This window comes from Prunus avium, chromosome 6 (assembly GCF_965620075.1).
Source record: "Prunus avium chromosome 6, drPruAviu1.hap1.1, whole genome shotgun sequence".
Classification (NCBI taxonomy): Eukaryota; Viridiplantae; Streptophyta; class Magnoliopsida; order Rosales; family Rosaceae; genus Prunus; species Prunus avium.
Window position 1 is genome coordinate 38,049,724 of NC_142289.1, and position 139,534 is coordinate 38,189,257.

At 37.7% G+C, this 139,534-nt stretch overlaps 19 protein-coding genes and 2 pseudogenes across 27 annotated transcripts in view; 15 read left to right on the forward strand and 6 right to left on the reverse strand.

Annotated features, from left to right (window-relative positions):
- The window catches only part of EML3 (Emsy N Terminus (ENT)/ plant Tudor-like domains-containing protein), a 5,860-nt gene extending 3,015 nt beyond the window's left edge, over nucleotides 1-2,845 (reverse strand). The window contains exons 1-5 of one of the 2 annotated variants that reach the window (XM_021976548.2): nucleotides 2,361-2,844; nucleotides 805-1,010; nucleotides 584-693; nucleotides 244-481; nucleotides 1-136 (exon numbers count right to left, since the gene is read on the reverse strand). The exon at nucleotides 1-136 is cut by the window's left edge and continues 59 nt beyond it. In XM_021976548.2, the coding sequence (XP_021832240.2) occupies nucleotides 1-136; nucleotides 244-481; nucleotides 584-693; nucleotides 805-1,010; nucleotides 2,361-2,388 (718 nt within the window). In that variant the 5' untranslated portion in view covers nucleotides 2,389-2,844. Of the gene's footprint in view, nucleotides 137-243; nucleotides 482-583; nucleotides 694-804; nucleotides 1,011-2,360 lie in introns of both variants that reach the window. The other variant, XM_088254853.1, reaches the window with a different exon arrangement.
- Nucleotides 2,846-6,689: 3,844 nt separating this feature from the next.
- LOC110772141 (selenoprotein O) lies at nucleotides 6,690-11,588 on the forward strand. The gene is made up of 8 exons (XM_021976551.2): nucleotides 6,690-7,151; nucleotides 7,541-7,650; nucleotides 8,229-8,285; nucleotides 8,378-8,677; nucleotides 9,077-9,324; nucleotides 10,274-10,580; nucleotides 10,670-10,943; nucleotides 11,110-11,588. Exons 1-8 carry the CDS (start codon nucleotides 6,729-6,731, stop codon nucleotides 11,362-11,364), a joined length of 1,974 nt encoding a protein of 657 aa, XP_021832243.2. The 5' UTR covers nucleotides 6,690-6,728; the 3' UTR covers nucleotides 11,365-11,588.
- A 9,563-nt stretch (nucleotides 11,589-21,151) lies between these two features.
- On the forward strand, nucleotides 21,152-22,303 carry LOC110772138 (uncharacterized). The gene is made up of 2 exons (XM_021976546.2): nucleotides 21,152-21,848; nucleotides 21,972-22,303. The coding sequence occupies exons 1-2, from the start codon at nucleotides 21,152-21,154 to the stop codon at nucleotides 22,301-22,303; spliced, it is 1,029 nt and encodes a 342-aa protein (XP_021832238.2).
- A 3,240-nt stretch (nucleotides 22,304-25,543) lies between these two features.
- On the forward strand, nucleotides 25,544-26,980 carry LIP2 (lipoyltransferase 2). 2 transcript variants are annotated; one of them, XM_021976544.2, is made up of 2 exons: nucleotides 25,544-25,823; nucleotides 26,129-26,980. In XM_021976544.2, the coding sequence occupies exon 2, from the start codon at nucleotides 26,132-26,134 to the stop codon at nucleotides 26,864-26,866; it is 735 nt and encodes a 244-aa protein (XP_021832236.1). In that variant the 5' UTR covers nucleotides 25,544-25,823; nucleotides 26,129-26,131; the 3' UTR covers nucleotides 26,867-26,980. The 2 variants fall into 2 exon arrangements, with proteins under 2 accessions (XP_021832236.1, XP_021832237.1); XM_021976545.2 differs by having other exon boundaries at nucleotides 25,544-25,755.
- A 1,938-nt stretch (nucleotides 26,981-28,918) lies between these two features.
- LOC110772145 (uncharacterized) lies at nucleotides 28,919-35,839 on the forward strand. 6 transcript variants are annotated; one of them, XM_088254867.1, is made up of 11 exons: nucleotides 28,924-30,752; nucleotides 30,850-30,959; nucleotides 31,415-32,092; nucleotides 32,301-32,371; nucleotides 32,751-32,812; nucleotides 33,681-34,368; nucleotides 34,503-34,538; nucleotides 34,848-34,916; nucleotides 35,095-35,163; nucleotides 35,379-35,432; nucleotides 35,497-35,839. In XM_088254867.1, exons 3-11 carry the CDS (start codon nucleotides 31,796-31,798, stop codon nucleotides 35,570-35,572), a joined length of 1,422 nt encoding a protein of 473 aa, XP_088110993.1. In that variant the 5' UTR covers nucleotides 28,924-30,752; nucleotides 30,850-30,959; nucleotides 31,415-31,795; the 3' UTR covers nucleotides 35,573-35,839. The 6 variants fall into 6 exon arrangements, with proteins under 6 accessions (XP_088110994.1, XP_088110993.1, XP_088110991.1 ...); XM_088254865.1 differs by having other exon boundaries at nucleotides 28,924-30,959; XM_088254864.1 differs by having other exon boundaries at nucleotides 30,850-32,092.
- Nucleotides 35,840-36,549: 710 nt separating this feature from the next.
- Nucleotides 36,550-39,378, forward strand: LOC110772135 (G-type lectin S-receptor-like serine/threonine-protein kinase RLK1). Its single transcript, XM_021976543.2, has one exon. It carries the CDS (start codon nucleotides 36,627-36,629, stop codon nucleotides 39,066-39,068), a length of 2,442 nt encoding a protein of 813 aa, XP_021832235.2. The 5' UTR covers nucleotides 36,550-36,626; the 3' UTR covers nucleotides 39,069-39,378.
- Nucleotides 39,379-41,164: 1,786 nt separating this feature from the next.
- LOC110772142 (G-type lectin S-receptor-like serine/threonine-protein kinase LECRK3) lies at nucleotides 41,165-43,884 on the forward strand. The gene has a single exon (XM_021976552.2). The coding sequence runs from the start codon at nucleotides 41,241-41,243 to the stop codon at nucleotides 43,725-43,727; it is 2,487 nt and encodes an 828-aa protein (XP_021832244.2). The 5' UTR covers nucleotides 41,165-41,240; the 3' UTR covers nucleotides 43,728-43,884.
- A 222-nt stretch (nucleotides 43,885-44,106) lies between these two features.
- LOC148294164 (G-type lectin S-receptor-like serine/threonine-protein kinase RLK1) lies at nucleotides 44,107-48,662 on the forward strand. Its single transcript, XM_088254987.1, has one exon. It carries the CDS (start codon nucleotides 46,122-46,124, stop codon nucleotides 48,534-48,536), a length of 2,415 nt encoding a protein of 804 aa, XP_088111113.1. The 5' UTR covers nucleotides 44,107-46,121; the 3' UTR covers nucleotides 48,537-48,662.
- Nucleotides 48,663-50,914: 2,252 nt separating this feature from the next.
- Nucleotides 50,915-53,686, forward strand: LOC110772143 (G-type lectin S-receptor-like serine/threonine-protein kinase LECRK3). The gene has a single exon (XM_021976553.2). The coding sequence runs from the start codon at nucleotides 51,042-51,044 to the stop codon at nucleotides 53,448-53,450; it is 2,409 nt and encodes an 802-aa protein (XP_021832245.2). The 5' UTR covers nucleotides 50,915-51,041; the 3' UTR covers nucleotides 53,451-53,686.
- Nucleotides 53,687-58,327: 4,641 nt separating this feature from the next.
- Nucleotides 58,328-60,216, forward strand: LOC110772144 (G-type lectin S-receptor-like serine/threonine-protein kinase LECRK3). Its single transcript, XM_021976554.2, has one exon. It carries the CDS (start codon nucleotides 58,386-58,388, stop codon nucleotides 59,775-59,777), a length of 1,392 nt encoding a protein of 463 aa, XP_021832246.2. The 5' UTR covers nucleotides 58,328-58,385; the 3' UTR covers nucleotides 59,778-60,216.
- A 12,757-nt stretch (nucleotides 60,217-72,973) lies between these two features.
- Nucleotides 72,974-75,806, forward strand: LOC110770955 (G-type lectin S-receptor-like serine/threonine-protein kinase RLK1 pseudogene; annotated as a pseudogene).
- Nucleotides 75,807-75,869: 63 nt separating this feature from the next.
- LOC110770956 (histone H3.2) lies at nucleotides 75,870-76,571 on the reverse strand. The gene has a single exon (XM_021975187.2). It carries the CDS (start codon nucleotides 76,476-76,478, stop codon nucleotides 76,068-76,070), a length of 411 nt encoding a protein of 136 aa, XP_021830879.1. The 5' UTR covers nucleotides 76,479-76,571; the 3' UTR covers nucleotides 75,870-76,067.
- Nucleotides 76,572-81,070: 4,499 nt separating this feature from the next.
- LOC110770964 (DNA double-strand break repair RAD50 ATPase) lies at nucleotides 81,071-83,780 on the forward strand. The gene is made up of 2 exons (XM_021975195.2): nucleotides 81,071-81,586; nucleotides 82,021-83,780. Exons 1-2 carry the CDS (start codon nucleotides 81,344-81,346, stop codon nucleotides 83,563-83,565), a joined length of 1,788 nt encoding a protein of 595 aa, XP_021830887.2. The 5' UTR covers nucleotides 81,071-81,343; the 3' UTR covers nucleotides 83,566-83,780.
- Nucleotides 83,781-84,236: 456 nt separating this feature from the next.
- LOC110770946 (carbamoyl phosphate synthase small chain, chloroplastic-like) lies at nucleotides 84,237-88,145 on the reverse strand. Its single transcript, XM_021975176.2, has 10 exons — nucleotides 87,756-88,145; nucleotides 87,156-87,288; nucleotides 86,613-86,701; nucleotides 86,467-86,527; nucleotides 86,296-86,363; nucleotides 86,041-86,169; nucleotides 85,858-85,967; nucleotides 85,176-85,523; nucleotides 84,811-84,976; nucleotides 84,237-84,501 (listed from the first exon to the last, which is right to left on the reverse strand). The coding sequence occupies exons 1-10, from the start codon at nucleotides 87,886-87,888 to the stop codon at nucleotides 84,452-84,454; spliced, it is 1,287 nt and encodes a 428-aa protein (XP_021830868.1). The 5' UTR covers nucleotides 87,889-88,145; the 3' UTR covers nucleotides 84,237-84,451.
- Nucleotides 88,146-99,124: 10,979 nt separating this feature from the next.
- On the forward strand, nucleotides 99,125-100,943 carry LOC110770960 (UDP-Glycosyltransferase superfamily protein). The gene has a single exon (XM_021975192.2). It carries the CDS (start codon nucleotides 99,197-99,199, stop codon nucleotides 100,646-100,648), a length of 1,452 nt encoding a protein of 483 aa, XP_021830884.2. The 5' UTR covers nucleotides 99,125-99,196; the 3' UTR covers nucleotides 100,649-100,943.
- Nucleotides 100,944-101,336: 393 nt separating this feature from the next.
- JMJD5 (2-oxoglutarate (2OG) and Fe(II)-dependent oxygenase superfamily protein) lies at nucleotides 101,337-104,523 on the reverse strand. The gene is made up of 6 exons (XM_021975193.2): nucleotides 103,845-104,523; nucleotides 103,405-103,614; nucleotides 103,104-103,238; nucleotides 102,848-102,991; nucleotides 101,990-102,082; nucleotides 101,337-101,708 (listed from the first exon to the last, which is right to left on the reverse strand). Exons 1-6 carry the CDS (start codon nucleotides 104,304-104,306, stop codon nucleotides 101,529-101,531), a joined length of 1,224 nt encoding a protein of 407 aa, XP_021830885.1. The 5' UTR covers nucleotides 104,307-104,523; the 3' UTR covers nucleotides 101,337-101,528.
- A 10,968-nt stretch (nucleotides 104,524-115,491) lies between these two features.
- On the forward strand, nucleotides 115,492-117,886 carry LOC110757495 (tyrosine-sulfated glycopeptide receptor 1 pseudogene; annotated as a pseudogene).
- Nucleotides 117,887-118,268: 382 nt separating this feature from the next.
- On the forward strand, nucleotides 118,269-121,103 carry LOC110770954 (receptor-like protein 3). Its single transcript, XM_021975184.2, has 2 exons — nucleotides 118,269-120,574; nucleotides 120,733-121,103. Exons 1-2 carry the CDS (start codon nucleotides 118,350-118,352, stop codon nucleotides 121,007-121,009), a joined length of 2,502 nt encoding a protein of 833 aa, XP_021830876.2. The 5' UTR covers nucleotides 118,269-118,349; the 3' UTR covers nucleotides 121,010-121,103.
- Nucleotides 121,104-121,278: 175 nt separating this feature from the next.
- LOC110770953 (uncharacterized) lies at nucleotides 121,279-125,542 on the reverse strand. The gene is made up of 3 exons (XM_021975183.2): nucleotides 125,023-125,542; nucleotides 124,178-124,928; nucleotides 121,279-122,529 (listed from the first exon to the last, which is right to left on the reverse strand). Exons 1-3 carry the CDS (start codon nucleotides 125,337-125,339, stop codon nucleotides 121,522-121,524), a joined length of 2,076 nt encoding a protein of 691 aa, XP_021830875.2. The 5' UTR covers nucleotides 125,340-125,542; the 3' UTR covers nucleotides 121,279-121,521.
- Nucleotides 125,543-127,956: 2,414 nt separating this feature from the next.
- Nucleotides 127,957-130,766, forward strand: LOC110770951 (non-structural maintenance of chromosomes element 4 homolog A). The gene is made up of 7 exons (XM_021975181.2): nucleotides 127,957-128,433; nucleotides 128,537-128,617; nucleotides 128,853-129,105; nucleotides 129,186-129,276; nucleotides 129,399-129,615; nucleotides 129,705-129,796; nucleotides 130,176-130,766. The coding sequence occupies exons 1-7, from the start codon at nucleotides 128,229-128,231 to the stop codon at nucleotides 130,422-130,424; spliced, it is 1,188 nt and encodes a 395-aa protein (XP_021830873.1). The 5' UTR covers nucleotides 127,957-128,228; the 3' UTR covers nucleotides 130,425-130,766.
- Nucleotides 130,767-130,861: 95 nt separating this feature from the next.
- Nucleotides 130,862-134,676, reverse strand: LOC110770952 (enoyl-[acyl-carrier-protein] reductase [NADH], chloroplastic). 2 transcript variants are annotated; one of them, XM_021975182.2, is made up of 13 exons: nucleotides 134,500-134,676; nucleotides 134,011-134,324; nucleotides 133,338-133,447; nucleotides 133,181-133,236; nucleotides 133,015-133,099; nucleotides 132,883-132,930; nucleotides 132,259-132,333; nucleotides 132,076-132,187; nucleotides 131,941-131,992; nucleotides 131,795-131,846; nucleotides 131,645-131,702; nucleotides 131,329-131,427; nucleotides 130,862-131,243 (listed from the first exon to the last, which is right to left on the reverse strand). In XM_021975182.2, the coding sequence occupies exons 2-13, from the start codon at nucleotides 134,285-134,287 to the stop codon at nucleotides 131,089-131,091; spliced, it is 1,179 nt and encodes a 392-aa protein (XP_021830874.2). In that variant the 5' UTR covers nucleotides 134,288-134,324; nucleotides 134,500-134,676; the 3' UTR covers nucleotides 130,862-131,088. The 2 variants fall into 2 exon arrangements, with proteins under 2 accessions (XP_021830874.2, XP_088111277.1); XM_088255151.1 differs by having other exon boundaries at nucleotides 134,473-134,676.
- Between the last annotated feature and the right edge of the window lie 4,858 nt (nucleotides 134,677-139,534).

Sequence of the window (139,534 nt, forward strand, 5' to 3'; positions counted from 1 at the left end):
TTGTCCAAACTTTTCTTCCTATTAATGGATCATAAGTTGCTCCCTCGGCAGGCTCACTTGCCACAAAGGCACCAGAAGAACCTCGATTAGCGGCTTGGGGCCTTCCAGTAATACTTGTGGAAGGGAACTGAGAGGACTTCATAAGCAGGCAACATATTCCATTAAACAAGAACAGAAAATAATAAGTCCAAGAATAATAATATCATACCAAAATTTTCTTAAACCGTTATTATTTCAACTTACTGATTTTGGCTTCTTGGTCCGACCTCCTGGAGGAGGACCTCGTCTCAAGGCTGATGAGGACGGTTGCATGGATGGAGGCAGTGCAGGGGATGGAGCACCAAGCGATAAGGAAGCTACAGACTGCGATGTTTTCTGTTTCTTGCGTGATGCTGAAACAGTTGGACTAGGTAGGGGGTCATGAACAGGCTGAGCAGCAGTAAGTGTGCCAGGTTGAAGCCCACTTGTTTTTCTCCATTCCCTAACAGTATATAATATTACATTTCTCATTAAAAAAATGCAGAACCAACCAAATGTAACACATATTTGCAGCTCAGAGCAACATGCCATAATATATTCAGACCTTATCCTCCGGATCATGTCATCAGCATTGACCCTGGACAAAAGTTCTCTGTGTTCTTCATCAGATACTCTCAGCTCCTTTCTAAGTTCTGTAATTAAACTTTCCTTATCCTGAAAATTACGTAAGATGACAGGCTTTTAGACCTAACTTAACACAATTCATATTTTGATTTAAAGGAAGAGGGGAAGGAAAAACAGCGAATAACAAAATCAAACAGCTACCCAGGTGATGGCATCAGATTGAGCTTTAAAAGCCCGCAGGACTGAGCAGTATGCTTCTTGCTCAATGTGGTGGATTTGGGTTTCCATGTCACCATGCATCCTAGGTAATGAAGCAGATCCCACAGCTGCAGATCTTCCATTCCCAGAAGATCGGCCTCCCCTTTGAAATCTATTTTGATGAGAGGGCGGAAGGTCATCATCTGTACCTGCAAATGTTTCAGATAATAAGGAACTGTTATTCCAGCTTCGGTGACAGGTCCCTTAAACATAGCAAGAACATTCCCATGGGAAAGCAATAAATCCTTTTCATTTTTTAAGGACTTGTCCCCACCAATGGCCACCTTTTTCAATTACACACATGCCAATAATAAATGCATGCAAAATATAATAGCAGGCCACTTCTTGCATATGTGCTTAACAAATCAGGCATAAAGCATCTCTATAGAGAAATAAGGAATCTTATATTCCAGACAAACAATGCTAAGAATGAGGTCCTTCCTCAAATGTATAGGGACGCTAGCATATAAAATGCAGATGAAATCAACCTTTTCTGACAAAACAGAAGATGAATTCTAAAAGCATGCACAGTCCGATCAAACGTTGGTTTAGCATCTACAAGCAGTATTGACATTAAATAAACAAGAAAAAAGAAAAAGAAAGGCATTCAGTAGAATAAGTTTCATGCTCAAAATGCATCTCTGACTATTCCTACACTAAACTAAAGCATCCTTTGGTTAAAATTCTATAAGCCATAACTTTTATCCTTAATTGCCAACTTTTTTGAATCACTAAAGCCAAACCAACAAGAAGCACACGTAATATGACCAATATAACAAAACTCTTAATGCTGTTCTGTTTCTTGTTTTCACACACCATCAACCCAATCCTACATAGTGAGCATGGCCAGAATAGGAATAGAAGGACCTGAATGCCATTGACCACATTTCTACATAGGAGTGACTTTAATGGACTGACTGATACAATGCCAAGCACTAACCATTAAAGTATTTATCTTTGGGGTCCTCACCCACTGTCAATGCGATATTGAAAGTTAAACACAAAGGCAAGACCGATTCATAGACGGGAAGAATGGAAGAATGGGGATTTCCAAAATGGGAGTCATTCTCCACAACATAATAGAACCAAATTACTTGTTGTGAGGGAGAACCTGAACCTATTAGATAGTGGTTCCAGACCAACTTATAAGAATGCACATAAAAACAAAGCAGAAAAAAAAAATCATATTAACTCGGAGCACAAGCTGGGTACACTACATTACAATTGACTACCAATAAAGCCATCAACTTCTCATTGAATTCCCAAATTCCACCAAAGAAGCTCAAAATTCAAGGCAATCCCATAAAAATCAGTAATTGAACAGCAAAAAACGAACGGCCAGAGCAGTAATTAAACCCAAATTCTATCACATCCAACATAAATTCAAGAATTTGAGCTCAAAAATGACTCTGACAACCAATAAAATACACAATGGAATAACAAAAGAGCATAAAAATTAACACACAAAAAATTAAAAAAGGAAATTCAACTTAGCTCACCACTGCTATCCGAGAGCTCGTAGTCCATGACTGCCCCTCAAAACCAAGACTTTCGCTAAACCCTAGCAAACCCACGTAGAATTTCACTCAGACCCGTCAAAATTCAATCAATTTCGTCGAGAACTTGAAATGGTAGCCCACTGGTACCGTCAGAAACAGGTCAATTCGCCAAATATGGATCCAATTCAGGCACAGTACCGCCCCATAAGCTCAAAGAAGTTTAATTTGAGGTTCAAATAGTGATGGAGAAGGCGATCGATTGGTGTCAATGGTAGCGGATTGGGGATTGGAATACTTCTTCTAATTGTGGGGCGTAATTAGAATTTCGAAAAGTTTTGGGCTGAAAAGAGTGGGGATTGGAGTGTGAATTTGACGAAATTGGATTTGAGCAGAGAGATTGGACATTGGACATTGAACATTGGAGAGAGGTCGGGAGGGAAGCCGCGGACTTCAAACTAGTTTTTGTGGCGCCCTAATGTTTTCAGTTAATGATTCAGTTTGAGTTCCGTGTTTCCTATTGGCTGATGATTTCGGAAATTTCATGTTTTTTTTTAATGAAAAGGAAATGTTTTGTGTATACTATATCCTTTCTTCTTCTTTTTCCTTTTTTTTTTTTCCTTCACAATATTGTGTTTTTTTAATTACATTTAATATATACTAGCCTCTCCGCGCCTGTGAGAGGTCTTTTTTAAAAAATTAAAATTTATTTTAGAATTAAAAAAGATAATGGGTAGTTGTGTTCCATAAAAATAGGTCATTATTTAATTTTTCTTTTAATTTTAATTTTTTTAAATATGAAAAAGTGTGAATTTACCATATTATCCTCATTTAATTAATAATTTCAATTATTAGTGCCCGTTTGGCCTTGCTTATTTGGGGTGATAAGTGATTTTTAAAAAAATTTGAGAAGTCCAGTCCGTTTGGTAAATTGTGAGAAAATCACTTATTGTTAAAAATTGCTGTGAGAGAAAGCTATAAGGGAAAGCAGCTATAAGGGAAAGCAGCTAATGAGGTGCTTTCATATTCTGATTATGCAGGAATCAGTTTTGAAGATGCGCTGAGTATAATGATTATGCCACAGTCATTTTCTGATTATGAGGAAATCAATACCAACAACACTTTTAACAAAAAATTTACCAAACGCCAAACTGCTTTCCCTCACAGCTGATTTCTCTCACAGCAAATCTGACAGTGATTATTTTCACAGCATAGCAATGCCAAATTGGCCCTTAATGTTTGCATTAACCAAGGGCATTTTTTGGTATTTTGAATGTTTCACCATTCTCTGCCTTTTGCTTTATATATATAGATAAACGATAGTCCAAACTAAAAGAAATTGGAAATTTATGATGCACACTATATCAAGATATCATGGAGTCTGAGACCACAACCGTTGTTCTCCAATTGCAAATGTATACAAATTACAAGTACACAATTGCCAAAAGTAACTTAAATTAAGGTAAATTATGTTTTTTAATAAACATGGTGCAAGGTTTGTGTGCTTTTTAAACTTGAATTAGGGTAAAATGTCTGTACATTATAATTTCATAATTCAAACTTTTTAATTTTCAAGTTATTATTCAAATATCATTCATATTTAGGGTGAACTAATCACCTAGATGGGTGCCTTTATTGGAATCCAAACAATTTTTTAACCAAAACCTTATGTCAATAGAATCTGTCATTTGCCCCTAACATAATATTTTGTTTTAAACCCAACACCGTACTCCATGAAAACGAAACCAATCACCACTACCCTCCATTGTCATTCTAAAGGTTACTCACGAAATTATGTGGTTCTCCAAACATAAACAACTCAAAAACAAATGAATAATTGAATGAATATGAAGGTTACTCGTGAAATTTTTGGTTCCCCATTTCCTAAACATGAACAATCCAACAACAAATGTCGTTTTAGATAAATGGGATCTCATTTCATATGTACATCTTTTCAAGACTATAATGAACAATGAAAAAGTTCATCATGATCTCCTCCTTCCAAAAGGATGATATATTATTTCTTCTAAGTGGACTAGGAAAAACATATGTCTTTTTCCAACTGTGACTATCCTTCATTTTGTTTGCATTGAAGTTTAAGTGCTTATACACAAATAATCATGAAATACCTATTTAGTACCCTCCAATATCTCATTGAAAAGATAAAAGTTGGCCATGATTCTGAACAACAATCAATAATTGATATTTAGTGTGACTAAACATAAGTAAATATTATAGTAGATCTTAAAACTAAGTTGCTCACAGTTTATCAGCAAACATTGCCATCTTTACTACCAAATGAAAATCATAATTGTAACATGTTTTATAGCTAAACAATGACTATGGTTGTTTGGTTGGAACTAGTGATAAGTGATAGCACAAAATATTTGTTATTTCAAAGTCATAAGTAACATATGAAGCTTTATTGCTCAAATGAAAAAAATAATAATAGAACAAGCATGTGCTTCTTCTAATGGTGTTTCTCTTTCTAATATATGAGTAGATATCATGATCCCATTTTTAAAGAGTTATTATTGACCTTGTTAATCAACAATTAGAAGTTTTTTAATTTATAAGACAAATATTGGGGTAGTAGGCAACCAGACCTAGGACTTCGGTTGCAAGAGTAAATGCTCTTAACCAACTGACTTACAAGCCCCTTATCAATAATTAGAAATTAAATTGAGCATCACGATGTAGTTTTAGAGCCTCTCCACATATCACACTGCCCACAATACCAAGGCCCAATGATATATTTTCTGGGCCTTCTCAATCTCTTCCTTTGGGTATGTGAGAGCATCCACAATAGGCTCTCTAAACCACCTCTTTAGTCAAATTTTAGGGAGAAATTGGAAAAATATAACTCCAACCATGCTCCATATCCACTTCCTAAAATAGGGAGACTTCTAGGAGCTCCTAAATCTAAGAAGAGATAAAGTACTCATAGTGGCTTCCTATAATTTAATGATGCTTTGTTTTATAAATATTTTAATGCTAACTATTTTTTAATACATATCTTTTTTTTTACAGAGATGGACCAATTATATTGAATTAAAAAATAATTATAATATTTATGACTCACTAAATTAGGGAGTATGATTGGAGTTCAATTTTATAAAGAGCTCCTAAAATAGCTTTTGTGCGTTTTAGCTCAAATTTAACTAAAAAATAAGGAGCATGATTGTGTAGATGCTTTGAGTGTTTGAGCATCTCCAACAACATTTTCAACAACTTTGGAATCCTAAAATAGGTGTGCCACATCATCAAAAGTCCTTCCAACAACGTTTTCAACCTCAATCATCAAAACTACATCTTTCTCTTTCTTCAGGATTGGTAAATTGACATTGACTCTTCAAATCATTTAATTTGCTTTAGTAAAATCAAAGTCATATGGAAAATGCTAAAAACATTTATTTTACTTGTATTTTTTTTGGTCTGACATTTGTTTTGCTTGCTGGGTTTGATGTACAATTGGTTTTAAAATTTAATGTTTCATTTAATTAAATTTTCCTGTCTTTCCGTTTTTAAAAAAGTATAATCGCAATGGATAAACTTGTTATAATCTTGGTTGCCTTCAAAATCCCGTTTGCTTGCAAGTTTTGGTTCTAAGATAAATGATAAACTTGTTATCATCCTGATCATGTTACTTACAGTAAGTTTAGCAATGTTGTTTTTTTCTTTCTTCATCTGTAATCTTCTTGCAAATGACGACATGATACTTGTTTTTTTTTTTTTAATCGAAATAACTTGCTTTTCATTGAAAAGAGGATAAACAATACATGGAAAGACAAAAGCCAAGAGAAAACAATACAAACATCGTCAAGCAAAGAGAAATTCTAAGTACTATTACCTCCTCATCATGCTAAGTACTATTGCCATCGTCAACAAGAAATTCTTGGAAGGGGATTTAGTTTTAATTAATTTTTAGTTTTTAAATATTGTTTTTTTTTTCTTCAGAATATTATTAATCATTTCAAAAGCTATTAATTATGATTGTTTTGAGTCAAATACTGTGTTGGGGATCAAAATAGTAAACTAGCCAACAAAACTTTTCAAATTAGCTATTAATTAATGATATTTTTCTTTCATTATACTGAACTGATTGAAAAGATACATAATGTTCGGATCTTCATTATTTAAATAGGAAAATTAAAAAACATAAAACATGCTTCATTAAATTCCATAAAAGAGATATATATATTAAAAACTATGCAAATCAAACCTTAATTTTTGCTTAATTTCAACAATGCTGCAGGAAAAATGACAAAATGGAATTTTTATTTATTATTTTATTGTTATTTTGACAAAAACGTACTTTTAAGCAAAACCCAGAAATTTTATTTAGATAGACCAAAAAGTCCGACAGAAATAATGCAAATCCTTTCGCATTTCTCCTCTAAGGCCTCACTCTCTTTACTTCCCCTTCCTCGCCTCTCTCTCTCCACCGCCCTCTACTTCCGCCGTCGCCCTTCAAAATTTCAATTTTGCCCCTCCAAGCACTTTCAATTTCCCAGGTTGCCCCACCTCGTATGCAACCTCAGCTCCGGCACCAGCCAGCAAGTTCCCATGGACTCACCCCCACCGGAGGCCACCTTGTCGGTCGACTCCCTAACGCACGATTTGCAGAATCAGAGCTTGACCTCCGACGGCCACGATCAAGTGAATAATAAAAGTGAAAATAATGGTGTAAATAACACTCACGCGGTTAGGTTGAAGCTTGAAGATCTGAATTGGGACAACTCGTTTGTAAGAGAGTTGCCTGGTGATCCCCGGACTGATACGATTCCACGAGAGGTTAGCTTGTTTTTTGCCCTATTTTCATGTTTTGGCTTATGTTCTGTTTGGTTGCTGAGAAAGTGAAGGAAAGTTTAGCGCATGTATTGTGTGTTTGTGTATTAGTTGAAAGGCTTACACTTGAGCTCTTGTTTCGTCCCAAAATCGGAGAAGTTGTTAAATTTAAACACAACTACTTAGAAAATCGTACTGAATTAATGGGGAAATGGCCAAATGACTTACGGTTCGTGTGTTGTTAGTTGGGTTCGCTTAATTTAGCTACGGAACTGTGCCATTAATATGGTTGATTGTGATATGATCTCTTGCTTTGAGCTACACTTTAATTTTTACTAGCTGAGGGGGTGTTATGTTGTAACTTTGTGCTATGCTTTCTGGGTTTTTATTATCAGGTGTTGCATGCTTGTTATACGAAAGTATCCCCGTCAGCTGAAGTTGAGAATCCTCAGCTCGTTGCCTGGTCAGAATCAGTTTCCAAGTTGCTTGAATTGGATCCTGATGAGTGAGTATTCTTGTTTCTTGTGCTCCCCTGAAAATCAAGTGTTAATGCGTTTCAACATGGATGAGAAAATAAGCATGAATTCAGAGAGTGTGTTTGATAGAATCAGAAAGAAACAAAATTGTGTTTGACAGCATCTGTTATAGATAATGGTTTTGATGGTCCTTGGAAGTCTGATTCTGGATCTCTTCTTCACCTCTACACAAGGCCTTGTGGTTTAGGAAATTAGTTCTGTGTGTAAATAACATGACACTACTATTAAAACTCCTATCTGGAAGTATGGTAGATTAGGCCCCAGATATTTGTATTTTCAGAGTCGATAAGTTCTCACATGTTTTGTCAAGATTCCTCTTGTTGATTGAAATTTCCTTTTTCTTGGAGTTCTGATATCAAGCCGAGTATTAGAGGCTATTGTTTCCTATGTAAATGTTTTTTTCCATCCTGTATTGTTCGGATAAATGCTTTGGTTTCTGACTTGCTGTACCCCGAACCATCGACTGATATACCATAGTACATATGTTTAGCACATGTGGTATTTCATGTTTCATAGGACTAATTTGGCACCTTGTTTGGAATTACAGATTTGGAAGGCCAGATTTCCCTCTTTTATTCTCTGGGGCATCTCCTCTAGTGGGATCGTAAGTGTTTCTCTGAATATTATGTTATGAGGCTCACATTAGGCACTGTTGTCAAATTTCATGCAGCCTGGTTGTATGTTTTATTTATGCAGGTTGCCCTACGCTCAATGCTATGGTGGACATCAATTCGGAATGTGGGCTGGACAGTTGGGAGATGGTCGGGCTATTACTCTTGGGGAGGTTCTTAATTCTAAATCTGAACGGTGGGAACTGCAGCTTAAAGGTGCTGGGAAGACTCCTTACAGTCGGTTTGCAGATGGCCTTGCTGTGCTTCGTAGTAGCGTTCGGGAATTCCTTTGCAGTGAAGCGATGCATAATCTTGGAATTCCAACAACTCGAGCTCTCTGTCTTGTGACAACAGGAAAACATGTCACACGCGACATGTTCTATGAGTATGTTCAGCAGAACTCTAATTATTTTTCTTAGCTAGCAGTATTGTCCTAGATATCTCGAAGATATATTTCGTAATTTCGTAAATATGAATTTCTTGTTTTTGAAGCCAGTGCATAAGTTCAAGGTTTCATATATTGATAATTCCTTTTGTTCCCTTATTGAGATCATTTCTCTTTGTTTTATTTTTCAAATATCTTAACATTCTTGGTTGGATCTTATGCTAAAATATCAATATCTTGTTCATCCTGAAAGGAATTGAACTTTACTAGGATGTATGTTGCTTACTGAGATTGTAATCACGGTGTTTGGACCTCCTAAATTTCTTATCCTTAATTATAGGAATATATGTTTTTCATATTTTCTTGTTAAAAATAAATTGTTTATTTCTTCATTTGCAGTGGCAATCCGAAAGAGGAACCTGGTGCAATTGTTTGCAGGGTTTCTCCATCCTTTCTGCGTTTTGGATCATACCAAATACATGCCTCCAGAGAAAAAGAGGACCTTGCAATTGTTCGAACTCTTGCAGACTATGCCATTAGGCATCACTTTCCTCACATAGAGAACATGAGTAGAAGTGAGAGTTTATCTTTCAACACAGGAAACGAAGAACATTCAGTTGTTGATCTGACATCTAACAAATATGCAGGTACTCATTCATCCTTTTAGAGTAAATTTGTTGCTGATGGTGGCTTAAATAACGTTCATTAAGACTTGGGATACATTTTGTCATATTGTGGAAGCTAAATGAATCGGAAGTTCAATCAACAAGTGCAGTCTAAGTTAACTAGCCATAAATTTCTCATCTTGTACACTTTCATATGGTCTTATCCCGTGGACATTATAAGGGTTCACTTTTTATTTTTCTTCGCTAGAAAAACCATTTGGATTGTTTTAAGTCATACATCTTCTTCATGTATGCCTGTTGTCTTATCCCATGGCAATTATATGAGTTCTCTATTTTTCTTCTGTAGAAAAACGATTTGGATTGATTTAGGATTCAGACACCTGTTTAGTACACCCAGTAAACAGTTGCACAGTGCTACCTGGTACTGTAGTTTTGTGTTCCTAGCTGAGTTAGTAGTGTGGTGACCTCCCATATTGGGCATGGAAAGTGGTTAAGATGGGCTTATCTCTTGTGTGTAATGTACACTTCGGACTAATTAAGATGCTATTGGCTTCTTCAGCTTCTGTTAAAAACTAATTTTATTAGGGATGCACTACCTCGTTCCAAAGTTGCATCTATATATTTTCTTCATGTATGCCAGTCAAATAAGGTGTCTGGTGTTGATACTGTGGTACATGTTGCACCACATTATTCAGGAACCCTCTTGTTATTTTAATAGAACTGCAGAAGTCATTATGTATGACAAAATAAAGAAAAAGAAAACAAAAGAAAGGACTTGATTCAGACATACTTTTTGTGTCCAATGTTGTTACTAATATTGAGATTGGCAATCTTCCTTTATGCCGAACTTGGTATTTTCTCTCTACTCTTACTGCCACTCCAAAAGAGTCTATGATAGAAAGGTTTCATTCAGGCATACTTAATTAACTGTTTTTCTGTGCTTTTGCTCCCATGGTTGGGTTTTTAACAGCTTGGGCAGTAGAGGTTGCTGAGCGCACTGCTTCCTTGGTTGCCAAATGGCAGGGGGTTGGTTTTACTCATGGTGTGTTGAACACTGACAATATGAGCATTTTGGGTCTTACCATTGATTACGGTCCTTTTGGTTTTCTGGATGCATTTGATCCAAGTTACACTCCGAATACCACGGATCTTCCTGGGAGGAGGTATTGTTTTGCAAATCAGCCTGATATTGGCTTATGGAATATTGCACAATTCACTAGAACTCTGTCAGCTGCCCAGTTGATAGATGATAAGGAAGCAAATTATGCAATGGAAAGGTAGTTGTGATTCATACACCTTTCTCCTAATTAAATTGTATCTTCCAGTGGCAGTTAATTGAACGTCTTTTTGTATGGATTTGTTACAGATATGGAACCAGATTCATGGATGACTATCAAGCTATAATGACCAAGAAACTTGGTCTTCCCAAGTACATCAAACAGCTGATCAGTAAACTTTTAAATAATATGGCTGTCGACAAAGTGGATTACACAAATTTTTTTCGGTTGCTATCCAATATCAAAGCTGATCCCAGCATTCCAGAAGAGGAGTTGTTGAACCCACTAAAGGCTGTTCTATTAGATATTGGGCAGGAGCGGAAGGAGGCATGGATCAGCTGGGTGAAAATCTATATAGAGGAGGTACGTTGAGCTCTGGTTTTCATATGACTCTCATCTTCAAAAAGTTTATCATTTTGATTCCCACTTCACTTGAAGAATTAAAACTAATTCAGTTGCTTCATGTCCTGTCAAAAGCAAAGATTCTGTTGTATTTAACTTTCTCACATGATGTCTTTTGCTTGTGCAGCTGGCCGCTAGCGGCATCCCAGATGAGGAGAGGAAGGCATCAATGAATGCAGTGAACCCTAAGTATATTCTCAGAAACTATTTATGCCAGAGTGCCATTGATGCAGCTGAACAAGGTGATTTTGGAGAGGTTCAGAGGGTGCTTAAAGTAATGGAACGGCCATATGATGAGCAACCGGGAATGGAAAAATACGCTCGCTTGCCCCCAGCGTGGGCTTATAGGCCTGGAGTTTGCATGCTTTCATGCTCTTCATGATTTGTTTATGCAAACAAACATAATGTTATATAGATGGCAAAAAGAGATTTTTGTTTCCTTGACAGTTTATCTTTGGGCATAGTAAGTTGTCGTATATAATAGTCAAATTCAATTTTTTTTTTTTCTCTTTTCTTTTTCCTCTGACAATGAAATAAAGTGGCAATGTTGTATGATTCTTGTTTTCTATTCAATTGAAAACAGCTTAAAGAACTTCATTATAGAAACAGCAACTTAAAGAAGGGGTTGAGGCGTACTTGTCTTGAAGTATGTCTCATGCAGGAGAAACACTTACATGAAACGGTGAAGTATGTCTCATGCAGGAGAAACACTTACATGAAACGGGGATATCACTATTTTGCTATATCCAACAAATCACGGTATGCCACTCGTGATAATTTTTTCACCTGGCTGATCGTGATTGGCTAGGGATAGCAAAACAATATTATTCCCGTTTCATACAAGTTTTTCTGCCCATGCAGGCAAAGAAGAGGACATGTCATAGAGGACGGTTGCACATTTTGTATATGGATTGGCCATGGATAGCAAAACAGTATTCTTCTCGTTTCATACAAGTTTTTCTACTCATGCAGGCAAAGAAGAGGACATGTCATGGAGGACGGTTGCACATTTTGTATATGTTGCAGAAAGATGGGCTATGATTTTGTCATTGATTGGTTCAAGCTGTCTATGTCATTGATTGTATCATTGTATGTGTGCAACATGGTTATAGTGTTAGGATTTTGGATCGTCAAATATGTCCTAGTTGGTTTAGGATTGTTTTTAGGAAAATTAGAGGTATACCGATTCTTGTCCTAGAAGGATTGGGAAAGAATTTCAATTTTCCTTATTCAATTCAGGTTTGGATTTCTAGAAGCCTATTTGGTTTTGGATAAGTGTAATTTCCTAATCCACTTAGAAATAGGAATTCAATCAGTCTTAGGATATGTAAGCCAACTCTATATCTATAAATAGGGTGCGGTAAGGTTTATTTTAAGGAGGGGAAAAACAGCCAGAGACAGCCAAGAGTTTTGAGATTAGTTCTAGGGTTTGCAAAAGTTGTGTAATCTCTATTATTAATCAAAGGAGCGGTGATTTCTCTACATAGAGAAATCACAACTGGACGTAGGCAAAAGTTTTGCCGAACCAGTATAATTCTTGTGTGTTTCTAAATTTCCTAATATTTGCTAGTTTAGTCTATTGCGGTTGGTTACATTAAAGAACAAAATCCAATAGCGGGTTATTTAACAATTGGTATCAAGAGCCTGGTTCAAGGGGTTCTACGATGTCTAAAGAGAAGATGAATGCGGATCTAGTACCCGCGTTAAAACCTTTTGACGGCAATGATGACTTCACGGACTGGCAAAGGATGATGAAGAACGTATTGATATAGCAAGATTTGGAGGATGCACTCAACGGTTAGAAGCTGACAAGCATGGCAGACGCAACATGGACTAAGGTTCTCAAGAAGGCCAAGAGTTCCATCGAGATCCATCTCACAAGATCAGTTCGGTCACACATCACCGAAAAGATGACTGCCCATGAAGCATGGACAAAGTTGGAGAATGTTTATATGGGCAAAACCGTGTCCAATAAACGTTTTCTAAAGGATGAACTATTTGGACTTCGACTGGAAGAAGGAGGTGATATTGAAGATCACGTATGCAGGTTCCAGAATTGCATAACTAATCTTCAAAAGGTTGAAGAAACTTACAAAGATGATGATATTGCTATCATCTTGCTGAGGTCTCTACCTTCGTCTTTCAAGCATTTTCGAACAACTCTAATGTTTGGGAAAGAGTCCCTCAAGCTTGAAGACGTAATTCAAGCTCTTCAGTCATATGCTAAACTAGATGATATAATTGAAAGCTCTTAAGGGCTTTATGCCAAAGGCACGGAGAGGGGGCGGGAAAAGACCAAGGAAGAGAAAACAGGCAACAGAGGTAGGTCAAAATCCAAGAAGAAAAAGGAAAAGAAGGAAGGTTGCTTCGTATGTGGTTCAGCCGATCATTGGAAGAGGAACTGCAAGATTTGGAAAGAGAAGAAAGCCAAGATGGAAGGAAGCTCAGGTTCAGCTAGTGCAGTCACCGAGCATGAGAGTGACGGGGAGCTTCTTTCAGTAACATCAGGCTCCAAGGCTTTCACAAATTGGATTTTGGATACCGGATGCACTTTTCATATGTGCGCAGTAAGAGAATGGTTCGATACCTACAAAGAAGTTAGTAGTGGGGAAGTTTTAATGGGGGACGATTCTTCATGTCCTATAAAAGGAATCGGCACTGTTCGAATCAGATGTTTGATGGGATGATACGAGCTTTGGGGAACGTTAGATATGTCCCTAGACTAAGAAAGAATTTGATTTCCTTGGGGACTTTAGATGAGGCCGGCTATAGTTACGAGTCTAAAAAGGGAAGACTCAGGGTAGCCAAAGGATCACAGGTGGTAATGCGGGGTGACCTAAAACCTAATAAGCTATATAAGTTAATTGGGACCACTATAGTCGGGATAGCAGATGTTTCTGTAAATCAAGGTATAGAAGACAAGACTGAACTCTGGCATCATAGGCTCGGGCACATAAGCCAGAAAGGGTTGCAAGAATTACACAAGCAAGGCCTGTTGGAAGGCGTGTCATCTTGCAAATTGGACTTTTGTGAATATTGTGCTCTTGGAAAGCAAAGGAAGGTATCATTCGCGAGTAGCAGTGCAGATAACCGAAGCAAGGAGCAACTCAGCTATATTCACTCAGATGTTTGGGGCCCTGCACCAACCAAATCAAATGGTGGAGCCAGGTATTTTGTTACTTTCATGGATGATTTTTCTAGGAAGGTTTGGGTTTATTTCATGAAGCAGAAATTCGAGGTTTTTGCAAAGTTCAAGGAATGGAAAAACAGAAACCGAGAATCAAACTGGAAGAAAGATCAAGTACCTGAGAAGTGACAATGGAGGTGAATATACAAGTAATGAGCTTACCGATTACTGCAAGCAGGAAGGCATCATAAGGCACTTTACAGTAAAGAAGAATCCCCAACAAAATGGAGCTGCTGAGAGGATGAACCGAACTCTCATGGAGAGAGAGAGAGAGAGAGAGAGAGAGAGGAGCATGCGATTTCAAGCAGGATTGCCTGATAGTTTTTGGGCAGAGGCTGTTAATCATGCTAGTTATTTGATTAACAGATCATCATCTACAGTTCTCGATTTTAAGAGTGCAGAAGAGGTATGGTCTGAGAAGCCGGTGGACTACTCCAAGCTCAGGGTGTTCGGCTGCAGTGCTTACGCACATATTCCAAGTGATGAAAGGTCCAAGCTCAAACCAAAGTCTACACATTGCATATTCTTAGGTTTTGAGAAAGGAGTGAAGGGTTTCAAGCTTTGGGATATCAACAACAGGAAAAAGGTTGTCAGTAGAGATGTTGTTTTTGATGAGACAACCATGCCTCTGAATAAAGTCGAGAGCAGTAGGGAGAAGAAAGACGATGCCGAAATTGAAGCAACAAAGATTCCGTTAATCAGTTCAGATGAAGAAGCTTAGGTGGAGCAAATTGAGCAAGATGTCGAATTTGATGGTTTTGAGGAAGAAGAAGAGCATCAGCATCGTTCACCAGTTAGGAATCAGGTGGAGCAAGAAACAGGGCAGTTTGAAGGCACACTCTAATCTGCCAGACATCCCAAAGGGTTCGAACTCCAACCAACAATCCACCTGCATTCCAGAGATGCATAACACTGGACAAACCTAATCGAAACAAAAAGAAACCTGACAGGTTTGGGTTTGACCAAGACGAAGTTAATTATGCTCTCAACATTAGTCAAGGAGATCCAACTACTTATCGAGAAGCTATAGCAAGTGATGAGCGAGATAGTTGGATAAGTGCTATGACAGAAGAAATGGAGTCTCTTTACAAGAACTCTGTTTGGGAGTTGGTTCCTAAGCCCAAAGACAGAAAGCTAGTTGGATGCAAGTGGGTATTTAGGAAAAAGGAAGGACTACATGAACAAGATGCCGTGAGATTCAAAGCAAGGCTTGTGGCTAAAGGGTACTCACAAAAGGAAGGGGTGGATTATTATGAGATCTTTTCACCCGTAGTCAAGCATACTTCTATCAGATTGCTTTTAGCAATGGCAACTCAGCATGACATGGAGATTGAGCAGATGGATGTGAAGACAGCGTTTCTTCATGGGGATTTAGAGGAGACAATTTTCATGGCTCAACCAGAAGGATTTGTTGAATATGGGAAAGAGAACCTAGTATGTCAGCTAAGGAAGTCCTTGTATGGCCTGAAACAGTCTCCAAGACAGTGGTACAAGAGGTTCGATTACTTCATGCTGAAAATCAATTTTAGAAGATGTTTATATGACTGTTGTGTGTACTATCATGTGTTCCAAGATGGGATGATCATATTGCTATTGCTATATGTGGATGACATGCTAATCACTTGTCAAGAAAAACATAGAATTCAAGACTTGAAGAAGATGTTGAGCGAGGAGTTCGACATGAAGGATCTAGGTGCAGCACAGAAGATCCTTGACATGGAAATTCAGAGAGATAGGACCGCTGGAAGGATTTGGATATCACAAGTCAAGTATATTCAGAAGGTTTTTGAGAAGTTCAACATGCAAGAAGGTAGTTTCGACTCCTTTGGCAACTCACTTAAAGTTAAGTGGGCAACAGTGTCCTAAGTCCAAGGAAGAGCAGCAAGTAATGGAGAAGGTGCCTTATGCTAATGCCGTGGGCTGCCTTATGTATGCAATGGTATGTACACGTCCCGACATAGCTTAAGCAATCAATGTCGTTTCCAGATACATGGCAAATCCAGGAAAGCAACATTGGGATGCAGTCAAGTGGATTTTGCGTTATTTGAAGGGTTCTTGACGACGAAGGATTATGTTTGAGAAGAAAAAAGAAAATGCAGGGGTGTTGGGATATGTAGATGCCGATTATGCAGGAGACTTGGACAAGAGAAGGCCAACTTCTGGTTATGTGTTTACATGCGCAGGAGGACCAATCAGTTGGAGGGCACTACTGCAACCAATTACAGCTTTGTCGACCACAGAGGCAGAGTATATTGCATTGGCCGAAGCTAGAAAGGAAGCAATTTGGCTTAATGGCTTGGTAAGTCAAATGAGAATCACCCAAGATTGTGTGAAGCTGAAGTGTGATAGTCAAAGTGCGAATCACTTGGCAAAGAATCAAGTTTTTTCTGGAAGATCAAAGCACATTGAAGCAAGGTATCATAGAATCAAAAATTGGGTGGAGTCTAAGGAGATTTGGATTGAAAAGGTTCATACGGATGACAATGCCGCAGATTTCCTTACAAAGATAGTGCCAGTCAAGAAGTTCAAGCATTGCTTGAACTTGATCAATCTCGTTGATTGATTAAAGTGGAGCACCTCCTCACTTGAGGTGCAATGAGGCAAGAAGAAGATTGCCCAGGTGAAAACTCTTGAAGATTTCCAGAGCTGCTTCAAGGAGGTTCAAAGATACTCTGGGGTGCAACGATCAAGACTTGGTTTGACTCACCAAGGTGGAGATTGTTAGGATTTTGGCTCGTCAAATATGTCCTAGTTGGTTTAGGATTGTTTTTAGGAAAATTAGAGGTATACCGATTCTTGTCCTAGAAGGATTAGGAAAGAATTTCAGTTTTCCTTATTCAATTCAGGTTTGGATTTCTAGAAGCATATTTGGTTTTGGATAAGTGTAATTTCCTAATCCACTTAGAAATATGAATTCAATCAGCTTTGGAACATGTAAGCCAACTCTATATCTATAAATAGGGTGCGGCAAAGCTTATTTTAAGGAGGGGAAAAACAGCCAGAGACAGCCAAGAGTTTTGAGATTAGTTCTAGGGTTTGCAAAAGTTCTGTAATCTCTATAATTAATCAAAGGAGAGAAATCACCACTGGACGTAGGCAAAAGTTCTGCCGAACCAGTATAATTCTTGTGTGTTTCTAAGTTTCCTAATAATTGCTAGTTTAGTCTATTGCCGTTGGTTACATTAAAGAACAAGATCCAGCAGCGGGTTATTTAACATATAGTGCTACTTTTGTGCAAGTGACTTGTAGCTCAAGTGGTTAAGAGTAATTACCCATGTATCAAGGTTCTAAGTTTGATTCCACCTTTCTTAATATCTTTTGTATAAAAAACGATAGTGCTACCTCCGCTCAAAACTGTTGCGCATTTGTTGGAAGTAGTTTAGAAACATCTCAAAATGTTTATTACAAGTTCAAATGCTTTGCGGAACACTTCAAAGTGCTTTGTGCAAGGATAAAAACTTCCCCAATCCAGTCTTTTATCTGATGCGAAGTGTTGAATTTAATTTAGGAGGTTTCACTATTATGTCCAATATAAGGTTATGCGAAAATTTAGCTTATGCAAATAAGGTTTTAGTTTGCAGCTGTGAACAGGATTAGGTCACTTCAAACGAACCAAATGCTTGGCAATTCGTCTAGGAAAGAGAGAAGGGAAACGAGTGGAGAGCTGAAACGGTGCGTTCAACCGTAAAAGATTAAGATTGGACAAAACCATCTCTCTATATCTCTCTCTCTCTCTCTCTCTCTCTCTCTCTCTCTCTCTCATCTTCGGTGGTTTGGTATCTACGGGTAAGCAGTCACTGGTTCTACTTTCTGAAGACTCTTTATTTTGTAAATTTGTTTTCTTTCCCAAAAATGTGGTATTAGCAGTAGTTTATTTTTGAACCTTTTGCTGGTTTGAATCCACGATTAACATTTGATGACTTTTGATTTTTGATTTTTTTCTTTCTTTCCCATTAGCAGTGTATCTTTTATCATTTGGCTTGTTTGAATCTGTGAATTCATGCTTAACATTTGATGCCTATTAACTGTTTGGTCAAATGCTAACATGATAGTTTTTGAAGCTCAGTGGGTCTATATGCCAATTTCCATTTGGATTGTAGCCCTATCCTAACAGAGCTGCCATGGCATGCCGAAAAAACAAACTTTTGTCTGTCTGTTTAGAGAGCATATGTTTGATATGTAAATGGTATAACTTGTAATCTCAAGAAACCAAGATAATACAAGTTGTAGCTGCGGTGATAGAGGTTATTTGTTTGTTTCTCTGCTTGCCCATATCTTCAAGAATTCAAGAAATTCACATTTAATTCTCCAGTATATTACACAATGGCGAGGCATTGATGCGAGGCGTTTTAGTCGTGTTATGCGAGGCATAAGCCTTGAAGCAGAGAGGTGTAAGCCTTTTGAACAATAATTTATTTTAATAAGACAAATTTATGAATAATATTATACCCATATGTGCTCTTTGATGTATACAAACACACTTTGTTGGCAATACAACTTAAACTTTCGTATCTCGCGGTTTGTACAACCTTCTTGCTACCACTTTCTGACATAAATGCATATCCAATGTCCATTCGGGCAGTTTTTGTCTATCACTTCATTATGAGTGACGAGGGAATTTTCATAACATGCTCCCACTTCATCACATAAAACACATGGCAACATGGGATGCCTTCACTTTCATATTTCTGACAGTTGCACTCTATTCGAATATCTTTCTCGCCAAGGTACACACAACTTCAATTATTTTGCGGTTCACCGTATTTCACTAAAATATACAACCGTCCTCCGAAATTAGGAATTATTTTTTCATGAATGAGTGCTGACAAAATATTGATCTCGTTACATACCAATAAAAAACACATATGTGTGTAAATTTGGGAAGCTTGTTTCAGTGTTGTTGTAAGCACTTTCTTTGACTGTTTTCGGTGGTATGCATTCAAACAACTTAACACCTTTCCTCAAGTAATTTTTTACAAACTTGTTCATACACTCCACACATTGAGTAGTACACATACCACCGAAAAACTTGGGTCTAAGACTTGATTTTGCCCATGCATCCCTTTTTGCATACATCATTTGCAGTCATCCTTTTGTTTATGTGTTGTAACTCTGTCCTTCAAAAACTCTCATTTCTTTTCAAACTCATTGACTATAATTGGTTCCCAAAGATATGCTTGAAATGAAGGTAATATGGTAAATTCACATTTTTTCATATTAAAAAAATATAAAATTAAAAACAAAATCAGATAATAGATCATATTTTTATAGAACATAACCACCAATTTTATCTTCTCTTAATTCTAAAAATAAAATAAAACCAATTGGTACATGCTTTTAAGTATATGACATTGTGTCCAAAATATAAACAAGTGTCCAACAACTTGCTCCCGCCCCTACCCTTTTGCCACAGATATATATATATATATATATATATATATATATATAGTATGGTAACACGTCTTCTCAAATGTGATTTATCACACAACCCGAGATGAGTTCTTTTTTTAAAGAGATATTTCTCTAAATCACCAGTGTCCCGTAGAACATTTGAGAGGGTGAGAGACGGATACGGATCCCTTGATGCTATGATAGGCACAACTACAATATCCATTATTGTTACCGTAAGGAACATATGAGTGAGATATTAATACTCATGATGATAACGGAAGAGGTGTATCATGTTGCGACTATTATGCTTACATGTTACAGGTTTGTACTCAAAATATGATTTTTTTTCCAACTAAACATTGAAATATTACATCCTAATCTATAGCTAAAGACTGATTTGCATATACGTGAGGGTGAATCATCATCACTTTTGCTTCGAGGGGGTCGTCTCTTACAACAATATATTGTAGATAATTACGTAAAAATTGAATCTCAGAAACTTAGATGGATGCGTTCAAATCAAGAAAAAATACGAGCTGAGCTCTACCAAGGACTCCAAGACTCTTTAATTAGAGTGGTGAATAATGCATGTACATATTTAATATCAATTGTTTAAAAAAATATATAAATATACAGTTCCAGGTTTGTGTAAAACATTTATTGAACGAAAATAACAATGAATCAGGTAACATCCTTTGTTGGAAGCCCACGCGACATGTATCAACGGTATCAAGATGCGATGACTTTGGTTCAAAGATTTGGCAGGCTAGATCTATTCATTATCATGACATGCAGCCCAAATTGGGAAGAAATTAAGAGAGAATTACTCCCTGGACAAACGCCACAAGATCGTCCCGACTTACTCACTAGAGTATTTCGTGCAAAATTAGACAAACTAAAAGAAGACATCAACAGGAAAGGGGTATTAGGTACTGTTGTTGCTTATGCATACGTTATTGAGTTTCAAAAACGGGGTCTTCCACATATGCATATGTTGGTTGTGTTAGATGAAAATGATAAGCTCAATAACCCTGATGATTATGACCAAATTGTTAAAGCTGAAATACCAAACGAACATGAAGAGCCTCAACTTTATAATGTGGTATTAAAACATATGATTCACGGTCCATGTGGAATTCAAAATCCAGAATCTCCTTGCATGAAAAATGGAAGGTGTAAAAGAAATTACCCTAAATCATTTGCTGCATCCACTATTCAAGGGAATGATTCATATCCAATTTTATCGAAGGCGAGGAAATCGCATGCCTGTCCCACTTAATCGACGAGGAAATATAACGGTTGATAATAATTGGGTTATTCCATGTAATCCTTGGTTGTTGTTGAGGTATAACTGCCACATTAATGTTGAAATATGTGCAAGCATAAAAAGCGTCAAATATTTATATAAGTATGTTTACAAAGATCCAGATAGAGTGGCACTCGAGTTCAGCCAGATCTTGTTTGTGATGAAATACAACAGTTTGTTGATGCAAGATAGGTTTGTGCACCAGAGGCATTGTTAAGGATATTCAAGTTTGTAATCAATCGGATATACCCAATTGTGGAGCGCTTACAAATACATCTTCCTAATATGCATCAAGTTCGATTTCAATCTGACCAGATTATTGAAAATACTCTGACAGACGAGAGACTTAACAAGACAATGCTCATAGAATTTTTCACTTTGAATCGTAATGATGCAGAAGCAGGGAGATATTTGTACAGGGAGATCCCTGAGCATTATAGATGGATTTGTTCTGAAAGAGGTTGGTCTAAAAGAAAGAATCATCTTAGGGTTATTGGGCGAATATATACAGTCTCACCCGCTGAAGGTGAGAAATTTTACCTACGCATACTTCTGAATCATGTCAGAGGAGCCACATCATTTTTAAATTTAATGACAGTTGGTGGCGTTTTGCAACCAACGTTTAAGGAGGTAGCAGAACAACAAGTTTTGTTAGAAGGAGACGATAGTATTCAACAATGTTTGCTTGAGGCCTCTACAATTCAGATGTCATCGGCCTTAAGAAGATTATTTGTCACCATTTTGGTATATTGTGGACCAGTTGGTGTCCGAACATTGTGGGATGAATTCTATCCATGCATGATTGAAGATTATGCTTTCCCGAGTAACTTAAGTTGCAATGTTGTTGTGAACAGACTTTTACGTGACTTAAACACACTTCTGGTACAGTTTAACAAGAATATCAAGGACTACAATTTGCCTCAAATGACAACAAAAGTAGTTTCTGCAATGCCTAGATGTATTGAAGATGAACTCTCAATAGGTATTTCACAAGAAGATCTTCTTGCAATTGAACGTCTTAATGACGACCAAAAGTTTGCATTTAACATAATAATGGACACAATTGAATGATGTCAGAATTCAATTTTTTGTGTGGATGGTCTAGGTGGAACTGGAAAAACTTACTTATACTGTGCATTGTTAGAAAACTTGAGAAGGTTGGGCCATATAGTATTAGCAACAGCAACATCTGGAATAGCAGCTACAATATTACCTGGTGGTAGAATAGCACATTCTAGATTCAAGATACCACTTAGCACAAATTTATCATCTACATGTTCGATCAGTAAACAATCTGATTTGGCAAAGTTAATACAAAAGGCAAAGGCAATTATTTGGGATGAAGCAACGATGACACATCATCATGCCTTTGAAGCACTAGATCGAACTTTTAGAGACATAATTGATGTTGACTTACCATTTGGGGGAAAACAATGATCTTTGGGGGAGATTTTCGACAAGTACTTCCTGTTATTCCTAAAGGAACAAAGTCGAAACTGATCCAGGCCAGTGTGGTGAAAGCATCATTTTGGTCACAAGTAAAGATTTTGAAACTTAGACAAAACATGAGATCCAAGAATGATCAACAATTTTCACAATTTTTACTTCGTGTTGGTGATGGGGAAGAACCTGTTGTTGGAGATGATATGACAAGAGTACCTGAATGCCTGGTAATACCATGGGAGAATGAGTTATCCATCAATGAATTTATTTATCAAGTTTTCCCTAATTTGGAGGATCATATAAATGATGCAAGTTACATGGTGGAAAGGGTAGTGATAACTCTTACAAATGAAGATGTTGACATGGTGGAAAGGGCAATGTATTCGTTTGATTTAGTTGAGGATGGCACGAGGAATTTGAATCACCCGGAATTCTTGAACTCAATTTGCATTGGTGGGTTGCCACCACATAAGTTAACTTTGAAGAGAGGTGCTCCAGTCATGCTTCTCAGAAATATTGACCCAAAATTGAGATTGTGTAATGGAACAAGATTATTATGTCGTGGGTCGTACCAAAATCTCATTGATGCTGAAATTCTAACCGGACAATCTGTTGGGACCAGGGTTTTTCTACCACGTATCCTTCTAAAGACAACTGAGACTGCTGGGCTACCATTTGAACTAACAAGAAAACAATTTCCAGTGAAGTTGAGTTTTGCTCTCACTATAAATAAATCTCAATGTCAAACAATACCACATGTGGGTATTTTTCTTCGGGATCACGTTTTCAGTCATGGACAATTATACGTGGGTTTATCGAGGGGTGTTTCAAAGTCGACTACAAAAGTGTTAGTGAAAAAAGGGTCAATAACCGGTCAAGAAGGCGTTTTCACTCGGAATGTGGTGTACAAAGAAGTCCTACTTCATTTGAACTAATGATGGCAATTAAAAATAAGTAAGCATAATTTTAATCACGAATACCTTTTCAAATAACCACAGCATGTTTTTATCATTTATTGTTGTAACCGTTTGTTTGTTGTTACTTGACTCAAAGAGTTACATTAGTTACATATACCTATTTTGTAATTTAAAAAATACATATATGCTTTTTAAGAGTTAGACAATGCACATAATGCCCTTCTTTTTAGAACCTCTAGATAAATGCGATGTTTTGTACATGCTTTGGTTATTAAATTTATTTAATTTTAATTTTCATGTTACATCAATCATTTTGTTCCAATTTTGGTAGGAAAAGTGGAGGGTCATGGGCTTACAAATAGAGTTCAAAGTGGGTTGGTTCAGTGCGTTAATACAACAAATGATCATAACAAGGTAAACTTTTTTTACTTTTCAATTAGTACAACATTAAAAGTTATGTTTATGTAATTTATTTAAATCCTTATTTAGGAGTATGTAACTTTCCTATTGCTTATGGTTGTACATGAAAATAGTATTTTGACAAAATTGAATACCAGGATGCAGAGTGTAATAGACATGTTTCAGTTGTCTCATCGGGTTGGAGTTATTCAGTTACAATGAACAACAGTGATCTTAGTCGACTAATTTTGAAAGAATGGAAAAAAAGAAAACAAAGCAGTAAGTATTGTTTTATTGGAGAAATATTTATTTTACCTACCTATAAGTTAATGATGACAAGTGACAAATATAGGTGGCGTAAAAATCATGCATTTGAACAGCTCATACATGCAAATGTTCATCATATCATTTGGACCTACAAAACAGTTTGTCGAATTAGGTATTGTTTTTATTTTAAATTAGAAAGAAAAAAAAATCATAACCTTGATGATGATACTCTAATTTTCTAACAACATTTTTCTTTTGGTATAGGAGAAAACTTAATCAAAGACATAAAGACTTTCTACGCGAGGTACTTTATATCACTTTAGCATCTCAAGTGAGTGAGTTTAAACTTTAATTTACTTTTATACTAATTTTTGTATCAGTTTTACAAATATCGTACCCGTTGCTATGTGGAGAAATTAGAGCACAAAATTAAGGTAGCAAATCATGAAACTGTTCTTTCAATCCTCTACCAATTTCTTATTAATTGTTTTATTGTTAAACTTGGCTTCTTATATAGGAACGAAATGATTTTCCCTTTGTCTCTTGACTTTTGAAAATGACTGTATTTTTTGCAACAGTTTTCTTCCAATAATTGGAGTAGGCATGTAACAAAGGATAAACTATCAAAATTAAAGGTGAGTATACGTGTTCCCAAATTATGCTAAAATTGTATGTTTAAACTTGGTCCCATCTCATGTTATTTATGTATAGATTGACAATAAAAAAGTGAAAAATCAATTAGAGAGGAATGGGTGGCGCCAGTGGTCTTGATCGTTGCATTTCTTCCTCCTATGTGCATATTATGTAAAATTTTATTTCAATAATCTAAAACTACGATGTTGTGTAGAATGAAAATATGATTTTACTTAAATTATTTGACATTTTCCTATTAATATTGGATTTGTTTTGGATAATATTAACATGTGGGTAATTAATTGAATAAGAATCCCCCTAGCTCCTAAGTTCATTAGACTAGCCTCCCTGCACGCGCTTCCATGCGTGCGAGAGGCTTTTTTTAATCACGCATGCTATGCGCGACTTCCAAAGTTTCGTAAATATTTTTTTGCAAATGTATTTATATAGATGTTTGTTTCAACAGTTTCATATTTTAATCGCGCGCGTGTGATAAATCGTCGTTTTAAAAGTTTTCCTTTATCGCCCGTATTTTTCTAGACGTCCATCTTAACAGTTTACACGCTATAAAAGGAAAAAAAAAAACTGCTAAGATGGACTTCTAGAAAATGCCCTTGGTTAGTTCAAACATTAAGAATTGAAATTATTAATTAAATTAGGATAATATGGTAAATTCACATTTTGTTCATATTAAAAGAAAATAAAAATAAAAACACAATCAGATAATAGGTCCTACTTTTATAGAACATAACTACCCATGTTATTTTTTCTTAATTCTAAAAATAAAATAAATAAATAAATAAAAATAAAAAAACCAATTGGTGCATGTGCTTACAATTAAGGTAAGAAAAAAAAAACAGAAACTTGTGTTTATTTTTTCAAAACACTCCAAGTGAAACGCCGTCGTTTCAGTTATAATTTTTTTTTAAAACGCAATCGAAACGACGTCGTTGCATTTAAAGTTAAAACACTGCAATCTAAACGACGTCGTTTCATAACAATAAACCTAAAAAATAAACACCTGAGTCGTCTTCCTCGCAGAGTCGCAGCCAATTTGCAGACTCGCAAAATTTCTTCCGGTTCAGAAGTTTCCAGATCTGGCTCGCCTGGCCACGCCTTGCAACGCTCCTTACGCCTTCCCCGCGCTAAACGTGCAACTCGCGAAACAGCTGACCGCCTCGGGCGATTTCCTGCCGCCTCGCTCAGACGCGCTCGCCGACGCTCGCGAAGGCATACCTTTAAAAACACTGATATTACAATGTGCAGATCAAATTGATATACTGTGTCTTCAATATACTGTAAAGTTATTCTCTTTTCAGTTTTCTTTGGGCAACTTATATCATGCTTTATCAACTCATACCTTGAAATTGAAATTCTGTTCAACTTATATCATGCTTTAACTGTAAAATTTGTGACTTGGAATCAAGTGACCTCCACCCTTCTCATGGATTTTTTTATCTATGAATTTGTAACTTGCTAATCATTTCTTTATAGTTTATAAAAGGCTGTAGACATCATATGATCTGAAGTCTGAACACGATGTGTTGTGTTAATTCTATTTGACGAAAGAAAGATACATAATTAGTTGTACTGTGGTTTACAGAGAATGAGAGTTCCAAGAAATCTCGAGGTCTTGAAAATGGGCGCTATCAGCTATCTGGATGCACTTAAGCTGCAGGAAAAGCTGGCCTCCAATAGAAAAATTCATAAGATTCCAGATACTCTCCTGTCCTTGCAACATCCACCTACGTACACCCTTGGCAAACGGCGAACTGATCACAATCTATTGATTCCCGAGTCTGAACTTAAAAGAATAGGAGCTGAACTGCACTACACACAAAGAGGAGGAGACATTACATTTCATGGTCCACATCAAGCCATCTTATATCCCATTATTTCTCTTCGGGATATCGGGCTTGGTGCTCGTAAATACGTGGAGAATCTTGAGTCCACCATGATTGAATTGGCGTCTTTGTATGGTGTGAAAGCTTGTCCCGGAAAAAAATGTGAAACGGGGGTTTGGGTTGGAGACAGAAAAATTGGTGCAATTGGTGTACGGATTTCATATGGAATCACTTCTCATGGATTGGCATTTAACATTGATCCAGATTTGGACTATTTTAAGCATATCGTACCTTGTGGCATTGCAGATAAAGAAGTTACATCATTGAGAAGAGAGACAGACTTGGTGCTTCCTACAGAAGAAGTAATTCAGGACCAGTTGATTTCTTGTTTTGCTAGACAATTTGGTTATAGTAATCTTGTATGGAAGGATGCTGCTTCAATATTGTCAGACAATGGGGAAACCGAAGGAGATAACTATTGTATGCCAAATGAATAAACGATGTAAGCCTTATGCTCTTTCATTCATTTTATTTGTCAAAACAATTGATGGAAATTGCTGAATTTGTATATCTTGTATGATAAGTAATGTAATGTGGAAAACTGGTGATTCTATATTGTTATCATGAAAGTTCAATCCAGTTTAGAAAACTGGTGATTCTATATTGGATGAGTCCAGTTCTAAAATTGGTTTTCCTAAATGGGACTGAAAACCTGCAAAAGTTGCCTAAAACTAAAATGTAAAGAAAACACAACAAAAGCATTGTGGGCAGGTCATACAAGAAAAACACATTTCTAAAGGGTTCTTTGGAAATTAAGCAGGTATACTGCTCTCCTAACATATTTCTGTGAAAACGTAGGACAGTAGCTTGCTTCTGTAAAATTGCTAACAGAAATATGATATAAATTTGTTTTTTCCCATTTTCAATTTTTTTTTTTTAAAAGAAGGAAAACTGCTTCTGGGTTCAGTCTACACACAGTAACATCATTTGGTCTCTTAATCAAAGAGGTCAGGTGTGTGAGCACTGTGTTCTATCATAGTCCTGCTGACATAGACCACATGCTTTTCTCTGCAGAAAGATTCTTTGATCCACATGTACTTACGAATCAACCAAATGGAAAATCCTCTCCTCTCAACAAAATTTCACAAAATTAATTGCAAATACAACTTTCAGGAGTTCCTTGACCAGATCTTGTGGTACAAAAATTATAATTTCCTTCTTTAATCTCCTCAACCAATTGACTTCTATCAATGGAGATGAGTTCATATTGTGAACTGTCGACGTCAACCATGACATCCATGGATAAAAAAAAGACGATAATTATAAAAATAAAGTGACACATGCTCAATAATACCACACAAGTCTTATAAATTGTGTGTAGATTAAAATGCTTGCTGATCCCAAGTGGACTAATTAGAGCTCACTGTGGGATTGATCCGAATCACATAATTTAATAGAGAAAATCATGCTGTATTAGAAAATGATCAGCATGCGTGATGGCTTGATGGGGCTTGGCCAAGTTGATAATCATACTTGGTATTTAAATATCTTCTTGCTGCTCAATTCCATGTTCTCTTTTCAACCCCTTTCTCAACCTGGAGAAAACATGTGGGTTCATGGGAAATGAGCAAAAACTCAAATATAATGCAAGTCTGAAAATGAGAGCCTTCTTTGAAGCATGGAAGCCTGAAAATCGTTGTATGCGCCGGTTCGGTTGTATGTAACTTTTTTCTTATATGTATGCAATGAGAAGAAAGTTATACATAACCGACGCGTATGCTAAAGTTCCTCGTTAGAAACCTTGCTTTTCGAGATGGCACACATCAGAGCTAGTTCTTGATACAGGAGCTTGGCATATGTGATGGTTTCGTAGAAGATTGAAAGGGTATTTCACGTTTGGAAAGCAAGCTTACCCAGCCAAGTTTAGCTGTGTTTGTTTTGTACCACTTAATATAGAATAGTGATCGGTTATTAAACAAAGCAAAAGGATGTACAGAGAGATGAGGCGTCTGATTTGGTCTCATGTGATAAGTCACATGAGATTATTTTGTAAAATATTCAAGTTTGCAGAGAAAAGTCATAGAAGTATGACAATTAAACTCAGCATCACATGATCAGCTGCTTCCGAGTTGTAACCTGTTACACAACAAAACAAAGGAATGGGCACAAGGATTTTTCTGCTTGCTAATTATCTAACCAACCCATAACACCCACAATGTATGGCAAATTAAATTCACACTGAGCACATGGTGTTTTTTGCTTGATAAGCGAGGAGGACCGAGAGATCTGAAACTTAGAACCTCTTTCAATATTGAGAAAAAAGATCATTGTACAATTGCATTGACTTCAGGTCAATACAATTGAACCAAAAATATATGAGCAAGTCTAAGTGTTTTTTGTTTTTTTTTGTTTTTGTAATTTGACTTATAATTTTTCATTTATTAGTGTATTCATCAATTGGACTTGAACAAAAAAAATTAAATTCTTTTTTTTATACACCAAAATAAGTACTTGACCAGCAAATAGGTTCGAGAGGGAGAGAATGTACTCTAGTTATCTATATATTACATTACATTCACACTTGTTAACCAAATTACGCATAACAAAGCATGCACTGCCGCTTTTTGCCTTCTTTTATTAGAGATTAAAGAAGAAAATCTTCATTTGTATAGGCACCATACCCTGTCCTTTCATCTTACCCACATTCTATTTTCTTTTCATCAGATCAAATCAAACCAAACCACGCCATGAAAACCAGTAAGAGAATCTTGCTTGCCTTCTTTGCCTTGATTCTCATGCACGCTGTGACATGTTCTTCACTGTCACTGCACCAAGAGACCCAAGTTCCAGGGAGATACAGAAATCAACCCAGAAGATTGCTAGCTTCAGTGGCCTCATTTTCTGCAAATCCGAACAAGCCCAGCAAAGCAATGGAAGATCCCAAGAAATCTGTAGAGACAAGTTTAAGGAAGGCCCCGCCCAGCAAATCAAATCCTACCCAGAACCGGTAACCGAGACTAGGGATCCCAGAGAAGAAAGAGAATACAAATCTCATTCTATTTCCACATTTTTGCAGTTTTCTTATTTTCACTCTGTTATATAGGTAAGAAGATGAGATCTTTATACATAATTTTTCTTTTGTTCTCCTTCTAGTTGTTCATTCGTTTATTATTGTTATTTTTTTGTTTGTTGCAATTGGTTTAAGTATTAGATTTAGGAAATGAGAGAAAACTTTATGTACAGAACCCTGTAAGAAATTGTTAGAAAGAGTATTTATTTGTTCTAGAAGATAGCCACTTTACTTCTGGCAATTAATTTTGGCAGTTGGTGAAATGGAAGTTTATACATTTCAATCATTTTGCTACTGTTTATGTAACCCATGAATACATTTGATCTTCCTTCAATTTAACTTCTTGCTGACTGCAAGTTCTTGAAATGCTATGAGCCATTTTCTGTCTGATGTTTCTGAATATTTGAACGTGCGGCCTTGTGATGAGCAATTTCCTGTACTTAAAGTTCCTAATGTTTCTAGCAATCCTAACCTTTAATGATGTTTCACACAGCTCTTTAAAATGAAAAGACTAAAAATGAGAATCGAATCAAGGACTCATAATTGGTCAAAATCCTTGTACATGTTTTAAGTGGAGTGACTTTTTTCTGGTCTGCTATCTGCATCTCAGGACAGGAAGCCTTTGATATGCATTATGTAGAATTTAAACCACACTGTGCTAGATTTAAGAATCATTCAGTCCAGCTGATAAACTTTCCTCTGTAGCAGTTTTTTTTCCCCTTCAGTGGTCATGAAAGTCGACTTCTGTTAATCTCTCAATATTGATGGATTCCATGATATTGCTTACTTCAGAGCTTTGAATTTTAAACCATTTGCAGATGCTATAAATTGGAACTGAATAAAATTGTGGATGTAAATCTTATTCATAATTAGTCTTCCAATCAAGTTTGTAGAGACATTAATTCATACACTCAATTTATATTGTCTCCCTAGAAATCCTGTATATCTCCTAGAAAGAAATTTTGAATTTTCATGTGGAACTGTTAAGTTTTTTGTTCCAATATCAGACCTGTATTTTAAGGAAAGATAATGCACATGGAAAACTAATTTACACCAGTCACTATAGCTATCTTATGTTTGCCACATAGACGTGTTTTATTTTAAAACCAAGGCTGTTCCTTCTTTAATTTCAAATTACAGGTATGATTGTGGACCCTTTTTACCAGTGGTGGAGTCAGACTGAATAATTGACAGCAGTTAGCATCAGAACTCAATGATTGTAGTTGCAGCACATTGCAGTACTTATAAATTTATGCAGGGTTGAAGGCCGAATCTGGAATTTTGAATTACTGTGCACTTGACCTACAAACATGGTAAGTATTTTAACGAGATTGTTAACCAAGCATGAAATCCTCAATGTCTAATGTGTGCAAGTTCGGTTCTTGAACCTGACTTTCTTCATTTGGCCAGAAAAATGTCTCAGTTTGCCATTTTATCTACACATTGACATGGTAGTACTTTCAAAAATCTTTCCTGGCAGCCTGGGACTGTAGTTCAACAATGATCATGGAGCCGGTTGTGTATGCTCTACAACTTCACCTATAAATAACAATGAACTTGGACTAAATTACTTGTTGATGTCAATTGGGGCTGAGGTTGTTGTTTTGGTACTAAAGAATGGTCTTTTCTAAAGCATTGAAAAATTTTCGGAATTAGTTTTCCTGTTAGTTAATTAATAGCTCAAATTTTCAAAGAAAAAATTAATGTCTTATTGTGGTCAAAGGTGGGCACTTGGTTTTATCTTGAATGTTTTTTTATGTGAACAAAATACTTCCTTTTTACTATGAACAGGAAAATGTGATTATCTTATTTTACCTGATATTGTTTTATGTTCTTACCTTTCTCGTTAATGTTTGTTTATTCATTTGTAGTACACTTCCTTTATTGCTGAATTATTGCTCCCACTATTTTAAGACGGCTGTACTTGTCATGCTTGCAACCATGTACTAAATTTGAAAAATTTTCCTGTGTGAAGTTTGGTTTCCAGGTCCCAAACTTTCAACAGTTAAACAGGTTGCTCTGAGTATTGCAATTTGACCATTCACTCTGAAGTTATGCAAAATGTCGTCCAATCTGATCACCTCTTGTGCATGGTCTCCAAATGAAGCATTCACCCTAACTGGAAATGGATATAATTCTACACGTGTAGTACATGCATTTCAGTAATGTACACGTAATTAATGAACAAGAAAATGCTGGCGTTACAGTCAGGATCACCATCTCTCCCTCAGAGGACTATATTGTCTTAAGAGTTTAGTTTCCTCGTAGCACTCGCCCTGTAGAATCCCTCTGCAAACTTTCCTAATTCTAAATTCTTGCATCTTCTTTTTTCCTCGGAGGACTTTCCTACATAAAGATGAGAATTCGAAATAGTCGGTCAAATTTCTCCCAGACGACTCCACCTGAGACCACACCTAGGGCTGCTCATCTTTGTTCACATCAAGGTTCACAATGTGACCGCTTTCTAGTTGAAGAAGAGAATAGACGCATGGGATGGTCCTGCTTTGCAATAAAACAACTTCCTGCTCAAGTTGCAAGGGAGGATCTATTGCATGATGAAATGGAAACAGAAAGCAGTACAGGAATTAGGCCTTTGAACTGTGTTGATAAGGAGAAAGATGCGAAGCATTGCATGCGAATCAATACAAATCCGGTAATTAGTCTTTTAGCCATTCCTTTGTTTTCACTTTAGGAATGTGCAATTTATTGAATTCATTCATCTCTCTATCAATTTTGTTATTGTCTTTTTATTATTTTAGTTAACGTATTCTTATTCAGGCTTCATAACACCTACAAAGCTTAGGTCAATTAGGTTACTTAATGTTTCAAAAGATATGATTTTAATTTTATTTTCCATGTAGGCCTCAGAAGGGCAGAGTGAAGGAGCAGCAGATAAAAGGAAAGAGTTTTCTTCATGTGCTGGCTTTCCAGGGTAACTTTTTTCTTGTCCTTTCTCATCTTTTGCACCTGCTGAAATCTACAATCGCCAATTGGTCATTCTAATTTGGAAATAGAGATACTTTTCTCATCTGCCATTTTATTTGCCATTAAGATCTATGATGAATCCATTAATATCTATAATTTTCTTTGATTGGTTCGTACATGCACATCCCCGTTTGCATTATATTCTGATAGAACACAAGTTCCTTATTTGTTTATTCGTAATTTAAATGCTAATAGATTGATGGTGAAAGTAAAATTGTGTCTATGCTTGTTACTTTGTACAAAGAAGCTCTGCTTAAATTTTTTCTGTATGAAATTTTTTTCAACATGAGGTCTACGAAATTCAAATAACTGTCTTTTCACTACAGGGGTAGAGAAAGCACAACTTCTGCTGCTGACATTGCTCTTCCTTACACTTTTTCTCAACCAGGTAAACTGCTTTTATAATTGGAAGGTTTTTTTCCTCTGTAAAACTGCATATCAATGAATGTCTTGTTGGTGCCTAGTTTGGCTGTTTGTAGCTTTGGCTATTTGCCTTCTTGCTTTCAGTTTGGCTTTTGTGCCTTCTTTCCTTTTGGCTCTTGAATGAAGTTTTAAACACCAAAAAAAATAAAATATGAATGCCTTGTTGATTTAAGAAATTTGATGGCCATAATGGTCTCAATTCCTTCCTACGATTGGGTTGAAAATAATAAAACTTTTGGTGCTAATATATGGCTCGTTATAGTTTTCTTAGACGAGTATAATGAGCCATATATTAGCACAAGTTGTCTTTGATGATAATCTGTTGACACTGTTGGAAATCCAATACTAAGGGGAATACTGTAGAATAGTTGAGTACATATCTTATGAAGAGTCATTTGATGATAATCTATCAGAAAGGTCTATGATGTATCATACTAATGCATATATTAAGTGTCTGTAGTGATAATTCAGATCTTGAATGGCATAAGTGCCTGAATTTTGGTCTTTTAACACAACATAGTGATAACTAAAGACATCTTGCTCATGTATAGGTGAATCTGAGGTTTTCTAAATTCTTACATCAGTCAACATGTGATGTATTTAAGTTTTATTATTCCAGTAACATTTATGGTGTATATAAGTGTCAATCGAACTACAATATGACCCATCAGTGGGGACATGTGCAAGGCACAAAGCTACTTGGACTGAAGCTGATTCCATGCATGTTGTTACATTTCCGTTTCTCCTTGCTCCAAGATTTTCCTGTTTTATTGGCAACTACGTTGGAGAATGTATTTTTCTAACTTTATTTCTCGAGTGGTGTTCTGAATCAGGAGAGAAACTGCCGTTTAAGAAAAGAAAACCTTATAACCACACAGAGAGTGTAGTAGAGATGGAAATAGAGGAAGTAGAAGATGTCATGTCTGAAGTAAAAGTGGAAGATGCAATAATGGAAGCAAAAGGAAAATGTGTGTCGGTAGAAGTTGAAGCAGAAGATCATTTAACAGAAGTTAAAGAAGAGGATGCACCAGTTGAAGTTGAAGCGGAAGAGGCAACAGCAGAAATGAAAGAGGAAGATAAATTAGTTAAAGTGGAAGTGGAAGATGCAGTATTTGAAGAGGAGGAAGATGAAAAGGCGGAAGTGAAAGAGTGTGCTATAGTGGAAGATGAAGTTGCAACAATGATGGTAAAAGTGAAAGATGCAACAGTGGAAGAGGAAGACGCAAAATTAGAAGTGGAAGAGGACAGTAGGATGGTAGAAGTAAAGGTGGAGACAACAAAAATGAATGAGCTAGAATATTTCAACGAAGATGATCTTCAGAAGACACAGGGTATTAACTACACTGTTACTTATGGCTGTGGGACATATGTGCCTTATCTGAACTTTGATGAAAACCAGCAGGGGCACCGAAAACAAGAAATTGGTTTAGAAGAGACAGAATTTGAGCCAAATGAGAGGCCAAGAAGGGGAAGGAAAAGGAACCGATCTGGTCAGTCAGCTAGCAGCAATATGCCTCTTCAGTAAGTAACCTGCTTGAATACAAAATAATCCCATTTTTACGTTCTAGTATGAAAATAGTATGATTTTCACTGCTGTCTGTTCTTTTTTCCCCGATGTTTCGTAGAGCTGAAGTTCTTGAATTTTGCTTTTTCAGTTTTGCTGGAATTATGCGTGCTAACACATCGGCGAGGTATAAAATCACCGCATAAAGTTTTCTTATCCTTAATATCATTTACGGTGATTGTTTCATCTACTGCAATGCATTCACTTCAAGGACATTGTTGTATTTGCAATTATACCGACACACAGTAAATTTAGGAATACAAAGGCAATCGTGTATTTCTATTAGATGTTCAATTTCTCCATCTCTGTCCATTTATTCAAATTGTCTTCATGACACTCTCACTCTATGTGTGTGCATATACGGAAACATGAGCAATATATGTATGCTTTCTAGGGGGTTGGCATAAAATTACCAAATCTGACTATGAACGCACAGGGGAAAGCAAAAGCTAAAGAGAGGAAGGCCAAAGAGGATGCAAGATTATTCAGTTCATGGGAATCAAGGGTAACTTCCCCACCCCACCCCACCCCCACCTCTCTCTCTCTCTCTCTCTCTCTCTCTCTCTCTCTACACACAACACACGTAAGTATAAATATGGGTGCATGTACCAGAACATAAGCATGTATGTGTATGCTTTCCTAGAGATTTTGCATAAAATTAACAAATCTGACTATGAACACAGGGGGAGGCAAGAGCTAAATAGAGGAAGGCCAAAGAGGACGCAAGATCATTCAGTTGAGGGGAATCAAGGGTATCTTCCTCTCTCTCTCTCTCTCTCTCTCTCTCACTGTGTCTATATATATAAACATAAATATATATGTCGAGATATATTTTAATGTTAGTGGCCACATGATTGTGCTTGGACATGTATGCATGTGATGAACATGTGTTTTGGATACATGTATGTGTGTATGTATGCTTGCATATATCCTCTTAGTAATCAACTACGATTATTTCACCATGAAGGTGCAGAGCGAAAAGGAGAAGAGGTCGTCCCAAGAGGAGCACACCAAACAATAGGTATCCACTTCTCTCTCTCTCTCTCTCTCTCTAGAAATCTATAGCTAAAGCCTTCATAAAACAGGGATCCCGAAATGCCAAAGCCTAAGAGGGGAAGACCAAAGAGGATGAAGGATCAACCTGGCAACGAGTTAATGTAAAAGCATAGTGGCTGCCTCAATGTGTTTTGTATCATTGTAAGAACTTTAGTGGAGTTTGCCTTTTATGTATTAATAAGTAAGTATTGTCTGTCTTTTAGGATTTATGTTTTATGATCTACAGCAGAAAAGACTGAAGTGAAAGCTGAAAAACTTGTTTCTGTAATGCCTCTTTACGGATAATGTTTGAAAAATCACTAGGCGGTAGGCGGGCGGAAAGCAGGGGCCTAGCTCCTAGAGGAGTAATCAGGGCCTAGGCATTTCTTTTTCTTTTTCTTTTTAATTTTAATTTTTATTTATAAATATAATTATTTTGTATTATAAATTTAAAAATTAATTTTAAAAAATGAATATATGTGAGTCATATGATATATGCTTTGATATAAAGCAGAGGTTGAAATAAAAACACAATTAGGTTATGTTTTAGGTTATGCTTTGATATAACAAGAAGGGTGAAATCGCGGCGGTGTCCTTCCGCCTAGGCCAAATTTTCATCCAAAATGATATTATTGTCCTGGTTATGAGTTATAATGCTGCAAATCCGTGGGCTGGAGTAACATCCATAACTCATCAGTTTATAGACTTGTCATGCACTAATTTTGTATAGGACAATGCAGACTATTCAGATTATTTGAGCAGGAGACATCATCCCCATATTTTTGTAGGCTTTACCTTTGACAGTGAAACACAGTATCATCAGCTTTCACTGTATCCATCTGATTTAACGAAGGGGTCATTTCATCTTAACCTTTTGCATATAAGTATCGAAATATAATGCTACTAGGAAAACAAAATTAAAATATAAATAGACAAAAACTATGGTATGGACATATACCAGAATTTTGTGCCGTATGGGATGGTTAAAAGACTACACAGACACAAAGTCAATTAGAAATGAGCAATGCCGAGTCAAATGTTGAAGTCTAGCCTGTGGTACACGCACTTACAGTGGTACACGCACTTGCAAGGAAGCAAAGGCCATGGCCCCATGCTTCGTTACGAAATATAGCTAAGCTAGCTACTTTAGCATATCCACATTGGTGCAGCAAAATTGGCAATGGCTTTTACTATACGGCTGCTTTTGTTTTCCTCAATGTTTCTGCTACCAGTTTCTGTGTTAGCTCAAACTAATGGTAGCATCGCAGTCGGTGCTTCTCTCACTGCAACTGCAGAAGGAAACTCCTCCTCATCATGGCTTTCTCCATCTGGTGATTTTGCCTTTGGATTTTGGCCACTTGGAAACAATGATCTCTTCTTGCTTTCAATATGGTATGCCAAAATCCCCGATAGAACCGTAGTTTGGTATGCAAATGGGGATAATGAGGCTGCAGTTGCACCCAAGGGGTCAACTGTGAACTTGACTGCCAACAGCGGTCTAGTGCTTAAAAGTCCTCAGGGTGAAGAGCTATGGAAATCTGAAACCAGTGCTGGTGTTGTTGCCAATGGGGTCATGAATGATACAGGCAACTTTGTTCTTCAAGATAGTAATTCAGAAAGCTTATGGGAGACATTCAACAATCACACTGATACTATGTTGCCTGGACAGACATTTGAAAGAAGTGGGAAGCTTTTGTCTCGACAATCGGAGACTAACTATTCGAAAGGAAGGTTCCAGCTGCTTTTGCAAGAAGATGGGAACCTTGTGATCAGCACCATAAACTTGCCAACTCAGTTTCCCAACGAACCTTACTATGCAACTCACACTATCAATGGGACTGTGGCAGGTAGTGAAGGTAAAGAATTGGTTTTCAATGTCTCAGGCTACTTGTATGTTCTGAGTGAGAATGGTGGAAAGACCAATGTTGCAGTGGGAGACGCAGTCTCAGCAAGGGACAACTATATTAGAGCAACTCTCAACTTTGATGGGATTTTTGCTCAATATTATTACCCAAAGAATTCCACTGGAAATGTAAGCTGGAATCTTCTGTGGTCAGAGCCAGATGATATTTGCCGAAGTCAACCTGAAACCTCAGGTGTTGGTATTTGTGGGTACAACAGTATCTGCACTCTCAAAGAAGATAAGAGGCCAACCTGTGAATGCCCAACAGGGTTCTCTTTACTTGATCCAAATTATCCGTATGGGGGATGCAAACCGGATTTCATACAAGGCTGTGAAGAAGACGAGCTTAGTGGCACAAAAGATTTATATGATGTTGAGGTGCTAACAAATGTAGATTGGCCAATCTCAGATTATATAGAGTTAAAGCCTTTTACCGCAGAGAAGTGCAATGAATCTTGCTTTCAAGATTGTTTGTGTGCTGTTGCTACTTTCAGTTCTGAAACTTGCTTGAAAAAGAAGTTACCTCTCTCAAATGGGAGAGTGGATATGAGTCTTAATTCAAAGGCCTTCATCAAAGTCAGAAAGGATAATTCAACTCTACAATTTCCTCCAATGCCAAATCCAGATGATAAGAAGACGAAGAAGAAGAGCAGTAACACTTTGATACGCGTGGAGTCTATAATTCTGGCTGCCTCTATCTTTGTTAGTTTTATGTTCTGTGCTGCTGCTTGTCTGGGATTTTTCTTTGTTTTCCGGAAGAAACATGTAAGGTCTGTCGAAAATATTTTGGACTCAAATTTGCATTCTTTTAGTTACCAAGAGCTTCAAGAAGCTACAAATGGATTCACAGAAGAATTAGGAAGAGGTGCCTTTGGAGTTGTTTACAAAGGGACAATACAAATTGGTTCTGGTGTCCAAGTGGCAGTGAAGAAGCTAAACGGTGTGATACAAGATGGTGAGAAGGAATTCAAGACAGAACTGCGGGTAATTGGAAAGACACATCACAAGAATCTAGTTTGCCTGGTTGGGTATTGTGACGAAGGGCAACATCGATTGCTAGTATATGAGTTCTTAAGCAAGGGCACGTTAGCCAGCTTCCTTTTTGCTGATACAAAACCCAGTTGGACGCAGCGAATTGAAATTGCTTGTGGAGTTGCCAAAGGACTTTTGTACTTGCATGAAGAGTGCAGCACCCAAGTCATCCATTGTGATATAAAGCCTCAGAACATACTGCTTGACGACTATTACACTGCTCGGATATCTGATTTTGGATTGGCAAAGCTTTTGATGATAAATCAGAGCAAGACTCATACTGCCATTAGAGGAACAAAAGGGTATGTTGCCCCTGAGTGGTTCAGTAACATGCCAATCACTGCCAAAGTTGATGTGTATAGCTTTGGTGTTGTGCTGCTTGAGATCATTTGCTGTAGGAGAAGCGTTGATGCGGACAATAGCCGTGAGGAGAGAGCAATTTTAACGGATTGGGTCTATGATTGCTACCGCGGAGGAATGTTAGATGCTGTTCTAGTTCTAGATAATGAAGTTCAGGCCTTAGATGATAGAATGAAGCCGGAAAAGCTTGTGATGATTGCTATTTGGTGTATTCAAGATGACCTGTCTCTTAGACCAACAATGAGGAAAGTTGTGCAGATGCTTGAAGGCGTGGTGGAAGTGCATGTTCCTCCATGTCCATCCCCACATACCACCAGAACCGGCTGAAACCAGCTTTGTTTGTATTGCATTGCATTGCAGCTAAGGTTTTACTGCCAGTACTAGCTTATTTCCTGCTTGTCAATCTTGTTCTTGTTCTTTTTTTTGGATTTGATTCTGTGATCACACTAGTTTGTAGTTCTGCATTGTGATCGCTTCTTAGATAAATGCTTCTCTTTTATTTGGCCATAGTATACTGGCGATAATAAGAAAGAATGCTCTATTTATGTAATGGAAATGATAAATTTTTGTTGAGAAACATTGTGTCATAGATTTCATTAGCAATTGGCTTCAACCTCAAATAATCAAATTAGAGTTACACAGCAACGCTCATATTTATTACTATTGAATTTTGACTGCTACACTTAAATGATTAACAAGCTCATATTTATTACATCTTTTGGCTTGGAAGGATGGAAAATTCGTGTCAGTGGGTCGTGTTCTTTTCGTGTCCTTGGAGCTAGGGTGGCAAATTCATGTTAGCGGGTCGTGTTCTTGGTCGTGCCGTTGGAACTATGGTGGAAAATTCGTGTCAGTGGGTCATGTTCTTTGTCGTGCCCAACTTAGAGTACTTGATGGGCATGACCATTAGATCAGAGACTAGAAACTTTAGTTAGAAGTAAGCCGGGGCAAAGATATTTTTTGAATTTTCACAAGGGTTAAATATCTCTCATTCATAGTCTCATCCACTTGAAGACTTTGTAGTCTTCACTTGATGGGGTCTTTCTTCCATCCCTTTCCAATTCTGTCCTACTCCTCCCTACCCTCACAACTCTAAGCTCATATTTGACAGCACCACTTTTATGACTCATTTCCAGCTGTATCCGTCTTGTTTTTGCTCTTTTTTTTCTTTACAACTTTCCATATTTTTAGCTAAAAGGGAGGAAAGAAGGAAAATTTACAACAAAGACAAGAAGTAGAGGTAAATGTTTTCTACCACCAGAACAGAGAAATATTCATAAAGGTACAACAACAAAGACAAGAAGCAAAATTTACAGAATGGTAGTAGAAAATATAATTTTTTTTTCCGGAGATGATCTTTGAGGGAATATCTAAAAACTAGATGGTTTTGGATAATTGAAATACAATATGTGGTGTGTCCTACAAAGTTGTCTCTCAAAATATTATTTGAGGGATCCTCAACTAAAGCTCTATGTGTATCTATATATATAAAGCAAAAGGCAGAGAATGGTAAAACATTCAAAATACCAGAAAATGACATTGGTTAATTCAAACATTAAGAATTAAAATTATTAATGAAATGAGGATAATATGATAAATTTACACTTTTTCATCTATATATATAAAGCAAAAGGCAGAGAATGGTGAAACATTCAAAATACCAGAAAATGCCCTTGGTTAATGCAAACATTAAGAATTGAAATTATTAATTAAATGAGCATAATATGGTATATTCACACTTTTTCATATTTAAAAAAATTAAAATTAAAAGAAAAATAAGATAATGGCCTATTTTTATGGAACACAACTACCCATTATCTTTTTTATTTCTAAAATAAATTTTAATTTTTCAAAAAAAAGCATCTCGCATGCGCGGAAGCGCGTACGGAGAGGCTAGTATTAAATAAAATAAAATTAAAAGAAAAATCAGATAATGGATCCTATTTTTATGAAACACAACTACCTATTATCTTTTTTAATTCTAAAATAAATTTTAAATTTTTTTTAAAAAGCCTCTCTCATGCTCGGAAACGCGTGCGGAGAGGCTAGTATATATATAACAGAAAGACTAACCTAACATCATACATACGTACGAACATAATTAGTAGAATTGTAAAACGGTTCATGAACAAAAATTTTGAGAATAAAATAACAAGAGAATATTTTGTGAGAAATTTTTGCTGTTGAATTACATATTTTCCTTTCAAAAAACTACGAACATAATTAGAAGGAGAAAATGTGTCATTTGACAGTATTAAACAAAAAACTACGATGTAGACAGATACACTTCGAATTTTTTGTGCGTGACCGGCAGCGAGGGTCTTTAAGTTCGTGCCGTAGTGGATGGTTAATATAGAATAGTATACACACAAATTAGAAATGAGCACGTCTCATGCTTCATTAAATGTGGTACACGCATTTATAGCAGGAAATTTCAAGGAAGCAAGGGCCATGGTCCCATTCGTCATTATGAAATATAGCTAGCCAGGATATTGTAGTATGCCCAACCACATTGGTGCTAGAAAATTAGCAATGGCTTTTATTGTACGGCTGCTTCTGTTTTCCTCTCTGTTTCTGCTACCAGTTTCTGTGTTTGCTCAAACTAACGGTAGAATCGCAGTCGGTGCTTCTCTGACTGCAACTGCAGAAGGAAACTCCTCATCATGGCTTTCTCCATCTGGGTTTTTTGCCTTTGGATTTTGGCCACTTGGAAACAATGATCTCTTCTTGCTTTCGATATGGTATGCCAAAATACCCGACAGAACCGTAGTTTGGTATGCAAATGGAGATAATGAGGCTGCAGTTGCACCCAAGGGGTCAACTGTGAATTTGACTGCCAACAGCGGTCTAGTGCTTAAAAGTCCTCAGGGTGAAGAGCTGTGGAAATCTGAAACCAGTGTTGGTGTTTTTGCCAATGGGGTCATGAATGATACAGGCAACTTTGTTCTTCAAGATAGTAATTCAGAAAGCTTATGGGAGACCTTCAACTATCCCACTGATACCATGTTGCCTGGACAGACATTGGAAAGAAGTGGGAAGCTTTCGTCTCGACAATCGGAGACTAACTATTCGAAAGGACGGTTCCAGCTGCTTCTGCAAGAAGATGGGAACCTTGTGCTCAGCACCATAAACTTGCCAACAAACTTTGCCAATGAACCTTACTATGCAACCGGCACTACCTCAGGGACTGTGGCAGGTAGTGAAGGTAAAGAATTGGTTTTCAATGTCTCAGGCTACTTGTATGTTCTGAGAGAGAATGGTGGAAAGAACGATCTTCCAGTGGGAGACGCAGTCTCAGCAAGGGACAACTATATTAGAGCAACTCTCAACTTTGATGGGATTTTTGCTCAATATTATCACCCCAAGAATTTCACTGGAAATGTGAGCTGGACTCTTCGGTGGTCAGAGCCAGCTGATATTTGCCTAAGAAATAGAGAAGGTTCAGGTGTTGGTGTTTGTGGGTACAACAGTATCTGCACTGTCAATGGAGATAAGAGGCCAACCTGTAAATGCCCAACAGGGTTCTCTTTCCTTGATCCAAATGATCCATACCGGGGATGCAAACCGGATTTCATACAAGGCTGTGAAGAAGATGAGTTTAGTGGCACAAAAGATTTATATGATGTTGAGGTGCTAAAAAATACAGATTGGCCAACCTCAGATTATGTGCAGTTATATCCTTATACTGCAGAGAAGTGCAATGAATCTTGCTTTCAAGATTGTTTGTGTGCTGTTGCTATTTTTCGGTCTGAAACCTGCTGGAAAAAGAAGTTACCTCTCTCAAATGGGAGAGTGGATGCAAGTCTTAATTCACAAGGCTTCATCAAAGTCAGAAAGGACAATTCAACTCTAGCAGGTGCTGCTCAACTTCCATGTCCAGATGATAAGAAGAAGAAGAGCCAGACCACTGTGATACGTGCGGAATCAGTACTTTTGGGTACCTCTATCTTTGTAAATTTTATCTTAGGTGCTGCTCTTTGTCTGGGATTTGTCTTGATTTTCCGGAAGAAACATGTAAGGTCTGCCGAAATTGTTTTGGACTCGAATTTGCGTTCTTTTAGTTATCAAGAGCTTCAAGAAGCTACAAATGGTTTCAAAGAAGAATTAGGCAAAGGTGCTTTTGGAACTGTTTACAAAGGGGTACTACAAATTGGTTCTGGTGTCCAAGTGGCAGTGAAGAAGCTGAACTATGTGATGCAGGAAATTGAGAAGGAATTCAAAACAGAACTGAATGTAATTGGTCAGACACATCACAAGAATCTGGTTCGTCTTTTCGGATATTGTGATGAGGGGCAACAGCGGTTGCTAGTGTATGAATTGTTGAGCAATGGCACATTAGCAAGCTTCCTTTTTACTGATATCAAACCGAGTTGGAGACAACGAATTGAAATTGCTTATGGAGTTGCCAGAGGACTTCTGTACTTGCATGAAGAGTGCAGCACTCAAATTATCCATTGTGATATAAAGCCTCAGAACATACTGCTTGACGATTATTACACTGCTCGAATCTCTGACTTTGGATTGGCAAAGCTTTTGATGATGAATCAGAGCCGGACTCATACTGCCATAAGAGGAACAAAAGGGTATGTTGCACCTGAGTGGTTTAGGAACATGCCAATCACTACCAAAGTTGATGTGTACAGCTTTGGTGTTGTGCTGCTTGAGATCATTTGCTGTAGGAGAAGCGTTGATGTGGAAAATAACTGCGAAGAGAAAGCAATATTAACGGATTGGGTCTACGATTGCTACCTTGAAGGAGAATTAGATGCTGTTGTAGATTATGAAGTTCAGGCCTTGGGTGATAAAACGACACTGGAAAAGTTTGTGATGGTTGCAATTTGGTGTATTCAAGAAGACCCTTCTCTTAGACCGAATATGAAGAAGGTTATTCAGATGCTTGAAGGAGTGGCGGAAGTAAAAGTTCCACCATGCCCATCCCCATTTTCCAGAGCATGCATTGAGGAGTCATTTGTATCGCAGGTTTAAATCATTTTCGGTACTAAGTTGCTTATTTTCTGTGCATGTAAATTTTTGTGTAAGTTATGTTCTTGTTGGGAAGGACAAATTCTGTTAAGAAAACGTAGTGCAACTATGTGTTTGCTTAATCTAAGTATTGATGAAGTTTGTGGCCTATTTATTTTTACTGGTTTCTGAAAAACCAAGGCCATTATTGGTTGTGGATTGTGGTCCTTTCTATTGGAAAGTACTTGTTCACACTAGTTTTCTTCTGTGCCACAAATTCCATTAACACCAAGTCAAGGACTCTTAAGGTATTAAATCAGCCTTCTGATATCGCTTCCGCTTGCAATTATTGTTTATAAGATCCTTCTTTTCAGTTTCTTAAATTAAATCTCAGTTTGGTATGAAGGTGATAACTTTGTAGTTTAAGTTTTGGAGTCTGTGTGTTGTGCACACAACTCCCACGTATTTTTGGTTAGAACCTGTGGCACTGCAAGCAGATGCATTCAAAAGTCTCTTAATGATGTAGACATGGGCGGATGTACTCCCCACTTAGAACGTGAGTTCAAATCCCCTTTTCTGTAGTTTAGATTAGATTAAAGTCAAATATCACTGGTATAAAAAAAATTGTCTCTTAATGATATCTCTACCTGAAAAATCCTCTGTTATTTGGGGATGTGAAAAAGAACAAGAAAGACCTGCAGTTTACTTGAAGAAAGATACCTGCAGATTAATCAGTTTACTTTAAGATTAGTCCACATTACCTCCTCTATTTCTCTCTGATTTTTTGGGTCTTTCTCGACCCATTCCCACTGCAAAATTCAACTAGTCAATTCGTGCAGTCTTTTTCTTCGTAGTGGTCCCAACCCAATAAGAAAAATTCAAATTGAAATTGGACACCTGCAGAGCAGTCTTATCAAATGAAATTGCAACTATATTTCTCTCATAATTTCATTTCATTGCTTTTTTTTTCCCTATGACAACAATAGTCATGCCTTTTTTGTTCTCACTGCTATCCTTTTGAAAACAATGACCATGCTTTCTTTATGTTGCATAAGTTTTTACTTAGTCTTCTTGGACCCTTACTTTTCTACAATCACCAATTGTAATAACTTTGTTTCTTCTATAAATTTGTATTTGTGAGTGGACAGGTCCAAAGTATATTTACCTGCAATTATTGTTTATAAGATCCTTCTTTTCAGTTTCCTAAATTAAATCTCAGTTTGGTATGAAGGTGATAACTTTCTGGTTTAAGTTTATGGAGTCTGTGTATTGTGCACACAACTCCCACATATTTTTGGTTAGAACCTGTGGCACTGCAAGCAGATGCATTCAAAAGTCTCTTAATGATGCAAACATGGGCCTAGCCAAGTTGGCTAAAGCGGATGTATTCCCCACTCTGCACCTGAGTTCAAATCTCCTTCCTTGTAGTTTAGATTATTTGGGGATGTTAAAAAGAACAAGAAAGATACCTGCAGTTTACTTTGAGAAAGATACCTGCAGTTTAATCAGTTTACTTTAATGGCATGTTTACTAATCCATAATTAGATTAGGAAGAATTGAATTCATGATGAATTGAATTGAGGAGGAGTTGGATTGAGGAGAATTAAATTTCAGATTCCTAATGAAGTTGTTTATTAAACCATATGAATTGAGAGGAGTTAGATTTCGGATTCCTATTGAAGTTGTTTACTAAACCATATGGAATTGGGGTAGGAGTGGTTCTAATTACTTAAATGTTCTCGTTGTTGGATTAAAGTAGATGGCATATTTGGAATTTTGAAAATTGTCTGAGGATATAATGGGTAAAAATATGAATTCCTAATGGGTTAATTATCCAGGAATTAGAATACCACCTCCCACCCAAGAATTGAATTCCTCCAAAATCAGGAATTGAATTCTTGATTTTGTATGAGCCCCATTTACTTTTCAATTCCTTAATGTGAAGTAAACGCAAGAATCCTTCATAGATGGAATTCAATTCCTGATTAGTAAACACACCATAAGAGTAGTCCACATTACCTCTATTTCTCTCTGATTTTTTGGGTCAATTGGTCTCTTTCTTGACCCGTTCCCACTGCAAAATTCAACCAGTCAATACGTGCAGTCTTTTTTCTTCACAGTGGTCCCAAGAAGAAAAATTCAAATTGAAATTGGACATCTGCAGTCTTATCAAATGAAATTGCAACTATATTTCTCTCATAATTTCATTTCATTGCATTTTTTTTTTCCTATGCCAACAATGGTCATGTCTTTTTTGTCCTCACTGCTTTCTTTATGAAAACAATGACCATGCTTTCTTTATGTTGCATAAGCTTTTACTTAGTCTTCTTGGACCCTTACTTTTCTAAAATCTCCAATTGTAATAATTTTGTTTCTTCTATAAATTTGTATTTGTGAGTGGACAGATCCAAAGTACAAATGAAAGCATTGGCTTTTGTTCTCCCCCATCTGCTCTTCCTTCTCTTCCTGCTCCTGCCCTTCTCTGTCATTGCTCAAACTAATGGTAACATTAGTGTGGGTAGTACTCTCACTGCAGGTGAAGAGTCTGCTTGGTGGCTTTCACCTTCCAATGATTTTGCATTGGGGTTTCAAAAACTTGACAACGATCACTTCTTGCTTGCCATATGGTGTCACAAGATACCTCAGAAAACCATAGTTTGGTATGCAAATGAAGGCAACCCTGCTCCAAGAAAATCAAAAGTAGAGCTAACCGACCAAGGCCTTCTGCTGAGACCCCCACAAGGAGATCAACTACTATTGACAGAATTTCCAGCTGCTGCAATAGCCTATGGTGTAATGAACGACACGGGAAACTTTATGATTGTTGATACAAGTTTTAGAGTCATTTGGGAGACCTTCAATCATCCAACTGATACCTTGTTACCTACTCAGACAATGGAGATAGGTGGCTTGCTTTATTCTAGACAAACAGAAACTAACTTCTCAAGGGGAAGATACCAGTTTCAGATGCTTGGTAATGGTGATGCTGTGCTCAACCCCATAAATGTTCCAGGTAAATATACTTATGACGCATATTATATCAGCGGCAGTCGTGATGAAGCAAATGATACAAATTCCGGTTACAGGGTCATCTTTGATCAGTCAGGCTACTTGTACATATTGCGAAGAAGTGGAGAGAGATTTTTTATTACAACACCAGGACAGGCACTCTCACCTACGAGGTATTATGTCAGAGCAACTCTCCATTTGGATGGGGTTTTCATCATAAGTTACCAACCGAAGAATTCTACAACCAGTGGCTGGAGTGTCATCAACACTGAACCAGATAATATTTGTGTGAAAATAGCTGGAGAAATCGGAACAGGGCCATGCGGTTATAATAGTGTTTGTACACTTAAAGAAGATAGAAGGCCAAGTTGCAGATGCCCAGTGGGCTATTCTTTATTGAATCCAACTGATGAGTACAGCGGTTGCAAGGTAACTTTCCTGCAGCAAGTATGTGAAGATGGTGGAGGGCAGGGTTCTGAAAGAGATTTGTACTACATGGATGAGCTTCCAAATACTGATTTTCCAACATCAGATTATGAGTTGTTTACATCTTATAATGTTGAAGCCTGCAAAACATCTTGCTTGGAAGATTGTCTATGTGCTGCAGCTGTTTCTAGAGACAACAGATGTTGGAAGAAAAAACTACCACTTTCAAATGGAAGACAGGATAGTGGAGTTAACGGTAAGACTTTCCTTAAATTAAGGACTAGTGGTACCCTCCAAAGCCCAACTCCTCCATTACCTCCAAAGGCAAAGAATCAGAACACTTTGATCATTGTGGGATCAGCACTCTTGGGTAGTTCTGTGTTTGTCAACTTCATATTGGTTGGTGCAATTTGTTTGGGTTTCTTCTTCTACTACCAGAAGAAGCTCACGGGAACTCACCAGGACAAAGCTTCAGCGGGAAGCAATTTGCGCTACTTTACCTACAAAGAGCTCATAGAAGCAACACAGGGGTTCAAGGAAGAGCTGGGAAGGGGATCATGTGGCATTGTTTACAAGGGGAAAACTGATCATGCAGGAGGACCAGTACTTGCTGTCAAGGTGTTGGACAGAGTATTTAACGACAAGGAAAAAGAATTCAAAGCTGAAGTTAAGGTCATAGGCCAAACACATCACAAGAATCTTGTCAGACTTCTAGGATATTGTGATGAGGGACAGCACAGGTTGCTGGTATATGAGTACTTGAGCAATGGCACTTTGGCAAGCTTCCTTTTTGGGGATGATGTCAAGCCCAGTTGGCAACAAAGAAGCCACATTGCATTGGGGATTGCTAGAGGGCTTGTTTACTTGCATGAAGAATGCAGCACACAGATCATCCATTGTGATATAAAGCCTCAGAATATACTTCTTGATGAATATTACAACGCTAAAATATCCGACTTTGGATTGGCAAAGCTGCTCAATCAAACCCAAGCTTCTAAAACAGCAATCAGAGGAACAAAAGGGTATGTTGCACCTGATTGGTTCAGGTCTGCACCAGTCTCTGTGAAGGTTGATGTGTATAGTTTTGGCGTCTTGCTTCTAGAAATCGTTTGTTGCCAGAGAAACGTGGATGTGGAAATTGGTGGTGGAGAGAGGGGAGTTTTAACTGACTGGGCATATGACCTCTATACGGAAGGCAGATTAGATGCTCTGATTGAAAATGACATGGAGGCCATGAATGATATGAACAAAGTTGAGAGATTTGTGATGGTTGCCATTTGGTGCATCCAAGAAGACCCTGCAGTGAGACCTACCATGAAGAAGGTTATGCTGATGCTTGAAGGAATAGTTCAAGTTTCAGTTCCCCCAAGTCCTTTCCCGTTTAGTTCCATTAGCTGAAACAAGAAGAAGAAAAAAAAACATATTTTGTAAGTCAGGTCTCAAACTTTGAACAGAAACAGATGTTATGATGCTATCAAGCCTTTGTGATAGATGATTCTCTGTGGTCAATGCCACAATAAAAATAATGTCCTACCGTATTCTTCATTAATTTCTATATCATCACACCTAACTTTTGATTGGTCGTGATGATATCCCAGTTCGTCAATGAAAATTCTTACGTAAGTTTTTACTTTTTATGTTTTGTGGTGCATGAAACTGCATACAGAAACATTCATATATCATTCAAAACCAAACCTGACAATGACACCATGGCCGGCTAGTTTATCAAATTACATTTTTGAAACATCCTCAAACTACATTTTTTTTTTGCCAAGTGATCCTCAAACTACATTAGTAAGTGGGTTTGTAAAATTGCCAAGGTAAAGTTTTGACAAATAATCCTATCCTATGAGGTCATATGCTAGTTCCCAAACTTTTCAATGTGGGACAATATTCAATCATGACAGGTTGCTGCGCTTTTTGGATTTTTCTTCAAAGAGCTTAGAAATAATAAACTCAAATGATCTAACCTGGACATAAGTTGATGCTTGAAGGAGTCAGAGAAAATTTCAGCTTCCAAGTAATTACCCTACATTATAAAACATTGAAATAGACTTTGCACCCACAATCCAAAAACAAAAAGACAAAGCTCCAACTGATGATTTCATCAATAGCTATTTCATAACAATTTTCAAATTTTGTAGGTGGTTGTGAAATTATTGCAAGCGCACAATCCACACAAGTAATATAGAGATAAGTGAAGTGTCGTTCGCATAAAGACTGTAATTTCCTTTTAAGTATCAATTATGATTAATTCATAAGTTTACTTGAACAATTGATTAATGAGAGTGATTGATTTATTAAACTAAATTAAAACAAATATAAAAAATAGCAATTTAATTAACAATGGAAAATCAAGTTGATGAGACACTAGAGCATCCAATTTCATCATAACCAATTCCAATTAATTCTTATAGCCAATTAACCCTAATTACTACCCATGTTGACAGTTGGTTTCTCCTAATTCATTTGATATCTCCTCTAGGGCCAAACGTTTTCTTAATTAACAACCCATTTTCTCTCGAGCAACGAATTTAGAAAATCAAGAACCCATTAAGTTCTATGAGAACCTTCAAGAAAACTGCATGAGTCGTTAGTCCCTCTCGGGCACTCAATCAAGACATGATATTTGTTACAAGAAGCAAACACCAAATATCTCCTCTTGATCTCCATTTGGATCATCAATTAAATATTAGCTAGATATTTGAAGCATTAAGAATAGTAACATGTAAGACCCGTGTCTTGGGGAAACAAGAACGGTGAGCAATCCCACATCGCTCGGGGAGGGAAAGGTGAAGTGCTTTAAATATGTGGGCACTTCTCTTCCTAGCACGAGGCCTTTTGAGAGCTCACTGGCTTCGGAGTCATAGGAACTCTGAAGTTAAGCGAGTTGGGGGCTAGAGCAATCCCAGGATGGGTGACCCACTGGGAAGTTGCTCATGAGCTCCCAGAAACAAAACCGTGAGGGCCAGAGAGGGGGGGCCCAAAGTGGACAATATCGTGCTAGGGGAGTCGGGTCGTGACATAACAAATACTCAACATGAAATAGTAATCAGATATTAATAAGCTCCAAAAGCACATCGTCAGCAAACTCTTGGCTCTCTTTGTGATATATGTGTGGGTGTATTGAAATATGGTGAAAAGTATATGGTAGAAAAAGATGGTCCATAGAGAGAGCTTAGGATGACCTTATATGGTGTAAAACAACTAAACCCTACTCTAAAAAGGTCTGGAAAAGCTCTCCTAAAGCATAACAAAATCTCAAACAATTAAACTAGGAAAGAATCCTTTCTTTGACTTGGAAACACGTCAGTCAAATTGCACGCACATTTTGGGGTCCTTACGCTTCCTAGAAAATTATGGCAAAATATGAGAAATGTAGCTTGATCTCTAAGATTTCCAAGCATATGTCACACGCTAGGAAAAACGGAAAAAAACTTCAAATCTTCAATTTTCCACAGTAGTGTAGTTCTGATGGGATTTCAACTTAGGCTGTCTTGACTTGCAAGTTCGGAGAATTTGGCTCAGTAGAAAATTATGAAACTTTGACACAATGATCTTCAATGTCTTAGCTTTCTTCTCCAATTAGCCTTGCGCTAAAATTCATTCGAAAAGTCAATTTTCAGTCGAAATCCTTCCAAGCGCGCATAATAGCTGAAAATAAGGAAAGTAAGATAATAATGCTCTTTTTAATTAACTTTCCTTACAAAAACCAAATATAAGAGGTATAAAAATATAGGAAATAATGCACTTACTATAGTTCCCAATTCATCTTAAAAAATTCTAAAGTTTTTGTCTTTGCGTCACGCCATCACCTTGCTGTCTCACAGCAAGATGTTGTACACGCATTTATAGCAAGGATATTGTAGTACGCCTAACCACATTGGTGCTAGAAAATTAGCAATGACTATTACTGTACGGCTGCTTCTGTTTTCCTCACTGTTTCTGCTACCAGTTTCTGTGTTTGCTCAAACTAACGGTAGCATAGCAGTCGGTGCTTCTCTTACTGCAACTGCAGGTAACTCCTCACCATGGTTTTCTCCATCTGGTGATTTTGCCTTTGGATTTCTGCCGCTTGGAAACAATGATTTTTTCCTGCTCTCAATATGGTATGCCAAAATACCAGACAGAACCATAGTTTGGTATGCAAATAGGGATAATAAGCCTGCGCTTGCACCTAAAGGATCAACTGTGAACTTGGCTAACAGTGGACTAGAGCTTACAAATCCTCAGGGTGAAGAGCTATGGAAATCTGAAACCATTGTGGGTGTTGTTGCCAATGGGGTCATGAATAATACTGGCAACTTTGTTCTTCAAGATGGCAAATCAGGAAATTTATGGGAGACCTTCAACAATCCTACAGATACCATGTTGCCTGGACAGAAAATTGAAAGAAGTGGGAAGCTTTCATCTCGATATTTGGAGACTGACTATTCAAAGGGACGGTTCCAGCTGCTTCTGCAAGAAGATGGGAAACTTGTGCTCAGCACCATAAACTTGCCAACTGAATTTGCCAACGAACCTTACTATGCAACCGACACTACCTCAGGGACTGTGGCAGGTAGTGAAGGTAAAGAATTGGTTTTCAATGTCTCAGGCTACTTGTATGTTCTGAGAGACAATGGTGGAAAGTACAATCTTGCAGGGGAAGAGGTAGTCTCAGAAAGGGACAACTATATTAGAGCAACTCTCAACTTTGATGGGATTTTTGCTCAATATTATCACCCAAAGAATTTCACTGGAAATGTAAGCTGGACTCTTCTGTGGTCAAAGCCAGATGATATTTGCCGAAGAATTACAGAAGATTCAGGTTTTGGTATTTGTGGGTACAACAGTATCTGCAAGCTCAACGCTGATAATAGGCCAACCTGTCAATGCCCAAGAGGATTCTCTTTACTTGATCCCAAGGAACCATTCGGGAGCTGCAAACCGGATTTCATACAAGGCTGTGAAGAAGATGAGCTTACTACCACAAAAGATCCATATGATGTAATCGTGATGACAAATATTGATTGGCCAATCTCAGATTATGCGGAGTTCAGACCTTTTACTGCAGAAAAGTGCAATGAATCTTGCTTTCAAGATTGTTTGTGTGCTGTTGCTGTTTTCAGGAATGAAACCTGCTGGAAAAAGAAATTACCTCTCTCAAATGGGAGAGTGGATGTCAGTCTTAATTCAAAGGCCTTCTTCAAAGTCAGAAAGGATAACACAACTCTACAATTTTCTCCAATGTCAAATCCAGATGATAAGAAGAAGAAGAGCAGTAACACTTTGATACCCGTAGAATCCGTAATTCTAGCTACCTCTATCTTTGTTAGTTTTATGTTAAGTGGTGCTGTTTGTCTGGGATTTTTCTTCGTTTTCCGGAAGAAACAAGTAAGGTCTATCAAAAATATTTTGGACTCAAATTTGTATTCTTTTAGTTACCGAGAGCTTCAAGAAGCTACAAATGGATTCACAGAAGAATTAGGAAGGGGTGCGTTTGGAGTTGTTTACAAAGGGACAATACAAATTGGTTCTGGTGTCCAAGTGGCAGTGAAGAAGCTAAACTGTGTGATACAAGATGGTGAGAGGGAATTCAAGACAGAACTGCGCGTAATTGGTAAGACACATCACAAGAATCTAGTTTGCCTGGTTGGGTATTGTGACGAAGGGCAACATCGATTGCTAGTATACGAGTTCTTAAGCAATGGCACGTTAGCAGGCTTCCTTTTTGCTGATACAAAACCCAGTTGGACGCAGCGAATTGAAATTGCTTGTGGAGTTGCCAAAGGACTTTTGTACTTGCATGAAGAGTGCAGCACCCAAGTCATCCATTGTGATATAAAGCCTCAGAACATACTGCTTGACGATTATTACACTGCTCGGATCTCTGATTTTGGATTGGCAAAGCTTTTGATGTTGAATCAGAGCCACACTCATACTGCCATTAGAGGAACAAAAGGGTATGTTGCCCCTGAGTGGTTCAGGAACATGCCAATCACTGCCAAAGTTGATGTGTATAGCTTTGGTGTTGTGCTGCTTGAGATCATTTGCTGTAGGAGAAGCGTTGATGTGGAAAATAGCTGTGAAGAGAGAGCAATTTTAACAGATTGGGTGTACGATTGCTACCGTGAAGGGATATTAGATGTTGTTCTAGATTATGAAGTTGAGGCATTGGATGATAGAAAGAAGCTTGTGATGATTGGTATTTGGTGTATTCAAGAAGACCCATCTCTTAGACCAACTATGAGGAAAGTTGTGCAGATGCTTGAAGGCGTGGTGGAAGTACATGTTCCTCCATGTCCATCCCCGTATACCAGAACAGGCTGAAACCTAAAAGGAAACAGAAGACACGTGTGCAACCCACCTCAATGAGTTGTAAAGTTGGTTCAAACATATACGCATGGTCTTGTTAATATGTTATTAGATTAGTGAGTTGTAAATCTGATGTCTTTATCTCTTCTATTATTAGAATAGATTAGTCCTTCAAGCATCTGTTGGTTTTCCACTATTGTTTGTGTATAAATACTCTACACTATTATCAATGAAAAGCACACTTTCACACATTTCTATGTGGTATCACAGCCCATGACTTACGGCGACTCTACTTCCAATTTCTCGATCCTACTCTAATTTTTTTTTTTTCCTTCTCGGCTCTGCTCCTTTCCTCTTTCTATTTCTTTTCTTCAAACAATTTCATCATCTGCTGCTCACTCATCCCATGAAAGACATGAACAAAGTTGAGAGATTTGTGATGGTTGCCATTTGGTGCATCCAAGAAGACCCTGCAGTGAGACCTACAATGAAGAAGGTTATGCTGATGCTTGAAGGAATAGTTCAAGTTTCAGTTCCCCCGAGTCCTTTCCCATTTAGTTCCATTAGCTGAAACAAGAAGAAGAAAAAAAAAAAATTATTTGTTAGTCAGGTTTCAAACTTTGAACATAAACAGATGTTATGATGCTATCAAGCCTTTGTGATAGATGATTCTCTGTGGTCAATGCCACAATGAAAATAATGTCCTACCATATTCTTCATTAATTTCTATATCATCACACCTAACTTTTGATTGGTCGTGATGATATCTCAATTTGTCAATGAAAATTCTTACGTAAGTTTTTACTTTTTATATTTTGTGGTGCATGAAACTGCGTACAGAAACTTTCATTATCCTTCAACCAAACCTGACAATGACACCATGGCCGGCTAGTTTATCAAACATCTTTGAATCTTTCTCGTCCACTCTGACATTCAGATTATTACTTTTCTTAGAAAAGATTTATGTTCCCCAGCTAGTTTCCACGACATGTGAGCTTATATATATAGTGGTTAGTTTATTTAAGAGAATTGGAGGAGGTTTCTAAAAAGCTTTTCCAGAGTCGAAATCGATGTCCTATAAAAATTGAAGGATCACAAAGCCTGAGTTTATGTTTGTTCTAGCTCCTAATAGTTTATGTTTGCTTCTTATTTCTCACAGGATTCAACTTTGAGCCTTGTGCCACACATTTTTTTGTCCCTGATTGCCCTGATCTAATTCAAGCTTTTAAGAAAAATTTCCAATAACCAATTTTGATTCGTTTAGTTTTGATCAAAGTGACTGTTATGCACATTTGATGGAGTGATCGTGCGTAAGAAAAACTAAAATAAAACTCTGTGTTCATGCTCAACAATAGGCCAAGGGATTCTTTGATTTAAGAAACCATGACTCATCTAACTCCTCATACATCATGGCTTTCTCCATCTGGTGATTTTGCCTTTGGATTTTGGCCACGTGAAAACAGTGATCTTTTCTTGCTTTCTATATATGGTACCTTGAACCACATTGGTGGTCTCTCCATTTTGAAACATCCGAATTTGATCCTCAAACTACTTTTTTTTTCTGCCTAGTGATCCTCAAACTACATTAGTAAGTGGGTTTGTGAAATTGCCAAGGTAAAGTTTTGACAAATAATCCTATCCTATGAGGTCATATGCTATGTCCAAAACTTTTAACGTGGGACAATACCCAATCATGACAAGCTGCTGCGCTTTTTGGATGTTTCTTCAAAGAGCCTTGAAATAATAAACTCAAATTATCTAACCTGGACATAAGTTGATGCTTGAAGGAGTCAAAGAAACTTTCAGCTTCCAAGTAATTACCCTACATTATAAAACAATGAAAAAGACTGCACCCACAATCTAAAAACAAAAAGACAAAGCTCCTACGTACTGGTAAATCATGGAAACTGGAACTTGGAAAGTAGCAGAATATTCATGATTCTGAACCTTAGACTTAGACTTAGCCCATCCTGTAACATGTGCGCAAACTTAGACTTTTTTGACTTGGTGACTGCAGTGTTGCCGTGGCGGAAGCAGATTGCACTGAATAGTGGATATGAAATCATTGAAATAACAAGAGCAAAATATGAAATACAAAAATCCAAACGACACCAAGGATTTATACTGGTTCAGCCCATGTGTAGACTACATCCAATTCGAAGACAACGAGAACTTCCACTAGTATCCCAAAAGAGATTACAACCAAAGGAGATTAACCCTCTCACCTATCCTAGGAATTACATAGTTTAACATTCACAGCCCAAATCCCAACTAGACCCAAGTACCTCTCAAGTTAACCACACACAAGAAAGAAGAAGAAAAAACTAACTGGACTATTTTTCTCCCGCGGCAACAACTCTCTTCTCTCTCCACTACTACAAAAAGTGCAAAAGACGACCAGAAAACAACGACGGCAGATCAAAAAACCGTCGTTGTATTTTAAAAGACGATGGTAATAGAAACCCGTCGTAGATACATAACTTAAACACCTAAAAAACGGGGATCCAAATGGATATTTTTTTTAAACGACGCACCCAATTAAAAAGGCGTCATCTAATTCAAAATGTTCTATTCCGAGTTAAAATCTGAATCTAAAAACAACGAGTGTAGCTATGAAGTCACCACCGTAGAAAGTAAAGACGACGGTTTAAAAAAATTCGCCGTGTAATCTCATAAATAAAGACGACCAAATTTTCTTAGTCAGTGACGCATAATTTCAAAGGAATCGACGTCGGTAAATTACAAAAATACGCCGTATTAAATTAATTTACCACGACGGTAAAGATAAATTTATCGACTTTTTAACGACAGTGTACTACGACGGTATCTATAACTCTACTGTCCGCATAAGTTGTACTAACCACGACAGTTTGTTCAATTAACGACGTATACAATTTTTTTTACCACTTCGTGGAGTTAAAAATACCGTCGTATTAATTAAATTTATACGTCTACCATTATCTATAAACCGTTGTCTTAATTTTTATTGCTATTTAAGATTTATTTTTGGATTTTGTTTCCTACGGCGGTAGATCCACAGTATGACAAGATTTGTGAAAACCCACGGCGGGTTTATATAGAAAACAGTCGTCATAATCAAATTAAAGTGAAGTCTTACCAGAATGAACTCTGTTCCTCATCATAATCGAACCAACACACAAAGGCAATATTTTAGACGTCGTCTGTTGTTTATTTAAAGACGTCATAATTGTATTTCACGTTTCTTGTTTGATCATGTGTCGTGAAAGGTATTTGTAACGGCTGTGAGTTTTAGTTTTCGTCGTGGCATCAGTTGTTTACGGCCATGTTCTATTAAAATACGTCATGTGTTGATTTTGAAACGACGTTTGTTTGTTAAAATTGGTCGTCTATTCTTATCCTTGACAATTTTTTTGGCTCATTTTTCAATATACAGACGTCGGTTGTTATTTGTTAATGACGTTGTTGGTTTTAACAACGACGGGGATTTACCGTCGTGGCTTGTTTCTGTAAAAGATGTCGGTCGATTTCACGACGGTTTGAAAACCGGATACACGACGGTGAATTCTCGTCGTCTTTTGCCTTTTTTGTAGTAGTGCTCTGGTTTCCTTTGGTGTTGTGGAAGCAAAATATCTACGAATCCTAGGTCAAAGAATTAAGCCAATCAATTTGGGAATTATTTGGCCTAATTGAGAGTTATTTGATTTAATTGGCAATTATTTGATTCTTACCCTAATTAGGGATTTGATTTAAATCAAATCCTTAATTACGTCAATCTCTCCAAATTGGGGAAGAATAATTCATTTCCATATGTGGAATTATTCTTCTGAAACCCTAGTCTTCGATGCTTCTATAAATACATGGCTATACCAAGGGTTGAGGTACATCTAAACTTCTGTCTGAAACGAAATCCTATCTCCCAAACCCTAGCCGCTATAACTCTTTCTCTCTCTCACAAGGCTCCGGCCACCCAGTTCACACCATACATACATCTCCGTACCCTTTTATTAGCTATTGCTTTCCTACAAACACTCGAACTAACTTAGGCATCGGAGGGCCTTTGGCCAACACCCCCGGATGTGGTCCTTTACTCCATATTGTTTTGTAAGGAGAAAGAGAAGCGAGGAGGAAGACGGAATCTTAGACGAATATTCTTGTGGGACAAAAATCACTCCCACACTATACACAAAGCACTCTTCTCATGCACTACTTACCTGATTATTCAATCACCAGCGCACAATGTATAATGTCGGCAGACATTATCTCTTATGCCTACCAGCACTAGCATGCATTAATTCCTAAATTGAAGGTGCTGTTTTTTCAATCCAAAAAAAAAAAACAGCCAGCCCGGTCCTCCAATCAGCCGAAAGTTGCTTCCTACTTGATGTTCCACTTCACTTATTGGTTCCTTTGCTTTTTACTAAGATGATCCCAGCCATCATTGCCCACTTAGAACCTGACTTTGGACATCTCACAGGCCAATTACTTAGTTACAAATGATCACCTAACACACTATGAGCCTCTTGACAATTCCAAGGGTCACTTAACCAAAGTAACAAGTAATTCTACCTAAATTTGAGCCAATTTACAACATTCAGAACATTTTCTTTCATGGTTCCAGAGAATGAAATAAAATTTTCCAGTCAATACAAATAAATTAGTCCTTCTTGTTCACCCCTAATGCAAATAAAGTCCTGCATTCTTAAAAATTTCTAAATGGTCGCAGCCATTTTAGACTGATGATTTCATCTATAGCTATTTCATAACAATTTTCAAAGTTGTAGGTCCCAGTTCATCACAAAAAATTCTAAAGTTTTTGTCTTTGCGTCACCTTGCCATCTCACAGAAATGAGCACGCTTCATGCTTCATTAAGATGTGGTACCCGCATTTATAGCAAGAAATTTCGAGGAAGGCAAGGGCCTTCATGGTCCCATTCTTCATTATAATATAGCTAGCTAGGATATTGTAGTATGCCTAACCACATTGGTGCTAGAAAATTAGCAATGGCTTTTACTGTACGGCTGCTTCTGTTTTCCTCACTGTTTCTGCTATCAGTTTCTGTGTTTGCTCAAACTAACGGTAGCATAGCAGTGGGGGATTTCCTAACTGCAACTGCAGCAAACTCCTCACCATGGCTTTCTCCATCTGGTGATTTTGCCTTTGGATTTTTGCCACTTGGAAGCAATGATCTTTTCCTGCTCTCAATATGGTATGCCAAAATACCAGACAGAACCATAGTTTGGTATGCAAATCGGGATAATGAGGCTGCAGTTGCACCCAAGGGGTCAACTGTGAACTTGACTGCCAACAGCGGTCTAGTGCTTAATAGTCCTCAGGGTGAAGAGCTATGGAAATCTGGAACCAGTGTTGGTGTTGTTGCCAATGGGGTCATGAATGACACAGGCAACTTTGTGCTTCAAGATAGAAATTCAGAAATCTTATGGGAGACCTTCAACAATCCCACTGATACCATGTTGCCTGGACAGACATTGGAAAGAAGTGGGAAGCTTTCGTCTCGACAATCGGAGACTAACTATTCGAAAGGACGGTTCCAGCTGCTTCTGCAAGAAGATGGGAACCTTGTGCTCAGCACCATAAACTTGCCAACAAACTTTGCCAATGAACCTTACTATGCAACCGACACTACCTCAGGGACTGTTGCAGGTAGTGAAGGTAAAGAATTGGTTTTCAATGTCTCAGGCTACTTGTATGTTCTGAGAGAGAATGGTGGAAAGTACAATCTTGCAGTGGGAGAGGTAGTCTCAGCAAGGGACAACTATATTAGAGCAACTCTCAACTTTGATGGGATTTTTGCTCAATATTATCACCCAAAGAATTTCACTGGAAATGTAAGCTGGACTATTCTGTGGTCAGAGCCGGATAATATTTGCCAAAGAATTACAGAAAGTTCAGGTGTAGGTGTTTGTGGGTACAACAGTATCTGCACTCTCAAAGGAGATAAGAGGCCAACCTGTGGATGCCCAAGAGGGTTCTCTTTACTTGATCCAAATGATCCATATCGGGGATGCAAACCAGATTTCATACAAGGCTGTAAAGAAGATGAGCTTAGTGGCACAAAAGATTTATATGATGTTGAGGTACTAACAAATACAGATTGGCCAATCTCAGATTATGTGCAGTTAAAACCGTTTACTGCAGAGAAGTGCAATGAATCTTGCTTTCAAGATTGTTTGTGTGCTGTTGCTATTTTCCGGTCTGAAACCTGCTGGAAAAAGAAGTTACCTCTCTCAAATGGGAGAGTGGATGTAAGTCTTAATTCACAAGCCTTCATCAAAGTCAGAAAGGACAATTCTACTCTACCAATACGAGCTCCTCAACTTCCATGTCCAGATGAATTGTAAGGTCTGTAGATTATGAAGTTCAGGCCTTGGGTGATAAAAAGACGCTGGAAAAGTTTGTGATGGTTGCTATTTGGTGTATCCAAGAAGACCCTTCTCTTAGACCCAATATGAGGAAGGTTGTTCTGATGCTTGAAGGAGTGGTGGAAGTACAAGTTCCACCATGCCCATCCCCATTTTCCAGATCATGCTTGAAGGAGTCATTTATATAGCAGGTTTAAATCATTTTCGGTACTAAGTTGCTTATTTTCTGTTTATCAATCGTTTTTAGTGGACTTATTTGTAGTTTTGCATCGCTTTAATTTGGCCATAGTGATAAGAAAGAAGGCTTTGTGTAAGTTATGTTCTTGTTGGGAAGGACAAATTCTGTTAAGAAAACGTAGTGCAACTATGTGTTTGCTTAATCTAAGTATTGATGAAGTTTGTGGCCTATTTATTTTTACTGGTTTTCTGAAAAACCAAGGCCATTATTGGTTGTGGTTTGTGTTCCTTTTTATTGGTAAGTACTTGTTCACACTAGTTTTCTTTTATGCCACAAATGTTATATTCTTATTTAGATTGGTGCACTAGATAGTAAGTTATATCAGGTTTGATAGGAGTTTAAATTTGGTTATATACCTTGAGGCCCAAAATTTTGTGAAATAAGGAAAGTTTTGAAGCCAATTAAAGAGGTCCTATTTATTTCTTTTTGCGTGAACCGTTGCTTGATGTGCTTAGAGTGTTAGTCAAGTCGGCCCTCGGTGATGAGTAGAGACGATTTAACCTAGTTCTATATAAGCTTAAGACCCTGCTCTCGTCAAATACGTTCTCTAAACCTAATCTCATCATAAAGAGAGAGCTAAAACAGTTTCCGATAGAGAGCAGAAGTCTTGAGCCATTCGTGTTTTGCTAGTGTTGCTAATATTGAGGATTGGATGAGTTCTGAGATCATGTCCTCAAGGAAGATGACGCCAGTTATGTCTTCTATGTATTTCAAGTTGTGTGAAAGATCATGAACACATATATAGAAAATCTAACAGTTGGTATCAGAGCACATGGTTACTCAAACACACTGATATCGTTTTTCAAGCATGCCTATTTTGATTTCTTTATCCATTGATGCTATGACTATTTTGGTTATGTTTAAAATTTTGATGGCAGATTAAACATGTTTTTCTAAATACTATGAATATTAAAGAATCTGGAAAAGGCATGTTTCAATTGATTTTTCATATCTTCAAAACTTTAAACCTGTTTTTGACCTGCTAGATGACCTTAAAACCTTAAAAATGGCCTTACCTCACTATGAAGAAGTTAATTATGTTAGTTGTGTCATTCCCTATACGGAAAGGTATTTTAGGTTAAAAACGAACGCTGAAAACCCCTAAAACATTTAACATTGAAAAAGACTTGGCACCCACAATCCAGAAACAAAAAGACAAAGCTCCAACTCGTAAATCATGGAAACTGGAACTTGGAAACTGTAACATGTGCGCAACCTTAGACTCTGTTGACTTGGTGACTGCAGAACATTTTCTTTCATGGTTCTAGAGAATGAAATAAAATTTTCCAGTCAATACAAATAAATTAGTCCTTCTTGTTCAGCCCATAATGCAAATAAAGTCCTGCATTCTTAAAAGTTTCTAAATGATCGCAGCCATGTTTAGACTGATGATTTCATATATAGCTATTTCATAACAATTTTCAAATTTTGTAGGTCCCAGTTCATCATAAAAAAGTGAGAAATTTAATATTATTTTATTTAATATTAATTTTCTATTGGAATGGAAATTAATAAAATCTATTGGGTTAAAGACATGACCCTTGGATTATTATAGTGGCCCATCTTCAATTGGGGGATGGCAACTCTTCATATGTGTCTGGATATCAGATACCTAGGGATGGATAACTTTTTGGAAAGGGTATTTCATCATCTATAAATAGAGCAATCCTCCTGCAGTTTTATCATTCAATTAATTCATTATATACAGACTTCCATCTATAGAGAGCATTAGAGTTTTCATATGCACAAAGAGAGGTTCCTGCATAATTTGGTTCAAAGTTTCTTGTGAATTGTAGTGCTTCTTTCACAATGAGGGGAGTCATTGTATCCTGGGAGGCGAACGCTAGTGAACCATAAGCACCAGTGTGGGGCGTAATTCATCTTAAAGTCAGAGTGTCCAACACTTGCCTCGACTCAATTAAGGTTCTTCTAATTCAATTCTCCCTTTGTAAAAATCTATTCTGTTTGTAGTATTTATTTGTTTATTTTATAGCAATTTAGCACTCATATTGCCAACAATCTTAAGACGAATTAATCTGTGTTAATTGCTATATATATTAGTCTGTGTTAATTGCTTTATACATTAGTCTGTGTTTGTGCATTTAGATGAAAAGGTACAAACGGTTGGAATCTGATGCATATAACAGTTTACTGCTTTATATTAAAGTAGTTGGTTATACGTTCAAGTGTTTTATTACTTCTGGCAAACATCTTTTAATTTATTTCCTTTTAGTTGGTTTTCCTTTTCTTTTGTTTTATCTACAATTTAAAGTCAGATATCTAACATTATTAAGGTTTATTGTTTTGTTATAATAATCGGGACCCACTTCAATTAAGAAATACACACAAAGTCTGATTGCCTTCTGTTTCTGTTAGACAAAGTATACATTCAACAAAAATTTATTCCCTTTGGTTTGGCATCACTCTTTATTTTTCTGTTTATTAATTTTGATTATATTTATAGAAAATTTGGTATAAGTCCAATTATGATGAGAGATTTTGGGTGTGATCCCCACAGAAGTTGTTATTGATCCAAGTCCTTTGACTTTTGCACCACCTAAGATTCCATATGCCTTTTTCAATTTATTGATGTTTACTTTTATTCAATTAATTTATTAATTATTTTTTTGTTCCAATTATGCCCCTAAAACATAAATAAGGTAACTTATGGATTTGTAAAACCGGTAAGTTATTGATTTGTAGGACATTAATTATCATATTTGATTTGAATTTAATTGAATTTTGAAAATTTCCCAAGGTTTACCTACCTTACAATTTGTAATAAGAGTTCATGGAAACTTCATACATTAACAATAGGTAAGGTACCTATGCATACACCTCTTGTGCATGTAATTAAACCCATAAATTATCTCTAGTCAAGGTAATTAAATCCATAAGTTACCTCTAGTATAGGTAGTTATACCCCCTAGCCCAGGTAATTGAACTCATATAGTACCTTGGTTATGGATCTTTAAACTCATATTGAGATAAAACTCCATACAATTGCTTTGGAAAACCACCACACAAAAAAAAAAAAAAAAAATACTTATTACCTGGAAGGCAGGTGTGTATGTATGTATATGAAACTCTAGAAAAAATTACTTAAGAAAACTCTAGAAACAATGGAAACTGGAACTTGGAAAGTAGCAGAAGATCCGTGATTCTGAACCCTAGACTTAGGTCCATCCTGGAACTTGTGCCCAAAACTATACGCAACCTTAGACTCGGGCCAAAACCTTAGTCTCTGTTGACTTGGACATTTCCTGGTCACCAGAAATCTGTGTGGTTTTGTGAGTGCAGAGCGTTCTCTTTCATGGTTCCATTGCACCGAAAGAGTTGATTTTGTGATTTAATTAAGATACATTCATAGAATAGCAAAATAATTGACCTTCATGAATCATGTGATGGCAGTCAGTTTATCGGCCCCCCTTGAATCTTTCTCGTCAACTCTGATTGTCCATATGAATTTTATATATAATTAACTGCAAATATTCATTTCCAAAAGCAAAGAGATATACAACTTCACGCCCAGCGCAAATTCATGACCAATAGAACCACATTTCTTGACATAATCATAAATAAACCCTAACCCTAAACGCACTAAATATTACCAAAAGCAAAACAATTACAGATTTGGGGTTCTTCGATCTAAGTCCAAAATTCATAGCCGTCATTGGGTTTAGTCCACACCTTTTTTGCTGTAGATTTGGGTCCATTGACTTTTATTAATTTTTTTCATGTGTCAATTTTATCCCTTGAGGTAAATAAGGAAAGAAAAATAATTGAAAATCCAAATTAACTTATCGATTCTTTCCTTCTAAATAGATTTCGGATTATGAATTTGGAATCCTTCTATTGACGTCATGACATAAAAGAAGTTCATATAAAACAATGAAAGTAGAAGAATTATTTATGATATCTTCCCAACAAATATTTACCTGACTACTAGGTAAATATGATATAATATACCTAATTCTTAGGTAAATATATGATAATGTACCTACTAGGTAAATATAACATAATGTACCTAAATACTAGGTAAATATAAGATAACGTACCTAATTACTAAGTAAATATAAAATAATGTACCTAATTACTAGGTAAATATAACATAATATACCTAACACATAAGTAGTATACTCTACTATACCTGATAAACATGTAGATTTTAGATAAAAAGTCAAATAATATGGGTAGAATATTTTCAGATCTATTTCATTCTCCGAAAGGAGGTATTTATAATACAGGTTACAAACCCTAGTAGGGTTTAATTAGGAAATAAGTGGAATCCTAATTACATAATATCTACACAAAAGGAAAAATAAATAAAACTCAAATAGAATAGGACTCGCCAACACTCCCCCTCAAGTTGGAGCAAAGACGTCACGCATGCCCAACTTGTCAAGCGAGTTGAGAAAGATACTTGTAGAAACAGCTTTCGTAAGAACATCAGCTAACTGATACTCTGAACGGATGAAGGGGAAGGACACAATCTGCGCATCCAACTTTTCCTTAATGAAATTTCGATCAACCTCCACATGCTTTGTACGGTCATGTTGTACAGGATTATGAGCAATTGCAATCGCAGCCGTATTGTCACAATATAACTCCATGGGTTTATTAGGCCCAAAACCAAGGTCTTTCAACAATCTTCTCAACCATAGTAACTTAGATACACCATGGGTCATTCCCCGATACTCGGCCTCAGCACTAGATCTAGACACCACCTTTTGTTTCTTGCTCCTCCACGTAACAAGATTGCCACCCACAAACATAAAATACCCAGATGTCGAACGCCTATCTGTGGCTGAACCTGCCCAATCAGCATCTGTATACCCTTCTACATTTGTATGGCCATACTTGGAGAAAATTAACCCCTTGCCAGGAGTTACTTTCAGATACCTTAAAATACGAGTCACAGCCCCCATATGATCTACACTAGGAGAGTGCATAAACTGACTCACTATATTTACAGCATACGCAATATCTGGACGAGTATGAGCCAAATAAATCAACTTCCCCACAAGTCGTTGATAACGTTCTTTATCAGTTGGAACTTGATCGGGATATATCCTCAACTTATGATTCTGCTCACTAGGGGTATCAATCGGTTTACAATCCAACATTCCAGTTTCTGCAAGTAAATCCAAAACATACTTTCTTTGGGATAGAAAAATACCATGTTTAGATCTGGCAACTTCAATCCCAAGAAAATACTTTAAATCACCCAATGATTTCATCTCGAACTCAGAAGCCAGATACTTCTGAAGACTCTGTATCTCTACATGATCATCTCCAGTCACAATCATATCATCATAATAAATAATTAAAGTCGTCAATTTACTTTTATGACGCTTCAGAAACAAAGTATGATCAGAGTTACTTTGCACATATCCAAACTTCTTCATAGATGCAGTAAATCTTCCAAACCACGCTCTTGGAGACTGCTTTAATCCATACAAGGATTTCCGTAGCTTGCACACCACACCCTCCTTAGAAGTCACAGGGATACCTGGCGGAGGATCCATATATATTTCTTCATTGAGATCACCATGGAAGAATGCATTTTTGACATCAAATTGTAGTAGCGGCCAGTCACGGTTAGCAGCTAAGGATAAGAGTACGCGTACAGTGTTGAGCTTAGCTACTGGAGCAAAAGTCTCTGTGTAATCCACTCCATATGTCTGAGTATACCCTTTTGCTACCAATCTTGCCTTGTAACGGTCAATGGAACCATCAGCCTTGTGCTTCAAAGTAAACACCCATCTGCACCCAACTGCCTTTTTTCCTTTTGGTAAAGGAACTAACTCCCAAGTAGCATTTTTGTTCAAGGCTTCCATCTCAACATGCATTGCATCTACCCAGTTTTGATCAGATAGAGCATCCTGCAACTTAGTTGGCACACATACACTAGATAATTGACACAAATATGATGCATATGACTTAGATAAACGATGAGTTGACATATAATGGTTAATGGGATATTTAGACTTGGCATGTATATCAGGAGAATATTGTATTTTAGGTTTCCCACGGGTAGTGCGTGGGGGCAACGAATAAGTAAGCACATCACTAGAAAGTACCTCATTATCACGAGTTGATTGGGGCAGTGGCAGGGCAGAGGGGGGTCTTGTATCAATTTCATCTGTACGAGAGTCGCTAGTATCACTGTTATGTCCTTCTGAGATAGGCTCGAAAAATTCCAAAATATCACCTGGCGACCGGTCGTGACATTCCTGGCGACCGGTCGCTTCACTCGTATCGTCATTGTCGTCGCTCGTTGTTGTGTAGATACAGCTGCACCAAAATGGATTCAGCTGCATCCTCAACTTGTGATACTCGCAAGTGCACGAACCGTTGGTAGTTTAGCGTATGTAAGTGCAAGGTCGATTCCACAGGGATTGGTGATTGAATGATCCAATTCAGTTTTCCTACACAAAACAAAAACAAAAACAAAGAACATGAAAGAAGGAAGAAAATAAGAAAGTAACTCAAGCAAATAAGTTCCCAAGTTCAATTTAGATTAATGGATTGATTCTAGCTAAAGTATGATTAAGCCATGGTGTGTGGTCATAACCTTGTGTTCCTAATTCCCTAATTTGATCATTTGTTGTCTAACCTAAAATTAAGCATTAGGAACCCATTAAGCATAGAAGAACATTTTAAACAACCAAGTATGTATCTAATCCCTGTTGTCGAATGTCCATACATACTCTTCCTATTCATAGTTCAATTCGAATTAAAGCATGGTGTATACTCTTAATTCAAACCAAGATAGCTAACATGCAAGCCTAAATGGTGATCAATCATTCAAACTAGCATATTAACTTATAAGCATAATGAATAAGAACAAAAACCATAATTGAAACTTGGAAACTAATTCAACTTGAAAACTTAAGAAAAGAATTTACATAACAAATAAAAATAAATTACAACTAAGAAGCAAAAAGAAAGCTAGAATTGAGAACTAGAAAGCAAAATTAAGAGAATTTGAGGGAGTGAAGGGAAGGGAGCTCTAGAGAAGTGTTTGAGAGCTCCCCCCCTTGGGGTGTGTTTACAAGCTTAGAGAACCTCCCTATTTATAGGCCTAGGGGAAGTGAAAATCTGAATTATACAATTGAATTTTCTAAACACACTAACTTCACCTAACACACAACACTTAATTCATCAACTTAACCTAACACACAATTGCATTTGAAAACAATTCTTCTTGTCATTAAGCTTAGTGTTGCATCATCCACTTCAACATCTTTCAATTCATTTGGCTGCTGCAAAATTCCACTCAATTATAGGAATTGAATATGCTTCACCTAACTTCCCCACAATCAATAACACCTCATGCATATGTCAAGCATGACAATGCATTGCAGTCTTCTTTTGGGCTTGTTTCTCCATCCATAAAATTCTGGAAAAATATGGATCTTGAAGATCTTTGAATTATCTTTCCAAGCATATGCAGCCCAACTCAAGGAAAAATCCGGAAGGCCTTCAAATGTGATTTTTGGCCCAGTAACGCAGATGCTGCCGAATTTGACCTTAAGTTGCCAAAACATGTATAACTTTCTCTAGAAGACTCGGAATCATGAACCGTAAAATTCTACAGAAAATAGACTTCCGTATCTTTCCAATGATGTATGGATCATCATCTGGTTCTTCTTGAGAAAGTGCAGTCCAATCCTTGAAGTTGACTGATCTGCAGACACCGTTTTGAGCTAACTTGTCTCCAAAATGCAATTAGTGATTCTCAAGCTTATCACACTGAAATAAACACAAAACTTATTAAAAGCAAAAATTTAACTCAAAAACATAATCAAATCATAAATTAGAAGGGTACAAAATGATATGTAAATATGCACCGATCACTCGTCGTGGCAGGCGACCGGTCGTTTTCTATGTGCGACCGGTCGTTTTCAGGCAGATTCGTTAGCGGCCGGTCGTTCACTTCTATGCGACCGGTCGTATCTAGGCAGATTCGTTCACGACCGGTCGCTTCCTCCATGCGACCGGTCGCTTCCTATTCTTCAAAAAATCCTTCTTCATGTTCTTCAGAAATTCCTTCTTCAGGTCCAACATCTTCCATATTTTTCACTCCGAAACTTTTCAATTCACTCCCCCTCTCCCCCTGAATTGGAGAGGAGGGAGATACATAATAAGACACTTCTTCATGGAAAGTCACATCCAAAGTAACATGCACCTTCTGGGTAGGTGGATGATAACACTTATAACCCTTCTGAGTAGAAGAATAACCAATAAAGACACATCGCAGAGCACAAGGATCAAGTTTACTCCGTTGATGAGAGTAGACATGAACATAAGCAACACACCCAAAAACTTTAGGGGGCAACTTGGAAACGGAGACAAGGGAAACATGGTCACCAAACACATCATGCGGAGTCTTGAAATCAAGAACCCGGCTAGGAGTACGATTAATCAAATAGGCAGCAGACAGAACAGCATGCCCCCAAAGGTGATGGGGAACAGACATATCCAACATGAGTGAGCGGGCAACTTCAAGCAAGTGTCGGTTCTTTCTTTCAGACACACCATTTTGTTGAGGAGTAAAAGGGGTTGTTATTTGGTGAATAATCCCTTGAGTACGGAAGAAAGACGCTAAAGTATTATTCACATATTCACCTCCGTTGTCTGTCCGAAATACTTTGACCCGAGCATGAAACTGAGTAGACACCATAGTACAAAACTCTGGAAGGATGGAAACAACATCATGTTTATTTTTAGCAAGAAAACCCAAATAAGTCGGGTACAATCATCAATAAATGTGACGAACCAACGAAATCCGTTCGAAGTAACGCGAGCCGGACCCCACACATCAGAATGCACTAAATCAAAAGGCTTTGCAGCTTTACTGTCACTTAAAGGAAATACAGTGCGATGGCTCTTGGCCAAAATACATGTCTCACACTTAAAACTGGACTCATCACAGGAGCGGAATAAAGATGGAAATAGACGCTTAAGGTAGCCAAATGACGGGTGTCCCAAGCTGTTCGCACCACTTTGCAAAACCCAAGGGAGGTGTCGTATAGCAGTGTAGCTCGGAAGTCCGAGTGTCGTATCCACAGAGAGCAGTGTAAAGAAAATAACAGAGATGAAAAAGAACAAGTGTGATTGAGAGGTTGATTTATGCAAGATTTGATTTAGAGAAAATTTAATTGATTAAAACACTAAGGCATTGGGGTTCCACTTTTAACATAAGCATGCAACTCTTAATAATTTGATCCACAAAATATTTTCTATTGTAGTTGTTCAAAATAATTAAAGCTCTTTTTAATTTCCTTTAGAAGTATTCTAAGCATAACTTGTACCATTGGCAACAAACTATCAAAAAATAATCTTCATCAAAATTCTATTAATCTTTAGTAATTCTCTTCTCTTTTAAAAGCATGAAATTTTTTACTACACAATGGGGAAAACATGATTGAACCCATGAAATAGATTATCAAACATTCATCAATTAATTAAAAAGAAAACTACAAATTCCATTTGAACAAAAACTACAAATTCACATTAAAGCTTAAGTTTGGATCAAACTAATAACAATTACACACTCATATTAAAAGCTTTCTCCCTATCCTTAGCTAGGGAGTTAGTTCCCCATAATAAAATAAAACTAAAAACAGAAATTAAAACTTAGAAAGATATGGAGGAAGGAGAGAAAGCTCAAGTTGTGAGGCTTGGTGTGATTTTACAATGTCGTAGCTCCTTCTATTTATAGGAGAATGAGAGTAGACAATTCCAACTTCATTTGAATAAATAACTTCTCCACCTTGCCACCAAGCCAATCACCATTTTTGCTTCCCTTGTTTATTTTCCTCTAGTGCCGGCAGCACCCTCCAAATCTTCATCCTTATTTGTTTGGCTGCCACACTTCAATGCTTTTGTTTTATTTATATCAATGCCATCACCACTTCTTCCTTTGATAAATCTTCTTTGGCAAGTGCTGATCTTCTTGCTGCCATTTACCTATTAGCTTTCATTTGTTTATTTGTTCTTTCAACAAATGAGTTGCGTATGCCATGACACCATATGCTAGGTAAAACACAAACTTTCTTTCCATCTACAGCAGCCACCCTTCATTTCCTTTGGCTGGTGCATTCATTGCTTCTTGTCCTTTCCTTTATGTATTGGTGCGGCACTTCACTCTTCTTTTCAATATCCTCTTAGTAATTGCTGCACTTATTTATTAACTTGCTGCAAATCTTACCAAGAGCCTACAAAGAAAAAGTAGTAATTTTAATTTCCAATACTTTTATTAGCATAATGCTCAAATTTATAAAAACCAAACTTTAGCCTAAATAGCTCAAAATCAAATAAATTACAGTACTAACAAATATATATTTAGGGATAAAACTTGTAATAATTATGTGCTCATCACAAGCGACGATGCCATAACCAAATTTGTTGTTTGTCTTTGACACTGCAACTTTGAACAGTATTAACGACACGATCACGAACTGGTGCAGAAGGCAATGTCAAATAATATAACCCCCCCTATCCGTTTACCATGCCCAATCATCTCGTGAGTCCTAAGATCCTGAAAAGAGCAATGGGTAGGATAGAAAGTAGCAGAAGCATTAAGTGTATCAAGTAAGCGACCAACAGATAACAAGTTACAATGGATATTGGGAACTAATAACGCATGAGACAAGGACAGAGTTGGGGTGAGAGAAATGGTGCCCTCGCCAATAATTGGAGAGGGCAAGCCATTAGCACTAGTTATGTATGGGTTACGGGTGTTACTAGACAACTCATCAAAAAATTTAGCATCATAAGTCATATGATCAGAAGCACCAGTGTCAATTATCCAAGTATTAGAGCCAGTACCTGGAATAGAGTCAGAAACACGCAAATTCGCAGAAGCAGCACCAGCACCAACAATGGAATTATCACCCATGATTGTAGCAGAAACCCAACAAATCACGCAGAGTATACAACAGATCACAGCACAGACACAAATATGGCAGATGCACGAAGACAACAGAGGCACAAACACAGTAGAGGCAGATGCACGAACACAGTAGAGGCACAAACACGACAGAGCACACAGCGGAACACGGCAAAGGCACAGACACAAGAACCCTAAAAGAAATTAGGGCACACAGTAGAACACGGGTGGGCACAACACACACAGGTCACCAGAAAGTCGGCTCTGATACCAAGTCAAATAATATGGGTAGAATATTTTCATATCTATTTCATTCTCCGAAAGGAGGTATTTATAATACAGGTTACAAACCCTAGTAGGGTTTAATTAGGAAATAAGTGGAATCCTAATTACATAATATCTACACAAAAGGAAAAATAAATAAAACTCAAATAGAATAGGACTCGCCAACATAAAATGTGTGTGGATTTGAGTGATACAACCAATAATCGTAAAACGCCACAACAAAAACATTGGAAAAATAGGAAAAACTGGAAGATAATTAACTATCAAGAAACAAAGGAATCGAAAATGATGTTGGGGGAAAACACAAAACCCGCATGTGTAAATGATTAATTGCATCTTAATTAAAGATATTAGGTGGGAATTAACTTTACAGCAACAAAAATATGAAGAAAAAAAGTGAGCTAAACAAAATCAAACGTAAAACAATGATAGTTTATTAGTGAGGAATTGTATTTTCAAATAAGAAAATAAACACACAAAATCAATATGAATAACAAAAGCTGTAGCAAGGAGTAAAAGAATATTTATGTACCTTGTGTACAAGTTGCCATAGTGCAAGAATACAAAGCCACAACAGAAAGAAAGCCAACATTCATACAGGAGCATGACTGAAATATAATAGCTATTTCAAAAATTATATCAACAACAACAAATACAAGGATTGCATCCAACTTCTGTTTTCGATTTTGGAGTTATACTGAATTTTCTCTATTTATTACTATTGAATTTTGGCTGCTACAGTTTAATGGTTAACAAGCTCATATTTATTACATCTTTTGGCTAGGAAGGATGGAAAATTCGTGTCAGTGGGTCGTGTTCTTTTCGTGTCCTTGGAGCTAGGGTGGCAAATTCATGTTAGCGGGTCGTGTTCTTGGTCGTGCCGTTGGAACTATGGTGGAAAATTCGTGTCAGCGGGTCATGTTCTTTGTCGTGCCCAACTTAGCTGGGCCAAAGAACATGGACGCAGAAGATGTTTTTGAATTTTCACAAGAGTTAAATATTTCGCATTCAAAGTGAAGACTTTGTAGTCTTCACTTGATGAGGTCTTTCTTCCATCTTTTTCCAATTCTTTCCTACAACTCTAAGCTCAGATTTGACAGCACCCCTTTTATGACTCATTTCCAGCTGTATCCGTCTTTCTTTTTTTTCTTTTTTCTTTTTTCTATACAACTTTCCATATTTTTAGCTAAAAAGGAGGTACAACAATAAAGACAAGAAGCAAAATTTTAGTAGATAAAAAAAAAAAACGAAGATAATATTTGAGAGAATATCTAAAAACTAGATAATTAACTAATTAACTAATCAACTAATCAACTTGTACTTGTATATATATCCTCCTCCTCCTCCTGGAGAAATATAATATCAATCACAATTATTCAATTATCATGTATTTAGTTTGAGTTGGTGGTCTCTCCATTTTGAAATGTCCAAATTTGATCCTCAAACTACATTAGTATACTCTTGACCCAAAAAAAATAAAACTACATTAGTATAAGTGGGTTTGTGAAATTGCCAATGTAAAGTTTTGACAAATAATCTTATGAAGTTATATGCTATGTCGTTTAACTTTTCAGTATGGAATAATATTCAATCATGACCGACCGGCTGCCGCGTTTTTTGGATTTTTCTTCAAAGAGCTTGGAAATAATAAATTAAAATTAAAATTATCTAAAATGGACATAATTTGATGCTTGAAGGAATCAAAGAAAATTGCAGCTTCCAAGTAATTACCCTGCATTATAAAACATTGAAAAAGACTTTCCACCCACAACACAATCCAAAAACAAAAAGACAGCGCTCCAGTTGTTAATCATGGAAACTGGAACTTGAAAAGTAGCAGAATTTCCATGGATCATGACTCTGAACCTTATACTTAGGTCCATCTTAGACTTATTAATCTAATTGTTCTCAGTTTGTTTCTTCTTTAAATAGTGATTGCTTAGCCACATTGGTGCTAGAAAATGGAAATGGCTTTTACTGCACAGCTGCTTCTGCTGTCCTCATTGTTTCTACAACCAATTCTAGTGCTTTCCCAAACTAATGGTAGCATAGCAGTTGGTGCTTATCTTACTGCAACTGCAGAAGGAAACTCCTCCTCATCATGGCTTTCTCCATCTGGTGATTTTGCCTTTGGATTTTGGCCACTTGGAAACAATGATCTTTTCTTGCTTTCAATATGGTATGCCAAAATACCAGACAGAACCATAGTTTGGTATGCAAATAATAAGCCTGCAGTTGCCCCTGCACCTCTGGGATCAACTGTGAATTTGACTGCTCACAGTGGACTAGTGCTCACAAATCCTGGAGGCGAAGAGTTATGGAAATCTGAAACCATAGTTGGTGTTGTTGCCAATGGGGTTTTCAATGATACCGGAAACTTTGTTCTTGAAGATGACAGTTCAAAGAAGTTGTGGGAGTCTTTCAAGAATCCTACTGATACTATATTGCCTGGACAGATAATTGAAACAGGAGGAAGCCTTGCTTCTCGACAATCGGAGACTAACTATTCCACAGGACGGTTCCAGCTACAGTTGCAGCCCGACGGGAACCTTGTGCTCAACTCCATAAACTTCACAACAGGGTCTACTAACAAACCGTACTATCAAAGCGCCACTACCAACGGGACAGTGCAAGGAAGTGAAGGTAAACAGTTGGTTTTCAATGACTCAGGCTACATGTATGTCCTGAGAGAGAATGGTGGAAAATTCACATGGGGAAATAGGGGCTCAGCAATGGGCTATTATACTAGAGCAACTCTTAACTTTGATGGGGTTTTTGCCCAGTATGTTCACCCAAAGAATTTTTCTGGCAGTTCAAGCTGGGAACCTCTTTGGTCACTGCCAGATAATATATGCCTGGCTATTGATGCTGATTCAGGTCCTGGGGTTTGTGGGCTCAATAGTATCTGCACACACAGTGCAGAAGATAAGAGGCCAAAATGTGAATGCCCAAGAGGGTTCTCTTTGCTTGATCCAAATGACCTATACGGAATCTGCAATCCCGATTACACATGTGAAGAAGAAGAAGAAGAAGAGCATCTATATGATGTTCAGGTGCTAACAAATACTGATTGGCGAAACTCAGAGTATGCGCGTTCAGAGGAATTTACTGAAGACAATTGCCGTGAGTCCTGCATTCAAGATTGTAAATGTGGTGTTGCTATTTACAGCAATCAAACCTGTTGGAAAAAGGAGTTGCCCCTCTCAAATGGGAGAGTGGATAACAGTCTACATGCATTGACCTTCATCAAATTCAGGAAGGACAATTCAACTCTACCGGTCCCTCCATCGCCAAGTCCAGATGATAAGAAGAATAACCAGACCACTTTCACGGGTGTACGACCGGTGATTTTGGTTACCGCTCTCTTGGTTTGTCTTGTGTTAATTGCTGCTGCATTTTCTCTTGGACTATTCTTCACTTTTCGGAAGAAACAGGTCAGGATTATGCAAAGTGGTTTGAACATAAGTTTGCGTCCTTTTAGTTACCAAGAGCTTCAGGAAGCTACAAATGGATTCACGGAAGAATTAGGAAGGGGTTCTTTTGGGGTAGTTTACAAAGGAATAATACAAAATGGTTCTCAAGTCCAAGTGGCAGTGAAGAAGCTACACTGCGTGATACAAGATGGTGATAAGGAATTCAAGGCCGAAGTGAATGTAATTGGGAAGACACATCACAAGAATCTGGTACGTCTGCTCGGATATTGTGACGAGGGACAACAACGTTTGCTAGTATATGAACTCTTGAGCAATGGCACATTAGCAAGCTTCCTTTTTGCTGATGAGAAACCAAGTTGGGGGCAACGAACGGAAATTGCTTATGGAATTGCCAGAGGACTTGAGTACTTGCATGAAGAGTGCAGCACCCCAATCATCCATTGCGATATAAAGCCTCAGAACATACTTCTTGACGATAATTGCACTGCCCGGATCGCTGATTTTGGATTGGCAAAGCTTTTGATGATGGATCAGAGCCACACTCCTACTAGCTTCCGAGGAACAAGAGGGTATGCTGCACCCGAGTGGTGGTTTAGGAACATGCCAATCACTACCAAAGTTGATGTGTATAGCTTTGGTGTTGTACTACTTGAGATCATCTGCTGTAGGAAAAGCGTCGTTAATAACTGCGAAGAGAAAGCGATTTTAATCAATTGGGTTTATGATTGCTACCAAGAAGGAAAAATAGATGCTGTTCTAGATCACGAAACTGAGGCTTTGCATGATAAAAAGAATCTGGAAAAGAGTGTGATGGTTGCTATTTGGTGTATCCAAGAAGACCCGTCTGATCGGCCGACTATGAGGAAGGTTGTGCAGATGCTTGAAGGAGTAGTGGAAGTGCGTGCTCCACCATGTCCTTCCTCATACACCGGATCAGCCTAAAACCAGCTTTCTTATCTTTGTATCAAAGCCAAAGCCAAAGGTATCCCAAAAACTATCAAGGTCATTTCAAGCTTTTCACCCATCACTGCATGTGTTCTCTGCATCTGAATTTTCAGAGAAAATCTCTCATCTTGTTCCTTTTGCCTTTTTATATGTATCTGAGATTTCGTAAGAAAATTTGCAATTGTATTTGTCTAGCCAAATCCCAATTTGATTTGCAATGGAATTGGGTTTCTGTAGATCTTTCTTTTTTGAAGAATATAGAATTGCAATTGCAACCTGAAACCACATAGCAATTTTATATATAATCAACTGCAAATATTCATTTCCAAAAGCAAAGAGATATACAACTTCACGCCCTGCGCAAATTCATGACCAATAGGAACCACATATCTTAACATAATCATAAATAAACCCTAACCCTAAACCCACTACATATTACCAAAAGCAAAACCACAGATTTGGGGATTCTAAGCCCTCTCGCCTCTGATCCTACGAGCCAGCTGAATGTCCTTGGGCATAATGGTGACCCTCTTAGCGTGAATGGCGCAGAGGTTGGTGTCCTCAAACAGACCCACCAAGTAGGCCTCCGCCGCCTCTTGCAACGCCGCCACGGCGCTGCTCTGGAACCGGAGATCGGTCTTGAAGTCCTGAGCAATCTCCCTCACAAGCCTCTGAAATGGAAGCTTGCGGATCAAGAGCTCAGTGCTCTTCTGGTACTTTCTGATCTCCCTCAGGGCCACAGTTCCTGGCCTGAAACGGTGAGGCTTCTTCACCCCTCCGGTCGCCGGAGCTGACTTCCGGGCAGCCTTTGTGGCCAGCTGCTTGCGTGGAGCCTTGCCTCCGGTGGACTTGCGAGCAGTCTGCTTGGTACGGGCCATTTTCTCAGATGTGAAAGAATGGAGGATTTGGGTGTTTGGTTAGTGGGAAATTGAGAGAAAGAGAAGTATTATATGAACTTGCGATTTGGAGAAGTTTTGTTGGGTTTTATTTATAGAGTGAGTAAGCGGGGAGTTTGAAATTTTGGTGAAATTTTTTTAAAATTTTGGATGAGTGAAGATTGAGCGTTGATACGTATTTGATCGACGGCAGATATTCTTTGTTGTTGTGTGGAGGGGATAGCAATCCGCGTGCTCTTCAAGTGGACCAATAGAATTGGTTTGTTATAGCGGCAATGATATATTTCAAGCTCAACCCCCCTTTCAATTTTTAAGTTCCCGGCTTAATGAAAGTTGGGCTTCCTTTCAAAAATAAATAAAGTTGGGCTTTCTTCCGATTGAAAATTTGAAATTTGGGCTTCTTTTAAAATGAAATTGACTAGACCCAAATTTGTAAAGGCCATAAGGAGATGGATTCAATTGAACATGTGCGATTACAATTTTACCCAAACCGGGGGAAGGAAAATATTTGGTTACTTATTCTCAACCAGATTAGTTTCTTCTTTTCTCTTTAATCATACATTGTCAAAACATGATTGTAATTACTTGTTGATGGCTACGTTATCATGATTATATCCTTTTCCACACTAAACGAGATCGACTGCGTAAATACTTCTCTTCCATTACTGATTATTATATCAATATTTTACGTGGTGTAACCGTCACATGTAATACTACTCATTTCGTTTTAGTTCCCATCTATCTCCGAAAGACTGAAAAACAAGAAGCCTCCTCCTCTGCAACTTTTCTTCTCTTGCTTTTTGAAGCAACCTCATTGGCTGAACTCTTTATTCGGTCGTTTTCTTATTCATTTTTGTAGGGTTTAGTTGTTCTCCACTTGACATTGTGAAAGATCTGAGAGCTTCCACACTTTTCAAGTTAGCCTTTTTGTACTGCATTAGTGGAGTAAATGTTGAATTAATGTAACATAAATTTATATTATTTCATGTTAAACATATATAGGAGAGGCTAATTGGTATGTAGTAGGACATTGACATGTCGCTTTAGAAGCAAAAAAGAAGCAAAAAGCTGCCCAATTAAGCTACCAAATTAACCAACTTTATAGAAAAAGGGCTGAAAAGTTGGTAAAACTCTGAAGAAATTGTGCTGACCTTTCAGATCACTTTTATCATAATAAGCAGACAAGAGTGTCTAATTCAGGGGTCAATATAATCAAGGATTAAGACTATGAAATAATTGACATTTTGTTTTACTAACTCAGCTTAACTAATCTAATCTACCACTTAATTAGCACATGAGTCATAATTGACATTTTTGCATATGATCCTAATGAAACACAAGGGCTGCTACCTGCCCTATCTACCCTGTACTAACTGAATACTAAGTCAATTTTTTCCCCCAAAATAGAATTTGAAAAGAGTGCTGTTATTTCCACTCTCTGTCCTATTTCCTCACTCACCATGTAAATTTGGAAAAACACAATCCTATCTTTCCACTCACCATTATTCCTAAAATACTCTTTAATTATTAATTCAAGCAAATTATCTTTTCTAATCATTAATAGTTGAGATATAGAGAGGATCAGGTTGTGTTTGACGGACTGAAAAAAGTTTCAAATTTTGAAAAAGACAATGCTTACTTTTGTATATAAGCTCTCAAAAGATTCAAATTAGAAACATGCTAATAGGTCAGATTAATTCTTAATCATTTCCTTAACCTAAAGTAATTAAGGTGATTTGATTGCAAAGCTAATTGGTAGCAGGCAGCAATGCCTCGTCAACTTGTATGAAAACAATGAACGATATTGACAAGGCAATCAAAATCAACTGTAAGGCATGCATGAAGACAGCTATATATATGGACAAATAAGAAAAAGTGTATAAATATTATATAAACATTATAAGAAGAAAAAGAAACAAAACAACAAGTGCAAACGTAGCTTAATTTGTTTCACAAGAACTACAACAACAGAAAGAACAACGTGGATCCCCACAAAGAATATTAATAGTAAATTTGATAATAAATATGATACATCGCTAACTAACGTTATTGGCCGAGACCTTCGGTGTGCTCTCAAGTAATTCTGAGTTCAAATCGTGTGTGTGAGTTTTCCACTCTCCTCCTTTAGGAAAAAGAAACATTCATATAAATATATAAGGCTTGGTTTATAAAGTATTGGTGTATGATCAAATTAAGAAAAAAACAATTAAGGTGATATGCTCGAATCCGCTTTTACTAGGATCAAACAACCAAAACAGGACAAAATCCAAGCATCATACGAGGAGGCGGCCTGCTGCTTGCTTTAACAACTTTGTGAAAAGAATATATACTTGTTATGGCAGACTATATGTGTACCATATTTTATATATATATATATATGTATGCACATTGCACAAAGTGATAGAGAGCCTCTGGATCTGGAGCCTGGAGGTGTTTAGATTGTGGTGGGCATTTGGCTGCAATAATATTTGCTGTATACTTGTTGCTTGGGTTATTTGGTTGCATCTTTAATTAGCTGTTCTTATTATATTCCTTCTGGCGCAGGGTGAAAGAGACCAGAGGCGAGCTCTCTTTGTTTCTTTCACTCAATGCTAGCTGGCTTTGGGAGGAGAAGAGACTGTATCCCACAATATTGAGAAAAACTTACATACACAGGGAATAATACTATGTAAGTCACGTATTATTATGTGTTTGTAATTGACTTGAAATATCATCACAATGACATCCCCGTTAGATAAAGTTCTTCTCCCCAATCAAGAGTTAGAATCTAATATAAGATTGTACTCACCCAGCCAATGAAACAATGTCGATGTAAAAATCAATGCGTACGAGTTCTATTATGTAAGAGGGTAAAATGTCATATTATGTAAAGTACAAACTACAAACTTATGTTGGGGGCAACATGATGGTACGAGTTCTATTATGTAAAGAGGGTAAAATGTCATATTAGCTCATTAAAGGAGAATAATATATGAGCTAATACTGATCATTTTAACCCTAAGATATTTGAGTTCATATATTAATAGCAATCACTCAATCTATTTATTCACTTCCTATGTGACCCGTACATCGTCATTTTTCTTTAACTTAGAAGAAAAGGAGGATAAGAGTCGAGCTCCTTTATTGGTGTGAAGATATATGAGACGGGATGGAAGATTCAAACTCCAAACATTTTCCAACATTGAAAAGTGAAATACCATTTATGCCAAAAACTAGTTGATTAAGAGTCATCGCCTTTAGGTCTACCACTTTTAGGTTTTATATGTGACTACTTCATCTCATAAGTCCTATCATGTCTTTACCATGTTGGATTTTGTCACACCACATTGTACTCATAGGGATGCCAATCAACTGCATGTGTCAAGTTCTAATTAATTCAAACCCAACTTGTTTAACTTCTCATGTTAGATAACCTAGAAACTAATTCAACAATTTATCATTGAAGTGTAGCTATCCACCTGCTCCCACTCCAAGATTTACAGATTTTATTGTGTGCTTAAAAACATTTGTTTCCACGTATTTATTTTCGAGAAAGATTACTAAATTTGTGATTGATTTAGCAATAATTCTCAAACTAATTAAGTGGATTAAAGAAAGGAAGAAATCACTTTTTGCATGTGTGGAGGTTGACAAACCACACTAGCTTTTGGGTGGGTGGTTGGTGATCAGAAAGCTAATCTCACTAAAAATATTTTTCTTTAACAAAAGCACTTACATGAAACATCGAACTCAACGTTAAAAATTTCCTAAAACCCACATGGAATTCCTTTTTCCAAAATACAAAAAGATCAAGGCATTAGCTTTTCTTCCTCCATGCCCAATGCCCATGACGTCCAACAACATTGAAATGGAGCATGGGCAGTTTGGTAAATCTACTGGTAATGAAGGGGGAGAGGAGGAGGAAAACCCATTTGGTCCCCGCTGTAGCACCACCAGGCTTTACAAGATTCACTCATTACAGAAAAAGCAAGACAATGAGTGTTTGGAAGGTTTTGGATATTTTCTGTCCCCATTCCCCTACTCCCTTTCGGCCCTTGGACAGCTCAGAAATTGTTTCGCATAGACCAAACTATCCTCTTCTCATAAACTAATTCCAATAGCAAGAGGCATGTAGCTCAAGTAGTTAAAGAGCAATCACCCTTTGCACTCGAGGTCCTGTGTTCGAATTCTCCTTCCCTCAATATGTCTCGTATAAGAAAAACAAAAACTAATTCCACCACACCCAGAAAAAGGTTTTTTCAACCCAATTTGAATTCCTTGACCTTTTGAAAGAAAAGAAGCATGTGCAATCGATATGAACATGAACTTTGAGAGACCAACAACAATTGCTATGATTACATAGAGGATTTTCAGAATTAAAGTGGGCATGTCCATCATTTTGAAAATTTTGATATGGTAGTGGAAGAACATCTTCTAATACTAGCACCAAGCAATCATGTCATGTGCTCACAGTAGTACCACCACCTCATGTTGGGTTGCATGGTTATTTTAAGAAACTAGGGGCATTTTGGTCATCTCGGTTTATACTGAAACCATGCTTGAGAATTACCCCGTCTCTCTCTCTCTCTCTGCTTCACATGCTCTCATTCCACCAAATCCATTAAGAACCAAGACAAAAGCTCATTGGCTTTAGCCCTTAGGCTCTCTCTCTCTCTCTCTCTCTCTCTCAGTTCTCTGGTTTTCCAAGATTCTACTGTAGATATGATTTTCCTCTCTGCAAATCAAATCCAAGCGTTGTATACCCACTTGTTAACGCTCTTAGTTCTTTTCTCTCCTTGAACAAATTCACAGCTCTTGCTTTGTTCTACCCCCTGGTTGTATATGCTCTGTTCTTTTCTCTGTTTTTCATGGCTGCTTTTACTACAGATGGCAAAAAATTTCAGGACCAAGAGAGTAATAATAACAGTATCAAAAATGAAGTTAGCAGGCAAGAAATTCAAGCTGCCATTGCCAAAGCAGTGGAGCTGAGAGCTCTTCATGCTGCTTTGGTGCAAGGAAGCAGCCCTGCAAATCTCAGGTTTCCTTCTTCTTCCCCTGCCTCACGCCCTGCTTCTCAGTTCTCTGCTCAAGACTACCCTGTTTTCACACCTGTAAGTGCAAATTTCCAGCCATGCTTCATTTTTACTCTGTAGTTTGGTATTTTCTCTGTTTTCTTTATTATTGTGAGACAATTTATTCTTTGTTTTCAATGTCCATTTGCATTACTTTAGATGTAGTTTCAGTTCCCATTATAGTTTGACCTCTACCTAGTAAGCTTTCAATATTTTTTTTTATTACAGAACTAATTAATGTAAAGACACATTTCTTTTTTTTTCTTTTTTTTGCGGATATAATCTTTCTGTGGTTCAATTCAATGTGTCTCCGGAATTTTCTATTGTTTACTAATTAATGCATTTTTCCCCTTATCATCAAGTTGGTTCTTTGGTTGGAAGTTTGTTACTTCTAGTGAAATCAAATACATAATGTGTAATTTGTGGTTTCTGAAATACTGGAAAAGTTCACTAAATTTTGAGGTATTTTACAGAGTTATGAAGATGAACCATTACCTGGGTACCATCATGTTCCAACGATGAATCGAACATTATCTGAAAGTTGGGATGAATATGGCCTAGAAGAAGGCAATGGGGATGAAGCAGTTCTATCAAGTTACAAGGACAACTCATCTTCAAGAAAAGGGTTTCCTTCTGACTTAGCCAACTTTGAGTCCCATGCTTGCCCAGCTGAGGATCATAAATCTGTGACTGGCTCATGTACGAACCAAATCACTGTGCTTCAAACATCACCTGCTAACGAGTTCTACAGGTCAAGTAGGAGAAATAGTTTGGGGGATTTCAACTCACTGTCATCTTGTAATAGATGCAAGCCTGCAATTATAACCAGCGAATCGGAAAATGGAATGAGAAACTGCAGGAATTCTAATACTGTTGTGCCATTAACAGATTCTCATTCATCCGTTCAGTCACAGCCAAAAAGCCGGAGTGTGATTTCATGGTTGTTTCCAAGGCTAAGGAAGAAGCATAGGAATGAAAGTTCTCCGAACCGAACAGAATCCGAAGAAGTTTCCCAAGTTTATAGGGACTTGGGGATAATGTCAATTGAGACATTGAAGAAGGAGCTCATACAAGCAAATGAGAATAGAGATGCAGCCTTAATGGAGGTTTCTGAGATGAAATCTTCAGTGGGGGAGCTGAAACAGAAACTGGACTATTTGGAAACTTACTGTGAAGAGCTGAAGAGAGCTCTAAGACAAGCAACACATGCTAAGAGTTGCCAAACCCCGGAAAAGCTGGGGAATTTTCCAAAGAGAGGAAAATCCAATGATGGGAATGCAGAAAACTTAATGCCGGTCAGCGAGGAAGTAATGGTGGAAGGTTTCTTGCAGATAGTATCAGAAGCAAGACTGTCAGTAAAACAATTCTGCAAGATCCTTGTAGCACAAATTGAAGTAACAGATAACACCCTGGTGGACAATTTGAATATGCTTCTCCAACCATTTAAATTGTCATTAAGTTCCAAGTACTCCAAGGCAGTTTTGTACCATTTGGAAGCCATCATAAACCAGTCACTCTACCAAGACTTTGAAAACTGTGTGTTTCAGAAGAATGGCTCTCCAAAGCTTCTAGACCCTCAACAAGCTCGCCAAGCACAGTTTTCATCATTTGTGTCTCTTAGAAATTTGAGCTGGAATGAAGTGTTAAGGAAGGGAACAAAGTATTACTGTGAGGAATTCAGTAAGTTTTGTGATCAGAAGATGAGTTGCATCATTACAACACTAAATTGGACTCGGCCATGGCCTGAGCAGGTTCTTCAAGCATTCTTTGTCGCTACCAAATGCATTTGGTTGCTTCATTTGCTTGCATTTTCGTTCAATCCACCGCTAGGAATTTTGAGGGTCGAAGAGAATAGGAGCTTTGATCCACATTACATGGAAGACATGTTCATGGATAGGCAGAGATCGCATGGTTCAAGCCGAGTTAAGATTATGGTAATGCCAGGGTTTTATGTTCAGGACAAGGTTTTAAGGGGTAAAGTTCTTTGCAGGTACAAGTCTGCTGGTTCAATAAGTTGACTCTTTTTCTTTGTTTATAAAGTCTTTATTAGGATTTTTTTTTTTTTCCCCTTTCTAAGGGTTATCTAATCAACAAGAGAAGCATGTAACTTTGATGTTTATATTTCATTAATTGTTCAAAGGGTTTCTTCCATTGAAAGAAGTAGAGAAGTTTCCTATTTTGTTTTTCATCACGTCTCCTTTGGTATATTTATCTAGTAAATGTTTTTCTTTTCTTTCTTTTCTTCTATTAAATGCTTGGAAGAGACAAAGGAAACAAGGAAAATGGGATTAACGTACATAGGCACAAGAATCAACTGGCAATAGCTTCCACTTTCAAATATAAAAAGATGACTTGTATTTTTTGTATGGTTGCCCTGCATCTCCCAGGACATGTTAATTAACTGAGACATGGTTTCAAAAAAATATAAAAGTACCCACAGTATCTATGTGTATTGCAGATTTTGTTCTTTTCATTTTCTCATACGTTCACCATTTTCCCATTTCTTACTGCGCGCTTGGTCCGTGTTCTTATACACACATACATGAGAGGAGGAATAGCACACGTGTGGAATGCATGAAGAGAGCTTCTAGGCAGAACACCAATCGTCCAAGAGTAACAACAATGCGTGTTATTCATGGATCCTGAAGAACACACTATTATGATCCATTTTTTATGGTTGCAAAGCATATAGAATAATTGTTCTATTAAAACTTCATCTCAAAATTTCAGTCACCGACAACATTTTGACTAAAAAAAAGGGAAGAAGACTCCTAACTAGTTTTCTGTGACGGCACGCATATGTTAATCCCATAGACAAGAGAGACGCTGGATTTATGCATTACCATTGAACCCTCGCCGCCTTAGACATGCCATCCATCAAATAACGCTCAGTGCAGCCATCACTCATGAATTTACTTTCACTTTCTTCATCAGCTGTATGAATTCCTTAAAAGCTGCAGAAAAAATTTCCTCAAACTAAATATCATTTTCGTAATGTAATTTTATGCAAATGTAATCATTATAAAGAAATAGTGCAGGGTGTTAGGCTGGAAAGTAGCTAGGAAGAAGCAACAGGGGAAAAACCACTTATGCTAGAGGTCTACCTTCACCTTTCAGTTGGTGATGAAATTCCTAGATTTCCTATGAAGGTTGCATATCTCTAGGAATGATCTGATACAGTTGGTATTGGTGCAAGCACCTACCATAGTTGATAGTAGTAAATTTAATATTTATTTATCAATCTGTAGAAACACGTCACATACCATAGTCCGAATCATGGGGTCCTGGGGATGCTTCAGGGTGGTACTGAATAGACATGATGTTTTGTGCAGGATAGGCAAGACCAGCACAGCTTCCATCGTTAAGATTGACATGAGTTACTTCTACACCCTCTGGAAGTGACGAAGAGTCAACTGCATAGTTGTGATTCTGCCACAAAATGAAAGTCATAAAAGGTTCATACATGTTCATTACCTTAATGTAACTAATAAGAAAAAACCAGCACAATGATCTGAAGACCCACTTCAGGATGTCAGTTCATTTCTTTCAAATTTATTAAGCATAAAAAGACTTCAAAACTACCACATTCTATGTCATCAAAAGTCAAAAACTTATAAGACATACACACCTGAGCGCTTATCTCAACATGTCCGCTACGAAGATTACGGACTGGATGATTTCCTCCATGGTGGCCAAACTTCATTTTAAAAGTTTTACCACCTAATGCCAAGCCAAGCAACTGATGACCCATGCAGATTCCAAAAGCAGGAACCCTTCCAATGATCTCCTTAACTGTTTCAACAGCATAAGGAATAGCAGATGGGTCTCCAGGGCCATTGCTGAAAAGGACCCCATCTGGTTTCATCTTAAGAGTCTCTGATGCGGGCCATGTTGAAGGCACAACAGTAATTTTACAACCATAGGAAGCCAAGCGCTTGAGTATATTATGCTTGATTCCAAAATCATATGCTATAACCTACAATTCATACCCATACAGAGAAGAAAAAGAGTCACTTAAAACCGAACTACCAACATCAGGCCGATACCAATCCATTATCAAACATGTCTGCTTTTTGTTTTAATTTGAAGAAATAAAGGGGAGAGAAATGAGAAATGAGAGCTGAAGAAGAGAGAAAGAATAACAGATAACTTTAGAACTAAAAACCATTTATGGCTGTTTCTAGTTCTTATTTCAAAACTCTCACTCACTCACTCTCTCTCTCTCTCTCTCTCTCTCTCTCTCTCTCTTCAAAACAAAAGGCAAAACTGTTATCTGGCAGTAATTTAAAAGTAACTTAACGCTGACTTACACGGAATGCCTCTCCACCTCTTTTACTGGAGTTAAATTCCCACTCTGGATTTGTTTTATCAACCCAATCATGAGGGGCCTTACATGACACACCACTTATTAAATCAACCCCTGCAAAATTAAAATAAGAAACCATGGATTTTTAATCCTTTCCCTTGTTTAACTAACTCAATGAAATCCTTACCAACAATGTCCCACGAACGAGACATTTCCAATAGTTCTTCATCTGTTTTTGTCCTTTCTGTGCTCAAAACACCAATAAGGCTGCCATCTTGCCTTAATCTTCGGGTGATAGCACGTGTGTCAACATCATCTGTTGCATAATCAGTCAGCATCAATAGCAAAAGTCAGAATTTATACATATACAGCATAGGACACCTACACACATGATTCTGCAAAATCTAAGTGCCTTAAGGAATAATATCATTGTTTAACTTACAAATTCCCATGATATTCCTTTCTGCTAAATAATCACCAAGTGTTTCTGCACATCTCCAATTTGAAGTACTGCAAAACAGGAAACAGAAAAAGTTCATTGGAACTGAATGGAGCTCAACCAGTGAAGTTGCTGATGCCAATTTTTCTACAGCAGTACTAGAAGGAAGCATACTTGATACTTAAACTTCTAACCACTAGACCAGCAAGGAAGCATTGCCTTGATTCTTGATCATCTGATAGGGAAGGCATCAACATCAGAATTCAACATATTAAAAGACAATATAATTTTCAAAACTTAAGAAAGAACACTCCACCTACCAAAATTTACACCAGTATTTCCAATATGTGGGTTTGTCATGAGAACAAATTGTCCAGCATAACTAGGGTCTGTAAGAATTTCTTGATACCTGTGTAAACATGTAGAATGCCCATATATCAGACTCGTATGATCATGCTGAACTCATCAACTCTTGAACATTGATGCCCAACCAAGGATGAGGTAACTACTTCCATTACTTCAAGCACTAGATTCCTTTAACCAATGTTTGATTAACATCACTCTCAAATGGGACAAAGGCGGGAGCTGTATGAAGTTTCATATAATCTCCTACATTGTACTTAGACAGCTCAGGAAGTCTAACTAATACTTATTTAGTTAATATACTGCCTCAAGCCCAAAAGAGAGGGCCCATAGTCAAAGGTTTCAAAATCCTTATACTGAACACTGAAAGGTTTATTCTTACCAAAAAAATAATAATTGAAAAGGTTATATAGCAAGTCCCACAAACACAAAGAATCCAACATGACAGTTGACATGTTAAGATAAATTGGGGGGAAATACAAAATTATGGGTCATCCCACCCGGTCAAGGATGTATTGAATACAACTTCACCAACTTGGGTCCCTGAAGCACCAAACGACTTTGCTCTCCAGATTGAACCATCTTCAAGCACAAGTCTAGCATCTGAAGTCTTCCAAGGTATTTCTGCCAAATCTAAAGCCAAAGAAGTAAATAAAGTACAGAAAATGAGAATTTTTTTATGAAACAAATCTAAACCTGTATTATCAAGAATAACAACATTTAACATTATATAACGTGGGAATTCATTTTATTTATCAAATGTAAGATAAGGGGCAGAAAAAGCAAAAGGGTTGGGATATTAGTGTTGATTGTTTATTCATCTAAAAGATGAATGCTGAGCCTAAGAACAAGAATTACATAGCTGAATGACTTTATGGGGGTGTTTGAAGTTTTAACAAAATAAACCCATCATTTTGTTTTTTTTTATTTTGTTTCTTCTTTTCAAATTCTTGGACATAAAACTGAATTCCAATGGCACCCAAACAACTTGCTCTTCAAAAACATTCATGCACACTAATCCAATGTATTGGGCAATTGGTACAATGGGAGAAAAAAATAGAAACGATAAAGGGAAATAAGAGAAGTAGTAGCAGAAGTACCAGTGACCGCGGTTGAGGTGGCGGAGGAGCATCTGAGAGTGAAAGCTCTAAGCTTTGAAGGGTTCGGAGACTTGGGATGAAATAAAGTCGATGGATTTATTAGAGCTAAGTTGATAGCTACTGTAATGGCCATTCTCCTCTCTCTGTTGCGGGGCAGTGGCTTCTCGTCTGAGTTTCAGAGAGAGCTAACAGAGACTACAAATGATACTTATAGCCGGTTCGGGTTCCAACTCGGTCTCCGGCGGGTTTTGAGAAAAAAGGAAGGTGTTTTCCAACTCGGTCTCCTACATTTGGACGTTGGACTCGGGTTTCGACCCTCATTTTTGGCCGTGATCGGAGTCACTCCACTTGCTGAATTTGTTTTGGGCTAAAGAGAAATGTTAACCCCATTTGGACTAAGACATAACTTTTACTTGTTCAAGTAACAATTAAGATGGAGTAGGAAAAAGGTTAGTAAGATACTGGACGGAAAGCCAACGGGTCCAGCCCAATGAAGAATAACATTGACTTGCAGATTAGTAAGATAGTGGACAGAAAGTTAATGGGTTTAACAATACGATGACAAATTCAGCCATTATATTATATTTTAAGTATTTAAATTTAAATTTTTTTAATGCATAGTCTTTTTATTCAATAATTTGTGAAAAATATTACCCATATTAATAAATAAAAATTAGTATAAAATATGTGAATTAAACATGAGGAATACGTATGTACATAAATAGTACATGTATAATATGTTTGATTTTAAAAATGTGTATTTTACCATATCTTTGAGAATTTGACAAAAAATAAACATCTTTTTATGTGTATAATGCGCCTAATATATGCGAAGTTACTAACCAAGGATGCCATAGCATTCCCCTCCCCTGGTTCATATTTCAGGAGAGAAGAAATAAAGCCATTAAGATTTAAGAGACCTTAGGACGGTGTGGAGTGGACCTCTTCCTTTATTTCATGAATGGCTCATCACAGGATTTTGACAAACCTCTTCTGAACAAAGGCTTGAATTATTGTTTCGAACGTGAGGCTGTGGAATTGCAGGAAAAGTATCTAATATCCATGCATCAAGTCCTTTTGCTGGTACATGACACAGGACTTCTATCACTATTATTGTTGATCTTGACATATCAAGAACCAAAACATGCAAAGCCATTAACGTTAGCCACCATTGCAATCGATGCAAGGATGGACTCAGAATTTTAAAATGGGATGGGTTAAATTTACCGTATCTACGTACTGAAAAGTGGAACATAAAGGTGCAACAACTGCAGCGTACCAATTCATTCTTTTATTTATTTATTTATTTTCACTTAAAGGGATTATGTGTGATGAGTTTATAATGAGAATATTTCAGTCTTTTTGATTTTATGAGTGAAAGAAAAATTAGCAGTAAGTTGTTCATACAAAAATAAAAAAATATAAATATAAATAAAAAGAGGTTGTTAGTAAGCTAAAAAAGTAAGAACAAGACGGAAATACTTTTCATTTTAGAGATAACTTTACAGAGATGTCTTACACAAGAATGTCCAAGAATAGTCCAAGAGAATTCATCAATTCATTAGTTTGTCTTATCTTCTTTTTCTTAAGTGTATTATTGGATGAGCGATGGCATGATTGTCATTAGTAAGCATGGGTGGGTAAATTAAATTTTTGGCTGATAAAATAACAACTAACCTGGGCTATAGCCCAGGTCAGTCCTTCTAGGAACCATCCCTGAACCGATGTGTTGAACTTGAAATGGCAAGAACCTGTGCAGACCATTATTTGCCATCTTTCCTAACACGTGTAGTATTGTTCTACCTCTAAATATGTTAAATGCTCGTCAGGAGAGGCCCTGGCCAAAAGCAGGCAGGGTGGCCCTGCCCAATTTGTATAATACCCTATACTTACCTATATTATTTTTTAAAAATTATATTATATAAATATTATGAGTCCAATTTTCATGTTACCAAATGTCCTGTGACCCCTCTTTCTCTCATAGCTTTTTGACATCTGGCAAACCACTTAACAGTACTTTACTTTTAACTTGTTAACTCTGTCAAGTCCAACTCCCATCATCTATAATACCCCGAAAAATTCACAGTGGATTTTCATATTTTAGTGAAAAATAATATAATGGTGGAGAATGATTATGAGTATTTTATCAAGAGATTTTGGATTGAGATTATTAAATTAAGTATGTTTAATTTGAAGTTGGACAAAAAAAAAAGACCAAAAAAATACCTCTATATGTGAAAGATTACCAAAATACCCTTGTAGGAAAAAAAAAAAAAATAGAAGGAGGTAACGTGTAAGCCAAGCATTTCTTCCTCCTTCATTCTTCCCACATTCTCTTCAAAAATCTGATTTTGGGATGAGTTGTAAACCTATAGTGGGTGAGTCACCTAGTCTAGGCTAAGAAAATTAATTGCATGAACTAAGATAAGAGTTGGGATGAAAGAAATGGAAGTTTGGGTGAGGAAGAAAGGAGAAAATAGGAGGAAGAGAAGAAAAGAGTTTCTAAAGGTGAGTCAATTTCAAAAATTTTGGTTTTAACCTTGTGGTTGTTTGATTTTAATCTCTTAAAGAATAGTTTGAGTCATATGAGTGTTGGGAAGATTGAATTGGAAGATGTTGAATCTCTATTTTCGGATTGGGTGGATAGAGTAATTTTTCAAGTGCGGGTGTTGTTGATTTTGGTTTCATTTTGAGTTTTTGATGAGTTCTAATGATAGGTATAAAGTTTAGAAGAGTTTTAGAAGCCTTAGGAACCACTTGGGGTGTTAGAATGATTGAAAACAACTTTGAACAAAATCTGGAAATTTACATTTTCTGGAAATTTGCAGTCCGCGAGCCTCCCTTTGGCTCTACTTTTATCCCAATACTTTGAGTGTTTGAGGAATCCATTTGTTTTGTTTTAAACTAGACTTGGCAAGTAACAAAACACAATTGATTTCGTCGAATTTGGTTGAGTTTTGATACATCAAACACATGTTCAAAATTTGGAAAAAATTCTGTTTTCTGCAGAAAAACCAGCCACGAGCCCAACTTTGGAGCTGGTTTTCTCCTTCGTTTTAGATCCGTTTTTAGTGTGGTTTGTTGGGTTAGAAACTAGAGATACTAAGCTTCAAAACCACTATAATTTTGCCCATTTTAGTTAACATTTGGTCAGTCAAAATGCCTCACAAATCTGGGATTTAATCTGGAAAACAAGGGAAGTTGCACGATTTCTTTTTTAAGATGATGAACAGTAACCGGAGCAAGCCCACTCGCGGCTTCGGCAAGTGGCGGCGCTGGCAGCTATTCCGGCAACATCTAACGCCATATTTTTAGTCCATTCGACTTGATTTTTCGATCCAAGTCCGATGGTATATGTTTTGAGTCAATCCGAGGTGGTGCAAAGTATCGGTTGTTGTGGGCCCACAGGACCGAAATGGTAACTTTTGGATAACGGGTGTCGTTGGCCTTGTTTCGGTGTTGACAGGTCATAGGACAGAGTTTTAGATTATTTTGGACGGGATTTGGCTGCTTTGGACCCCGGGTTGGTCCTAGGGGCATTTTCATCATTTTCGCACAAAATCTTTGAAATGCGTAAGGTTGAAGTTAGTCCTAGGTGAAATTAAGTGAAGACTGCTAAATAATAATTTGGATTTGAACTTGTTCAGGAATTGGATCAAAAGTGTAGATTCGACAACTCCAAGAACTCCCGAAAGTTAATTTTTGGTACTTTAGCTAGCTGGACTTGAGGTAGGGTGTTGTATTCATAACCGACACAAATTTATGTGCAAACAATCAATTAAAAATACCCGCAAGTGCACGAATCTGTTAGGGTATAGATTATGTAAGTACGGGGTCGATCCCACGAGGAACTTATCGGCTTCCTATAAGTTCTAATTTGAGTACATAAAGAACACTTATTTTACACAACACACAAACACAGTACAAATTGGGAACTAAAAATGAATAAAGGAAGGTAAAAGAAAAGAAACAAAACAAGAAACCAAAGAAAAACATAAACATCACTTTCTATCACCATTTTATCACCTATTTATCACATGTGAACAGTGCCGTAAACAGTGAAAATAAACAGTGCGACTGGTCGTGAACAGTGACGACTGGTCGTTTTTGGACAGATTCATTTCTCTGTTTTTCCAGTTTCGACCTCTGTCCAGTGTTTTACCTATAACTTTCCAACCGTTTGTCCAAATTTCAAGTTCTTTATATGGTTGGATTCAGCACACAAAAACGAAGAACACAACACGGACCAAATGTCAAAAACAGTTACAGAAATAAACAGAAATCAAATAAAAAAATACACAATGTTTCAAACACACACACAACACAATTTGGGGGGAGGGGGGGGGTTTGGTTTGGTTCAAGTGACCTAATTCTAATGCATGAAAGTAAATGAACCTTAAATTTAAATGTGAATGACAAAGATGAGTTATCAAGGTGTGAAAGTACAATGTAACAAACACTAGGATTTCGGAATCCACCCTAAACAATTCTACCCATGTTCATGGATACTCAAGTGATAAACTCTAAATGTGTTGATGAAGATGTTCGCAATCAAGACCGGGACTAGTGGCTCAAGACGCATTGATTCTCTCTAATATACGTAAAGTGCAGGGCTAGTGCTCAATACTTGTGCCTTCCCTATAACCAAATCTAGGTGTGCTTAGTACTTTGATTTAATTACAAGAAAAACCCATTAAGTTCAAAGAGAATATGAACATCACAAAAACCCTAATAGCATGATGTTTACATTAGGTATTCAAGAAACCAATTCACATTGATGATTCTTACTTCATCCATTTATTGCTTAGGAAAACATGAAGATACACATAATCCCAACAATCTCAAGAAGCATGCTTTCAAAGATGGCCAACCAAGGAAAAACACACATCAAGGATAGATTAATTTGGTGAATCGGAATTCATCAACAATATCTAGAAATTCATACACTCAAGCATCAAAACAATAAGGTTTTCATGTTTAGGGCTTCAACCTAAGCCCTAGCTATGGAGTTTAGTTGCTCATACTTATTTCAAATACAAACTCAAAACAAAATTAGAAAGAAGTTACAGATTTTGTGAACATGGGAGATCAAGGTCTTCAATGGTGGAAGTCTTCTTTTTCCTTCTTTCTTGGCTTCACCTTCTCTCCTTCCTTTCGTAGCTCTTCAGCTCCAAAACCTGCTCAATATCTCTCCCTCAATGAATTCCCCGTTCAAAGGCTGATGCACATTCCCTTTGCTCCCATCTCTTTCCTCCTTTTCAGCTTTTACTTTTAATATTCTATTGCCAAAGTCTTCACCCATTGTCTCCTTGTCTCCTTGCAAATGATGAAGTTTTGTTTTAAAGTATATTCCAAGGCTCCATTTGACTTAGGAAATCCCACTTCAAAGGCTATTCATTGTTACCAATTGGTGTGGTAACAAGTAGAAATAAGATGTTATCAAGTGGGGGTGAAAGCTGGTCCAACACAGACTTCCAGAGCTGTGGTAACATGCTGAATTGGTTGGATAGGCTATACTTGTCCAATGGAGCTCAAATTTGGATATGTTGTAGTCAACATCTATTGGAACAAGATTCATGAAGATCTTCACCTCATCCGAGCACCAAAGCATGATGATCCAAAGCCAAGAAGTTGACCTACGAAAATGAACAAAATCAGAATTTATAACCAATAATGCACTTTTAGCTCATTTTCATTATAACCAAGGTAAAATCTAAGAAAACACAGAAATGAAGTAAAAAGTTATAAAATGTCAAGAACTAACTCAAAATAATGGGTCAATAACATGATAAATCATGTGTAAAAATGAACCGAACATAGGGTTTCCTGATTTCCCAATGATTGGGCTATGTCACTTTTAATCTTGGTGCTTATATATAGTACTATAAATTATGAATATTATTGTTGCTTTTCTTGGTGAATATTATTTGATGTTATGTGAATATTATTATTGATCTTTCTACATGGATATTATTTGATGTTGGGTGAATATTATTATTCATGTGATTAAGCCTGATATATATTATTGTTATTATTTGTATTATTATCTTGCAAAGATAAACGATGTTTGCGCTGCATTACATAAAGACAGTGGTGTTCGGGGTGTGTGTATGTCGTTTGAGGTATATCTAAGGGGTGGGAGAAGGCCTTAGATATATCTAAGTAAATTAAATGTGGAATATATTCGGGTGACGGGAGCAGAGCCTGAATATATTGAGGTGATGGGAGCAGGGCCTCTAATGAAAAGTGAAAGTTGAGAAATTCGTAAACCAAAAAGAAAAATGGGTTAAGGGACGGATGAGCGCTAATTCATATTTTATGGTATTCGGAGCCATAGTGGTAAAACGCATGGTATGGGACATGCGGGCTTGTTGCCCTAAGGTATGAATTAGTGGGATTAGAAGGGAGTGAGTTCATGGCATCACCGCATATGCAAATTTATTTATCTGGTATGGTTGCATAATTTCTATATCTTGTGTTGTTTGATGCATGACACTTTGATTAATTATGATAGCTGACCTTAAGGGGTTTGATGGTACTCTGCTAGGCATTAGAATGCTCATACCCTAATAGATTGTGCAGGATTCAAGGCGAAGAGTGAGGAAGCAGGTTTCAACCAAGCTACTAGGCTTTTGTTGTTGATTTGTGTAATTAATATTTGTAAGTAGTCAACCGTTTGTTAAAGATCTTAGTGTGTATTTAACTACAAGCTACTGCGACTCTGATTCTGTGATGTTAAGTAAATTTGTTTTTATTTGTGGCTCTTTTTCTCATCATATCATGGTTGTATGATTTTATTCTTATGACTATGGTATGACTCACACCCTGATTCGGGAATATTCCTTATTTTCAAATCGGGTCGTGACATCATCCCACACCACCGCCCCTCTGGATCCCCTCTCTCTCTCTCTCTCTCTCTCTCTCTCTCTCTCTCTCTCTCTCTCTCTTCGACAAAGAACCAACCCCTATGTCCTATTATCTCTTCTGTGTATGATTTCACCATTTCTCTACGGGATTCATTGATTTTAATTGAAATATGGTGTTTTCTTAACTTATTCATGCTTGAAGGAAATTTATTTATATAACTTTGTTAGTTAGAACGTTGCTATGTTTATTCTTGAGGATGATAACTACTTGGAGTTGTTAGTGATGTTGTCAAAAGATTTTTCATGTGTGTGGGGGTTGCTTACAGGATTGGAGTTTATTTGTTGGAAGTTAACTTTTAATATTTCAGCCACCTCATCCCGGCCAGCCAACCACCCCCACCAAAGCAGCCCGGTCACAAAATCCAAAAGACTTCTCAACCCACCTAAATTCAAGGAGAACCGAAATCAAAATTAATTCATATTGTACCAGAATTCAAAACTCGAATTTAATTATGGGAGATTCACTATTATACCCAATATAGGAGCCCAAATTATAAAAAAAAACCTCATATGAAATGGACTTTAGAAACACACCCAAAGCCCATTTAAAATATAACAAAAAGACTTTTAACTTCTTTTAAATTACAAAATTACCATTGATTTCTTAAAACAAACCCAACCCCAAAACCTCATAAAAAAGCCCAAAACAGTCAATAGGGTATCAAAGTAATTTAATAATCAAAATTAAATTCAATAGGGTTAGCTATCATTTTTTGGGTTTTTTTTTTATAGAAATAAAATGGTGTAGGGTTTATTTATAGTTTTAGTGCTAAGAATGGGTATATAACTAAATATCTCTTTAATTAATCCCAAATATTCAAAAATAATTCATGTAATCTAATGCTTCTATCTGCTGGACCAGTCGAGTGGTTAAGATAGGGAAGGAAAAGGTGGGCTGCCGTAGTGGGGTGGGGTGGTTCTCTGTCTAGGTTGGCGGGCAATAAGCTAGGGAAGGGTGGAGTTGGGCTCGGTGGGATGATGGGAGGTTGACTTAACAAAGTTAACAGTGTTAAAAGTGTTGTTAAGTGGTTTGCCACATGTCAAAAACTTAGGAGAGAAACAGGGTGGCATAGGGCATTTGGTAATAGAAAAATTTGACTCAAATATTATGTTAGGCCCAAACCAATTATCATAGATATTTGAAAAAAAAACTTACCTAATCATTCAATTCAAAATTAAAAATAGGAAACTCAATAAAGGCCTTTTTTTCCACAATAAATGCCCATTCATTGTAAAAGTAAAAAAAAAATAAAAAAAATTGCTCAATTACTTAATTCAAAATTAAAAAGAGAAAACTCAATAAAGACCGAATTATTTTTTAAACTTAGGCCATCTCTAGTGATAGGGCTAAACGTAGTCCAGGGCTAAATATTTAGCCCTTCAAAATATTAATTTTTTAAAGAATAGTGCAGGGCTAAATTTTTCCAGCTCCAGCCATGCAAGGCTATATTTTAGGGTCCTTCATATTTTATTATTTTGAGAAAAACTATAGTACAACACTCATACATTTCACAACTATGTATTGTTTAATTTAATTAAACTACTATTTAGAGACAATATTCCATGACCAAGAATTTTTTATAATTTTTTTTAAACAACACTTGAAAACATTTAAAAAGGTGACCACATTTATAAATATTAAAATTAAAAAATTTAAAAGAAAAAAAAAGGGATGGGTTTCAATGGTCTGACCTCCAACGGTCATGACCAGTAATTTTTTATAATTTTTTTACGAATTGAAAACATTTAAAAAGGTGACCACATTTAGAAGAAAAAAAAAAGGAGGTTGGGTTTCAATGGTCTGACCTCAAACGGTCATGACAAATAATTTTTTTATAAATTTTTCTTAAACAACACGAATTGAAAACATTTAAAAAGGCTTTTAAAAATATATCGATGACGTTAGTGCTTTTATTGTTGGCTATTGGATATGCATTTGCACGAGATGATTTGTGCTCTTGCCCACACTTGATAATTTATCTTTTTCAAAAGCACATGCATGGGGCCCACAAAAAATTTGGCCAAGGCCAAAGCTAGGCTAAATGTGGCCCGGTTGGAGGGCTAAAGGGCCAAATGTGGCCCTCCAAATTTGGCCAAAATTTTGTTTAGCCCATGGCAGGATATGGCCTTACAGCTTAAATCAATTAACCTAGTTGAATCAATTAGGAAATTGGAAAAGACATGGTAAAAAACGTGATTATGTAAAATGAATTGATATCTTTGAATCGAAAAATGCAAGACGAGTGATATTTAAGTGATGTTTTGATGCATTGTATAAAGTTATTGTGTAAATTACATATTGATTGTTTTTTTTATGTTACAATTGTGAATTTGAATTCATATAATATTTTTTTAACTTACTCAAAAAAAATCACATAAATATACATATAGAGTAGAATGCCCCATTTAGGATGTTCGCATAGGGCCTCCAAAACGTAGGACTATGGAGGGATTCTAAATTCATGGATTTCGATGACATTATAAGGTAAAATTATTTGTATAAACTACTACAATCCATGTATCCCATGATTTGGATAAGAAATAAAGGAAAAAAACTAAGGGATTTCAAATGATTCCTTCCACATAGCCATTAGCTTTGTTGTAAAATCCAAATCATTTCTTTCAAATGCATCCATCTAAATGGAGCCTTAAGGATTTAACTATAACTACATCTATGAGACCCCAATCAACTTGCTCTTCACTGTAATTACAGTCAATTGTGAAACCAAACTTACAATAATTTAATTTGGTCCACTCTTAATTTGTTGAGTTTCTTCCTCATTAGCTCTGCAGCATTCAAGAATTCCTCATTTAGGCTCATGTTATTTGTTGAACACTTTAAGAAGACCCTCCATGAGCCTAATGTGGATGGTTGAAGCTTCTGGAAAATCAGGGAATGTAAATTCATGGGAGTCTGTGTCTTTGTGAGGCAGATTTAGCCACAAAGATTGGTAACATGCAAAACCAAAGCCACAGCCTCCAACAAATATTGCATGGAAGAGCTCAAACTTCTTCTTGGTCATGAGAAATTAGATTAGAGATGAGTTTTTTTTTCTAAATGAGGGCTTGAAAGAGAGAGTAGCTTGGAGGAAGTTTGGGATGAGGTCAACGGGAATGGCATTAGTGCTTTCAATGTTGGGAGGGAGGCCATGGTCGACCTAGTCTAGTGTAGACAATACATTAATTGGAGCGGCAACTCAAAGACGAAACAAGATATGGAAAATATTTGGGAAAATGCTTAGCTACTTTTTTTGGAAGAAGCAATTCTTACTTAATTGCTTCTAGCAATGGCTCTTTCCAAGGAAGGAGTCAAGTGATTCCTAGCTGTGAGTAGAGGGCATTCTTGGTTCCCATCAAAAATCTGTTTCCTAATGATGTAGTTGAGACAACAAGCACCAAACTTTGCCACCTGTAGTAATTATTGTCCCTTCACTTGCTATTCAAATAAAAATATATATATATATATATATATATATATATAGAATCATTTGGGTGCACTTCCTTACACATCTCGTTGTGATTAATGAATTTTCACCATATACTTTATAATCGAAACAGTTAACCGGTTCTTTTTACTCACAACGAGTGAAGATCGTTCATTTTCTAAGTCACCATTTAAATATAATTTCTGCAACGAAAAAAAAAAAAAGACTCAATAAAATGTATCGAACAATCGAATGTTTTGATAACAACTAAATCGTGCAATGCACATTTCTTGGAATCGAGATTTAATAGGGTTATGATGTAGGGTATATGATGGAAATGGAAAGGGTATTACTTTACTTTCGTGCCCGATTTTCAATTGTAATCAGCTTTAATTATTCAAATTAACTGCAGTAGAGAAATTGTTGAAGTTTATTACTTTACTTTCTATTCAAGGCATAGAAAGATCCTATATTAGACATTGGCCTGAATCCTATCAAGAAACTAGCCACTACGAAATGCAATAAAAGATTCAGAACTCCACCAGTTCTCAATTATGTGAAAATAATAATAATAATAAATAAATAAATAAATAAGAAAGAAGAAAAGTCAATATTCAATTAAACATATCAAGTATTTTTCTGCCAACCTGCAGCAAAGAGCTTTTAATCCAAGCAAAAGAGTCAAGTTCCCACACCGGAAAAGTACAAACATTATTGCGCCGCATACATTGATAGATTGGCGGAGAAGCCAACTCCACAGGTTTGTGACCAGTAAAATAGAGAGGATAGCAACTGAGAAGAAATATATCAGAGGACTTCAAAGAAATATAGCCAGTCCAGGACCCCGCGTGAACGGGTTTTCTAGCCTTCTCGCGACTCCTCAAAAAAAAAATAAAGTACAAAGTCTTTGAACATGTCCAAACTTTACCTACTTTCCAAATTTCCCCATTAACTAGAAATGAATGCAGAATTAATCACAAAGGAACCCTTTGACTCCCCTTTCTCTTTATATAAATGATCCCAACTTGGGTTAGCAAGTAAGCAAGCAAGACATTATTCATTCTTGTTTTTCATTCTGTTTTCAACAGCAATGGCACAAAACAAGGAACACATAGTTATGTTCCCATTCATGGCACAAGGCCACATCATTCCATTCTTGGCTTTGGCCCAACTACTAGAGCAGAAAAAGGGTTGCACCATAACCCTCATCAACACCCCACTCAACATCAAGAAGCTCAGATCCTCTTTTCCTCCGAGCTCCTCCATTCGCCTCCTTGAAATCCCTTTCAAAAGCTCCGATCACGGCCTCCCTCCTGACGCCGAAAACACCAATGCCTTAAACCCCCATCTCATCTTCAAACTCTTTCAAGCTTCCTTGTCCCTCAAACCCTCTTTCAAACATCTCATGCACAATCTTGTTCATGAAAGAAATGGACAACATGGACGACCGGCTTGCATCATCACTGACATCTTCTTTGGATGGACTACAGAGATAGCTCATGAGCTTGGCATGCGCCATGCTGTGTTTTCCATAGTTGGAGGGTTTGGCACGGCGTGCTATTACTCATCATGCTTGCATTTACCTCTTCTGAAAGCAAAATCTGATGAAACTGAATTCACACTACCTGATTTTCCAGAAGCTAATAAATTCCATTCCTCCCAGCTCTCAGAAAGTCTTAGAGCCAGCAATGGCACTGACCCTTTTGCATTGTACATGAAAAAAGTACTTACTGAGTGCATGAAAACCAACGGGTTTATAATCAACACAGTGGAGGAGCTTGACAGAATTGGAACAATGTACCTCAGGAAGACCTTTAACTTGCCAGTTTGGGCTGTAGGGCCACTTCTTCTATCATCAGAAAATGGAACTAACAGAGCTGGAAAAGAAGCTCAACTCACACCAAAGGCATGCAAAAACTGGCTTGATGCGAAAACACCCAATTCGGTTTTGTACATATCATTTGGTTCTCAGAATACAATATCCAAGTCTCAGATGATGCAGTTGGCAATGGCATTGGAGGCTAGTAGCAAAAATTTCATTTGGGTTGTTAGGCCACCATTGGAATATGATATAAATTCAGAGTTCAAGGCGGATGAATGGTTGCCAGAAGGGTTCATGCAGAGGATTAAAACTCAAAACAAAGGGTTAATTGTGGAACAATGGGCACCTCAAGTTGAAATTCTGTCTCATAAAGCAACCTCTGCTTTTTTGAGCCAGTGTGGGTGGAATTCAGTGATGGAGTCCCTCATCCATGGGGTGCCTTTACTTGGGTGGCCTGTGGCTACTGAACAGTTTTTTACTGCCAAGTATTTGGTGGAGCAGCTTGGGGTTTGTGTGGAGGTAGCAAGAGGGAGGAGCTGTGAGGTTAGGCATGAAGATATAGTGGCAAAGATGGAGTTGGTGATGAATGAGACAGAGAAAGGGAATCAAATGAGAAGAAAAGCTTGTGAGGCCAAGGAAAATTTTAAGGATGCCATGAAGGATGAGGATGGATACAAGGGGTCGTCTATTAAAGCTTTGGAAGACTTTCTTACTGCTTGATGGAGTCATGATTGATCATGATGAATAAAGTCTATCCTAATAGTCTGTCCACATTTGAAGTCTTTACACATTCGTTTTATTACTGTTTAAGTATTGCAATAATGTTTTACTGTTTCAGTATTTCAATAATGCTTTCCTGGGGCCAAACGTTTGTTTTTGTTGGCTATTAAAGCTGGTTGGCTAGTAGACTTCAAGGGCAGTTAATGTTTGTTTATTGAATGAAGATTGAGATTTTTCTCATCTCTTTACTCTTTTCCTGGGTATTATCAGAATTAACAGATTAGAATTTTAATTCCGGGTATTCTTAGATCAACAGAGTTAAGTTTGCTCAAAATTATCTTTTGTTATTGTTCCGCTGCATCACTGTTGCTGCAGAGTCATACCGGTAAAATAAAAGGGTGGACTATTAAACAAATTATAATCAGCTAAAAGAAGAAAAAGGTGAGATTGGGTGGAATAAGAAAAAAAAAATCACTTAGAAAATAAATGTAAAAGTGTTATTAGAAAACCAATCTTGTATGATGTATTACCAAATGATAGAGATGATCCTCAGTAGGTCTTGATTCTTAGGGGCCTTTGCTTTTCATGGTTTAGTTCACTTACTTCAATAAGTTCTCTGCTTAACTAGATGTGAGAGAGAGAGAGAGAGAGAGAGAGAGAGAGAGAGAGAGAGAGAGAGATGTTGAAATACTATCCTAAAAATGTTGTAACAGTTTCTTTTAATTCAGACATCTGTAAGTCTTATCATATGATGTAAGATTGAACAGAATGTCGTATATATGAGAAAGTAATATTTTTGGAACTGACAACTGCCCTCTGTCTTATACCGATACCAAAAAGAATAAACAAGACACAGCTGAACTTCTAAATCCACCAAAAGCTATGAACTTCCATACTCACTCCACCAAAAGCTAACAGAGAGACTTGTTGTTAGAGACCGCACATAGTGCCACCACTTTGGTGGGATATAAAGCATATCACCTTCCTCTAAAATGCAATCAAGAAATTCCAAGTCACGCATCTTTGGGAACTCCTTCTCGTCTAAGTTGTCTAGATCAACCTTCAAACCAAATTATATTGAATCAGTATATATATTTGATCTTTAGAAAAGAGAATCCGATCCCATCTATATGATCTATATTGACATCATCAAAAAGAAAAGAAAGGACATGCATGGCAAGGCACTCATTGTTTAGAAGGGAAAAACTACATAAAGGAGGTCACATCAATTTTGGCTGGTATAATTAACATGCAACTATAGCATCTCTATTCTCAACAAGATAATAAGCAAATTTGTTCAGATGGTTCCCTCGCTTCAATGAGGTCAAGAATGTAATTTACCTGGCTTGAGTTGCAAAGCATGGTTTCAGTGTATGGGTAGAGTTCCTCTGACAACGAAGCCAGGTAGAGCCTTATATACTTTTTGCCAACTACCTGAAAATGAGCAATGGATTTCAGTCATACAGATGTTTGATCAATTATTTGTACGATGAAACACCACATGCATATACGAACAGGCACATATTTGCCCGTGTTTGTGCATGTATTCAAGTACTGTACGTCTCTGCCTGGAATGGAGCATGCAAATAATCTTGTCATTCATGATAGTTAAGCACACTGAACTCGTTATGTACTTAAGACACGGTCTGGTAGTAACATGTTTCAAGATAACTATAAGTTGCAGTCTTCAACAACATACTATGGTGTAGAGCCAGCACAACTAGGTATGTTCTATGAAACTATCAGCTTCTAAACTATGTTTGAGCACGAGGTTTCACTGTTTTGAGATGGCAATGAGACAATGCCCTTAGTATACAATCATTCATTTCTTTCAGTGAGACTCTTATCTCCACAATGATGCGACTCTCCCATTACCAATGATTTGCTTCCCTGGCAAAACCATGGAATGAACTCTGCAAATCACAACTGAAACAATTTGGTGGTAAATCCAGCTTACTATATGATTATTCTACTGAGTATGCAACCATTAAACTAATGTATGCCACTTCTAAGGCCAAACCTGAATCCCAGCCTTGCAATAAAGCTAATAGAAAGGGGAAATAATATAAGCAAAATACCAAGATGAAAACTATGACAGAGACTCAAAAATAAGAACTGTAAGGTTGAAAATGAATGACGAACTCCAATAGGCAACATGATGATAATAGTATTCCATGTAGAAAAATCTGTCTAAAATACCTGAGCAAGCACATTATGGTGTGGATCATGGTGTAATGGGGTTACTGTCCCAGCTGGACCAAACCAAGCATTTAGAGACCTTAGATCCCCACCACCGGCAAAACAATAGTCGGGAATACATATGTCGTCACGCAGCTCGTTTATCTGCCAATCATTAGTGGGATATCAAAAACTGGAAGGTGGCATATTGGCAATGTCCAGCCCAACAAGTAGGCATATTTCTATTAAAACATGGTAACCGTGTAAAAGAACACACCTGATCAAACAATGGATGCTGAGCAAGATATGTTGGGGCAGCAGAGGAAGAGCCATTAGCCTTAATCCTCTCAAGAAACTGGGAAAATGTAATAAGTTCTTGCTTCCACTCCGGGTATAAATAATTTTTCCCAACCTACAAAGCATTCAAAACTTTACCAATTGTCAGTTATTTAACAACAGCGAAAGAAGAAAGAAGAAAGTAATCCAATCAAGCATCAATTACTTATTAATGTAACTAAAGTAAGCATCTTTCCAATCAATTAGTACTAAATTTATATAGTTCGAAGAAGATTAATCACCTCAACTGGCACTGTGCGATCACCAGCAACCCTTGTCAGATAATCCATGTCATTCCACTTAGTCCTGGCAGGCCAATGACCCATGCCATCGCTTATTATAACTGGGTAACCCGGTAAGAGATATTCACGCAAAAACCCCTCCAAAGATAGACCAGACCTCTTCAAAACCATTTTACAAGAAAGTGACTTTGTGGGCAAAACTCCAAGCAACTGCGCAATCAAAACCAGAAGACTAAAATCCATGGGTGTTTGCGATAACCCAGTAACTAGAAACCAATTCCAAAGCTACACTTGTGCAAGCAGAGGACTTGGGATCCCTTGCAATGTGTAAATTAATGAAATTTTTTTTATAAATGCAATGAATTTCAAAGCAAGATGCTACCTTTGCGCTTTGAATAATAAAAAGGCTATGAATTCAGATATGAAATGACGAACCTCACCTCCTTCGAGTCGAGGTCGTCAGGGACCAATCGGCGGTCCGATTTGGGGTATTGATGTTGTTTTTCAGAAACCCTAGCGGCCCTGGCTTTGGCAGAGACAATGGTGACGAGGGAGTGCAAGTCGGGTTTCAAGAGCGGGCCGCCCATGATGAGGCCCATGTCGAGTGCCCTGAGGGCGTCGCTAAACTCACCGGCGAAGGCATGGACCTTGGCCACGTGGAGGCAGGCCATGGAGTAGGCGTCGCGCCACACGGGTAACACGGAGTGCCAGGGGCCCGAGTGGAGCTGCTCCCAAGCCATCTCGCGAGCCGCCTCCGCGGCGCGGAGGTCTCCGGCGGCTGCTCGAGCCGCCATGCTGACGTAAGCGTAGCCGCCGTGCTGGGAGACGGCCTGGAGGAGCTGAGCGGACTCAGAGTCAAGGATTGGGGTCTGGAGATGGTTGTCGGAGTTTGCGGTGGACATGGCGGTTGGAGGAGGAGCTGCGGCCAGTTGTTGGGAGGGTGAGGAGAGTAGATATTTTGGGTGGGGCGTTGGTTAACTGATAACGGAGAGATATTTTTTATAAAAAGTGCAGATGCGACGTGTTGGCGCAGTTTTTGGTTTCGATCTTTCTCTTTCTTTCTTTTTTCTTTTTTTCTCTTTTTAGTTTATGAACTTGTGATATTTTTGGGTCCACGTGAATAAGAGATTCATGATGTGGGTTGAAAAGAAAAAAAATTTCCATACAAGTGATATTGGAGGGGGATTCGAGAGATATTGTGGGTGAATTTAAGCATGTGAATCGTGTGATGATAATGTTGGGAGAACAACTTGGAATTTTTCGTTTTCAAAGTCTTGCTAGGCATGCTTTGTTGTTAGCAAGTAAACTTTTTGGTTAGAGGAAGAGCCTCCATCGCTTAGGGCAAGTCCAATGGTAAGCTCTAAAAATTATGGATAAAGCCCCATTTAGAGCTCTAGTTGAATCTTTCGGGCTTTAAAGGAATCTTTTCCACAATGGAGGCTCTATATTTGGAGCTCTAACTGTTTTGATTTTGTAATTTACATGCTAAATTCTTTTGTTGTAGACTTAATTTGTGTTCATTGATGTTTATGTTATGTTTTTTTTTTAATGAACTTTCAATAAATAAATAAAATTAAAATTTGGATGAGATTCTGGAAAATAATATAAATTGAAAGCAAACACAAGGAAACAACAAACATATAAAAAAATATTTATACAAAAAAAGTAACAGCATCAACACTCGCCAGCCTATAAAAGCATTTCCACCCCATTGTAAAAGGTAAGGGGAGGCACGGGTTGTTCCTATTCATTTGAATAGTACCTGCCCTAGCAATTTTATTGTTACTTTTCCACCCATTGCCATGGCAAAGGGCAATTACTATTCACAACAATTAATTTTATTTTTTATACTTATTATAGGATTAATTTTGATAAGATTTTTGGTTGCTATGTGTCCATATTTATTATAAAATTCACTTATCAGATTTCGGATAAAATATTCAGATAAGATTTTCGGTTGCCACGTGTCCATATTTATTATAAAGTTCACATTTCAGATTTCGGAAGTTTGATGAAGAGGTGCTTCGGAGCATTATGATTACGTGCATCATCCTCTATAACATGATTGTGGAGGATGAGTATGATTATGATGAACCAGAGATGTTCGAACTCAATACTATGAACATGACATTGACAAAAATTTATGAACGGCCCATAAGAGCAAATAGACAATCCCTGGAGCACAAACCATTGATTAGGGACAGTCGTTACAACAACTGTATGATTGACCGTTATACATAAGTGCAATCTTCTTATGTTCATGAAAGATGTCAAGTTGACTTGATCGAACACTTATAGGTGCACGGTCAATGAAGTCAAGTTTAATGCTTTGTTTTCAATTATACTTTGTTTTGTTTGTGGTTTGTTTTCAATTATGCTTTGTTTTGTTGGTGGTTTTTTTCAATTATGCTTTATTTTGATGTATGCAATGTTTTAAATAAATGGCTATATTATTGAATGATTTCTTTATTCAATAAAAGATAATCAATACAACTAATTAAGAAAGGGCACCCCTATCAATACAACCTAATGGTTTTTTCGTCATTTAACCAATTTGTGTTGCTAGGTCTATCATCACTGAAAAGCCTTCTTTTCATAATATCCCTTTGTTCTTGCTTCCAAAATGCCTTTGTTTCAGGGGACATGTGGCTCCCTTATCCATGTCATGGTTTCCCAATCTTTCTTGTCCATGTATTGTTTATGTGCATACTCCATTTCTCTTGCAAATGCGTCATTTCTTGCGTTGTTAGCCTAATCTCTTTTCATGTTTCTCTCAATTCTCAGTGCGCCGTTGATAGCAATTTGCTCCCAAAAAATTTGCACATTCATTGTTCGAATTGCTCCCTCTCTTGGCATTTGCTGCCTTTCTCCCAATAGGCCTCGGCTCCCTTTGGATTGGTGAGTCTTGATCGATCGAGGAGTCCAATGGCGAATCCTATACTGGTGAATCATGGAGTGACGTCTTATTCAACACAACGCTCAGACCTGTGGAAATAATTTTGAATCTTGGACAATTCTTCATAACCTCGCAACATTGGTGATTGTTGAAAGATTTTTTACCTTGGCCAATGGCACCGAATCACATTTGTGCTTGAATAATTTATAATAAAAAAACAAATTGGAAATGCAAGAAAATATCAAAAAATATGGCATTAAATTTAATAAACCGGCAATTACAAAAACTTAACCTCGTTGCCAATATTTTCGCCGCTTCGAAAGTTGTCCCTCGCTTTTGCCAATGCATCTCTTCATTTCCCTAATTCTTTATTCAAAAATTTCCACCCACTAGCCAATGCCATTTCCTTACGAGGCAAACTCGATCTTTCACAAAATTCTCCATGAATTTTCCTCCACATATGAGAGAACTTCATCTCATTGTTCGTGATCGGGCAATGACCAACTTGGACCCAACACTCACACAATAAAACATCTTCCATGGTTGTCCTTGAGCCTCCGGCTTCGATGGAAGAGGCCATTTTGTATTTTTACACAAATGAAATTTAAAGTAGTAGAAAATTTGGTGTGGAAATTGAATAAAATTGGTAGGTATGTATAGGAAAAAAAAATCAGAATTTTTTGGTTTTTTTTAAAAATTTGTTTTCAATTTTTATGTAATAAAAATTGGCAGCTGTTGGATGGCAACTGAAAAATTGATCGGACACCCCAGGTAGCACCACGTGGCTTCTAGCCGTTGGAGGAAAAAAAATTCAAGTTTTTTTACCGTTGGCATGCAAGACGCACGTGGTCCCCACATGTATATCACGCGCCAATGGTAAAAAAATTTAATTTCGTGCACTGACATCGCAGCCCTAAAATAATTTTCATATATATATATATATATATATATTATTTTTTTATTATATATAAATATAAATTATTTTATATAAATCGGGCAGGAGCTCGAGCTCATCTTGCCTTGGGCCTTGCTCGGGTTGGTGGAGCCCATCTCTTACCCTAACAAGATTTGTGCACTGGAAGCTGATTTTGAGGCCTAGGGGGCCTCTTGCCTAGGCTATATGGCTAGGGTGGAAGTGCTCTAAAAATAAAAAAGAAATAGAAGCAAAAAAGGCCAAGGAAAGCAAAAAAACATAAGGTCAGCGATTGGATTAGCCAAGGAAAGCAGATCCAGGTGAGTAGCCATGGGGAGCTGCGCAAGCGAGTGAATGGCAGCACCTAAAGTGAGCTTCAGCTTTCCACGTAGCAAGCCCCACTTGGTTTCACTGGCTTCAACCAGAGCCCTATATATATATGGAGGTGGATGCAACCCTCCAACTAGGCTTGGGTTTTTAAAGACCCAACTTGCTTCTATTAGGGATCACTTTTTGACTCCGGGTGATACCTTTTAAAGCCCAAGAGTGGTGCAGCCCCATTTAGAGCCTTTATTGAGCTTGCTTTTACGTCTTTTCTATTGGATCAAATTAATGAAATCCTTGCTCAAGTTAAAAAAGAAGTTATGGTAGGGAACGTTTGAAATTGCTTCTCTATAAAGCACTTAAGCGCTTTTATTATAAAGATGTTGGAATTTTCATAAGAAATCGAAGTACTTTATAAAAAAGCAGTTGAGAGTTCTTCCTGAAGAAGCAAATGGCAGGTGCTTCTCCAAAAAGCGCTTCCATGACTCATAAACACTTTTAAACTTTAATGCCAAACGTTATCAAAAATAATTTTGATTGTAAGAAAGCGTTTTAACCCTTCCAGAAGCACTTCCAAATAAACTAGTAATTTTATGTAGTGAATTTATAAAATTTCTTTCACTTTAATTTATAAAACAAACTCTTTCGATTGGATTATTGGATTTACTTTGACAACTGCTATTGATATTTCAAGAGTAGAGTTTAAATTTGTGAACACATCACACATGAGCATGACTCACAAAATTTAAATGCTTAAATTACCTGCATAAATCTCTTAAATTTGTGAAAGTGTAAGCACACCAAATTCATATTATGTAATGTAGGAATGTATACTTAAACGTGATTTATTTATGACTTGTCTAATTTACAAGTGATTGCTTGCACATATTTAAAATTTGTCTTATAGTTCTTATGCATAATAAACAAATCAGACATGACACTTTCTTTGTTGCCCAATAAAATTCGGGTTCTTTTAGTCACAGTTTGCCCTCATTCACATGAATTTGAGCACAAAACTGTGTATTTTGAAGTCATGGCCATAGTGATCTTGTAAGACTTGTATTGCCTACCTTCTCCGACGGAGCCAAAGATGCAAGGATTTCACTCAAAGTCCGAACTGCCCTACCTAGAGAAGAACAACATTATAAAGAGTATAAGGCTTAGAAGCTAGGGAGTACTCTGCAATCTTAATTATTTCAATATTTTTCTTTTTTCTGTCATCTTTCTATAAGTTTTTCTGAATATTCAAGATAGAATGATTTGGCAAACAAACTGTTCGTTATAGCTTGGTACATATTGTTGGCCCTTTCCCGAGAGCTTAAGCTTTTGGGGTCTAGCGGTTGTTAAACAACTTAACACAGTACTCCAGTGATCTTCTTTACTATAACCCAATTTAGATGCCACCCTTCCCCCCCCCCCCCACCTTTTCTTTGAGGTGAAGAGACAGAAAGTCCAAATCCTATGGGTCTAGCTCCTTCAAATCCGTATAAGATGCTCCAAGTTTTAGCATCTTTTCCTATAATTATGTTATGATTTTCTGCATATATAATCGAACCGCCGGCTTCCTGCATTTTTCTTCATTGGCCTCTTAGATGTCAAATCACTTTGTTTTTATTTTAAGGCTTTTTATCACAAAACGTCCCTGAGGTTTGCAAAACTATCAGATTGCGTCCTTTACGTTTTTTTGTGTCATTTGTGGTCCTTAAGGTTAATACGTGTACTCACAACTAGTCCTTCCGTCATGTTCCGTCCAAAAATCTGTTAAATTGATGATGTGGCGCACATGTGGGTCTCACATATCCAATGATATGATGCCACATGGATTAAATAAATAAAATATATTTGAAACTTATAAAAAATTTAAAAAAAACTTAAAAGAAATGAAAACATATTAAAAACCCAAAAAACAAAATCACCATCATCTTCTCCATCGCACTAAACCCCAACCCCCACCAGTCTTCCCCTTCCTCTTAGACCTCCAACAGCCGCACCCCATCCTCACCCACCCTCCGCACCACTGCCCCGCCCTCCTCCTTTTCTCTCCCTCTTTGTCTCTCTTCCCTCTTCTCTTTATTTGACAGCAACCAACTCTAAACTCCACTCCCCTCTTCTCCCCTCCCCCCACCCCCCTCCCCCCCCTCCAAACTCAGACAACCACTAAGCCCACCCAACCCACTCCAGATTTGGCCTTACTAACCACCATCTCCTCCGGTGAAGGCCTCGACTTTACCAACGACTCCGAAGAAGGCAGCAGCAAAATAGAATCGAGTACCAAAATTTTATCCTTGAAAATTCATAAACAAGCAAGAATTCATGTAATTTCACCATATTTTTGTATTATATAAATAATTACAACATACAATTTTGGTCTTTGGTTGTTGAGATGAGATAGGCAGTGGGTGATGGGGAGTTTAGGTTTGGGTTGGCTGTTATGGGTGTTAATTTGGGATAGCGGGTTGGAAGGAGGCTGGATGTGGGGGTTTGGTGCAATGGAGGAGGTGGTGAATTGTTTTTCTTTTTGGGTTTTAAATTTTTTAAAGTTTTTTTAATGGTTTATAATTTGAAATTATTTTTTAAAATGTAATTTTTTATTTAATCCACATGGCATCATATCATTGGATATGTGAGACCCACATGTGTGCCACATCATCAATTTAACAGATTTTTAGATGGAACCTAACGGCAAGGACTATTTGTGAGCACACGTATTAACCTTAAGGACCATAAATGACACAAAAAAACATAAAGGATGCAATCTGATAGTTTCGCAAACCTCAGGGACGTTTTGTGATAAAAAGCCTTATTTTAATGAAGAGACAGAACAGCAGCATATATACGGAATGAACTGGAGGACAAAAATGGTGTGACATGCGTTCGACAAGGGCAGAAGACCTATTGACTGAGACTGATCACGACTTAAGTAACCTTTGAATCCAATCTGCAGAAGAAAATAAAAAACCCAATATGCATATAACTGACCTCTCAATGCCTAACTCATATTAAATTTCAAACATCAATTGATAACATTCTTCTTGTTAGTTATGATAGCTTTGCTTTCAAAGTCAAGACAAAGATCATTATGATAAGTGCCTTATTTTTTATATTTTTAGACCTTTTATATTTGGTTTTTGTAGGGAAAGTTGATTAAAAAGAGTTTATTACTTTACTTTCCTTATTTTTAGTTTTTCTGCTCTCTTAGAAGGTGTTTGAGGGAAAATCAACTTTTCGGAAGAGTTTTAGCGCAAGGCCAGTTGGAGAAGAAAGCTAATACATTGGATATCATTTCGTCAAATTTTCATAATTTTCTATAAAGTCAATTGTTCCAGAATTGCAAGTCAAGACAGCCTAAGATGCAATCCCGTCAAAACTGTACTGCTGTAGGAGATTGAAGAGTTTAAGACTTTCCTGATTTTATCTATTGGCGTATGATATATGGTTGGAAAGCTAAGAGATAACGCTACGTGTCTCATATTTTTCCAGAATTTTATAGGAAGTGGAACGACTCCAAAGATTTCATGCAAGTCAGCTGATGTGTGTCCCAGTCAAAGAAGGATTCTTTCCTAGTTTGTTTCCATTATTGTTTAGGGCTCATTCGGTAACGTTTTCGAAGAATGTTTTCTTAGAATATTTTTAGAGAATGAAAACAAGTAAATGAAAATGCGTCTGGTAGATTAATAGAAAACATCTTCAGAAAACAAAAACAATGAAAACGTGTCTGGTAGTACAATTTGAAATAATAATATGTGAGTTATTTTTATGAAAACGTTTCCCATGAGAATGAAAACAACTTTTTTTTGTTTTCTACAAGTACACATGAACTTGTTTTCATTTTATGAAAATATTCTCAATGTTTTCTGTTTTTGGGCCACCGAAGGTATTTTTACCTCATTTTTGTTCTCTGAAAATGAAAACAACCCTTTAAAACATTACCGAACTGGCCCTTAGGGTTTTCTTTTGTTTTTGGAGAGTTTTTCCAGACCTTTTGAAATTAGGGTTTATTTATTTTGCACTATATAAGGTTACCCAATGTTTCTAGAAGGGTGGAGATAAAAGAGAAGAGTATAGCTTTGGGCACGCCACCATGTTCCTAGTTTTATTATTTTATTTTATTTCTTTCTTATTTTTATAAGGGTTAATCGCAGCAATGGTCCCTCAACTATACCCGTAGTTACACTTTGGTCCGTCAATTCAATTATTAGTTGCAGGGGTCACTCAACTAGGTGCTATGTTGCACCAGTAGTCCTTCCGTCAAACTCTGTTAAATTTTCTGTCAAAAATGAGGGTAAATTCGGAAATTCATCCACAACCCTCCCTTCCTCCACAATCCTCCATTGCTGCAACAGTCGATGAAGCTCGCTACCACAACACAACCCACACCCACCATTTCTCTGCCCACTACGTCCCCTTCAACGGCGACCCTTCCTCTGCTGCCGCCGTCGACTTCGAGTCCTACTCCCTCGATGAGATCGTCTACCGATCCGACTCCGGCGGCCTCCTCGATGTCCAGCACGACATGGCCACCCTCAAGAACTACGACGGCAAGTACTGGCGCGACCTCTTCGACTCCTGCGTCGGCAAGACCACCTGGCCCTAAGGCTCCGGCATCTGGAGCAAGAAGGAGTGGGTCTCCGCCTTCGAAGATAACTCCAATCTCTTCTGGGCTGAGCGTATGCCGACTCCAAATCCTTTGATCGAACCCCAGCAAATGATTTAGGGACATGAAAACCGGCACACAACACACACAATTGAGGCATGTGGCTTCCTTGATCAGAGGTGTAATACTAATATAGGCTTCATTTCTTGTTGGTCCAAATGCATTCTTCTTGCGATATTAATTGTCATAATTAATTGTATCACTGATTTAAATTAAAAATTTTGCTAGATACGAGTTTCCTTGAGTTTTGCCGACTACAAGGAGTTGCTATCCGCTGATGTCCTTGAAATTGCGTTTCAAAGTCAGAATGATCAAAAGCTCACCGGGTTTGGTGGTGGAGATGTGAATTCGTACGGTGCAGAGGTTGGGATGTTGACCAAGATGGGTCCTCCAAGGGGGGTGGCAAGAAGAAGGGGAAGAAAGGGAAGAAGGTTAGCCCTGCTGTCTTGGGATTTAATGTGGTGAGTAACCGCATCATGATGGATGAGATCCAGACAGTGAAGGGGAAGAAAGGGAAGAAGGTTACTGCCCTTGGTTTTGATGAAAAAAGTTTAGATTCGTTTAGAAAGAAAACAGAAACCTCAAATACATTTGATTGGGATTAGCCACATCGATTTATTTGGCCAACTCTTCATAATCCTTCCTCCATTCATTAGGTTGCGGCAATGGAGGATTGTGGAGGAAAGGGAGTGTTGTAGACGAATTTCCGAATTTACCCTCATTTTTAACGGAAAAAGCCACAGACTTGACGGAAGGACTACTGACGCAACATAGCACCTAGTTGAGTGACCCTTGCAACTAATAATTGAATTGAGGGACCAAAGTGTAACTACGGGTATAGTTGAGGGACCATTGCTGCGAATAACCCTTTTTATAACTATGTGTAACTAAATATCTTTTTAAGGTTTATGATGAAGCCATGACATGATTATTTGTGAAGTACTTTGTTGATTTCTATTTAATTATATGTTGTGCTAAATTCTTAATCTTTCTGTGAATTTTATTCTAGATTTGAAATCCTATGGAACTTTGCATCTAGATAATTGGATTAATCTAGGAGAGAAACGTCATCCACTAGGTTTATTGAAACTAAGATTAAGAAGAGTAGATAGCTAGGAGAGAAAAGTCATCCACTAGTCCTACTTGGTTGATTAAATTCTTCTAATCTTAACGGGTTCTTGTATGTTAAATTTGAACATCTTGACATTGTAGAATTGCATATAAGGATACACAATTTATGACCTTGACAGGCTTACTTCATACTTTAGAAAGAACAACCTTTAACATTGGCATCATAATTGGATAGTAATTGGCTCTAAGAAAAAGAAATAGGATTGTCATTGGTGGATTCATAACCCTAGATCTTCATCACTTTTTCTTTTAAATCTATCTTTTTCCGTGTGTTTAATTTTGGCTTAAGTGTTAAAATGGTCCTTGTGTTTTACTTTGTTAACCAATGTTGTCCATTTCGTTAAATTATAGTTTAAAAAATTCATTAAATTTTTTAAAAAGTTTTATTTACAAAGAAAACAAATATGAATTTTAAAAAATTTACTTAAAATATGGAAACCCGATAGCCTCTATGTTCTTCTCTCATGCCACCGCCACCACCCAACCCACACCACAACCAACATGAGCAGTCCCAAAAAAACCTTGGAGGGATAAAGAAATCACCACAACCACCATGAGCAGTCCGAGCCCTCCCTTCCCTCCCCGATCCATTCCACCCACCCGCCCCACAACTTCCCTCCAACACCCCCCCCCCCCCCCCCCCCCAAAGGCAACTAATGGTTCTGGTGTTGGGTTGGGTGGCAGCAACAGCATGAGAGAAGAAGTACACACTGAACTTAACAATTTTTTATTATTAAATTTTAAACTTTAATGATTTTTTTAAACGGTAATTTAACATAATGGACAACATTGGCTAACGAAGTAAAACACGGGGGCTAAATTGGCCAAATTGAAAACACATGGATTAAATTTGCCAAATATGCAAAACACAGGGACCATTTTAACATTTAAGCCTTTAATTTTTCTTTCTTTTAATTCTTGCAATTTAAGTTTTCCTTAATTCATCACTCAAATCAATCAATCATTCATTTAATTGGGTTTAGTGTGATTTAACTAATTAAGTTATTTTTTATCGGTCCTTGTGGGTTCGACCTCGTACTTGCATATCTCTATATTAATGTTTATTCGTGCACTTGCGAGTAATTTAATTTGTGATTTTTGGATACTCTTTTTCAGGTGTTCGAAAATTTTACATCAATAAACATAACAGTGAAACAAGTCACATGGTAGGCTTAACTCAATCAACTGCTTCATAATTCAAATTAACCTCTCACATCTCTTATGTGAGAGTTTTCTTTGTATTGTTATGTCTTGGTTTTTTTAAGCTTGATCTCTTTTTGGTTGTTCTAAGTTTGCACTCTTAGTTGGGATTCCTAAGCCAGAATTTCTTCGATTCTATGTGATCGTTAGTGGAGAAGCCCCAGATTGTCTTAATTTTAATATTAGATCGTTCTGTTATTGTAATGGCCCTTTGTGACTAGTTTGTATGGGCCCTTTTTTGGCTGTTTTATGAATGCAATCCCGAAATTTCTTAACCAAAAAAAAAAAGGTACTTCTAAAGTAGTCTTAAGTACACACTTATGCTTAATTATTATATTTGATCATCTCTTAATTCATAACTCTCCTCAACTTCCTCTTCAATTTTGAAAATGTTTTCCTACTTTTTTTATCCCCCAACTTGTCATGCATATTATCTTGAGAGTATGTTATTAAAATCAGTACTGGTTTTGTTTATTTAATCAGTTTCCTAAACTTACATCTAAAAATTGGCTAAGTACAGTGGAATTTAATCATTGCCAAAGTCAATGTAAACCTTCTGAGATGAAAAGTTTTAAGGAGATTGATTGCTACCAACCCATGATCGACGGTCCCCTATTAGGCCCTCCCCTAGTGGTGTTCCCCTGGTGGTGTTCCCCTAGTGGTGCAATTTCTACTCCAGTCCTTGTCTGGACTCTCTGCGTTTGTTTCCTTTCAATAAGTGGAAAGCAAAGACTTCAAAATTCAATATTCAGGTTGCTTGATTAAAACCTTCTCAGGTGAGGTATGGTGGCTGTTCACCTTGGGTGAAGTCGCACAAAGCACACCCACTACCCTTGGGTTAGTAGGGTCCCCCATCCACAAAGGATGGGTGGCTGGCAAACCAGAAATATTGCGGAGAAGAATTTAAACCATCAACTTCCTCTTTACGTTTGTTTCTAGCTCTTCTGGTCCAAACAAAGGAGTGTTTCTATATACTATATATACATAGTTCTGTGAGCAAAATAATATACGATAATTCTGGTATAGCAATAGCAAAAAGAACCATGGCAGTTCCTAGTCATATAATGCCTTGTGGAGTCTTCTTCATGTTCTTTTTTTGGTCTATTGTCATCTCTACAAATCATGCATGCAACAAAGCAGATCACAACTCTCTTTGGTCATCTTTTGATGTACCTTCTTCTGCTTTAAACTGGTCTTCTAGTGATTGTTGTCACTGGGAAGGCATCACTTGTGACAAGGATGGTAGGGTAACTCATTTGTTGTTGCCCTCCAAACGGCTCCAAGGAAGCGTTTCTCACTCTCTTGGAAACCTCACGCATCTTTCGCACCTCAATCTCTCCCACAATCAGCTTTCTGGTCTTCTGGAAGCTGGACTCATTTTGTCCTTGAGTTTCCTTGAGATTCTTGATTTGAGCTACAACCTTCTCTCTGGTGAAGTGCCTCTGTTTCCGCCATCCAGTTATATCCGAATAGTGGATTTATCCAGCAATCAATTCAACGGAACAATTCCTTCTTCATTCCTCCAGCATGCTGGTAATTTGAGCAGTTTGAATGTCAGCAAAAATCATATTACTGGCCAAATGCCATCCTCTATCTGTCTTTATTCTTCTTTGGTTAGAGTCTTGGATTTCTCCTACAATGATTTCAGTGGCTCAATTCCTCTTGGTCTAGGGACCTGTTCGAAATTGGAGGTCTTTCATGCAGGTTTCAATAATCTCTCAGGGACCCTTCCTAGTGATATTTACAATGCTCAGGCACTTGAAGAAATTTCATTACCTTCCAACAAGCTTTTTGGTCCCATCAGTGACAGGATTGTCAATCTTACCAGCCTCACAATCCTAGAGATATACTTTAATCAGCTGACCGGCGTGCTCCCTCACCATATTGGGAAGCTCTCCAAATTGAAACTCATGCACCTTCATTTCAACAATCTACAAGGTTCTCTGCCCCCATCTTTGATGAATTGCACAAACCTTGTAGAACTAAATCTGGGATTCAACCGTTTGGAAGGAAATATCACAATGCTAAATTTCTCCAAACTTGGTCAACTTATTAAGCTTGATCTGGTGAGTAATCACTTCTCTGGTTTCATGCCGGTAAGCCTTTACTCATGCAAGTCCCTGAAAGCAATTCGACTGAGCGGAAATGATCTAGAGGGACAAATACAACCTGAGATTGTCTCTTTAAAATTCCTGTCCTTCCTCTCCCTTGGCAGGAACAGACTGACCAATGTCACAGGGGCCATATATATATTGATGGGTTGCAAAAATCTCAGGGTACTCACCCTTCCAAATAGTTTTCTAGGCGAAGAACTACCTGATGGTGAGGCTATGGTTGGTTTGGGGTTTCAAAATCTCCGTCTTCTTGGTTTATCAGACTGCCAACTTACAGGTCATATACCTGTATGGATGTCAAAGCTCAAGAAACTGGAAGCCCTGGACCTGTCTACTAATAGACTCACAGGCTTAATACCTGGTTGGTTGGGGACTCTTCCTAGTCTTTTCTTTATAAGCTTGGACAATAACTCCCTTTCAGGTGAACTTCCAAAGGAGATTTTCAGACTACAAGCACTGGTATCAGAAAAACATGCAACTCCAACAGACCATGGTGATGTTGAACTGCCTATCTACACGCAACGCACGAATCAATCCATTACTGCTTTGCAGTACAACTATCTGTCCAACTTGCCAAGAGCAATTTACATCCGAAACAACAGTCTAAGTGGCAACATACCGGTTGAGATTGGCCAATTGCAACACCTTCACGAGTTGGATCTTAGCGTCAACAACCTCTTTGGCAGCATTCCAGACCAGATATCTAACCTCACAAACTTGGAGAGATTAGACCTCTCAAGAAACCATCTGTCGGGCGCGATCCCATCTTCACTGTCAAATCTTCATTTCTTGGCTTCATTTAGTGTTGCATACAATAATCTGCATGGACAAGTACCGTCAGGCACTCAGCTCCAAGGCTTCAATGCCACTGCCTTTGAGGGTAACCCAGGACTTTGTGGTGCCCCGCTTCCGAATGAGTGCCAAAAGATGAACACAAATAATAATAAAACTTCTAACGTGGAAGATGTACATGGCAATGCGAATGGAATTCCATGGCTTCATATTTCAGTGGCTCTTGGTTTCATTATAGGATTTTGGGGAGTTTGTGGCCCTTTAGCTTTGAGCAGGTCATGGCGATATGCATATTTCGAATTTCTGTCCAATGTTAAAGATCGCTTTCTGGGGTAGTGAAGTGTATTTTTCCTCTACAAATAAAAGATTTTATTAACCATAGCTGCTGCATAGCAACAATCTAAACCCTCCTCTTCACTTTGTTCTTCCCTTACTCTCCAAAGTACACCTTGGAAAAATTCTGAAAGACAGTAATAAAGTTTTTTTTTTTTTTTTTTTTTACTTTATAAAAATTAATACATAATTATAATCTTGCTCTCCCTCCTTGCCTGCTAGTAAAACCAAAGAAAATTGTATCGACATGATGAAAGGAGTAAAAGAACTTTCTTTTTTGTTCTTTCTCTTTTTTCAAAGTCGTCTTTGATCCTTTATTTAGTGCTCGAGAGTCTTTGTGCTCGACATGGTCCATGAAGCAAAATAACAAGCATGTGATGTGATATCAGTATCTTTGATTCTAATCTAATCCACAGATGATATTTACGACTTTGAACTACAGACTTTGACTTTAGGACTTGAAATACTTGGCGTTTTCATTTCTCTTTCCTGGCTAAAGATTTTATTTTGACTTCTTACAATGAAGACGTATATTTTGCATATAAAAATACATACAAACCTGTGAGTGATCTAAATCTAAGAAGAAACATGGTACCTCAGCCTGATCATCAACCAATCTCTTATGGCTTCCTTTTCATCCTCTTCTTTTCTTCCATTATATCTGCAAAATATGCATGCAAGCTGACTGAACGCAGCTCTCTCATGTCCTTCTCTCTCTCTCTCTCTTCCCCTCCATTAAACTGGACTTCAGTTGATTGTTGCCAATGGGAAGGCATCACTTGTGATCAAGATGGTTTGGTCACCCAATTGCTCTTGCCCTCCAAAGGCCTCAAAGGAGGTATTTTTCCCTCATCACTTGCAAATCTCACACATCTCACCCACCTCAATCTCTCCCACAATTCGCTTTATGGTTCACTAAATCAAACTGGATTCTTCTCGTCCTTAAACCGTCTTGAGATCCTAGATTTGAACTCTAACCTTCTCTCCGGAGAGCTGCCGGCTTCTCTACCATCCAGAAATGTGATCCGGATGGTGGACTTGTCAAGCAATCACCTCCATGGCGAAATCCCATCTTCATTCTTCCAACAAGCTTGGAATTTAACTAGTTTCAGTGTCGGGAACAATACCTTAACCGGGTCTATCCCGTCCTCTATTTGTCTTCATTCTTCTCCCTCCATTAGGCTATTGGATTTTTCCTTCAATAAATTCAGTGGCAATATTTTTCCCGGACTAGGGGCATGTTCCAAACTGCAGGTTTTTCGTGCCGGTTACAATAACATTTCGGGTCTACTTCCAGATGATATCTTTAATGCTTCAACACTTGAAGAAATCACATTGCCTCGCAATTCACTGTATGGAGCCATAGGTGAAAGAATTGCCAACCTCACCAACCTCACAATCCTTGACCTCCAATCTAATGGATTGAGTGGTCTGCTCCCTGTAAGTATTGGTAAGCTATCCAAACTGAAACTCATGTTCCTTCAATTCAACAACCTACAAGGTTCTCTGCCCCCATCTTTGATGAACTGCACAAACCTTGTTGAACTAAACCTGGGACTCAACCTTTTTGAAGGAAATATCTCCACCCTTGATTTCTCCAAACTTGTTAAACTAACCGAAATTGATCTTGGCCATAATAACTTCACCGGTTTCTGGCCAGTAAGTCTTTACTCATGCAAGTCCCTGAAAGCGATTCGACTGAGCAAAAACAATCTAGAGGGGCAGATACAACCTGAGATTCTTTCACTGCAATTCTTGTCCTTCCTCTCGATCAGCTATACCAGATTGACCAACGCCACGGGGGCAATAAAGATCTTAATGGGTTGCAAAAGTCTCAAGGTGCTCCTCCTTTCATCAACTTTTTATCTAGGGGAGGAAATTCCAGCTCTTGATAATATGGATGATTTTGATGGATTTCAAAATCTTCAAATGCTGGATTTGAGCAGCTGTAAGCTCAGTGGTCAAATACCTGCATGGTTATCCAAGCTCAAGAAGCTAGAGGTCTTGATTCTAAATTTTAATAGAATCACAGGGCCAATTCCTAGTTGGCTGGGGACTCTTCCAAGGCTCTTTGTTGTAGGCTTGGGATCAAACCAAATTTCAGGTGAATTTCCAAAAGAACTTTGTAGGTTACCCATGTTGGTATCTGAAAAAACTGCAGTTCAAGTAGATGACGATGTTCTCGAATTGCCTATCTATACATCGACCAATGGAACACTTTTGCAGTACAAATTGTCCTACTTTCCTCGAGTGTTAGACATAAGGAACAATAGCATTAGTGGGAGCATACCTATTGAGATTGGGCAATTGCAGCTTCTCCAGACGTTGTATCTTAACATGAATAACTTCTCCGGGACCATCCCGGAGCAAATATCCAACCTCAAGAACTTGGAGGGATTGGATCTTTCCATGAACCATTTGTCTGGAAACATCCCATCATCATTGGCAAGCCTTAGTTTCTTGAAATCTTTCAATGTCTCATACAATGATCTCCGAGGATCAATCCCAACAGGCACTCAGCTCCAAAGCTTCAATGCTTCTGCATTTGAAGGAAATTCAAAACTTTGTGGAGCCCCACTTCCAAATGAGTGCCACCCAAGAAATGGCACTGATGCCGAGCATAAGAACAACCAAGATGTGGACAATGGGCACCAAATTCTGTGGTTTGAGTTATCTGTTGTGCTTGGGTTCATTGTAGGGTTCTTGGGAGTCTGTTGCTCTTTGCTCTTTAACAACACATGGAGATATAGATATTTCCAGTTCCTAGACAATGTTCAACATAAGCTCTATTTGATGCAGAGAAAGCTTAGAAGGTAGAGTACTATACTGTTTTTTCTTTTTCCAGTCTTTTTTTTTTTTTTTTTTTTTTTTCTATTAATTGGTTTTAGTATTTCTGTCATCTTCGATTTGTTTTATGATGCTTAATTATTTTTCCTTGTTTTTATTCTTCCACTTGATTAATCAAACACAGGGTGAGAGTTGACAGACAACTCCAAGACCAAGTCCAAGTCTCAAACCAAAGGCCCGAAGTCAATAGCAGCAATCTGTACCGTGATACAGATGGTGAAAATTGGTCAGAATTTGCAACCCTCACAAGTCACAATGCTGCCAAACCACCTCCCTTCAATGATCCAACCAAAGAAGATCCCCACACGTCCCTCGGCACAGAAGAAGAAATATTTTTTGATACAAACGATATTGTGGGAGGAGAGATTCAAACACAGGATATCAGGTTCACGGGTAACTAGTATGAGTTCAGAACTCTTTTGTTTATATTTTTTTTTTTCTTCGGGTAGGGATATCTTTTGTTTTCTGTTAATGACATGGGTTTTTCTTTCTTTTTTTGGATGAGTAAGTACTTCAAGTTCTTTTGGTGGATCAGAATTATAATCAGGCAATTATTTTGGTTACTCCGTTTTCTTTTCTTCTTTCGAGGGTTTTGGGCCTAGCTTCTCTCCTTCCTACTACTAGCAACAAAGCCCACACTACAAGTACAAAATAAGATATATAAAATAAATGGAAACTAGAAAAAGGACCTCCTCATTGATGCTATTCATCAAACCTTTGTATAGGCAATGGATGCCACAAACATTCTACAAGTTCACAATACATCTATGTCTGTCTCTCTATCTCCTGTGTTTGATTCTTGCCTTCTTGGGCGAAAAACTAAAAGACACTAGAAAACCTAGCATTAGCAACAAAACGAGAGCAGAAACCCAAAACACACCAAAAATAATTTACAGGATACAAACAATGGCCATCACCTCCTTGTGCGCTTTCTAGGCCTCCCTGCACTCCCCATCTGATCAGCCTCACCATTGCCTCTCCCTCTTTTCCCACTTCCATTTCCAGCCTCTGCGGTCTCCGGCCTTTTCGGGGGTCTCCCAACCCCTCTCTTTGCCCTCCCACTGCTCTCCTCGTCTCTTCTTCCCCCTCCTCTCCCTCCCCTCCTCCCAGTAGAACTCCGCGTCACCCTCTTTTTCCTCTCGTCCAGTTTCGTCTTTCCCTTCTGCTTCTTCTCGTCCTCCTCTACCATACTATCCTCACTCTCACCACCCTCCGAAACATCCGAGCTCCCTCTCTTCACCTCGGTGCTCGTAGAGTTCTGCTTCATTCTCTTCAAGAACGTCCTTGCCGCGCCTTGCTTTGTCGTCTTCGCGTTTTCGATCTTCTCCATTTTCATTTCCTCTAAACCATCATGGGAACTAAGCTCATTTCCACCATAAGCATGCTCCGTTTTTCCCACATTCTTGCTGCTGCCCCTCCTCGACCCTCTCGGCCCACCTCTTTCTTGGGTCCTTTTCTTCCTAATCCCCTTGTCCTCAACCTCACTCGCCTTTCCTTTCTCTTCAACCTCCCTTCTTTCCTTTTTATCTCCCTTCCTGTTCTTAGCTCCGCCACCTCCATTGGCAGAACGACGTAAACCACACACAACAATGGAGGGCTTGCTGGGTTTCACAGAGCTATCGGGTTCTATCTTGGGTACTTTGGATTCTAACTTGGGTGCGTGGAGTTTTACAGTATCGATCGCGGGTTGTGGTTTTGGTAGCTGGTCCTTCATTTCCTTTAGCACAATGGATCGTAGCTCTTGAGCTGCCATGTGCTCTGGAGAAGTCTTGCGCAAGAAAACGACGGCGTTGTTGAATAGGAGGAGGAGGTCACGGAAGAACTTGTGGGTGCAATCTGTGTAGACCCCTTTGTTAAGCCTGGATTGAACCTCATGCAGGTCCATGTGTTGCCGGATCAAGCTTTTGTATCTTTCTGATTCCTGCAAAAATTGTTTGCTTCTTTATTAGAATATAAAGAAAAGAAAATATTAAAAAATATATATATATATATATATATAAATTGGCATTTGGTAGTAAAAATAAAATAAAAAGAAAAAGAACTAATGGTTTGGTAATTTTGTCTCAGTAGGAAAATACAAAGGTAAGGGTACTATGGTAATATCGCACTCCAAAAGTGAAGGGACGAAACCCACTAAAATAGCGAAGTGCCCATCACCTGCAGTTTTGGGCTTCAGGAGTTGTACCGTACACATGTGTAACATTCCACAAGGTTGGCCCATCACCTGAATTTTTTTATTTTGTACTGTAACAAATCGGTTGGGATTGGACGGGAGATATTCTTTTGTACGCGGAATGCACGGGACAATATAATACGCACTATAAATAGATCCCCACCGTACAAAATGAACTATCATCATCCGCGCAACGTGCACAAGCTAATAATTTTCGCTTCATAGAGTAAGGTTTTCTTTATTTTTTTTGAGAGAAGAGTAAGGTTTTGTTATATATAGGAAATGTGAACTATTTACTTCGTATACTTATATATATTTATATCATTTTAACAATAAGGATAATACGCTAATGCAATCCACACCCATTAATGGTTGAAAGCTTCGTGCAGCTAGGCGCGATTGATGGTAACACTCCTCGTATGGTAATACGTTACCTAACTTCTATGGTAACACCCATGAGGCCCATAACTTCTTGAATCTAACTATTTTTCTCATATGTCCTTGGCAAGCTTAGCCATGTAACCGAAAATAGTTGTATATACGTATATAGGGAGTGTGCATAGAACAATTTCTCCATAAACACCATGAGGATGATGATTGATTACTACTACTAGGGTGCATGTATGTGCTACTAGACTCTACATCTTGAGATTAATTTCTAACTGTTAATACATGTGAGCTGCAATACGACACTCATGTACATTTATGATTAAAAATTACCTACATCTTAGTCACTAACAAAAAAATTAGAAAAAATAAAACATATCACTTTCGAAATTGAAAAAAGGGCAAAAAGGAACCAACAATACCATAAAACTAACACGTCCCATGACTGTCCAACACACTTTGTAATTTTGTAACACCTCCTCCTTTGGGGTTGGACTGTTGGAGGGGTTAAAAATTAAACTCCCTAGTGGACCCCACCACTCCCCTTAAGGCATAAGCTACCCTTCATCAAAATCTTGACCCAGTTTTTGTCCTCTATCGTAACTCTCAATGTGCTGCACGCTAACATCCTCACCAATCACAGCATACCATCCCAAACAAAATTTTCTTTCACCCCTATTATCCTGCAGGTTTGAGTTGAGCCTAATCGATAAGTACCAAAACACCCCCATTTTATTACTCGATATGACAAAATCACCCTTAACTTCGTGATGTGTCACGCTCTGATTGGTCCAGCCCCCCCGACATCTAAATCTAAACTGAGAGTCACCACCTCGTCCAGTAATTGCGACCTCCTTTCCCCATCCCTTTTTGCCAAATCTTCATTTTCCGAGTTTTTGGATTATTTTTGGTAATTATTAGTTTTTTTTTTTTTCTTCATCTTGAGTTACATATTATAATTATATACGTCAAAATTTGTTTTTGGAATAATTGGAATATTTGTCAATACCTGGCTCCGAAGCCGACGCTCGAATACGGAGCCGAGCCGATGCGAGCGGATGATCCGGAGGACCTTGATCAACGGCTCATGTTTAACCAGCTTAGGCTTAACCCCTTTGCTGGTGGCGGGAGAAACTTCGTCACCCTCGGCCTCTTCGCCGCTGCTACTCCTACTCCTACTCCTTCTCCCCCCTCCCTCACCACCTCCGCCTCCACGACGTCGTTTCCTCTTCGACAAGCTCGCTGAACTCTGCACGTCGCTGTTCTGCTTCGACGCCACTCCTCCCCTCTTTCCCTCCCGCTTCGACTCACTCACCGATTCCCAAAACTCGTTCGACTCGCCGAGTTGAGTCGCCCCCACCGTTTCACCACCTTTTTTATTGTCTTCCTTCTCATCGTCGATTACTTTACCGTTAACAGAGCAATCGCGATCCGGTTCGGTCCGAGTTCCGGTTCGAACCCGATCTGGTTCGTTTCCGTCCGGTCCGGGCTCCTCTTCCTCCGATTGTTTTGCCACGACGCTGTTTTCTTTCGCTTCGCCTCGTTGGCTCGTTGAATTGGACTCGTTGAAGGATCGGTTCTCCCGCTCGTCGGAGTCGAAGTCTTCGCCGGAGTTTGTTTCACCGGCAATATTCTCTGGTGAAGCCTCTAGCTGATCCTCTCCGCCGCTTTGGAGATCGTTGTTGGGATGAGCCTCCGCCTCCTCCTTCAAGCTCCGCTCCCTCTCCTCCTCCAACCTCTTCACCTTCAACTCCAACGACCTGTAAAACGACACACAGACAGAGTCTCAGATCTCAGACCATTAAAACGACGACCTCTCACACTCAGATCTCTCTCAAGAGACGCGGAATTTACACGATCGAAACGTTGCGACGGTGGACCTCATGGCGGAGCTCATCGACTCGAAGGTTCCGGAGCTCGTCAACCATTTGGCCCAAGCTGTGCGATTGGTTGTCGTTTTTTGATACGAATCGTCGTTTGAGGTCGTCGAACTTGTCTCTACAGTCTTGAGCAGTGAGGAGCGTGGAGGCAAAGGTGGAGGTGCTCCTGGTCTGGACCTCCATGGCGACGGAGTCCCAGCTCTTGGTGCCGTGGCGGTTCACGGCGCACACTAGTAAAAGCTCCTCTAACGTGCCCCATGGGTGCCCGCTCGTTCCGTGTTCCCGGGCCATTCTCCTCTCATTTCATCATTGGTTTTTCAAAATTAGGGTTTTTGGTTTTATAGTTTCAGAAACAAAATCTCAATTTTTTACAAGGATGATGATGATGAATGTACAGATTTATTATGTTTGTTCGTCGCTTTTATATTTCCATCCAAGTGAAATATAAAACTTTTTTTTTTTGGTTTTGTTTTTGGTCTCTTCGTGGTTCGGCTTGACAACGCCAGTAGGCTTTGTAAAGCTCGCATTCCCTCTCGCTCCACCACCACGTTGGGCCTAGACTATACTACCAATTGGGTTCTTATTTACCATAAATTTCTATGTGGAATTCATAATTACCCATTTACTCCCGCCATTATGAGTAAATTTCGTAAATATCTCAAATTATATACTCATGGTGTTAGTAAAATTACAAAAAATTCCCATATTTTTAAATTTATTGGAAAGACAGTATGAAATAATACAATGATTCATATTAAATTGTGGGTCACACACATCATCTAATGTGGACTCGAGATAAACGAATAACAGTCGACAATTTTGGATGATCCAAGATACAAATAAGGTATTAGATACGAGAGTTGTAAGTCTAACCGAATCTTTTGAAGAGACAATCATTTATGGCTCCACATAACTTGTAATATAGGGAAATGAAAGAAGTGCATTGTTTGCCACGACCTTAAACGACTAAACAAAATTAAAAAGGAAAATCTTGTACAATAATAAGGTAACGACAAATTCTATAGATTTTGAAATAACAATCAAAACATGAACAAATTCCCATTACTCTGGAAGTTCGAAAATCCCAAATATGGAGTAGAGCAAGATTCAAATTAGGGCTACAAAGAAACTTGTATATGAATGAAGCGAAAGTTAACAAAAAAATACCGTCAATGCTAGTTTAGTACAAGAATTGCACCTTAAAACTTCACTCATTCAAGTTTCCGTATCAATTATCATTCAATTTTTTATTTGAGCTATGAGTATGCAAGTCTCTTTGTAAGCAAAATGCTAACGACACTTGCTTAACAGAGTCTCTCTACAAGGACTTGTTGACACCTCATGATTTTGGCTCGAGAATTAATGCTAGGTTTTACTCATTTTACATGATAAATATGTGGTGGCAACAAATCCTTGTAAGAATTATCTTTTTGAACAAGTCTCATTTGCATTTATCCTCTTTGTAATATTTCAACTCATTGTTTCGTAGTAATCAATTTGTGAGCGATCCCGATCATAGCTGCACCAATAAACATTTATCCTCTTTTTAAGTTTCTATTGCATCAACCCAATCGAACCGCACAACCTGATTATAGTGAGTTGGGTTGGTTTGGCCTACAAATGAGAGGGTTTTGGGTTCAAAAAAATCATAAATCGCTATTTACAAGTTAGGTTACAGGTTGTAACTAAAATTTTAAAATAGGCTTAATTTTGAGTTAACCTGACCGAACCTCCCAACTTGATCACAAAAAGTTGGTTCTAATAATGAGCGGATCTTGGGTCCAATAAATCATAAACTGCTATATATTGGGTTGGATTACGAGTTAGAACGAAAACCGACCCAACCCAACTCATATCCACTCCTATTATATACACCATATTTCTCTTTGTCTACCAAACTAAGTAAAATGTTAATTACACTCCTTTTAAAGTAAAATAAATTTATATTTAAAGATGGAATATATAGCTTAAGGGTAATATAATAACTAAAATCTCAATCTTTGCTCACCATCTTTTTCTGTCTCACATCTTCCTTTTTTTTTTGCTTTAGTTGTTTATTGCAATAACTTCTTGTGTTGCATGAGTAACATGTATAAGACTTGGTTGTAATTATGTGTATGTAGTCATTTCAAATATATTACATTGAATTTAGTAATTTCAAATCCAAAATAGTCCACTATTGCCAAATCATAATTTATATATTAATTTATTTAATAAATGTGTTATATAATTAGTAATTCAAAAAATTTAGTAATTTATGGATACAAACATCACACATGTAGCGGAAGAAGACATAAGACATAATTTTAAATTGTTTTTAATCTTGTTCTAAGTTAAAATGATTTCCCACTCCCATTTTATCCACTTAAGCTCCCTTTTGTTTTTTTTAAAATATTTTTTACTATAACATATAAGAGAGTGTAAGTGAACAAAAGAATAGTGGGAAAATATAATTTCCAACAAAATGAGTGTAAGTAGACAAAAGATAAGTGAAAAAATCAGCTCTTTATTTTAAACCAAAGCAAGGTTTCTTTTTTATATACGAGATCTCTCCACACGTGCTAGGCATGTGTTGGAAGTTACCACACACAACAATTTAAACAAATATTTGAAAATAAATAAAAAAAGAAATTTTGGGAGAGAGAAATTTCATGATAAATAAAATGTTTATTTACCGTATTACTTGTAACTTCTAAGTTTATTATGAAAATGGTTTAATACTAAAATGACAAAATTGACATTTCGTCCATACAATACAAGTTAAAAGGAGAATTAATATGTAGAGGGAAAAAATTACATAAGTGAAATAAGTGAAATAAATTTAAAGAAAACCTCAAAGTTTTTAAATAAGAAAACTATTATGTTTAGCTAATTTTATTTTAAGTTTTTCATTTGATATATCTGAACTGCATTTTATAAGCGAAGAGAAAAAATTCCCTGCCCAAAAGAAACGCGGAAGTCGAATTTTAACCGAACTAATTTGCGTCGAGCGGGAAATGCACCGCGCTCTCCAAACCGTGGAAATTTTGGATATTTAAAAGAACTCAAACTTAATTTCCAGCTCTGCACTTCCTTCTCGAATCTTCATAAATTCAAAACTCTCGAATCTGAGTTTTGAATTTGAATTTAGGGTTTCTCAGTGCTTCGAAATTAAGTCGCTTCTCCAAGAATTCTGGTACGATGCCCAAGTCTGCGAAACGCCAACGGACCCGAAGCCAAAGCCGGGACGTTGACGACGCCGAGCAACTCAGAGCCGTGAAGCGCGAGAGGGTCAACGCCAACGCCGGCCGAGTTGAAAATGAGTCGGATTTCCCGAGTGAGCAAGACTCCGTTCAACGGCGAACCCTCCGGTCCGACTACCTCGCCGTCAAGAACCTCATCAGTGGTATGCATTTCTACTTATCGGAAATATGTGTTGTTAAAAAATAGAAGAGTTTTGCATTTCCAATTGTTTTAGTTTAAATTATAATTTTTTCCTTTTGTTGCAGAGAAAAGAGATGATTTAATGTGTCCGGAGTCGGAGAGGTTCTGTCTAATCATCAATAAAGTTGAGAAATTGCACGAGCAAGGTATCCCCAATCACTTTTTGATGAAATCGTCTGTGTTTTATTCCTAAGAATTCATCAACTTTGATCTTGAATATTTAAAGCGTTTATGTTATTTATTAATTTTTTTTTCCTTTCGTTGTGTTGTTGCTTAATGAGAAGACTAAGTATTTGTGAAGAAGAATGAAATTTTCGTATTTCATGAGCTCGTATGTTGATTTTGAATATAAATTTGCAATGCCCATTTGGCAATTTTCAGTTCAGAAGCCAAGGGAACAAGTAGCAGATGCAGAGGCGCTGCTGGACATCACTAACACACTGTGGACGTCTGTTAAGTCACAGTCCAGTGCAGGAATTAGCCCATCAGACTTTGTTACTTGTGTGCTTAATAATTTTAAGCAATTAAATAGTTCATTAGCCAGCCAAGAGGATGCGCCTGTCTCAATTAAGTGGAAGGATATTGGACTTGCTGTTTCACCCATTTTCAAGAGGGCTCATGGGTGTTGTACCATGTGAGTTCTTCTATGATTATGTTATGTGTGACATTGCCTTGGTTCTGTACTAACTCATGGTTCTGCTATTTTTTCTTAAGGCTTGGACCCATGAATACCGAGTTGAAACAAAGGAAGGCTGTGGTTCGCAGCAAACATGCAAAGCCAACCACAACTGATCGACCTGATGAGGTAAAGTTGATATTATTGGCTGTATTCTGTAGAAATCATACTCCTTTGTTTTAGAAGCATTTCCTACAATTTGTACGAACTTTGCTGATGATATGTTCACGTTTGTGGTTTATATGCAACAGATAGATGATACTCAGGGAGAAGAAAAAACTGATACTGACAAGAACATGTCAACAATGTTTGACATTCTTAGAAGGAACAAACGGGTTAGACTTGAAGGCTTGATACTAAATAGGAAGTCTTTTGCACAGACAGTGGAGAACTTATTTGCTCTGTCATTCTTAGTCAAAGATGGCCGGGCTGAAATAACTGTGGATGCAAATGGTTCTCATCTTGTTTGTAAGTAGATTATAAAAGCATACAAATTGATTATATTTTGTGTTTTAGCAATCTATGCTTTTGGCTAAGTCATTATTTCTCTTTTTCAGCACCTAGGAATGCTCCTGCTGCCAATTTAGTGGCATCACGTGAGGTGGTTTATGACCATTTTGTGTTCCGATTTGATTTCAAGGACTGGAAGGTATAGTAACTAGCCATTACTTCAGGTTTAATGTTTTATTTAATATGTCTTGCACCATAAGTTTCATCACAGAAGCATGTTCTTGCATTATCCAGGAACTGGAAATAAGCCCATCTCAGTGTCAAAACTGCCAAATTTGTAGAATTCATTTGGTATTTTGTTAAAACAAACTGTTTGAGAAACTCTAAACATAAGACACGACTGCATATACTGAGTTGAATTTGTTCTTCTTGTCAAATTATATTGATCTTTATTTTCTCTTACGGTCATATAAAAAGAAAGTTGGCATCCTAGTCTTTATGTGCATCACTCTCCCACCGCATCCATTTCATGCTTGATTGTCTGCCCTTTTGTGAATAATTTTTTTGTTGCTTTGCAGTTAATGAAGGATATGTTGCCTGTTGGCGAGGAGCTGATGCCACATAGAAGCCCCCCAAACTCCTTACCTGCATCTCAAGAGGAACCAGCAGCATACAGTTCCCAAACAGCCTTACCCACAACCCCGATTCGAAAACTTTCCAGAAATCGTGGCCGGCTTGTGCAGGAAGAATCAGTTGTAGAAGAATCTCCTGAAAATGATGATGCTGCTGGAACCAATGTCGTTCGCAGGAGTAAGCGCAAGCTTTGATGAAGAGAGACTAGCTAGATAACTGCCATTTATGCTCTATGGTTCGGTAACTTCAGTTACCTGCTCCATGTCTTTTTGAGTCCTATAGTGTAAATTGGATTAGGAAGATTGCCTTGTGCTTAGAAGTCTGTTTTGCATTAGGTTGGCTTTTGATGTTTTGACCCTTTTGGAGTTCGTTGACTTGTGCCACTAGCGTTCTACTCATTGTAAGCGTACCCTCTACTGGACTCGGATCGGATTGTAAAAATGTGCAGGCTTCATGTATAATATGTTCCTTGTGACATTAGAGAAAGAAAAATGTAACTTTTGTAACATTATTGTTTCAACCATCCTTATTCGGAATTTATTTTTTTATTTTTGTGATAACACAAATGAATATCAAAGGCAGATTGAATTTGATTATTTATACACGTCCTAACAAGAATAAACCCATCATCAACCACAAAATCTTTAAGTTGATTTAAGCATTTCAAATAAAGGTTCTTGAAAACTGTTACAGTCCCTAGGGTAAAATTTCTCTCATGCCAAAATGGGGCTGCCGGACAAGACACCTGAGGGTTGGGGGAGGGCACAAACTAACGGCATTAGTTGTCTACAGTACAACTCATCACTTTTGGATTATCATTCAGCCAGCCTGCCTGCCTGCTGCCTCTAACTATCATCCTCAGTGCTGAGCCTTTGGAATATCGAGTTTCTCGAAAATTGGACTGTCAACTCCCACACCCATTGCATTCAAACCATTGTCCACATATATAACACCGCCAGTAATGGCAGAGGCCAAAGGTGATGCCAAGAACGCAGCAGTGTTCCCTACCTCCTCTGTTTAATGAGATTTGTGACTTCAGTATCTCTAACAGAAAAAGGGAAGAGTAAAATAAAATTGAAGAGGAGACTGGTAAATTACCTGCAGACAGTTCTTTTTGTAGAGGTGCATTGGCTGATGAATAGTCAATCATCATATCAATAAATCCTATTGCTTTTGCAGCACGGCTTCTCAGTGGACCTGAGGATCAAAAAACAGAAGTTGAGGTAATACTAGCCAAAAGAAAAACCTCCAGGAAGCTTAACACCTATGTAATTCAATAATTTTTTTAACGAAGCTCTAATCATGGTTGAGAGCAAAAAGATCTTCCAGATATCACCAATATAAATGACCACAATAGTCCACCCATGAGGATTCCACTATTAATTTAATCCATAAGATATAGGATATACGGTACCAGCAGATATTGTGTTGACTCTAATTCCCTTTCTTCTCCCAGCTTCAAAAGCAAGAACCTGAATAATGCCAAAATTCATGTCAACGCAAGCTTGGAAGGAATGGAAACCAGGATAAATTACATGTACAAGTGCATGGAAGAAAAACTCACTCGAGTGTCACTCTCGAGAGCAGCTTTTGCAGAGCTCATACCTCCACCATATCTGCAAAGGATAATTCAAGAATTCATCATCATGAAAAATTAGCAAAAGTAACTCCATACACAAATGTGAAGCAGACAATGCATAGAAAAGATACCCAGGAATGATCCTCTCGGAAGCAATATAGGTAAGAGAAATTGATGAACCACCTGTAACCACAACATTCTAATTCAAATTAAAGATAACACAAACAGAAGAAAACAATACTGGATAACTCAATGTAGAAGCTTGCCTGGATTAATTATTGGGAGGAAATGCTTGAGTAGAGAAACATAGGAATAACTCGATGCTGATAGAGCAGCGAGATATCCCTTTCTGGATGTCTCCAGCAGAGGTTTAACTACCTATTAAAGAGAAAAATTAATATGTGCCAAGAAAATAGAGGATAGAAATTCCATTATGAGTATTAATGTACCTCTGGTCCATTTGCAAGTGAGTGCACAAGAATGTCAATGCTGCCAAAATCACTCTTGACAGATTCAGCAGCTTCCTGCAAAACATAAAATCAAGATTCAATAAAAAAACATATGTTGTTTGAAGAATTATGTTATCTGTATATTTAAAACCCAACTTAAGCAAAATCTGAAACCCTTCATCTAGATCATCAAATTGGAATGTTGTCAAACGAGTCTCAATAGCCATTGAGGGGTGAGATGCTGAATATCAGACAACATATGATATTTAAAATTCAACATTTTGGAAAGGCAAGAGTAGCAACAAGGAAATTCCTTACAGCATAAACAAAAGATAAAATTCATGACCAGTAGAATGCAAGACTTAAACTACAATGAAAGAGGAACTTAGCCAAACTGTTTCTAAAGTTGGTGGCTGAATGTCATGGATCCTCATTCAGTTCCATTTTATTAGGAAGTGATCTCCAGGGAAAGTACAAAAAGACCTGTTACTTTGGCACTGAAATTATGTTCTAATTTGTTGTCTGTCCATGTTTAACCTTAAAACAAGTATAATGCTCCAACATACAGTCTAAAGTTTTTCTAGAAAAACTTAAAAACAAATACTAAGGCAGTTTAATTCATACCTGGACAGTCCATTTACTGGATCCTGCATAGCGCTTATTTGTTTTTATCTACATGAAGGAACACCAAAACACATTAAGTATATTTGACCATTTTCATCTTTTAATAATATAAATAATATATTGCTCCCTTACATCATCAGGAACATCCTCAGGGTTGTCAAAAACAGCATCTAGGGGATATATCTTGGTAATCTCCATTAAAGAACCATCTGGTAACCTGAAACATCAAATGTCTTGTCAGAAACTATTCATCAAATTTACCGGCTAACACTATTCAAAACCAGATCTAACATCTTACACGCGTGACTCATCAAACTTTCCACGTCGCAGGCTGGACTCAAAAATGTTCAGAGCCTGCATATAAGCTCTTCATAGTCAGTAACTACATCATTATCAAAAATTAAGAAAGAGAAAAGGAATTTATGAAATCCTGGAGATCAGGCCAATCAACTTACAGGCACCCATGTGCCCACAAGAATTTCAGCACCTGCAGCAGCTAGAGATTTTGCAATTGCCCAACCATATCCATTATCATCAGCTACACCAGCGATAAATGCCCTCTTACCTGCACAAAGAATATCCATATTTAGTTGGAAAGGTATAGTGCTCATCAAAAGGCAGGTACCTAATTGCAATATGGACAACAACTTGGGCACATATACAGTATTCCAGATCAGTAAAAATCTAAAAGCTAACATTTGAAGGAAATATTCTGCACATACAGCATCACCAGTTAAAATTTACTGTATTTGATCAGATAAAACATCATCGTGAGAACAATGCTGTTCCTCCAAGCACATTCTCTATAGCTACAGTCAGCCTTCCCAAGTGTGTACATCCAAAACAAGGAGAATTATGTAAATAGAAAACCGAAAGCTGATAAGTACAAACTTTCAGCTTTCTTTATTGCAATACAAAGATCCATGATAGGAAAACAAATCATTACCACAAAATATGACATTAAAGTGAATTAAAAGACAGAAATCACCAATATGAGCTATCTTTAACAAGAAAAGAAGAGGATAATGAAAAAGCAGCAACAAGTCCATTACATTAAAGAGGAAGGAATGAAGATAAAACATTTGTTCAATACGAGTGAGGGAGCAGAGAGGTAAAAAGAAAATTAACCTTTCAAATCAATTGGCAACCCTGAGGCAGGCTTGTTTTCACTAGCTCCAGCCATCGCCTTTGTAACAAACTTATCCATTTTTAGAGATGATGATGTAAAGCTCCGGTGGAAAGGTTGTGCAGATGCTATATGGCATGCACTCGAAAGCTTAGTCCATGAAGCCAGCTTAAAATTACCATTAAGCATTGCAGCACTTGACACAGAAGCTCTACGAGAAGAGGAAATGCAGGGTCTGGAAGTTGCCATTTGCAGGCTGGAAGCAGCAGTTGTTGCCATATTCAATAAATGGAATCTCACTAAGGAGGACAAAGATCTACATAATGCACTAAATCAGAATTAATATTCACAAAGCCATGAAGGAAAACTATAAATAGAATCTTGAAAACAGAATTCTTAACAATAATAAAAAAGTATTTTTTTTCCTGTTTTAAATCAAATGACTTCCATTGTTCAACTATTACTTGCACTCAGTGTTTTTAAAGACATGCCTTCGCGCGCGTCGGAGCGAGGCGGTCAGCTGTTTCGCGAGTTGCACGTTTAGCGCGGGGAAGGCGTAAGGAGCGTTGCAAGGCGTGGCCAGGCGAGCCAGATCTGGACACTTCTAAACCGGAAGAAATTTTGCGAGTCTGCAAATTGGCTGCGACTCTGCGAGGAAGACGACTCACGCGTTTGTTTTTTAGGTTTATTGTTATGAAACGACGTCGTTCGATTGCGTTTAAAAAAAAATCCTAACTGAAACGACGTCGTTTCACTTGGAATGTTTTTAAAAAAAACACCCGCAAGTTTCTGTTGTTTTTTTCTTTACCTTAATTGTAATAAGGCAAGAAGAATTAATATCATTCTTGCCTTTTCCAAATCCAGCCGGCTGTAGCTTATTCTACTTACCTTCTTGTTTTTGTGTTTTCTAAATTAATATATTAACACATAGACTTATATTTTATATATATATAGGGTAATACTAGGGAGATCATCTATTTGTACCATATTTGTATACCAACTGATGTGGCTGTTGAGTTGTCTATGCCACATCATTAAATGAGTTTTTAATATTTTTATTTTTATTTTTTTTACCTTTTACTTTAGAGCATCTCCAAGGGAGATGTCAAATACTAAACATCAAATTTAAATTTGATGGCTGATGTGGCAATTTGATATTTACAAAGTTTTACACTCCACCCGATATGTCAAATAAATAATTATTGTAACAGTCAACTCATTAAAGATAAAGAAGAAAAAAAATAAAAAAGGAAAATTATAAATGAAAGTAATAGCCGACTGTCTTTAAAAATAATAAAATATTCATTTGACATCTTGCTTTTGGGATGTCAAAAATAACAGCTGAACCTCCAACCTTCATTCCACATCAGCTTTGACAATTCGGTTGGAGTGATGTGAGATGTTATTTCTAGCTGTTAAATGTCTATGTGGTGCTTTTGACATATCGGTTGGAGATGCTCTTACAAACTCATTATAATCATATTAAAATCATTAAAAATTTTATAAAAAAACTCCGATCTCTTCTCCTACCTCCTACCCAGCTAACTCTCTCTCCCTACTCAACCCCACCTTTCAGCCACCCCTCTCCCGTCGCCCATCCTTCCCTCAACCATACACCAGTCATTGAGTTTGTCAGATTCTCATTATAGGTCCCAGATCTTGAAATGGGCATCTTTGATTGGATATTGTTAATTTATTTTTGCCATTATTTCACACATTCCTAGAAATCATTCAAGTGCAATCAAGTTTTGAGTTTTATTGATATTCTGAGTATGTAACCCAGATCCTGAAATGGGTTTTTGATATCTGATCTTGGACATTCTGCAAATTTGGAAACAAACAAACCGAAGTTGGGTTTTGTCTTTTTTTGTTGTTGGTGGGAAATAGATGGCTCATCCGACAAACTAGGGGTGGGCACGATCCGGTGTAGAGCTCGAACCAGAATCGAAATCGGCACTGTTCATCCGATCTGGTCTGGTTCGGTTTTTAGTAAAAATAGTGGAAAAATCGGACCAAATTGAACTGGTTGGCCCAGTTCGGTTTTCCGGTTTGGACCGGTTTTTTTTTGTTTTTTTTTTTGTTTTGTTTTGTTTTTTTTTTCCCGGGTAAAAAATCTGTTTGTGTTGTGCTTCAGTAGCATATAAGATAAAGCCTTGTTTCAGATTTCTGTAAAAATTTGGCCTCAACTTAAATAATTTCTACATGCCAAGCATATGCATTTTAACTTCCAAATACAAAATGTGGCCATCCAATCCAAACATACAAAACATGATTATCCAATCCAAACATACAATCTTAAAAATTATACAACCCAATGTAAAAATCGATAATTAAATTACAAACCAAATTAGAAGTTCGAAATATAAGCCAAAAATTAAAACATAACACCAATGAAGGCTTCACATATTAAATGATCACCGGAACGTAGAAGGACTTGAGTTGGTAGGTGCCGGTAAAATTGTAAGATCTACAAATAAAAACATAAACACATTAAAACATTAGGCAAACATGCAAACTATATATATAATTATAGTATACATCATTAAATCACATAAAACTAAAAACAAATACCTGACTCAATGGATTCATAAAACTCCATTTCTTGAATGGTTGGCTCATATTGTATAACGGAGATGTCATCGGACCTTAACCAATTTTGAGCACAAATTAAGGCCTCCACAATCCTAGGAGTTAAAGAAGCACGGAATGAATTAATCACCCGACCACTCGTGCTAAAGCATGATTCCGAAGCCACTGTTGATACGGGAATAGCAAGCACATCCTTTGCAATAAGTGACAAACTTGGATATTTAACCCCATTAAATTTCCACCACTTCAAAATATCGAAGTTGGGAACCATTTTTTCAATTGGGTCGGTTAAGTACTTATCAACTTCATGCTCCAATATCACGGTGTTACTTGCTTGAGATTCTTTTATCCAACCTTCTTCCATTTCCCAAAGGTGCTTTCCTCTTCCTTTTTTGCTAGAACTTGTTATAGTAATACTACTAGTAGAACTAGTATCACCATTAGCACTAGTGCATTGAGTAGGAGGTGGTGGGATAGCATACTCCTCATAAAGCTTCATTAAAAGCTCTTTCACTTCATTTTTCTTCTTAGTAGCATCTTGTGGGTTTTCAAACCTCCTCTTTAATACAAACTCCAAATTCCCCAACTTGTACCGAGGATCAAGAACAAGTGCTACCATCAAAAGTTGGTTCACTTTATCAAGATCACCCCAATACTTTTCAAATTTCACCTTCATGCTACATGCCATATCTTTCAAAACCGTGGAGGTGTGAGTTTCACTTGGTAATTGCTCTCCAAAGAACAAATCACCAATTTCACCCTCAATTGCAATCAAATTATGAAAGGTGGTGTGAGAAGCCGGATGTAAAGAAACACTCATCTTCAATGTCATATCATAAAATACCTTTAAAAATTTGACAAAGGTAAGTGCATTGCTCCAATCTTCCTTAGTTGGTGGCCCTACCCTCTTTTTAGGCCTATGAGATGCAACAATCCCCTCATCTTCCCCAACCGGTTCATCTTCACCAAACCAAGACGCAAATGGAGCATCATCATCTTCTCCCATTCTTACAAAGGCTTTTTCAAACTTCAAAGCGGCATCCAACATCAAATATGTTGAATTCCACCTAGTTGGAACTGTTTGTGCCTGATAAATCACGGCCACGAGCTGGCCGAAGGAGCCCTTCCTTTCGGCCCTGGCACTTGTTCGCAGAGGTTGAAACGCAGCGTTTCGCCAGGACATGTTCGCCTTCCTTAAAGAATTAAAGAAGAAATGCTAAGGCATGATCATCTCGGCCTCAAGCATAGGCCGAGGCCGAGGCCGAACAAAATTGCGGCCAAAAAATTAAAGGCAAATCATCACGTGACAACAGGGTCCCAGGCTTCATTTAATGAAGTAGTGCCTGCTTAATGCAGCAAAACCCATGGGCCACAAAGTAGCATTTAATGCATGAGGGAAGGTGGGAAGTGACTGAAGTCAGGATTTGGTGGTGAAGATCAGAGTGATTAGACGTGGACATTCTCACAAGAATTCTGACAGCTTGAGATGTTGGTTCACCAGCTATCCAGGCAATAAATGCATCTCCACGGCCAGAGGTTCAAAACCCACGATTGGGCGCGGCGGCCGAGATTCACCAGGATTTCTGGAGTCTCATCACCATACTTCACGATCCCAAATGTCGATTGGACTACCCACTTGCTCTAATCAGACTCCACTATGCGCAAATTCAGCCTCGATTACTCATCCAGGGACTCTTCCTATAAATACAAGGCTCGAGCTACATTCAAAGGGTTCAAACACCAAAACAAGCCTCCCACGGAGCAACTTATTTTCTTCTGTAATGCACTTTCAATATCTTTACTTGCTTTCCTAGGAGTAGCGTTAGATTGTAAGCAGAATCCATTCATCAATATATCATACGACCCTTGATTTTCAAGGCGCCGGAGCACCATCTTTGTTTGTTCGCTCACTCACCCCATATATCACACGACCGTTGCTCCCTGAGCAGCGCGCCGGAGCACCGCCCAAAACCCACCACCAACACCATCACTCGACGGCCTTGTAGTTCAGGCCGTGAACCTAACAGCCGAGACCAGTTCCTCTCTCGGCTACAATCGTTTGACCAGGAAGACAGATCAAACAGGCGCACCATCCACCCATCCAACACTCACCTAAACATCAACGCACGGTAAACCGTGCTGGCACGCCCGCGCACAACCGCACCGCACCGCACCCAGAAGCAGGAAACCCCGTGTTAACGCACATCCCCTCGGCCCGGAAATCCAGGCCGTGAGATTCGCGCGGCAGACAGGAACATCCAACACTACAAGCCCTTTGCATTCAATTCGCTCCTTCAAAACACATGTTTTAAATTCCTCTAACCTTTGTGGAGAGGATCTTACATACCTAACCGCATTCCTTATTGCCAATATGCTTTTCTCTAGTTTTTTCAAGCCATCCCGAACAATCAAATTGACAATGTGAGCACAACACCTCACATGCATAAACTTTCCTTCCAATACAAGACTACCATTCTTCCAATGACCCATCTTTGACTTCAAGTAATCTATTGCCTTCGTGTTTGAAGAAGCATTATCGGCCGTGATTGTGAGTATTTTTTTCAAATCCCAATGAAGCAAACAAGTCTCAAGGAGTTTACCAATTGAGTTTCCCTTGTGGTTAGCAATGACACAAAAGTTCAAAATTCTCTTGTGCAAATTCCATTCACCGTCTATAAAGTGTGCCGTGATCACCATATAATTTATGTTTTGAACACTTGTCCAAGTATCCGTTGTGAGACACACTCTATGTGATGCTAATTCTCCTTTCAACTTTTGTTTCATCTCTTCATACATAACCATAAAATGCCTTACAAGTGTCCTACGAGATGGCACTTGGAAATGAGGGTTCAATGATTCACAAAATCTCTTAAACCCCTTACCTTCAACCACGCTAAAAGGTAACTCATCCATCACTACCATTTCTACACAAGACCT

Bases quoted from the DNA above. Each gene is read 5' to 3' on its own strand.
- LOC110772141 (XM_021976551.2), top strand. From the start codon at position 6,729: ATGCAAATCCTTTCGCATTTCTCCTCTAAGGCCTCACTCTCTTTACTT. The intron at 9,325-10,273 runs GTACTCATTCAT...GGTTTTTAACAG, and splicing joins GACATCTAACAAATATGCAG to CTTGGGCAGTAGAGGTTGCT. The intron at 10,944-11,109 runs GTACGTTGAGCT...TTGCTTGTGCAG, and splicing joins TGAAAATCTATATAGAGGAG to CTGGCCGCTAGCGGCATCCC.
- LOC110772138 (XM_021976546.2), top strand. From the start codon at position 21,152: ATGCATCAAGTTCGATTTCAATCTGACCAGATTATTGAAAATACTCTG. The intron at 21,849-21,971 runs GTATTTCACAAG...TGGATGGTCTAG, and splicing joins TGAAGATGAACTCTCAATAG to GTGGAACTGGAAAAACTTAC.
- LIP2 (XM_021976544.2), top strand. From the start codon at position 26,132: ATGAGAGTTCCAAGAAATCTCGAGGTCTTGAAAATGGGCGCTATCAGC.
- LOC110772145 (XM_088254865.1), top strand. From the start codon at position 31,796: ATGAGAATTCGAAATAGTCGGTCAAATTTCTCCCAGACGACTCCACCT. The intron at 32,093-32,300 runs GTAATTAGTCTT...TTTTCCATGTAG, and splicing joins TGCGAATCAATACAAATCCG to GCCTCAGAAGGGCAGAGTGA. The intron at 32,372-32,750 runs GTAACTTTTTTC...TTTTCACTACAG, and splicing joins TCATGTGCTGGCTTTCCAGG to GGGTAGAGAAAGCACAACTT.
- LOC110772135 (XM_021976543.2), top strand. From the start codon at position 36,627: ATGGCTTTTACTATACGGCTGCTTTTGTTTTCCTCAATGTTTCTGCTA.
- LOC110772142 (XM_021976552.2), top strand. From the start codon at position 41,241: ATGCCCAACCACATTGGTGCTAGAAAATTAGCAATGGCTTTTATTGTA.
- LOC148294164 (XM_088254987.1), top strand. From the start codon at position 46,122: ATGAAAGCATTGGCTTTTGTTCTCCCCCATCTGCTCTTCCTTCTCTTC.
- LOC110772143 (XM_021976553.2), top strand. From the start codon at position 51,042: ATGACTATTACTGTACGGCTGCTTCTGTTTTCCTCACTGTTTCTGCTA.
- LOC110772144 (XM_021976554.2), top strand. From the start codon at position 58,386: ATGCCTAACCACATTGGTGCTAGAAAATTAGCAATGGCTTTTACTGTA.
- LOC110770956 (XM_021975187.2), bottom strand. From the start codon at position 76,478: ATGGCCCGTACCAAGCAGACTGCTCGCAAGTCCACCGGAGGCAAGGCT.
- LOC110770964 (XM_021975195.2), top strand. From the start codon at position 81,344: ATGGCTGCTTTTACTACAGATGGCAAAAAATTTCAGGACCAAGAGAGT. The intron at 81,587-82,020 runs GTAAGTGCAAAT...GGTATTTTACAG, and splicing joins ACTACCCTGTTTTCACACCT to AGTTATGAAGATGAACCATT.
- LOC110770946 (XM_021975176.2), bottom strand. From the start codon at position 87,888: ATGGCCATTACAGTAGCTATCAACTTAGCTCTAATAAATCCATCGACT. The intron at 85,524-85,857 runs GTAAGTCAGCGT...TATGAATTGTAG, and splicing joins GAGGTGGAGAGGCATTCCGT to GTTATAGCATATGATTTTGG. The intron at 84,502-84,810 runs GTATGTGACGTG...TTTTTTCTGCAG, and splicing joins ACCCCATGATTCGGACTATG to CTTTTAAGGAATTCATACAG.
- LOC110770960 (XM_021975192.2), top strand. From the start codon at position 99,197: ATGGCACAAAACAAGGAACACATAGTTATGTTCCCATTCATGGCACAA.
- JMJD5 (XM_021975193.2), bottom strand. From the start codon at position 104,306: ATGTCCACCGCAAACTCCGACAACCATCTCCAGACCCCAATCCTTGAC. The intron at 103,239-103,404 runs GTGATTAATCTT...AATGCTTTGTAG, and splicing joins ATCGCACAGTGCCAGTTGAG to GTTGGGAAAAATTATTTATA. The intron at 102,992-103,103 runs GTGTGTTCTTTT...AATGATTGGCAG, and splicing joins AGCATCCATTGTTTGATCAG to ATAAACGAGCTGCGTGACGA.
- LOC110770954 (XM_021975184.2), top strand. From the start codon at position 118,350: ATGGTACCTCAGCCTGATCATCAACCAATCTCTTATGGCTTCCTTTTC. The intron at 120,575-120,732 runs GTAGAGTACTAT...AATCAAACACAG, and splicing joins ATGCAGAGAAAGCTTAGAAG to GGTGAGAGTTGACAGACAAC.
- LOC110770953 (XM_021975183.2), bottom strand. From the start codon at position 125,339: ATGGCCCGGGAACACGGAACGAGCGGGCACCCATGGGGCACGTTAGAG. The intron at 124,929-125,022 runs GTAAATTCCGCG...GTCGTTTTACAG, and splicing joins CGTCGCAACGTTTCGATCGT to GTCGTTGGAGTTGAAGGTGA. The intron at 122,530-124,177 runs GTATTGACAAAT...CAATTTTTGCAG, and splicing joins AGCGTCGGCTTCGGAGCCAG to GAATCAGAAAGATACAAAAG.
- LOC110770951 (XM_021975181.2), top strand. From the start codon at position 128,229: ATGCCCAAGTCTGCGAAACGCCAACGGACCCGAAGCCAAAGCCGGGAC. The intron at 129,106-129,185 runs GTGAGTTCTTCT...TTTTTTCTTAAG, and splicing joins GCTCATGGGTGTTGTACCAT to GCTTGGACCCATGAATACCG. The intron at 129,797-130,175 runs GTATAGTAACTA...GTTGCTTTGCAG, and splicing joins TTGATTTCAAGGACTGGAAG to TTAATGAAGGATATGTTGCC.
- LOC110770952 (XM_021975182.2), bottom strand. From the start codon at position 134,287: ATGGCAACAACTGCTGCTTCCAGCCTGCAAATGGCAACTTCCAGACCC. The intron at 132,334-132,882 runs GTATGAATTAAA...TATGTTTTGCAG, and splicing joins CCAGTAAATGGACTGTCCAG to GAAGCTGCTGAATCTGTCAA. The intron at 131,244-131,328 runs GTAATTTACCAG...CTCATTAAACAG, and splicing joins ACAAAAAGAACTGTCTGCAG to AGGAGGTAGGGAACACTGCT.